The sequence below is a fragment of the Saccopteryx leptura genome, chromosome 3 (genome assembly GCF_036850995.1).
Source record: "Saccopteryx leptura isolate mSacLep1 chromosome 3, mSacLep1_pri_phased_curated, whole genome shotgun sequence".
NCBI lineage: Eukaryota > Metazoa > Chordata > Mammalia > Chiroptera > Emballonuridae > Saccopteryx > Saccopteryx leptura.
Genome location: NC_089505.1, coordinates 207,544,081 through 207,672,348, shown reverse-complemented (window position 1 = coordinate 207,672,348; position 128,268 = coordinate 207,544,081). Strand labels below are relative to the sequence as shown.

At 44.2% G+C, this 128,268-nt stretch overlaps 1 protein-coding gene across 4 annotated transcripts; it reads right to left on the bottom strand.

Annotated features, from left to right (window-relative positions):
• Nucleotides 1-11,311: 11,311 nt before the first annotated feature.
• On the bottom strand, nt 11,312-95,896 carry PTGFRN (prostaglandin F2 receptor inhibitor). Of its 4 annotated transcripts, none has more exons than XM_066377255.1 (10): nt 95,528-95,896; nt 89,579-89,641; nt 62,256-62,624; nt 59,384-59,797; nt 54,242-54,622; nt 42,267-42,692; nt 36,280-36,699; nt 27,276-27,383; nt 16,861-17,166; nt 11,312-14,717 (listed from the first exon to the last, which is right to left on the bottom strand). In XM_066377255.1, the coding sequence occupies exons 1-10, from the start codon at nt 95,877-95,879 to the stop codon at nt 14,551-14,553; spliced, it is 3,006 nt and encodes a 1,001-aa protein (XP_066233352.1). In that variant the 5' UTR covers nt 95,880-95,896; the 3' UTR covers nt 11,312-14,550. The 4 variants fall into 4 exon arrangements, with proteins under 4 accessions (XP_066233352.1, XP_066233354.1, XP_066233355.1 ...); XM_066377257.1 differs by lacking the exon at nt 95,528-95,896 and adding an exon at nt 94,993-95,017; XM_066377258.1 differs by lacking the exon at nt 36,280-36,699.
• Between the last annotated feature and the right edge of the window lie 32,372 nt (nt 95,897-128,268).

Below are 128,268 nucleotides of genomic sequence, written 5' to 3'. Positions count from 1 at the left end.
CCCATCAATGGGTAATCGCAAGGGAATTTAAGTAAACTGAATAAAAATCCAGCAGAAATATTCTTTTCTTAGCCCTGAGCTCCCCTCCCATCTTGGGAGAAGACAGGACTGAGAAATGGCAGAAGGGCCCTGGAGAACAGGAACCTGGGGGACGTGAGGTATGGTGATGGCAGGTGCTAGGAGGCTGCCTGGGTTCGCACCCAGGTTCTACTTTGAACAGCTGAATGAGCTTAGAAAAGTTAATTCGCCTTTTCTAGCCCTCATCTATAACATAGTGTGTACCTCCTAAGATTGCTGTGAGAATTGAATGAACTCATTTACTTAAACCTCTTACAAGAATATCTGGTACATGGTAAGTGCTCAGTGAGTATCAGCTACCTTCATTGGGCAATTAAGTGAATCTCCTTCTGCCTAGTGTGGGCCTGGGCACCAGGATGGTGGGGGAGCGCCTAATAGTTGGCACTAAACTCTGGCCAACTTTATCCTACTCTAGTTCTAGAAGACAGGAGTCAGTCAGCTCACTGAGGACATTAGTTCCCCTGGGATGCGGAGAACCCAGGTTTGAGACCCCGAGGTCGCCAGCTTGAGCGCGGGCTCATCTGGTTTGGGCAAAAGCACACCAACTTGAACCCAAGGTAGCTGGCTCCAGTAAGAGGCTACTCGGTCTGCTGCAGCCCCATGGTCAAAACACATATGAGAAAGCAATCAATGAACAACTAAGGTGTCGCGACGCGCAATGAAAAACTAATGATTGATGCTCCTCATCTCTCTCCGTTCCTATCTGTCCCTGTCTATCCCTCTCTCTGACTCACTCTGTCTCTGTAATAAATAAATAAATAAATAAATAAAATAAAAATAAATAAAATTTAAAAAATCTGGCTCTCAGAAGAAATTTCAATTGTTGTACTGTTGATATTTGGCTCTGTTGACTAATGAGTTTGCCGACCATGGCCCTAGGTCAAGCCTACATTTAGAAAGGTCAATAACAAACTGGTCTACTGTAGGCAGGTCCTTAGCTCAATCCACTCATCCAACAAATTTTTAGCACTGCTGGGGTAGCTTGTGCATCTACAAAGGTGTTAGCAATTCAGTGTTGGTTCTCAGGAAACTTTCACTTCATTAGATAATCAGAATGCCACACTGAATGTGCAATGATCAACTTGGCACCAAGGGGGAAGTTTGTGGGTGGGAAGGAGGGACAGGCAGGATGGGCTGGGCTGGGCCAGGTGAGACAATGTGGGATGAAGGGGCCAATACAGTTGGGGAGAAATGGTTTAGCATAAATGGTATTGCTGTACCCTGCTGTTGGAATCAAGTTTGAGGCTAGTATGTATGAAGCATAGGGGACTAGAGAGGTAGGCTGGGCAGACCCTAGTTGGCCATGGATGCCAGACTTAAGAGCTTGGCTTTTTATCCATAGAAAAGGGGAGCTGTTGAGAGTAAATTTTTAGCAAGAGAATGGTCTGGTTAGATTTTGCCATTAAACTGAATTCCATGTTGTATATTGCTAACTGGTTGAAAGAGGAGGAAGGGAGACAAGGCCAGTTACAAGCTTTTTGCAGTCTCCTGTATGAAAAATGATGAGAGCCTGAATGAGGGCACTTAAAGGCAGAGGAGAGATGGATGAAGAAGTAGCCAAATACTCACTGGAGCACCTGCTGTGGGATCAGCCTCTTACCAGGTGCTAGAGATGCACATGGAATTCAAGTGGAGCTTCTGATCTTAGGAACTTCTGTTTGTGATGGTGGAGTACCGTGGAGGTGAGGAAAAGGGAAATAAGAACATGACCAGCTATCACACAAAGGAAATTAGGTGAGGTCCCCTAGAAGAAATACAAGTAAAGAGATATGGACATTTGAAGGAGGGAAAGAGAGTATCTGATTTGGGGACAATGGGAAAAAGGCTTGGGGGATAAAAGGGGAAGATGGATCCTGCCCACCAGGAACTCATACTCTAGTTTAATAAACAACCAGAGATAAATAGGAAGCATGTGTTGGGTACCCAATTTATGGCTCTGGCAAGAAATACCTTATGAATTAATAGGCTGGAAAGGTCACTGCAAGCAGAGTGCAGCTAGGAGTCTTTCAGAAAAGGCTGGTTTTAAGGAGTCCTTAGAGACCTGGTATGATTTCAATAGGCAGAGAGGAGAGGGAAGGATGTTCTAGTAGGGAGAAACACAATTACAAAGATACAGAGGTAGGGATGTACAGGTTGTATTTAGGGAACAATTAAGGGCCAGTTTGTCTACAATGGAGGTTTCAAACTACCTCTCCAGGCTGCTAACTATAACAACAGCATGGCCTGAAGTATAAGAATTTGTTCACCATTTCGGTTGAAGTCATGGATCACCCCCATGTACCAAAATGTTAGGCAAAGTCACTGTCTCAGTTATTGTTATGTAACAAACAACTACAAAACTTTGGTGACGTAGAGCAGTGGACATTTATTTTTGTTCACAAGCCTATGCATGTACTGGCAAGAGCTTGAAGGTCTAGGATGACCTTGACTTGGATATCCTTCACATCGCTCGAGGAGGTTAGCCTGGGCATACTTCCATGATGTCAGGGTCCAAAAGAATTAGGGGAAACACATAAATATTTTTAATTTTTTTTTTAATTTTTTTGTATTTTTTCTGAAGTTGGAAACGGGGAGGCAGTCAGACTCCCGCATACGCCCGACCGGGAGCCACCTGGCATCCCACCAGGGGGCGATGCTCTGCCCATCTGGGGCGTTGCTCTAGCATTCTAGCGCCTGAGGCCATAGAGCCATCCTCAGCACCTGGGGCCAACTTTGCTCCAATGGAGCCTTGGCTGTGGGAGGGGAAGAGAGAGACAGAGAGGAAGGAGAGGGGGAGGGGTGGAGAAGCAGATGGGCGCTTCTCCTGTGTGCCCTGGCTGGGAATCAAACCCGGGACTCCTGCACGCCAGGCCGATGCTCTACCACTGAGCCAACTGGCCAGGGCCCATAAATACTTTTTAAAGCTTCTACTCACATCATAACTGCTAACATCTCACAGATCAAAGCAAGTCACATGGCCAAGTCCAAATGCAAGAAATGGGTTAACAGACATCTCTTTAGTGAAGGGAACTGCAAAAGGACTGATAAGAAGTTGGGGCCATCGATGTAATCAATCTGCCAAGTGCACTGAAAAGAGAACTATTTTAGAAATCCGCATTGACCACCGAGATAACTGCTGCCAATAACACAGAGGACCCTGTATTCCTCAAATATACACAAGCAAGTAATGCTATGTAACTCTTGTTCCTGGCTGTTGCCAATTTTTTTTGTTTGTTTCCATTTTAGTGGTTCCATTTCTGCCAGAATTTAACATTCACAGGGTGATGTCACTTCCTTTCTGGAGGAAAAAAGCAGCTTTCTGTTGTCAAGAAGGAGAAAGAAAAAATAGAGCCAGAGAGAGAGAGTTATTCTACTACCTTGGGAATCAGAGCAGTTGTATCAGTTGAAAGGAATGTAAAACGTAGTTCTTGCTTCAGATGGAGGGATACAGCTAGTTCTGGACAAAGCAACCTAGGAATGTAGTAAGAAAAACAAAACACAACTCTGTTCTGGGTCCTGGAAGATTAATAAAAAGAGATGTAATTTTTTCAGGTGCAACATGCTCAAATATTAATTCCACAGAATCATAGAAATTGCACCTATTGTGCCCTCTTACCCCAAGAATTCAGGCCCAAGAAATACACACACACACACACACACACACACACACACACACACACACACACACATTTTGAGAGAGAGAGGACAGAGAGAGGGGAGGGGGAGCAGGAAGCATCAATTCATAGTAGTTGCTTCTCATATGTGACTTGACCAAACAAGCCTGAGGTTTCGAACTGGCAATCTCAGTGTTCCAGGTCAACACTTTATCCACTGCGCCACCATAGGTCAGGCCCAAGAAATATTTAAACAAGGACCTTTTACATGTGCAGTGTTATACAATAACTCACATCACTGTGTGATAGGTATTACTAATTCCAGCAGATGAGAAAACTGAGGCTCAGAGGAATCAACTAACCTAGCCAAGACGTATGGCTAGGAAATGGCTGCTTCTTCCTTTGATTCAGTGATTGCTACTACACCTTGTTGTTTGCCATTCATGACTTTCAGAAGGCAACATTCATGTCAGCAGGAAGCTAAGCATGATTTTACTCCTTTCCTTACTTAAGCTCTTACAATTCAGGTCAGATTTATGGCTACCCCACAGACATGGGACTTGCCATGGTCTTGTGTCTATACATATGGAACAGCAAACAGTAATGTCACAAGAAAGGATCAAATGATCTCAGTCAACTCCCTCAAAGGACAGAAGGAGAAACTGAGGCCTTGAGTGGGCCAAGTCCCAACTAGAGAACAATGCCTGGGTCCCTTACTTCCCTCTGGCCCAGCTTCACTAGGAGCTAATGGTTAACCAAGGCTGAAGAGCTTTTTGAGGTGGGCGGCCACTCCTCCCCTCTGTGGAGGGAAATCCTGAATTAGACTCCTATAGGCAGAGGCAAAGGCAGGCGCACAGGGATGGGGCAGGAGTAGGAGGTGGGGAACAGGGATGGTAGCAGACAAGAGCGAGCCACAGATAGGATTCCTAGGCCAACCGCTAGTTCCAAATAGTCCCTTGGGAAGGGCCATTCCTTAAATTTCCTATCAGGAATTGACAACCAGCTCTGATTAAAAACAAAAAACGGAATGGGGTTCAGAGGGAGAGAAAGGAAGCTTGCTCCCTCCTACTCCCTTAGACACACGTGCCCACCCATGGCTTCCTGGGCCCAAGAAGCAGCAGGCGCATCCTACCCTACTAAATGGAGACATTTACCCAGGTTTCAAACCACCCGTTTCTCTCCCCGCTTCAAACCTCCGTTTCCTAGTGTTCTGTATTGTTTATTTCCTAACTCTCCAGCACTTCAGTCCACTGATCTGGCTCCACCCATGTATCCAGGGTCAGAAGAGTGGACACTGCTCAGCTTTCTCTAGATCTGGTCTTCCTGTTACACCAGGTACCACTGGCCATTGGCAAACCTGCTTAGAATTCTTTCCTTCCTTGCCTGACCAGGAGGTGGCACAGTGGATAGAGCTTCGGGCTGGGATGCATAGGACCCAGGTTCAAACCCAAGGTTGCCGACTTGAGCGCGGAGGTCGCTGGCTTGAGCGTGGGATCATAGACACGACCCCATGGTCGCTGGCTTGAACCCAAAGGTAACTGGCTTGAGCAAGGGTCACTTCCTCTGTTGGAGCCACCCCCCACAAGGCACATACAAGGAAGCAATCAATGGAAATCCTTCACATACTAAGGAGCTGCAACAAAGAATTGATGCTTCTCATCTCTCTCCCTTCCTGTCTGTCCCTATTTGTCCCTCTCTCTCTCTGTCCAAAAAAAAAAAAAAAAAAAAAATTCTTTCCTTCCTCTGATTCCACTCTCTCCCCAGGATTTTCCCTCAGCCCTTGTTAGTTCCTTCTTGTGGATCCTAGTCTCGCAGATCCTGGACTCCAGCCAAACCCTGATGTCATCTTTTCCAGGGTTCTGTAGTCAGCCCTTTACCCCTCACACTGCAGCCCCTTATCTGCATACAATCACAAATATATCTCCCACCTGAACCTCTCCCTTAAGCTCCGGTCGCATTATCTAGCTGGGGTTGAATATGTCCACTTGAAGGCGCCACAGGAAACTCAGACTTGAGACTAAAGCTGAAATGAATTTCCTTTTCAATGGTATTGCCCATTGTGGTTGAATGCACCAACATCCACTCAGCCCCATGGTTGACTTCATACTCCACATCCAGTTATGATATTCTATCAGTTCTTCCTAAAATCTTTGCAGGCACACCTCGTTTCATTGTTGCTTTACTGTACTTCATGGACATTTGCATTTCCTACACATTGAAGGCAAGATCCTCCACCACCAAAAAGATTACAACTCACTTTTTTGCAATATTGGCTTTATTGAGCAATCAGGAACCAAATCCGCGATATCTCCGAGGCATGCCTGTGATGAATTCATTCTGTTGCTGTCACATTTGAATATACTTCCTCACCCAGAATAACACAGTTGGATTCATTGTCCAGCCTTGCCTGTCCCCACTCCCCCCAACTGCCAGCAAATTCTAAAATGCAAACAGCCATTCACTGTCCTGATTAGTTTTTCAATGGCTCCTCAAATATTTCTAGAGTGGACCTTGACAATTGGCCCTCAGGAACTCTCCCACCACCTCACCCTTCAGATACAGAACTACTGTACTTCCCTACCCATGTCTTAATGTCACTTCCCTCTTCAATTTTGCAAATTTTATGTCCTTTACTCAGAACCTTGCCACATCCCTACCTGGTAAATGCCCATTCATTTAAAAATTTTTAAATCTAGGTTTGCATTGCCTAAGTGAGACCTTTCTTTTAATTTTATTTTACTTACTGATTTTAGAGAGAGAAAGGCAGGGGTGGGGGGGTGGGAAAGGAGGAGCAGGAAGCATCAACTCTGATATGTGCCTGGATCAGGCAAGCCTAGGGCTTCAAGCCAGTGACCTTAGTGTTCCCTGGTGAGACCTTTCTTGACACTTGAGGTAGAGCCCACCACTCCCTCCTCTGTGCTGTGGCAGTGAATTTCTATAATTTTACGTGTTTTTGTGTGTGTCTTTTTTTTTTTTTTTACAGAGACAAAGAGAGTCAGAGAGAGGGATAGATAGGGACAGACAGGAATGGAGATGAGAAGCATCAATCATCAAGTTTTTCGTTGCGACACCTTAGTTGTTCATTGATTGTTTTCTCATATGTGTCTTGACTGTGGGCCTTCAGGAGACCGAGTAAACCCCTGCTCAAGCCAGTGACCTTGGGTCCAAGCTGGTGAGCTTTGCTCAAACCAGATGAGCCCGTACTCAAGCTGGTGACCTCAGGGTCTCGAACCTGGGTCCTCCGGATCCCAGTCTGATGCTCTATATACGGTGCTACCGCCTGGTTAGGCTATAATTGTACTTGTTATATATAATAAAATGAGTTATTTATATGCTTCCTTCTTCTATAAGATCATGAATTTCACAAGGTCAGGGCCCATATCTTACTCATCTATCTTATTCAAGAAATATTGATTGAATGCCTAAGATAGTCCAGACCCTGCAGCTGGTACAGTGATTTAGAACACTTACAGACTTCAGAATCAGATCCATGTTCAAATCCTGAGCAAATTACTTAATTTATTTAAGTCTCAATTTCCTCATCTAGATGAATGGGGGACAATAGCAGTAGAAACTCCATTGTCTGATGCAGTTAAAAACTGTTAGCTGATCAATAAACAGATGTCAGGTAAGTTCAGAATTATAAAAATACTCCTATATATCTTAAAAATTTTATCTTCCCTTCAACCACATACATATAAGCTCATCACCAACCTCCTGAAACAAGCACGGTCTTTCCTTTGAGTGCGGGTCTGCTGTCTGGTTTTCCTCCACGTTTTTGCATAAGCCAAACCTATGTTTGTTTGTTTTATCACAGAGACAGAGAGAGGGACAGATAGGGACAGACAGGCAGGAAGGGAGGGAGATATGAGGCATCAATTCTTCACTGCAGCTCCTTAGTCTCCTTAGTTGTTCATTGATTCCTTTCTCATATATGCCTTGATGGGGGCGGGGGGGGGGGGTGAGCCTGCAGCTGAGCAAGTGACCCCTTGCTCAAGCCAGCGACCCTGAGCTCAAGCCAGCAACCTTTGGGCTTAAGCCAGCGACCATGGGGTCATGTCTATGATCCCACTCTGAAGCCAGAGACCCCGCGCTAAGCTGGATAAACCCACACTCAAGCCAGCAACCTTGGGGCTTCGATCCTGGGTCCTCTGCATCCCAGTCTGATGCTCTATCCACTGTGCCACTGCCTGGTCAGACCAAACTTATGTCTTTTCTACAACTTTCAGGCTTGATTTCTTTAAAATGATGTAAGAATTTAAAAAACCTTTGTGATGTCAAAGGAGTACAGAATCCTCCCATGTTTTTGTGATTTGTCCCGCCTCAGGTTTTTCTAGTCCTGTATTTCCCCATGTATAAGATGCATCTTAATTTTGGGGCCTGAAATTTGAAAGAAAATGTATTACATAAAGTTATTAAACTCAAGTTTTATTTATCAGAAAGTTCATACAACTCCTTATCACTGTCAAAACTCCCATCCATTAGGTTGTCCTCATCTGTGTCTGATGACGAATCACTGTCTTCATATATTGCCTCGTCCTCAGCTCCATCTATGGCATTTCAAATGCCACAACCACTGTATAAGATGCACCCAGTTTTTAGAATCCAAATTTTCTGGAAAATGGTGCATCTTATACATAGGGAAATATGGTAGTTTTGTCTGGATCTAAATTGATAGCATTTTAAAAAAAGCAACTTGCCCCTATTTAGTCATTCTGGAAAATTCATTGTATTTTTCTTTTTTCTTTTACAGAGACAGAGAGAGAGAGAGGGACAGACAGGGACAGACAGACAGGAACGGAGAGATGAGAAGCATCAATCATCAGTTTTTCGTTGCGCATTGCGACACCTTAGTTGTTCATTGATTGCTTTCTCATATGTGCCTTGACCGCGGGCCTTCAGCAGACCGAGTAACCCCTCGCTCAAGCCAGCGACCTTGGGTTCAAGCTGGTGGACTTTTGCTCAAACCAGATGAACCCGTGCTCTAGCTGGTGACCTTGGGGTCTCAAACCTGGGTCCTCAGCATCCCAGTCCGACGTTCTATCCACTGCACCACCGCCTGGTCAGGCTCATTGTACTTTTATCAACACCTCTTTCTTTGGCACTCCTGTGTCATTGGTTTCTCTACTAGCAATGAACTTACATAACCACAGTAACCAGTGCTGCCGCCACAAACAGTTTGGACAATAAACAGAACAGGGGAGACTCGGGTGAGCATCACCTCCCTCACTAGAGCTGAGAGACTCAGGTGTCCTGAGCAGTATACAAACCCCAAGTGGGGAGAGTATCAACCATGTCATTTTATTTTGTTTTTTTGTTTCTTGGACATCAAGGCCTGGCTGCCTCTGGTGAGACTGCCCCTCCCAAGCTAGCTAGTTCCTACAGAAAGAAAATGGTTTACCTGTGAGCACGCCTTTCATGTGCAAATCAACCAATCAAGAGCCCAAACCCCTTCCCCTTCTTCCACTGAACTCACACACCCATACTTCTCCTCCTGGTCCCAGGGAGCCTGTTCTGTCCCTCTAGACTTAGGTGAGGACCCCGACTGATGGTCTGGTAGTCTGAAAGTGTTATGAAGAGGGACCAAGACAACTGTCCCCTGCTCTAATCACCCCAGGAACAGGTATCAGATAACCAGGGACAACCCCAGGCCCCCAGAGTCAGCCGAAGTTACCGAAACTAGCCAATCCTCAATCTGCTTAGCCTTGCTTGTGCCCTCCTACAAAGACCACAGTCATGGCTGCCACTGCCCATGCTCCTCCCCCACCCCCCTTCTCTGAACAGACCCTGTCTCCCCAGGTTGCCCTCCATGGTGTGCCTTTCCTCTCGGCGTCTGTGGGTATAGTATAATGAGCTGACCTGTTGGCCTTGTCATATACCTAAAGAATAAATAAAACCTGTATTTTAAAACAGTGTGCAACACATATATTATAGGTTAGAGTAAATGGAGGGCCTGGTATTTGGAAGATCCAGTTATACAGAAAGCAGGTGAAAGCTTGTGCTGCTGCCACCTTGGGGCGACTTTGTAGTTGTCTAGATACATGGCATATCAATATGAATCCTGCAGTTAATTATGGTCATAAGGGCCACAGTGGTGAATGGTCCCTCTTCATAACACTTTCAGACTACCAGACCATCAGTCGGCATCCTCACCTAAGTCTAGAGGGACAGAACAGGCTCCCTGGGACCAAGAGGAGAAGTATGAGTTGGATGGAAAAGAGGTTTAGGCAAATAGTATGTATCAAGCCCCATGGGCAAGTAAGTGGCAGACTCTGACAGCTTAGCATAATGCCTAGGCACACTGTGGGTATGCAAGCAAGTTTTTGCTTTGTTTTTCATTTATACTGAGGCCAGAACAGGTTCAGCAGTAGGTAGGGGACTGCTAACGACCAGCTCTGACTGTGCTAGCATCGTGATGAGAGCAGAATGCTCCCTGATGCGTGCTGTGACGGCCCCTCCGCACAGCAGAGCGCTCATTGTGTGTTCACCAATTCCAGTACCTTCCCCATGCCTGCGACAGAGCCAGTCCCCGGGCAAGGTGAGGAACCAAGACACAGACCTCACAACATGTGGTGGTCCCTACACAGAACACAAATGAGGACCACAGGGAAGTCCACACAGGAGGCCAGCTAAGACCAAGTGGTTGCTCCGGGGCCAGCGGGAAGTAGGGGCCTGCCGCGGACCAGAGCAGCTAGAAATTCTGGGTCTTGAGGGAGAACAGTGTGGAATTAAGAAAATAGACTCATAGAGAAAAGAGGATGGGATCGGGAGGCCTCTTCAATGCTGATGGCAATATCTGACAGAGAACCATAGCCCCCAGTTTGCTTTATTATATAGCCATATGCAAATAAGGAAGTCTTTGATACAAAGTCACACATCTGAGGCAAAAACAGGAACTCTCTCAAGGCATAAACAGGAATCCCCCCACCATACATAAGTGAAATCAACCAACATCTGAACAAACAAAGGGTGAGAGAAAGGGCATGTAAATTGCTTCTAGCAACTTAAGCAAGTGAAGTGGGGCTATGGGATGAGTGCAAATACTTAGTTTCATAGCCAATATGGAGGTGGGGGGGTGGAAAACTTAGCCTTTGCTAGGCCTCGAATTTACAAAGGCTTTTTGCCACTTGCAGTCTACCACAGGCCCCCCCACCCCCACCCCGGGCTCCTTCTTGTCCGGGCCCTTGGAGCCAGTGGCTGGGGAAATAGCACTGTTTTTATATTACAGGGCCAGCACCTTCTGGGGTGGTTTGGCGCCAGACTGGAGGATGAGTCAGAAAACCACTCTGTTCCAGTCACAATATGGTCACAGAACTTTGGTACTGGCTTCCTGATCTGCAGAGGAACTACATCAAACTTCTCTTTCCTCACAGAAAACTGTAAGGTCATGAGAATGCACCAAATGACCAAGAGACCTTCCTCCAGGTCTGGCCCTCACCTTTCCGCTTTTTGGGAAGCTCAGTATCGATCCCATGAAATCCATGTCTTCCTTTATCTTTGGTGAAAATCTATGCTGCTGTCATAGGATTCAAACAGATCAGAAGGTGCTAACGCAACAATTGGAATTTAGCCATAATCCTTCATGCAGAAAAGATAAAAGGATGACAGAGGCCAACATCACATTCCTCACACAACTTCAATTTAAATTAATTTTCCTTTAATGAAATAAAAAACAAATGGTGCACTGCATAATATTTGTGGTCACAGTATAAAACAGCACAATTAGTTCATATAACATTGGATATGGACAAAAATACACAAGACCCCCCCTTTGTCTACGTAAAATCCGGCAGATCCTATGTGCCCACTACAAAAGAAAGCCAACTTTTTTTCTCCTAGTGATCTGCACACAATAGTTATCACTGAGAATTTGGTCAAACAGCGGAAGAGAACTTACCCAAATCCCAGTTTCCTTCTTCCTCTGTTGTCATCGGTGAAGCTAAAAAAGTTTTCTGAAAGTAGCAAATTGTGTAGTATTGCTTATTATTCCCGCCACAAAGGCTCAGTCTTTGGCTCACAGATGCCAGTGACAAAATCATGGCTGCAGGCAGTCTGCAAAGCAAGAAGCAAGAGCCACCAGGGAAACAGACAGGGGTCTGGGTAAGAGGGACCTCCTTCACCAGATCTCGGGAAAGCCACATGGATAGCAGGGAAGGAAAGACAAATAAATATATTTCTAAATTAAGATTTAAATCCAGCTGGTGAGTCAGAGTTCCACTGTCCTGTGAACAATCTGAAAAGTTGTTAAAAATGTCAGAGTTTGCATTCTTTTTCTTTTTAAAAAGTGTAAAATGTATGTAAACATTGTAAACAATTGAAAGTAATTTTGACGCTCCTATCTGAACATAGCTTAAGTTCTTTCTGGGGATACTTTTATGATTAGGAAAAATACCCAAATATTTGATAGTTCCTTTTTGTTCCGAAGTGCAATGTCACCTGTGTAAATTCACACATGTGAGTCGTGGCTATGTCCTTCCTCTACTCAGCCCAGTGCTTCCAGTGGGAACCTCCTCCAGAAGTACTTTGTGGCAGCTTGATTTGGTGCAACTTGAGTGTCCCTCACACGTTTAAAAGGACACACATTCCTGGCACGCTTACATCCCTGGAAAGAACAAGGTCCTTGGTACAACACCCTGGGATTTTCCCTTTTGGACTAGACTCCAGGAGACTGGCAGTTTGGCCAGCCCCGTGGACAAAGGGCAGGGCTGGAGTCAATGCCTTAACAACCCCCACCTGGAACTACAAGAGCAGTTGGAAAGGGCAAGGTACATTGTGTGAGCACAAGTCACCTTTACTACTACTGAGTGTCTGGTGTGACCCATGTTTGGTTTCACATACACCTGGGGCCACCCGTCACATCCCAAGCTAAGTACCCTTTCTTCTTACAAAGAAGGGCCTGTGCTACAACAATCCTAAATCTTCTAGTAAGTGTGATCACTGCCAGGGTTCAAGGGTACTGGCTGCTCCTAACATAGCACCTGTTTATGTGTTCTCTCTTTAATCCTGGTTTGTACGGTCACCTGTGACCCGCCTCCTTTGGAACGACCCGGAGAAAGTCCTGGCTCTAGTACTGTCCAGGCCTTCTCTTCTTCCTTAAGTCACAAATGCTGCCCACCTTCCCAATTCCATTTGCACCTGGAATCATCTGTGCTGCTCCCATTACTGCAGGATCTCGTTCCTATCACATGAGCACTCCTCTTTGTGGTCAAACCAAAGAGAAAACACTGAGTGGCAATCAGCCTCATGGGTGCGACTTAGTGATAAGTGCGGAAGGAATTGTGGGCAGCAGTGTGAGGGAAGTGGAGGGGGCGTGGTGAGCCAGGATGAATGGCCATCGTTTTGTATTGCTTTATTGCTCCAAACAAATGCGTCTTTTTTCCCCCTTTGGAAGACAGGCGAGTGTTAGATCCTTCAGAGCTACAATAGCAGCACAGAGGAGTGCAATGTAGGGCATGAGTCACCTGTGAGCCCCACACAGCCCCATGGGGGTGCTTCCAAAAGGCCAGCGCCGTGCGGGGGGGCCCAGACACCTCAGGAGTGGAAGATCTCTTTTGGTCCACTGTCCTACTCCTGGTACGAGCAGTCGGGCTAAACAGACTGCTCTCACATCTGTTTTGTAGGCTGTTCACATTTCAGTAAACTGCTGGGTTTCTTTCACGCCCCTAACAGGAAAGCAAACATCCCACAGTCTATCCTTCCTCACTAACCCCGTGCAGGGGGTCTTACAAAGCCCCTAAGGACTGAAAGGTCAGAGAAAACACATGGTTCTCCCAGGCAATTTCTGACTCCATGAAGTCACCAGTCTCACATGCAGTAATCATCCTTCCCATTAAGGAGACCAAGCAGCCTGTGAAGAATGGGGGGTATCTGTGGGTCCTCCTGGCTGTCCCTTGGTGTCCAAGGCCTTGGCCTCCTGCAGACAGGACTGAGGAGTGGAGATGGCTTCTTCCACTCAACATACCCCTGGCACCATTGACCCTCCGGCATGAGCTGCAGAAACCTAGCTCTCAGGATCCGCCTTCCGCTCCCTGGGGCTCCTCGAGCCCAGTGGCCTCCGCACTATTGGAACGTCTGTTCCTTCCCCTGTCCCCAGCCTCCTCTTCCTTGCAGACCTTCTTACTGCCCTGGACAGAGGTGGCTGTGTATTTTTCTTCATATTCATTCTTAAGGCTAAGGTGGCAAGATAAGGTGCTCGGTGGAGAGCCAGACTCTAGATTCCAGGACTGCCTTTCCAGCACGCTTGCAAAAAGCAAAGAGCAAAGAAATGGCGGAGGGCAGAGAAGAAAAAAACCAAAATATGCATTTGGGCTCGATAAGAAGTTATATGCTGCAAGTTTCGATTTAAAATGTGGTCTAAATCCTGAAAATAGGGCGTGAGGCCGGATAGTAAAAGCCACACGTTGGCCTTCGGCAGAGGTCTGAGTCGTCTCTGGGGCAGTGCAGAAGGCGGTGAAGGCCGCTCTCCTGGCCCCCGCCTCCAACCCTGAAGCTGGCTCTCACCCAGGACAGAGAACTCCGAATGTCGTCACCCCATCCTCACCGCAACCCCTCGGAACGAACGCTATGAACACACACAAGTCAGAGGTCTATAAACCAGTAGGAGAAAAAAATTAGACAGAGGTTAACCATTAAAAAGCCGCAGCTGGGAAGAGACACACTCGACTGTCCTCAGAAGGTGCCGTGGGAAGAAAAGCTGTGTGCTGGTAAACATGTCCACGCTCAGAACTTGACATGCAGAGGGAAAGAGCGCCAAGTCCCACCTGAGATTCAAGAGGACTGGGTTTTAGTGTAACACAATTCACGTTAAAATATCACCGTCCTCTTCTCGTCCAATCGCTCCAAGGCTGTCCCCTGGTTGCTGCTGTGGCCGGGCGCCGGCCTAGTCCATCTCCATGGACATGAGCCGGCGGCGCTCACGCCGGGTCTCCTGGACTTCCTTCTTACAACACCAGTGGGAGCTGCAGTAGCCGATGAGGCAGGACAGGAGCCCGATGACAGTGGACAGACCGACACCAATCAGTAGCGGGTACTTGAAGGCGTTCAGCACTGGGAGGGGGGCAGTAAAGGCAAGCCGGGTTAGTGATGCCAGGGGGTGGCCGCAGGGAAGACCCCCACCCAGTCTGCCGCGGGAGCCCTCAGACCTCAGTCACCCCGTCTCCAGCCCCGAGCACAATGCTTTCGATAGGAGCAGCTCAGCCCTATTTGTCCAAAAAATGAACAAATGTCTCCCTACTCAGTTCGACGGGAGCGAAATAGACAAATGATTTCATTCCATGTTTTGGAATGTCAATTTGCTTTTTAGTGTTTTGGCAGGAGATGGAGTTTTAAAAGTCAGCAGAAGGGCACTGCACACTCTACAGCAGATGCCTCCTTAAAAAAAAAAAGAAAGAAAGAAATTTGTACATAAATCAATTCTATGCATAAAATGACTGAAGTGCACTGGGGAGTTATTTTAAGCAACACTATAGTAAATTATCTAGCAAAGTGAATGCTCGCTCCCCTACTTGTTTGGTAGATCTGAGTGTTCATAGGGAGCCACTTCAAGGGAAGAATTTCTTTTTTTTTTTTTTCATTTTTCTGAAGCTGGAAACAGGGAGAGACAGTCAGACAGACTCCCGCATGCACCCGACCGGGATCCACCCGGCACGCCCACCAGGGGCGACGCTCTGCCCCCCAGGGGGCGATGATCTGCCCATCCTGGGCGTCGCCATATTGCGACCAGAGCCACTCTAGCGCCTGAGGCAGAGGCCACAGAGCCATGCCCAGCGCCCGGGCCATCTTTGCTCCAATGGAGCCTCGGCTGCGGGAGGGGAAGAGAGAGACAGAGAGGAAAGCGAGGCGGAGGGGTGGAGAAGCAAATGGGCGCTTCTCCTATGTGCCCTGGCCGGGAATCGAACCCGGGTCCTCCGCACGCTAGGCCGACGCTCTACCGCTGAGCCAACCGGCCAGGGCCGGGAAGAATTTCTAAGATGCAAATACGGTGCAAATGTCAGGAATGCACATCCACTATTTGGGTCCCCCATATCCCACGTCCCCTTCCCACAGAAGTACCAACCCTCCTTAGCTGGATGCTGGCACTGGGGGAGCTGCCTGACATTTACTATGGCTGTACTGTCACCACCGCCCTAGGAAAGGTTATTATCCCATTTGACAAGAGAGAGAATCAAGGGTCAATAGGGCTGAGTCACCTGTGGAAGAGCTGGGGTTCAAGTCCAGTCTCCCCCAAACTGACAATATCACGGGGGAAACATATTTAAAGTCGCCTACTAATGATCAGAGGCACCCCGGAGCTTTTCTCTCTTTTTTAAAATTCAAAATTTTTATTTTTAATTTATTATGTCGACATGGTTTCAAGTGTCCCACTCAATATAACACCCTCTACTGCAGTGGTCCCCAACCTTTTTTGGGCCACGGACCGGTTTAATGTCAGAAAATATTTTCACAGACCGGCCTTTAGGGTGGGACGGATAAATGTATCACGTGACCGAGACAAGCGTCAAGAGTGAATCTTAGACGGATGTAACAGAGGGAATCTGGTCATTTTTTAAAAATAAAACATTGTTCAGACTTAAATATAAATAAAACAGAATAATGTTATTTATTCTTTCTCTGCGGACTGGTACCAAATGGCCCACGGACTGGTACTGGTCCACGGCCTGGGGTTGGGGACCACTGCTCTACTGCATCCTGCCCCTCCCCCATGCCCCATGCAGCCAGAGTTTTTTTCAATGTATGTTTACCATGAACCGTTTCCCAGAGAAGACATTTCTCATTAACAAAGGCACTGCTGTCTCTGCTCTGAGCACCTCATTAGGCTGACCCTGGCGGTCAGCATGGGCCAAAGGGCCAGGAGCGCCCCCTCTCATCTTGAGATTCCACGAAGAACCCCTCCATGCTAGTGACACACCAGGAAAAGCCTCCCATTTCCAAAAGGAGAAATGAAGACGGGCGCCAGAGTGTCCAGAACCTGCGCTCTCGACCCCGTTCTCTGGCTTGGCCTGGCACGGTGAATTCGTACAGGACTAACAGAACGCGCACAACCTCAAAGCTGGGCAAACAGAGCACTGCTGTGCTCTTGCAGTCTAGGCCCCGGCCAGGCCGAGAGGAAACCAGGCCTCTGTCTGTGGCAGTACAGCAGAAAGATGACAGTCCCCAAACCATGAGAGCAGGATGTGAGTGTCACTCTTACCATCCATCTTCACAGTTACAAAGATGGGCTTAGAGTAGATCTCTGCCTCCTTCTGCCAGGAACCTGTTGGTGACTTAACCCAGGGAGTCACGGAACAGTAGTAGTTGCCGAAGTCCTGGTCCTCGGAACCGTGCACTTGCAGCAAGAACTCCAGCACACTCATGCGCTCCAGGCTGAGGTCGCTCTTCCAGTCCCTCTGGGCCGTGTTCACAATCCCCTTCCGGTCCAGGGAAGACAGGAGGACGGGGGCCTTGTCCAGGCCGAAGGAGTGCACCACAAACCAGGACACATCGAAGGCCATGTCATCTATAGGTCACCAAGCCAAAACCCTGGGGTCAGTGCAGTGGGCAGAAATACGATGTATGGCTCACACACATGTCACCTGACGATGGGCCAGCACTGCTCTACCTACCTTAGGTCTCACCAAGTCCTCACACCAACCCTGAGATGAAGGTACTATCACACTCCACACCCTATGGCAGGAACAACACCTGTGAGGTCACAGCCAGGGTGTAGTGGAGTATGTGTTTTAACCCCGGAAGTCTAGCCCCAGGGTCCCCCCTCGTAGCCATGTCGCTGCCACCACCCAGCCTAAGGAGCACAGGAAGAAGAGTCAGACCTCAAAGTGTCTCCTACAGAGAACATGGGACATAAAGCTGATACGTGGTGACATCACATACTCTGTCTCCCAAAGTAAGCAGGTCCTTTGACATTTTGGGCAGAAGCACCCAAGACAGGAAGGACACAAAAGTCGTAAAGAACAAAAGGCACATCAAGTGAGTCACACAGAATTTAGAATGGCAAACCGTTCCAGTTTCACTGTTTGCTGTGGTCTCTTCCCCCCTGCAGAAGTGCTTAAGTTCAGAACCAGAGGAAAATATGTCAAGCTGAGAAAATTGAGCAGTTTTAACAGCCCAGAGAAGACTGCTGCTGAATCGTAAAGGATGCTACAAAATTAAGTCTAACAGCCTCAAATAAATTAATATGGGCATTAGAGAAAGAAGACATTGGCACAAGTTGTAATTCTCATAGAATGTGAAAATAAAGTGTCCGCTGTGAGCCCTTAACCTCTTCTGTTGACTGTTACCTACTGGTATCAATTGTGTCAGGTCTGAGATGCACCGAGCAGACAAGAGAGGACTGTAATGCCACAAACAGTGTTTTATCTTAAGTTCCCTTGACAAGGCTTTCTAAGTAAATGTTAAGTAACACAATTTTGGTTAAACAAAGTAACACTCATTTAGTAAAACTACACATACTGACCTCAAAAACCACATCGTAAGGCAAATGAATTATAAACAGATGCTTGCAACAATTTCTACAAAACTATCCAAATGGTAATTCCTTTTCAACTCATTCTAAAAATGTTAAGGGCCACGGAAAATCCCAGCTCTACCTACAGGATGACAGCTCTCTACTCTGATCCTCAAAATACCTTCATTACCTCCCTACCAACTTAACTGTGGCAATTGAGCAGAAAACACGATTGTTTCCTGTGGATAGGTCATCCCTTGCCAAGAAGACCAATTCCCTGGGGGCAGAGGGAGTGTTGTCACCGTTCTCACACCTCATGGTGTCAGAGCAGAGTGAGTACCTGGATCGCTATCATGCATGAAAATTCTAGCTCAGTGCTGCTATAACCTGCAGGTGCTGGGGGGTTACTAAAGGCAAAAAGTCACATTGCATCCCCATGACCTGTGCCCTGATTCTAACCCCAGTCCCGCTGCACCTTATAGTGTGGTGGCCAGGTTGCAGGGCCAGGCTACCCTGCTGGAATCCCAGCACTTATTAGCACTTACTAGCCTTGTAACTTGGTGAGTCACTTAAATTCACTGTGACTTAGTTTCCTTATCTGTCAAATAAAAATGACATCACCATGGTCAACACAATTATCTTTATAGAATGCTAAGAACAGCACCTGGAACGCAGTAAGTGCTCAATGGAGATGGTCACCATGAACAACATTCTTCTCACCACAGTTCGACCTAGAACTCTACAACTAAGTGCTGAGAGGGGTGTTACCACCTGCAGCAGGGGCTCTGGGTGCCCTGTCCTGGCCAGCTGCTACATTGAGCTTTCACACCACCTCCTGGAGATTAAGAAACATCGTCACTCCCCAGTCATTCAGCCTATGGACAAGGAGGGGACGTAAGAGCCCGGCCCTTCCCTCAAGCTCATACTTTATTTATTTATTTTTTTTGTATTTTTCTGAAGCTGGAAACGGGGAAAGACAGTCAGACAGACTCCCGTATGCACCCGACCAGGATCCACCCGGCACGCCCACCAGGGGCGAAGCTCTGCCCCTCCGGGGCGTCGCTCTGCTGCGACCAGAGCCACTCTAGTGCCTGGGGCAGAGGCCAAGGAGCCATCCCCAGCACCCAGGCCATCTTTGCTCCAATGGAGCCTTGGCTGCGGGAGGGGAAGAGAGAGACAGAGAGGAAGGGGGGGGGGTGGAGAAGCAAATGGGCGCTTCTCCTATGTGCCCTGGCCGGGAATCGAACCTGGGTCCCCCGCACGCCAGGTCGACGCTCTACCGCTGAGCCAACCGGCCAGGGCCTAAGCTCATACTTTGATGCAACCCACTCCCCAGAGCACCCTGGGGAGGTAGCCTTGTTCTGAATCCCCATCTCAGCCTGGCTTCTTTCCCAGCTCTATCTGGAGTCCCTCACTCCTGCACGGTTTTCTCCCAAGAGCATACATTCAATTCATGACTTCATGACGCACAGGCCTGTCTCAGGTGTTGCGCTAAGAGGACCTGATCAAAGACATTCCCTCTAAATGGCCACCGCCTGCTCACACCCCTCCTCCCACCTTGGCACAGGTGTGGCTTGGCACCTGGCCCTCTTATGAGACCTGTCCTTTCCAAAAGAGAATTCCTTCACTGCCCAGATGCGTGAGGACAAACTAAATTACAACTTGTGTTTAATTATTCAGAATCTTCCACCCACACAGTCCAAGAGGGCAAAGTTTTAGAAGATTGTGATCTGCAAGATAATAGACACCTAGAGATTTAACAATTACTCTGGAGGAAAAGATTTGTTATATTAAGGGCACAACTGGTGACCTGTTAATTTACTGAGAAAGTGCATTTAAATGATTTCATTTGTATATATCACAAAAGAGCTTTAAAGGTATAAATGGTACTTACTATCCTGTTTCAATTTTTGGAAAGGATATCCCTCTCCTTTTCTAGCAGTCTTTTTCAATGTTTACCTCCATTCTCATTTGTGAATCCTACTTTGTGTCCTCAATCCTCTGCACCTCAGATGTATTCCAGTCACATGCAGCATATTGACGACTGGGTCAGTGACAGACCACACATATGACGGTGGTCCCATCACATTATAACGGAGCTGAAAACTTCCCATCACCCAGCGACGTCACAGTCACATCACATGTGTAAGTCACGTGTTTGTGGGGACTTCCCATCACCCAGTGATGTCACAGTCATATCACACGTGTAAGTCACGTGTTTGTGGGGATGCTGGTGAACACAAGCACGCTGTGCCGCAGCGGTGTGAAAGCACTGACTGACAGTTATACCAGTGGGCTGTACCACCTGGGTTTGTGTAAGTGCACCCAATGATGTTTGCATGATGACAAAACTGCCTAATGATGTGCTTCTCCAAACACACCCTGGTCGTTAAGTGGCACAGGACTGCAGGGGCAGCTCAGTCAGGACCCAGGCTTCTCTCTCCTTGCCCCTTTATTACTTCTCCCCAATTCAGGCCCTCCATTACAGGCATTGTTTGTTCTATTTAGTACAATATAATTCACAGTTCACAAGATTTTCTCAAGAAAGAGGGGAGAGGAGAGGAGAGAAAAAAAGGAGGGGGGGGAAATAATTTCCTTTTTTTTTAATTTTTATTTTATTTTTCTTTATTTCATTATTTTTTTTTAAAAAAATCAACTCTTCGATTTTTTATTTTTTTTAACTTTTTATTCTTTATTAAATCTCATTAATACTATCAACAAAACCACCCTCAGATGCCATTAAGGAAGAGAAAATCGAAATCATAGATACAAGAGAAAGAGAGGTAACACAGATAGATGAGGAAAAATCTATGGAGAAAAAATTTAATATATTGGAAACCTTGGAACTAAATGACAAAGAATTTAAGATAGAAATCCTAAAAATCCTCCGAGATATACAAGAAAACACAGAAAGGCAATTTAGGGAGCTCAGAAAACAACTCAACGAACACAAAGAATATATTTCCAAGGAAATTAAAACTATAAAAACAAATCAAACAGAGATGAAAAACTCAATTCACGAGCTGAAAAACGAGGTAACAAGCTTAGCTAATAGAACAGGCCAGATAGAAGAGAGGATTAGTGAAATAGAAGACAAGCAACTTGAGGCACAACAGAGAGAAGAAGAAAGAGACTCAAAAATTAAAAAAAATGAGATAGCCCTACAAGAATTATCTGACTCCATCAAAAAGAATAACATAAGAATAATAGGTATATCAGAGGGAGAAGAGAGAGAAAATGGAATGGAGAACATACTCAAACAAATAATAGATGAGAACTTCCCAAGCCTGTGGAAAGAACTAAAGCCTCAAATTCAAGAAGCAAACAGAACTCCGAGTTTTCTTAACCCCAACAAACCTACTCCAAGGCATATCATAATGAAATTGGCACAAACCAACGACAAATAAAAAATTCTCAAGGCAGCCAGGGAAAAGAAGAATACAACATATAAAGGAAGGCCCATTAGATTATCATCAGATTTCTCAGCAGAAACTCTACAAGCTAGAAGAGAGTGGACCCCAATATTTAAAGCCCTGAAAGAGAGGAACTTCCAGCCACAAATACTATACCCATCAAAGCTATCCTTCAAATATGAAGGAGAAATAAAAACATTCACAGATACAGAAAAGATGAGGGAATTTATCATCAAAAACCCCCACTCCAGGAATTACTAAAGGGGGTTCTCCAATCAGATACAAAGAACAAAAAAAAACAAAGCCACAAGTAAAAGCTCCAAGAAGAACACAATAAAACTAAATTTAAACTGTGACAACAACAAAAAGAAAGGGGGGGAGAGGAAGGAGATTAACAGTAGCAAAGGACGATGGAGTGCAAAAGTACTCACAAAATAGTGCGCTACAATGAACAGGGTAGGAACCCTTTTCATTACTTAAAGCAGGGGTCTCAAACTTGCGGCCCACGGGCCGCATGCGGCCCACCGAACAATTTTGTGCGGCCCGCAGACTAATCCACGAAGTTCAAAATATTTTGGATAAAATTAAGTAAGCCTAGGGGCCTACTTGTATTTTTCATTTCTCTAGCATCCTAGCTAGATATTAGCTTAGTTAACAGCAGTTGTGATGCGAACTACAGTTTCTGGTCGTTTTGTGACACTGAAAAGTGTTGCGTAACAGTTGCCTTTTGTACACCAAGTGCGGCCTGCCGAACGGCTGTGATCTTGCTCTGAGGCCCACATGCTGAGTTGAGTTTGAGACCCCTGACTTAAAGGTAACCACCATTGGAAAAACCACCACAGAAGCACATGAGATAAAAAAGATAGCAACAGAAGAAAGATGCATGGAATACAACCAAATAAAAACAAAAGATAGAAAAACGAAAGAGAAGGATCAAACAAGACACAAAACTAACAGAAAGCAATATATAAAATGGCAATAGGGAACTCACAAGTGTCAATAATTACAATAAATGTAAACGGATTAAACTCACCAATAAAAAGGCAGGGTAGCAGAATGGATTAAAAAAGAAAATCCAACTGTATACTGCCTACAGGAAACTCATCTAAGTAACAAGGATAAAAACAAATTCAAAGTGAAAGGCTGGAAAACAATACTCCAAGCAAATAACATCCAAAAAAAAGCAGGCATAGCAATACTCGTATCTGATAATGCTGACAACAAGACAGCAAAAGTACTCAGAGGCAAAAATGGCCATTTCATAATGGCTAAGGGGACACTGAATCAAGAAGACATAACAATTCTTAATATATATGCACCAAACCAAGGAGCACCAAAATATATAAGACAGCTACTTATTGATCTTAAAACAAAAACTGACAAAAATACAATCATACTTGGAGACCTCAATACACTGCTGATGGCTCTAGATCGGTCATCCAAACAGAGAATCAACAAAGATATAGTGGCCTTAAACAAAACACTAGAGAACCTGGATATGATAGACATCTACAGGACATTTCATCCCAAAGTGACTGAGTATACATTTTACTCCAGTGTACATGGATCATTCTCAAGAATTGACCATATGTTGGGCCACAAAGACAACATCAGCAAATTCAGAAAAATCGAAGTTGTACCAAGCATATTTTCTGATCATAAAGCCTTGAAACTAGAATTCAACTGCAAAAAAGAGAGAAAAAATCCCACAAAAAAGTGGAAACTAAACAACATACTTTTAAAATATGAATGGGTCAAAGAAGAAATAAGTGCAGAGATCAAAAGATATATACAGACTAATGAAAATGACAATACGACATATCAGAATCTATGGGATGCAGCAAAAGCAGTGATAAGAGGGAAGTTCATATCACTTCAGGCATATATGAACAAACAAGAGAGACTTGAGCTCAAGTGAACCACTTAACTTCACACCTTAAGGAACTAGAAAAAGAAGAACAAAGACAACCCAAAACCAGCCGAAGAAAGGAGATAATAAAAATCACAGCAGAAATAAATGAAATAGAGAACAGAAAAACTATAGAAAAAATTAATAGAACAAGAAGCTGGTTCTTTGAAAAGATCAACAAAATTGACAAACCCTTGGCAAGACTTACCAAGGAAAAAAGAGAAAGAACTCATATAAACAAAATCCAAAATGAAGGAGGAGAAATCACCACAGACACCGTAGATATACAAAGAATTATTGTAGAATACTATGAAAAACTTTATGCCACTAAATTCAACAACCTAGAAGAAATGGATAAATTCCTAGAACAATACAACCTTCCTAGACTGAGTCAAGAAGAAGCAGAAAGCCTAAACAGGCCTATTAGTAGAGAAGAAATAGAAAAAACCATTAAAAACCTCCCCAAAAATAAAAGTCCAGGCCCTGATGGGTATACCAGCGAATTTTATCAAACATTCAAAGAAGACTTGGTTCCTATTCTACTCAAAGTCTTCCAAAAAATTGAAGAAGAAGCAATACTTCCAAACACATTTTATGAGGCCAACATAACCCTTATACCGAAACCTGGCAAGGACGGCACAAAAAAAGAAAACTACAGACCAATATCTCTAATGAATACAGATGCTAAAATACTAAACAAAATACTAGCAAATCAAATACAACAACATATTAAAAAGATAATACATCATGATCAAGTGGGATTCATCCCAGAATCTCAAGGATGGTTCAACATACGTAAAATGGTTAATGTAATACACCATATCAACAAAACAAAGAACAAAAACCACATGATCTTACCAATAGATGCAGAAAAGGCATTTGATAAAATACAACACAATTTTATGTTTAAGACTCTCAACAAAATGGGTATAGAAGGAAAATATCTCAACATGATAAAGGCCATATATGATAAACCATCAGCTAATAGCATATTAAATGGCACAAAACTGAAGGCTTTCCCCCTTAAATCAGGAACAAGACAGGGTTGTCCACTCTCTCCACTCTTATTTAATGTGGTACTAGAGGTTCTAGCCAGAGCAATCAGACAAGACAAAGAAATAAAAGGCATCCATATCGGAAAAGAAGAAGTAAAGGTATCACTTTTTTGCAGATGATATGATCCTATACATCGAAAACCCCAAAGAATTCATAAAAAGACTACTAGAAACAATAAGCCAATACAGTAAGGTCGCAGGATACAAAATTAACATACAGAAGTCAATAGCCTTTCTATATGCCAACAATGAAACATTTGAGAACGAACTCAAAAGAACAATCCCCTTCACGATTGCAACAAAAAAAATAAAATACCTAGGAATAAACATAACAAAGAATGTAAAGGACTTATATAATGAAAACTATAAACCATTGTTAAGGGAAATCGAAAAAGAGATAATGAGATGGAAGAATATACCTTGTTCTTGGTTAGGAAGAATAAATATAATCAAGATGGCCATATTACCCAAAGCAATACACAAATTTAATGCAATTCCCATCAAAATTCCAATGACATTTTTTAAAGAAATGGAGCAAAAAATCATCAGATTTATATGGAACTATAAAAAACCCCGAATAGCCAAAGCAATCCTAAAGAAAAAGAATGAAGCTGGGGGCATTACAATACCTGACTTCAAACTATATTATAGGGCCACGACAATCAAAACAGCATGGTATTGGCAGGAAAATAGACACTCAGACCAATGGAACAGAATAGAAAACCCAGAAATAAAACCACATATATATAGTCAAATAATTTTTGATAAAGGGGCCAAGAACACACAATGGAGAAAAGAAAGCCTCTTCAATAAATGGTGCTGGGAAAACTGGAAAGCCACATGCAAAAGAATGAAACTGGACTACAGTCTGTCCCCCTGTACTAAAATTAACTCAAAATGGATGAAAGATCTAAACATAAGACTTGAAACAGTTAAGTGCATAGAAGAAGACATAGGTACTCAACTCATGGAATTGGGTTTTAAAGAGCATTTTATGAATTTGACTCCAAAGGCAAGAGAAGTGAAGGCAAAATTTAATGAATGGGACTACATCAGACTAAGAAGTTTTTGCTCAGCAAGAGAAACTGATAACAAAATAAACAGACAACCAACTAAATGGGAAATGATATTTTCAAACAACAGCTCACATAAGGGCCTAATATCCAAAATATACAAAGAACTCATAGAACTCAACAACAAACAAACAAACAACCCAATAAAAAATGGGAAGAGAACATGAACAGACACTTCTGCCAGGAAGAAATACAAATGGCCAACAGATATATGAAAAGATGTTCATCTTCGTTAGTTATTAGAGAAATGCAAATCAAAACTGCAATGAGATACCACCTCACACCTGTTAGATTAGCTATTATTAACAAGACAGGTAATAGCAAATGTTGGAGAGGCTGTGGAAAAAAGGAACCCTCATTCACTGTTGGTGGGAATGTAAGTAGTACAACCATTATGGAAGAAAGTATGGTGGTTCCTCAAAAAACTGAAAATAGAATTACCTTATTACCCAGAAATCCCTCTACTGGGTATATACCCCCAAAACTCAGAAACATTGATACGTAAAGACACATGCAGCCCCATGTTCATTGCAGCATTGTTCACAGTGGCCAGGACATGGAAACAACCAAAAAGCCCGTCAATAGATGACTGGATAAAGAAGATGTGGCAAATATACACTATGGAATACTACTCAGCCATAAGAAATGATGACATCGGATCATTTACAGCAAAATGGTGGGATCTTGATAACATTATACGAAGTGAAATAAGTAAATCAGAAAAAACCAGGAACTGCATTATTCTATACGTAGGTGGGACATAAAAGTGAAACTGAGAGACATTGATAAGAGTGTGGTGGTTACGGGGGGAGGGGGGAGAGGGAGAGGGAAATGGGGAGGCGGATGGGCACAAAGAAAACTAGATAGAAGGTGACAGAGGACAATCTGACTTTGGGTGACTGGTATGCAACATAAGTGAATGACAAGATAACCTGGAGTTGTTATCTTTGAATATATGTAACCTGATTTATTGATGTCGCGCCATTAAAAATAAAATTATTAAAAAAAAAAAAAAAGTGAGAGAGGGACATCAACTGTCACGAAGGAGGCCAAGCAGAAAAGATGTAAGACTAATGTTCCATGACTCTTTGGCATCCTGTTGGCAATGCTAGTATTTTCTGTACAGAAAACAATTCACAAAGATTTTCTAAGATTTCATCTACACTAGCACTCACTGGTCACTTGCTACTCATTTGTCCTCTTCTGTATTTCTTCCTAGAACATTAATTGCCACTTGATATTATATGGTGATTTCTTTTTTGTTTGTCTCCTTAACTAGGCTGCAAGATCTCGGAGAGCAGACTTGGAATGTTTTGTTCACTGCTCTACTCCCAACATCTAGAACAGGACCCGTGCACAGAAGGATCACAATAAATACCTGCACGATTAAGCGGATGAAAGACAAAGGTGAGGAGCGTGACTCTGCTGGTGGGTTCACACCAGCTTGAATCAGCCCTGGAAGTAGCTCACTCATTGCCCTGACAACACAGATTCAATAGCTGGACGTGTTTCCAATTCATCTAACAAACAGATGCATTCATTCAACAAATGTTTATTAAACACCTACTGAGAACTAAGTCCTTAGTTGACCAGTTTGGGGATAAACAGACAACCCAATCCTTGACTTCTACATCTATGAAACTTAGTGGGGATGATGCAAAAAGCCATCTGGGGAAGGTCAAGGGGAAGGGGAAAGGTGGAGGAGAAGTACCTGGATCCAGGGCTGCTCCTTCGACAGTGACAATACAAAACAATTTGATCAGATCTCCCCGGATGACTGATGGTGTGTCTGAATACACGGAGGCATTAAATACAGGACCTGGAAGAAAGGGATTATCATTATTCTCTTTCACACTTTCAAGTTCCATTCTTGATATGCCATGGCCATCTAAACGAGTCTCGCTTCCCTTGAAATGGGGTTAGAAACTCACGAAACAGAAGGTGTGCTAAGGTTGCTTCTCTTCTACTGAGAGAGACGAGTATAGGCACATCCAAACGAGCTTCATTCTAAGATGACAACCAAAATAGCACGTTTCATAAACAATTACTTGCTTCTGGTCTGTCCAGGACCTTGTCTGATAACAGCCACGCTGTAGTGAGTGTGAAAGCCTCCTCAGGCTCCCGCCCAGACACGGCCCAGGTTGTTTCTGGTTCCCTGCAATTCACCTCCAGGACAGGTGGCGTGGAGATCAGAGGTATCAGGATCAACGCAGGGACGCTTCTGGTCCTGGTGGAATGAGCAGCCTCACTGTGCTGGGTGCTGGGGATAGAACTTGTTGCTAGGAGGCTAGAATCCAGTATGGAGACACACATGCCAACAATGACAACACTTCCAGCATGTATCCTGGGAGCCACTGAAGGCACGGCACCAATCTGCTGGGGAAACTGAGGTGGCATGGATAGTTCTTAAAACAACTATCAGACAGGATGTGTCTTGCACACCTTTCTGAGAACACTTCCTTGATATCCATTTTTATAAAAGACCCTTTTCCTACTTTCGAAGGCCAGGAAGATGGTCCTACCCACACCTTGCTAATTCCCCACAGGACCACCTCTCACTGCAAGGCAGAAATACTCCCTCTGAGGTATTGAGCATACATTGTCAGGTAATGAGCATACATATGAAAAACAAAATAAAAAAGTAAAAAGTTTCCACATATAAAGAGAATTATCTGTGGCTCCCACACCCTTCTTAGACAGACAGGGGTTAGGCACATTTGTTTTTTAAGCCTTTTGGGGGACAGCATTACATAGCTTTAAGGCAACCTGATCCTAAAGTAGTCCAGCATTTACCTTAACCCAATTCCTAATATGTAGGAACAGGTAAACCTAAAGAAACTCCCAGAATACCAATGTTATGGGATTTCCCTTGGGCTTCCTGGGAAGCAGAGAGGGCCCTGGGCACTGATTCTGAAACTCATTAGAAGCTAAGAATGGCCTGACTAGGCGGTGGCGCAGAGGATAGAGTGTCGAACTGGGATGCCGAGGGCCCAGGTTCGAGACCCCAAGGTCGCCAGCTTGAGCGTGGGCTCATTTGGTTTGAGCAAAGCTCACCAGCTTAGACCCAAGGTTGCTGGCTTGAGCAAGGGGTCAAGGGAGAAGACAAGATGGCGCTGGAGTAGGCAGACGTACCAACATCCACCTCCCAGAACCAAAGTGGATTACAACTTAATTTCAAGAACTATCATCTGGAAAAACCAACTTTGAACTAAACTAAGAGGCCTCTTCAACCAAGGATCACTGAAGAAGCCACACCGAGACTGGTAGGAAAAGCGGAAACGCAGAGAGGGCTGCCCAGCTCCCCGGAGCAAACGGCAGCCGGGAGAGACTCATGTGGCGGGAAGTGAGTTTAGCAGAGAGGGGAGGGTCCTGAGTCCCAGGAGCAAGGGGTCACTAGGTCTGCTCAAGGCCCGCGGTCAAGGCACATATGAGAAAGCAATCAATGAACAACTAAGGTGTCTCAATGCACAACTAGAAGCTAAGAATGCAAGTGTTGCCACCTTTTCAATCAGATTGCCAGAAAGAAGAAAGTACTTTTTAAAATTCTGAAAGAAATGACTGAGAGGTTCGTGCAACCCAATAAGGCCTTAAAGAATGGAAAAGGCCATGTTTTCATTTCAGCATGAGTTCCTAACACCAAGTACGTGAGTGACCTGTGCATCTCCACCTGCAAAGGGCAGCTGGAAAGTACGGAAACCTAGCGAGGTCAGGCAGTCCTGGCGGGCCTGGTGGAGAGTTCAGATCAACCAGAAGGGGGCAAAACAGCAATCCCAGGAAACGGGAAGGGACAAAAGCAGAGAAGACCCCTATTATCTACTGCTGGACACCGTGTCCCTCACCTAACTCAGCTCTCGTCCTGGTTCCGCAGGGCCTCGCCACCCTGGCCCAGCTCTGCCCATCGCAGTGACGTGGGGAGGGATGGGGCCGGCTGCTTTGGCTTGGCTTGGCGGTAATGACTGGGGGATTTCATGCCATATACGGCCATCTGTGGGAACAGGTGAGCAATGAAGACCCCATTTATTTTCTCTGACTAGAAATAGTAATAAAATAGAGCCATCTTAAGGGGCTTTCCGGCCCCTTCTAAGAGAAGGCAAACTGATAAAACATGAAGATATTCTCATAACAGATTTAGGTTTTTTATTTACTTAATGTGAACCAGCCAGGAAAGACTTTCCTAATTTGGACAAATTTCCCTTTCTTTTCATAGAAAGCCCCACATGCCTTCCAGGTCACAAGTTACGGTCCTCACCGCCCCACCCCCCCAGTGGCCGTGGTCGTGGGGACAACAGAGTACTTGTGCTCTGGCTCACTGCGCTGACGGGGACTGGGAGAAGGCCCTCATTGTGCATTATTCATAGCAGTGGTTTCCTTCTAATGAAACCAACAACTCACTGTTAATGTGGGTCTCATTATCCTAGGCTTAGAAATATTTTTATTATGGGCAATTTCTGCAGTAATGCTGTTTTTGTGAGGGGATTTGTCTGGTTAACTTCAAGATGACAGATCAAGGCACAGAGAATTTATGTGAACACCAGTCATCGGTGCCCCCTGATTCCTAGTCTGTGAGTACACAGACCACTTGGCTTTTAAATACAAACATGAACACAAACCATCATCCGACTCCAGCCCCTGAAAAAAGGCTGTTAAGAGCAGTGTTTTCGTGAAAGCCAAAACTGCAGACCATCTGCATATCCACCACGAGGGTGAGGGTTAACCAAATTCTACTAGGGTTAGTCATTAAAGTTTGTATTTATCTAGAATTTGTTATAATACAGAAAATGCTTACCTTCTAATGTTAAGTGGGGGAAAAGCAGCTCATAAAGTTGTGTATATAGTCTGATCTCAGAGTCATTAAGACAACATACAAGACAAAAATTCTAGGAAAATAGACTACAAATTAAGTTTATAGTTGATTCTCTTTTCCTTCTTTCTACTTTGCTATATTTTAAAATTTTCTCTATTAAGCAGAAAAACTTTTAACAGGCCAGAACCTTTAACACCATTATACTTATACCATATTTTTCCCAGACAGTAAAAGTCATGACTCAGTAAAACCCCTTGGGAAATATAGTCCTCATACCTAGAGGCAGATACCCTGGAACCAGGGGACAGAAAGGCAGATAACAGGAAGGACCTCTTTGCCCTATGTGTCAGACAGCATGGTGCTATATTTTTTATTTAATTAAGTAAGAGGCAGGGAGGCAAAGAGACATACTCCGCATATGCCTCGACTGGGATCCATCCAGCAAGCCCCCAATGGGGCAATGTTCTGCCCATCTGGGGTCTGCTGCTCCGCTGCTTGGCAACTGAGCTATTTTAGTGCCTGAAGCAAGGCCATGGAGCCATCCTCAGCACCTGGGGCCAACTCTGCTCAAATCATTCAAGCAATGATTGTGGGTAGAAGGGGAGAGAGAGAGAGAGTGAGACAGGAGGAGGGGGGTGGAGAAACAGATAGTCGCTTGTCCTGTGTGTCCTGACCAGGAATCGAACCCGGGACATTCACATGCAAGGCTGACAGTACCGCTGAGCCAAATGGCCAAGGCCACTACTAATTTTTAATACATGACAGCTCTTCAATACTTGCTGGGAGTTTCTCAGGGCTATGGCATTGTGCTGAATGCTGAATTAGATGGCAACTTCTCTTAAACTGGAAATTGGCTATGACAATTTCAGGGATTAAAATAAAAACCTTAGGTAGTCTATTCATCTTGAAAGCTACAGTGCTATTTTTTTCTGTTATGCTGAGACTTACAGTACTGAGAAATAAATTCAATACTCATTCCTTATCCAGAAATACAAAAGATTTTATATCTTCCCTTTTCCTCAAAGCAGTTTTAAAGAAACATTAAATAAGAAATGTAAAACAAGATGAAATAAACTCCTACAGATGGTAAGACAGATACACAAATATAAGAGAAAAAGCACATAATCTGAATCTTAGTAGATGCAGAATAAACATCTGAAATACCCAACACCTCTTCATGGTAAAAACACTAAAACTACAAAGGAAAGGAAACTTCAACTCAATAAAGGGCATCTATGAAAAACACACAGCTCCCATGATACTTAATGGTGAAAGCTGATCATTCCCCCCACCACCCCACTAAGATCAGGAACAAGACAAAGATGTCCATTTGAGTCACCACTATTCAATACTGTACTAGAGGTTCTAGCCAAGGCAATTAGGCAAGAAAAGAAATATAAAGTATTCAGTTTGGAAAGGAGAAAGTAAAAATATCTTTATTTGCAGACAGCATGATGTTCTATTTTTAAAATCCTAAGGAATCAACCAGAAAACTATTACAACTAATAAACAAGTTCTACAAGGTTGCAGATACAAGATCAATATACAAAAATCAGCTGCATTTCTATAGGTTTATGACAAACTGAAAAGAAAATTAAGAAAGCAATTCTATATATAAGAACATAAAAAATATTTAGGATAAATTTAATGGAAGAAATTTGAGATTTGTACAATGAAAACTATAAAACATCATTGACAGAAATTAAATAAGACCTAAATAAATAAAAAGACATCCCATGCTCATGGAAAGAAAGATAATACTGTGAAATGGCAATACTCTCCAAACTGATCTACAGATTCAATACAATCCCTATCAAAGTTCCAGCTGTCTTTTTGGCAGAAATTAATGGGCTGATCCTAAAATTCATATGGAAATGCAACAGACCCAGAATAGCCAGAGCAATCTCAAAAAAAGAACCAAGATGCACGACTCACACTTCTTCATTTCAAAACGTACTACAAAGCTACAGTAATCAAATGAGTTACTAGTATAGAAACAGATATAGAGATCAATATGAGAATTCAGAGTCCAGAAATAAACCCTTAAAATACTTATGGTTAAATCATTTTTGACAAGAGTGCCAAGATAAGCCAATGGCGGAAAAGAACAGACTTTTCAACAAATGGTGCTGGGACAGCTGGGTATTCACATGAAAGAGAATAAAACTGAATCCCTTCCTCAGACCAAATGCAAAAATTAACTCAAAAAAGAAACTGGACATCACCAAAATGAAAAACTTGGATGCTTCAAGGGACAACATTAAGAAAGTGAAAAAGACTACCCACATAGAGTGGGAGAAGATAATTTCAAATTATCTTTTAAGAAACTTGTATCTAGACTTTAGATACAAGAAAATCGCTACTACTCAACAATAAAAAATAACTCAATTTTAAAATAGGCAAATTATTTAAATAGATATTTCTCCAGAGAAGATATACGGGGGGGGGGGGAGGGGAGGAGAAGTAGGTTTATAGTTGTGAGTATACGAAATACAGAGTTTAGTCTTATATATTATTGTTCATAAGTTATTATAGTATTATTTTCCAAACGAACTGGAAACCAACTTTTGCCCCACCCTGTATATACGACCAATAACTACATGAAAAGATGCTCAACATCAAATCATTAGGAAAATGCAAATTAAAACCACAATGAAATACTACTTTGCACCCACACAGTTGGTGATAATAAAAAATATGGAGAATAGGTGTTAGTGAGGACACAGAGAAATCAGCATTCTTGTACTCTGCTGTAAAATGACACGGCTGCTCTGGAAAATAGTTTGGCAGTCCATCCACGAGCCAAATGGAGTTACCATGGGGCCCACCATCCCTCCTAAGCAATGAAAACTTGTCTACACAAAAACTTGTACACTAACATTGAGGTCAGCACTATTCAAACTAGCCCTGAAGTGGAAGCAACCTAAAACATTCATCAATAGACGAATGAATAGATAAAATGTGATATATCCATATGATGGAATATTATTTACCTGTAAAAAGGAATGAAGTACTGACAACATGCTATAACATGGGTGAACCTTGAAAAGATTTTGCCTGAAGGGAAGGGGGGAGGGAGCTGTTGGGAGGGGGTAAGAGAGATGTGGAAAGGAATACGGGGGAGGAGAGATACATTCAGGGAGACAATAGAATCTATGTAAATGCAATAAATAAATAAATAAATAAATAAATAAATAAATAAATAAATAAATTTTAAAAAAGATTTTGCCAAGTGAAAGAACCTAGTCACAAAGGTCCACATAAATGACTCAATTCAGATGAAATGTGCACAAGAGGCAAATCTACAGAGACTAAAAGATGAGTGTTTGCCAGGGGCTAGAGGTGGGGAGATGGAATTGACTACTAATGGGTACAGAGTTTCTTCTTAGAGTGATTAACAAGTGCTGGAATTAGATAGTGGTAGTGGTTGTAAACTATAAATGTACTAAAACCACTGAGTTGGATACTATAGATGGTGAACTTTATGATATGTCAACTATTTCAATAAAGCTGTCATTAAAAAACAAACAAGAAGATACACAATAAAAGAACTGTGTTTTCACTGTTTTCTAAATCTAAGGACTTAAATCAATATTACTTTTTATTAATCTATAAAGGCTTAGAGTTTAAAAAATGGCTGAAGATTATTTCACTACACGTATCTGAGTTGATATAGGTGAGTATGAATTACACATTCAGAAATCTCTAATTGGAACCCAGGGCAGATCTAGTGAAAACACTGTATATTAAAACTCACAAATGATGATCCTTCACCTTGATATTCTAATATTGTGGATCAGAGACTTTTAAATCATTTACCTGCTGAAACACACATACATACATAGACTCATCAGAGAAGCTTAATGAGTTAGAGAGATGAACAAAATATATTTCTATTTGAAAATATATATCTATGCCATTAAAAAAAAGTGAACCTTCCTACCTTACAGAATAAAAACAATTTACTTACCAAAGATAAAATCAATTCACAATAGACGTAAAAATGTCCTTGTTTTGATTAACGTTCCCATAGATGAACACCACTAATAATTATTCTTAACAAACCAGGTTAAAAGATATATTCCTCTATACTACTGCAGCTCCGCAGGCTCAGCTAAATGGATAGTACATCTTTATCCAGTCCAAAAGCAAGGTTGAGTATAAGATTGGGATGCTCAGTCCCAGTATGGAACATTGTGCTGATAAGCCGATCCTAAAACAGTGCCCACTACCCTTAGTCCCAGGGACCCGCTGCAGTGAAAACCAAGGGGCTGGATACAAATGGGGTCTGATCTCTGCATCTTCCAGCCTTTGGCAAGTCACTTAACCTTTCTGGAGGCTCACTTCTCTCCTCTTTATATTCTGCCATGTTTCCTAAAGATTCTGAAATAGCTATTTATTTTTTAAAATGAGGATCAAAATGAGGGTAATAATGTTCATGCAAAAAATTATACAGAAACATTCACAGCAGCATTAGTCATAATTGTCAAAAACTGGAAACACTCTAATGGCCATTAGCTAATGAATGGATAACCAAGATGTGGCAGTCCACATGATGAAACGCTCTTCAGTCATGAGAAGGAATGAAGTCCTGTCTTGCGACACCATGAATGACCCATGAAAACATTACGAGAAAGTGAAAGCCAGACAGGAAGACCATGTTATATTCCATTATGTAAAATGTCCAGAACAGGCATGTATATAGAGACAGAAAGCAGACCAATGCTTGCTGGGGGAGAGCAGGTTGTGAGGTGCAGGATGTGGAACTGAAGGATGTCAGCTGAGGGGTGTGGGGTTTCCCTGGGGTGTAATGAAAAAGTTCTGTAATTGATTGCCATGGTAGCTGCACAATTTTGTGACTATAATGAAAGCCATTGAGTTATACATTTTGTGTGTGTGGGTGGGGTGGGGTGAGCTGGAGTGGAGGGAGGAGGGAGGGCATGGAGACATTTTTTAAAAAATTGATTTTAGAGAGAGAGGAAAGGGGAGAGCTGGGCAGAGGGAGGGGGCGGGAGAGAGGGTGGGAGAGAAGGAAGAAGAGGGAAAGACAGAGAAAGAGAGAAAGAGAGAGAAACATCAATTTGTTGTTCCACTTACTGATGCATTCATTGGTTCATTTTTGTATGTGCCCTGACCAGAGATTGAATTCTGCCACCTTGGCGTATCAGGAAGACACTAACCAACTGAGCTACCCAGATGGGGCCTGGAGACATTTTTAATTGTCATTACTACAGGGGCACGGCTGTGGTGTGCTATTGGTAGACAGAGGCCAGTAATGCTCAATATCTTACAATCAGGGTTGCCAGCTTTCGCAAATAAAAATACAAGTGGGTAGGTGGCCAAATCAAGTCCAGGACTCCCAGTTAAATCTGAATCAGATTAACGGTGTTGTTCATCTGAAATTCAAGTTGAACTAGGCACCCTGTATTTAATCTGGCGACCCTACCTATGAAGCACAGGACAGGCCCCTACAACGAAGAAAAATCCAGGCCACACCTGCAGAGTGTGAGGTGGAGAACCCCGGCACAGGGCAGCAGGCAGTGGTTCTGGAACCCTGGCTTGCACCACAATCACTAGGAGGGCGGTGGGGCTCAGATTGTTGTGCCCGCCCTCCGGGGGCATGGTTCAGCAGTCTGTGGGGGGCTCAGCATTTGCATTTCCATCAAGTTCCCAGGTGAAGCTGTTGGTGCTCATGGACCACACTGGAGAACCACCTGAAAAAAGGCTATATACCTCTGCAAGCAGGTGACAGGAAAGGGTCTAGGCTTGAATTATACACTTCAAATGGGCAAACTGTATGACATATTAACAGTATCTCAATAAAGCTGTTAAAAACAAAGCAAAGCCACTGGACCCAAACCTTAGGGTCTCCTCTAGCTCACTCTATGACTCCACAGATTTCCCTGCTCACCCGAGGTCTGGAAGTCTATCTCAATAGGATTGGAGAGACTAGTTGCTGCTTCTCGCCACAGGCTGCCCCTGACAGGAGACCAGGCGGTTACCATGCAACGGTACAGCCCTGCATCCGACACCTGAGTCTGGTACATTCGATAACGGAACTCATCCTCCTGCACTTTCTCCAACACAACGCCGTCCACCCGTGAGGCGTCTGTCCAGTTCTCCAGCCTCACCACAGAGTCCTGGTCCAGGGAGATGATGTACTTGGTTTCGTTGGGGCTGGAGAGGTCCCCGACAGGCTTCTCAGCCGTGATGAGCACCGAGTAGCGCGGCGACTTAATATTCTTGGAAGACACTTTGCAAGTCATCTCAAATGTATTTCCTGCAGCAAAGAAAGGCTTTGGCTGCCTCGCCTTCACCACAAGCACGGAATCTGCAATGAGGTAGCAGAAACAGGTGATTTCCAATGGGATCAGTTATGATGGCTACTATCTGAAAGAACAATGTCAAGGAACTAGGAATTCATTTGCAAAGTGCCACAACAGCACTTCAGACAATCTGGAAACTCAGAAAGGAACTCACGCAGGATGAAGGAGTGTAGTATGAAGTGATTTATCAGGTGTGAGGGAAGAGTGAATCAATGGGTGAAAATTTGGTTTTAAGGCTTTTCAAGTCCTTGAGAAGTTTTACTTAGAGCAAGAATTTAGTAAGCCACTGGTATGCTCCCCTATCTTCCCTGGATGTGAGGGAGAGCTCACTCTTAGTGAACTGGGCAAGACAGGCTCCAGGCGACACCATCTGCCTCTCCTCCCCTGAGGTTCTTCTGGGTGCAGGGGAAGAACCTAGCTTAACCAGCCTGCTTGGAATAGCAGGGCAAGGGAGGAAATATATTCTCCATTTAATCACATGATGGTAACATTACAGACAGATTTTTACTATGGTGATGGGAGCTCACACTTGTTGATCCAGTTATTTCCACAGAGACACTGTTTTAAAATTTCGAGCAACTGTCCATGTTCATACTAACTTTAGGTTTTAGGTGTGTTACTCCCCACATCTGTTAAAAAAAATAATCCCTAAGCATATGCATATTAGAAATCTCCTACATTAGAATAGTTCAGTGTCAGGCCCTTGGACAGTACTTAAATATTTATTGACTGGATGAACAAGTGAATTAAATACATTCTTTTTATCCTTTAATGAGATGATTAATTCTATAATCTGTCCTGTATTAAAATGAAATTTTTATGTTGGGTTTTTCTGGGGAAAAACCCAACTGTTCCACCAAACCTGTTAGCAGAACATGCACATTAGGGTATTTCTTTACAATCACTGATTCTTGGGTTCCTGAGCCACACACATTTATCCTGACTCTCCTGTGACTTTGGCCATCCATTCATTAATTAAACAAGTACTTATAGAGAGCCTCCCATATTCTTGGCACTGACAATGTCATTGTAAACAAAACAGAAGTCCTTTCTTTTATATACTAGTGGAGGTATATGAACAAAATAAGTAAAATATGTGGTATGGTTCAATGGTGATACATGTTTAAAAGAAAAAAAAGCAGGGCCTGACCGGTGGTGGCACAGTGGACAGAATGTTGACCAGGGATGCTGAGGTCCCAGGTTTAAAACTCCGAGGTCAGCAGCTTAAGCATGGGCTTATCTGGCTTGAGCGTGGGCTCACCGACTGAGCGTGGGGTTGCTGGTTTGAGCATGGGATCATCAACATGACCCTATGGTGGTTGGCTTGATCCTAAAGGTTGACGGATTGAAGCCCAAGGTTGCTGGCTTAAGTCCAAGGTCACTGGCTTGAAGCCCAAGGTCACTAGCTTGAGCCCAAGGTCACTGGTTTGAGCAAGGGGTCTCTGGCTTGGCTGGAGGCCCCCTGTCAAGGCACAAATGAGAAAAAAAATCAATAAACAACTAAAGTGATGCAACTATGAATTGACGCTTCTCATCTCTCCCTCTTCCTACCTGTCTCTGTCTCTCTTTGTCACTCTCTCTCCTGCTAAAATAAAAAAGAAAGAAAATAAAGCCTGGAAAGAAGTATAAAAGGATGGGCAGGGTCACAATTTTAGTGGCCAGAGATGGCCTCACCAAGAAGGAATCACCTGAATGAGGACCTGAGGAGGTGAGGGAACAAGACCTGTGTTCATTTGGGGAACAGTATCATAGGCAGAGGGAACAGCGAGTGAAAAGCCATTAGGCAGAGGCATGCCTGGTGACTAGAATGGCAGGAAAAGCAGACCAGCTGGGTTAGGTTTAGGGTTTGTGTTCAGGGGGTGAGGTGGGGGGTGCTGGAGAAAGCTGCAGGTGAAGTCAGAAGGGAACAGAGCCAGCTGGTGTAGGGCATCAAGGATACTGAAAGAACTCTGGACTTTTCTTTGAGGGAGATGGGGAACCTCTGAAGATTTCGAGCAGAGGAGTTTCATGCTGATTTACTTTAGCAGGACTGCTTTAGCTGCCACGTGCAAGGGCAGAAGAAGACCAATCAGGAGGCGAGTGACATTATCCAGGCAAGAAACAACGGCAGCCTGGTAACAGAGTGAGAAGTGGTGAGATTCTAAACCAATTTTGAAGAATGAGGAATGAAGGATGAAGGGTTTTGTCTGAACAGCTAGAACAATGGTGCTAGAGAAGGTGAGAGAAGACCAAAAGCACCATTTGAGCAGAAGTTTGAAGTGCCCCTTTAAATAAGTGGAGGTGGCAAGACATCAACCTGATACCAAGTCTAGAGTTCTGGAGGTCCAGGGTAGAAATATAAATTTGGGAGTCACTAAGTATATAGGTAGTATTTGAATGAGGTTAGAAGACATCACCAAGGGAGTGAAGTTTAACAGAAAAGAAAGTCCAAGGACTATGTCCTGAGGCAGTCTGACGGTGGAGGGTCAGGACGATGAAAGACCAGTGAGGGGACTCAGCGGAAGAGCCATGTGGTTGGTGTATGTGTCCCTGAGAGGAGCACAGAGCTTCCAAAGTGCTTTCAGTAGGGGCAACTGAGTGCCTAGTTAAGCCCAGCTAAGTCAAGTAAGATAATGAACAACTGGGTTTTACAATAAGTTGATCACTAGTCATTTTACTATAATAAGCTATGAGGGCAAAAGAGATTACAGTAGGTACCAGAGAGGATGGAAAGAGAGAAACTGGAGACATCAAGCACAGATAAAGCAAATACTTGGGTTATACAGCAGCTCCCCCTTCTCCATGGGGGATACACCCCGTGGATACCTGAAACTATGGATAGCACTGAACCCTAGACACACTGTGTTTTTTACTACACACAGGTACCTATGATAAAGTTTAATTTATAAATTAGGACATTTCATGGATACATTTGTTCTTACCATAGATCTTAGCAAACTAAGCATACGGTTTTTGTTCTTTCCTTAAGTCAGAAACTTTTACCTTTTCACTTAAGGAAAACACTTTATGGCTTCTCTCTGGCACACATCTAAATTGCCAGCATCACTAGTCTTACATGTTGGGGCTCCTATTAAGTGAAATGAGAGTGACTTGAATACAGGAACAGCAATACCACAACAGTTGATCCAATAACCAAGCAGGCTACTAAGTGACTAACAGGCTGGGGGAGGGGGGAGGGGGGGCATATACAGCATGGATAAGCTGGACAAAGGGATGATTCACGTCCCAGGAAGGGCAGAGAAGGATGAAGTGGGACTCCATCATACTACTCAGAATGATGTGCAATTTAAAATGTATGAATTGCTAATTTCTGGAATTTTCCATTTAATATTTTTGGACTGCGGCTGACAACAGTAACTGAAACCATGTAAGGGGGCATTAGTGTAAAATAAAAAAGAGAGAAACAGGTGGGCAAGGAGGTATGGGGAACAGAAAGATGGGAGGGAAGGGAAGTCAATATTAGTTTAGCTAAAAAAAAAAAAAAAAAATCCAAAACAGCAGATCTAACAGCATGTTTACAAGCCAATGGGACAGGTCTAGAAAAAAGAGAAATACTAAAGACATAAAGAGGGAAGCCACGTGCCTGAGTACTTAGAGGGGCTGGCATTGTTAGGACATGAGGTCGCATAACATGGGCTCAGCCCGGGGAGGGTATGTGGGAATTCTCCCAATTGTTTCTGTTTGTTTAGGGACTAGAAAGTAGGGAAGTAAACAGATTAAGGGAGTGTTGAGAGCACACTTGACATGCATGATCACAGATCAAAAGTGAGGCCAGTCAACATCTTTAAATGTTTTTCTCCAACCACATTCAGCTGTGCAGATGCAGAAGGAGGCAGCAGAGGACTGGCACTCAACTGGGGCGCAGTCTAGTAATAGTGCCAACAGGGAGTGGGCTGAGGGAGCTAAGGTTGCACAAGGAGTGTGACGGAGACTGACCGGGAACTGGGGCTGACAGCAGGATGACTCCTAACTCATCTGACCTTCCACCCCTGGACATACCTAAGAACAATGCAGGACAACAGGTATACAATGGACTATCCTGGGCAATTGGTCACTCTCTGTTAGAAGTGAAGACAATGGGCATGAAGGACAGTGCAAGACAATAGGATTAATGGACTGTCCGTCCTGGTGGATTGAAGAGTTGATGTTGGAGTACCAGAGAATGATCTAGAAAGGCAGAGGAGTGTGTAAAGAATAGGATGTTTGGAATTAAAAGTATGGAAATCATCCAGTTATTGGAAGCGAAAGGGTCTAGTGTAGGGTATGAGCAGGGGCATGAATAACACAATAGGACAGAGGATGTGATGACCAGAGAGAGGGACAAGGAGCTGAGAATGAAGGCTTATCTGCATTGGGGTTCTCAGTCTTGGTTGCCCAGGAGACCCACCTTAGGAGCAGTGAAAATTCCAATGCCCCAACTACATGTCCTCAGGCCAACTAAGACAGAATGTCTTGTGGAACTCACACTTCAGTTTTTTAAAAATACTCTTTGGGTGATTCCAATGGGCAGGCAGGTATAATCCAGCATCTAATGGATAGTGCAGCCAGCAGGACAGGAGGCACACTGGAGAGAGTGGCTGGGAGTCAAGAGTTAATATCTTCAAAGAATGAATGAGGAAGGCCTAAGAGTCGACAGGTGACGGCAATGAGAGGAGGGGCGTGACCTCGTGACGTGAGACTGGAGCTGGTGTTTCCAGGGAGAAGGAAAAAGGGGCCGGAAGCTGCAGTGAGGGACAAGGAGGACTCAGTCCCCCCAGGCTCAGGTATACGAGAAGTGTGGGAAGAAAACACCAGCACTCAGGAGGAATCCAAGAGAACAGGGTCCTCAGGGGAGAGCTAAGTTAGTAATGTTTAATGAGGGAAGAGATGAAGAGATGAGGCTTGGGAAACAGGAAATTTTGCTGTTTGGTGCTACAGAGAAGTGGCAGTGGGTCAAAAGAGGCGTGTGGGCGCTGTGTGGTGCTATGAGGGAAGAAGGATCCAGAGGCCCGTAGGCACAGAAAAAGCAGGAATAAACACTTGAACCTGGCGTCCCAAAGCCGGCAGTGCTCTGAGCATGCGGGAGAAGATGCATCAAAGAAATTGTTCCCCTTGCATTGTGTCACTTCTGCCTGGAAACAATCTCTCTGAACAATGACTGGCAGCTCAGGGGCAGATACAGTGGCCTAGTGGCCTGTGGTTTCTATGCTGTGGCACCTCTGATGAGCCTGCATTCAGCGGGTGGGTGAACAGAGACACTCCCCCAAAGGGCTGTGTAAGGCCTGGCTTAAAACCACTTAGTGGAGCAACAGTGTCAGTGGCTGACCCCATGCACACTGTGAGTACCTATAGACAATGACCTGCACCAATGACCACACCCCAGCTCTCTCACCAGGACTTACTTACCCTTGTCCAGTATCACCGTCTTAAAGGGCTTCATGCTGTAGATAGAAGCACCAGTCATTTGAGCATGTGTTTCTTGGCTTCCTAGTGTAAATGGAAACCTGCAGGCTGACTATGCATCTGAACACATACAGAGGGATGGCATAAGCCAAAACAAGACAAGAGTAAAAAATAAGAACAAAGCTCCTACCTTCCGATGCCCAAAATATGTGGACAGGTTTAGAGAAGACATCCTTGCTCTTTACCCAGCTGTCATTCCGCTGTTTGGTCCAGGCAGACACAACGCAGTAGTAACTGCCTCTGTCTTCCTCTGTAGTCCTTTGGATTCGGAAACTGAACGTATCCATACGCTCCTTAGAAAAAATAAAGTCTCCATCCTGGGCCCGTTGCTTGCTTCTCTCACTGTACTTCAGCGTCCAGTCCCTGTCCATGACTGCAAGAAACTCACTGGTCACCATGTCATCACTGCGCCGGTTCATCCTGTAGTACCAGGACACTGTGACACGGACACTTGCACCCATGCTCTTCATGTCCACGACCTGGCATTCCAGCTCAGTGAGGTCGTCTGAAAACTCAGGGACCTTAGAAGCATTCAGGTACACCTGATAGTCTGGTTCTGAACCAAAGAGAGAGGAACCAGGGTCAAAAACTCAGTACCATACCAAGAATTAGCAAAAGGAACAAGGCGAGGATTCCTTCTGTCCTGACAATGAAATGCTTATCCTACCAACTGCAGTGACAGAAATGAAAGTCCTTGCATTAGAGGGGAAGGATCCTATGCCCCAAGAACACTTCCAAAGGCCAGAAGCCCAACGTCCCCCATCACACTCTTGGTCTTTCCATAACGTCGAGGTTTGTGGTCAGCCTCCCCAGGAGATTAGCCTCTTCTGAGAAGGATCTAAGAAGCTTGGTGTTCACACTCTATCAAGAGTTCTCCTGGATGGCCGAGCAGTGCCCACAGACCCCACGGAGCAGCCCTGGAAAACCCGATCCCAGAGGACATTCTAGCACTTGCGGCCAGTCAACCCCACTGTGGCTCAGGTTCCTGCCATCCTCGGCTATGCCCCAAATGCAAGTGCAATGGGTTACCATCCCCCGTTGTCTCACCCTCTCTCTACTGGTCCTGACTTTTCCCACTAAACCTGTGTTCCATGGTCAATAAACACCCCCATCCTGAAACTCCCCAAACAACATTCTTTTCACTGCCACATGGAACTTGCTTATCTAATTGTCAACCTTGAAGATCCTGGCTCACTTAGTCCCCCCCCCCCCCCCAAGTTCCCTGACAGGCACAAATCTAACAGCAGGTAGGAGGAAAGTCAGCCCTCTCCTAAAGTCACAGTCTTGTTATCTTTCACTGGTATAAAAACCTCTCCTTCTTCTGAGGTTCCCACCATTCATTTAATCCATCTCTATAACACATGGGGCCACAATGGCCCCAAGGCCTCCTTCCACACTTGCCAAGGACGCAGTACTGCAACCTCCCTGTGGGCTCCTTTCCTCTCTCCCCACCCCGCTGCATGTTACACCTGATTCTCTGAAGTTCTCCAGTCACCACCATCCCACACCACGACAGTGAACTGCAGTGACCCCTGTGGCCCTCTCCTGATTGCCCTGCAAACTCCCACTGGCTCAGTGTCACCTCCTCTGTGCCCCGTGTGGGGTCCCCAGAGTGTGACACTGTATACTCCCATAGATGGGCACATAATTTCGGAGAGCACTAATCCCACTCTGCGATACTCCGTGCCTGATGGTCTCATCCCCAGGACCCTTCTGCACACACCACCTTGTATGCAGTAGGCACTCAGTGAACGTTTGCTGTGTTAACGGTAAGGCTTTTAGAAAAGGCTGCATTTTTCTCTCCTAACACTTTGTTTTCTAGGAGAAAAATCACCCCACCTAAACAGAACTTTCCATTCGCCAGCCCTACGTTTATTCACATCGCCTCCATCAAACTGCATCATGATATTTAATGTGTTTTTTTTTATGACTCATTCAGATTATAAACTGCTGAAGTCACGGAACTGTTCTCTTGTGATTTACACTTCTAATGAAATGTGTAACATCATGACTTCTCCAAGAATGATTCACTGGGCCAAGAAATGGAAAGAACTCAAAATCCTAATTCCCTTAAATGTCATCTTCACAAGCACTTAGTTGCAAGTGAGGCTGGACCCTGTGCAGCATCAAGTTACACAGACGTGACCCTGCTGGCCCACGGGAGCATGCCCTACCACGATGTGGGCGCCACAGGGAAACACCAAAGGCTTCTAGACTGTCATCCTGTCTCCTCATCTTACAGGCGAGTCTCACCGCTGGGCTCCCCTGCCTCTCAGGCAGAACGCTAATACCCCATGCCACCTCTCTTGCCACCACTGACAACTGAACAAACACCACCAACATGTGTTCACATTGTCACATGAATGAGCCAAGGTATTCCTGAAATACTCGCCCGCATTCAAGGTTTCAGACCTTTTCCTCATGTCAGCCTCACTCCAGAGCACGGCAGCTGGAGTACACTTAACACGGAATGGACAGACTTGAACTGGTTGTGCATGGGGCAGGACTGCACCCCTCGGTCCTGTCGGGACCAAGCTGGGACGTCACAACAGCCAGAGTCTTCACAGAGGAGCAGGAGCCATCATCACCTATGGAGCCCCAACTCCATTCTAGGCATGATGGGAAGACCCCTCATGTGGGTCACCACGTTAACCTGAACCACAAACTGTGGGGCAGTGCAGAGCTGTGGCGAAGAGCCAGGGGTCTGGAGCCAGACTGTGTTCAAATCCTGGCTCTGCCATTTACTTGCTGTGTAACTCTGGGCAAGTTACTTCACCTCTCTGGTACCTCACCTGTAAAAATGGGGATCAGAACAGTAACTATCTCATAATGTTACTTTCAGGACTGAGTGAAAACATACATATAAGGTATGCATGTGCATCTGCATGCGTGTGCTTACATACATATCCACACGTAGATAGTTCATAGTTCCCACTGTGTGCCTGAGGAGGCAGAGCTTAGAGGTCAATCACATGCCCATACAGCTCAGAAGCAGCAGATCTGAACCTGGGACTGTCCTTCCCACCACCTTTCTGGTACTCTCTCAGGCGAGTCACAGTTCCTGTCATCTAAACTCTATACTTTCTAAGTGCCGCTGACCGGCATGGCGACTGTCTGGTACACTGAGGCCGAGTCTGGCCGGATGCTGGTGAGCTGCACTACAGGGAATCCCGGGCCATCACCTCAGCCTGGCGGACCAGCACACACCCCCACTATGGAGCAGCCTGTGGGGGCTCCTGTCTCCTTACTGGTCACCAACTCTGTAACAGCTGTCCTTCAACCCTTCACGGTCTCCTAACACCTCAGGAGCAGACTTGCCACAGTGGCATTCTGAAAACAAAGGCTGTTACAGTTACCATGAAATATGGCAGAGAGCATGACTGCATGCTCTACTCGTGGGCAGACCACAGAACACACGGGAAAGGTGGGCAAACTAGTCTCCACACCAACCACCAAGTGGCTCCCCTGCCCCCCACCTGGCCAGCCACACCCAAAGCTCACTCTCCAGTACGGGGACCCCGCTGCTCCTCGCTCAGCCCAACTCCACCTCAAGCTCCAGATCCAGACTGGCATAGCTGGTCTCCTGACCTGGCCTTCCGTGGCACACAAATACCGACATTCACAATCCAGTGCACCTCACTCGCCACCTGCCTCTGCTGACACACACATACACAAATATACCCATTCACACACAAACATAAAGGTATACACACACTGATACACACACACACACACAAATATACCCATTCACACACAAACATACACGTACACACACGCTGATCCACACACACACACACAAATATACCCATTCACACACAAACATACACATACACACACACTGATCCATACACATACATCCACGCACAAATATACACATTCACACACACATGTATGCACACACAAATATACACATTCATGTACACACACTGATCTATACACACACATACACACCCCCACACAAGTATACACATTCACACACATACATACAGGTACACACACACTGATCCACACACACACACACAAATATACACATTCACACACACATGTACACACACTGATCCACACACACAAATATACATTCACACACTGATCCACACACACACACATACACAAAGACACACACAGCTAAAACGCTGCCCCAAACAATCAGTGCCCCCTAATTTCCAGATTCCTGCTCCTGTCCGTACACCCCACCACTGGCTGCCCTGGTCACCTCTGTTGAATCACGTATCCTCTCTGGCTCTCCATTCTGAGGGCCCAGAGTCTCCCTCATTCTACTCCACTTCACCCTCCCAGGCCCCACACACAGTCGGCGCTCCAAAAATATTTCTAAATAAAAGTGAAAAAAAGCTCATGAGCACCCCCTTCATCCTGGCCCTCTCTGCCTCCAGCCGGGTGACACAGCTCCAGGGCCATCTGTCCAGTGACCCTCCTGTGGCTTTTCCTCTCACCTCCCAAGGAAGAACAGCAGCCCCACCATGCCCGTAGGGCACCTACAGTGCGGGTCCAGCCCTGCCCCCAGTCGCCTTCTAGCACGTTCTAGACTCTACTCAGTGACACTTCTCACAAGTCCCTAATCACCTCTGCTTCCAGGTTTTCTGCCTTCCTTCCTTCCTGCTGGTCCCTTTACCTCAGCACCTGCTCAGCAAGGTGTTGGATAAATGACTGAACAGATAATCCCACTCCACCCTCCAACTCTGAAAGGATCTGCTCAAACTAATTGTAACCAGATGCAGAGGATGAAGAGCCCAGGAGCATGCGGCTGGTGACAGAACTTTGTCCGGCTCAACAAGAGAGGAGAAGCTCTTCACTGGCCTCCTTACCCTCTGCTGAATGTTGAAACTGAATCTTAGGACCCCAAGAGGAGAGCCCTAATGCAAAGAAACAGAAACAAGAGGACTCTTGGCTTGTGAACGTACAAAGGGGAGGTTCTGGTGGTTGAAAGGATGTTTCAAGGTCATGTGAACTATCCACCAACCTTGTAGGTCAAATGAGACTTGTACTCCTAGAGAAGATATGACTCTGCTATGTCAGAACCGTAGCAGAAATGGGCTCTTATCTCTCTGGTTTGGGTGCATGAATGGAAATTTTCTTTTACTGTTTTGTGTGCCAAGATTGTGCCAGTTCTTCAAGGCCCATCATGCCCATACTTGGTCCATGTAGCCTCTCCTACTTCACAGAGAATGCTCCCTTTGCACTCACCTAACCAATCACACCTCTACTTCCCATTCACCAAATGTTCACAGACACCTACCACCTGCCAGGCTCCTGCTCTTTAAGGACTTTATCTGAACACAGCCTTGACCTCTGGTTATGTGTCTTAGGGACATTCTTCACTGGGGCAGTCACTGCCTGCCTATCTTATTCAAACGTGTATGCTATGCAGGCAGTGCTTTGTGCATAAAAACATCACCATGCTTGCTGAATTGGACTAAATTTAATATTTTGCATAAAAATGCTCATTTTTGGCAGAAGCATGTCACTGATTACCGCTACATTCGTTTGATCTCATCAAGAAATCAACCAAGAATGCAATGGCAGTTATGTTTAAAAAATGCTTATCAGTTAAAGATGCATACTCAAGTATTTAATGGTAAAATGACATGATGTCTAGGATGTGCTTTAAATTCCTCCTGGAAAAAGAATAGTAGTGACTGAGTGTGTATGTGTGAGTGAGTATGTGTGTGTGTGTGTGTGTGTGTGTGTGTGTGTGTGTGTGTATGTCTGGGGCAGAGAAGAGAGATAAAATAAGACTGGCAAACTACTGTATTGATAATTATTGAAACTGGTGATTCTTTCTCCTTTTGTGTAAATTTCTTAGTCAATTCTATTCCAACTGCACCCACAGGTAAGTAAGCCCTCTCCCAGAACATTGAGACCTGAGAGTGATGTCACTACCTCTCTGAGAAGCAAGGGTCTGCTCACATACACACGCACACCCCCTGAAGCCACGCCCTCTAACAATATGAACTCCCCCCCAATCAAAGACGATGGTTTTTGCATATGGGTCATGAAACTCTTTTGTTACAACTTTCAAAACAATGAAAGACTCATTGGCTAATTAGTAAAAGCAGGTATTTTTGTGCCTTCTGTATGCAGCGACCAAACTGCAGGTTTTCACATAGATTACCTCCGTTCACTTTCACAATTCTATCAGGAAGGTATCATTATCCCCATCTGACAATGACAATGATCACAGGCATTTACCAAGAGCTTTCTAGAGGCCAGGTACAAACCAGGCCATACACTTTCCTCACATTCTCACCTAATCTTCTCAACAACCTTATGAGATAGATACTACTTTCATGTATACTTCCTAAGTGGAAAACAAAAACAAACATTAAAGTTCAGAGGAGCTGAATTCAAAGACTATGGTCTGGCACAGTATGTGTGAGCAGAATTCCAGGTAAGGCTTTGGCTCCATGGTCCTCCCACTAGGACCAAATTGCATAACCTTATTACACACCCAGTTATTAACACTTTCTCAACGCCTGCTGCATCCCAGAAGACGGGAGTGATGATAATAGGCCAGGCACTAATCCTGAACCACGTACAACAAGGCCATGTTCTAATACTCCCTTTGAAGCTTAGTGAACTTGGCACAGGTAATTAGATGAACAGGCTACAGGCTCGAGCTAGAGGAAACAGAAGGAGTGCCCTCGTCTCTGCTGATGCACTTTGACTATCTTGAATTGGGCAGGTACCTTAGATGCAGCTGAGCAGGTTGACTAACTGTTCAAGAGTTGCCATTATCCCATCTTTATAGAACTACGAAATGTGGTTTTCTCTGTTCATCTTCACTCAACTTCTCCCAGAGAAGGAAGAGTGAGTTACCAGATTTAGGGGCGGGGGCAGGAAAGTGGCTGGATGTGGTCAGCTCAACCCTCTCTCTTCCTAGGGAGGGATGCTTCCAGGACACACACACACACACACACACACACACACACACACACACACACACACACACGATTCCTCTATAACCTAAGGCACACCCCTACATCTTACTTGGTTAATACCTTGGTGGGAAAGAGTATGTTATACGCTGACCACACCCCCCAACACCACCACCATGAATGTGTATTAAGCACTTAAGTACTAGGCACTGTGCTAAATACAAGAACAGCAAAGCTTAGAAGCCCTAAGCGACACACCCAAGATAACACACCTAGAAGGTGGTGGAGCAGGATTCCAATGCTTACTCACAGGCCCCTCTGCCTTCAGAGATAATCCTGGACAGACAGTCAACAAAACAGTTATTGATAAAAGTCTGCAGATCTAACTCTTCTATCCTTTGGACAGCACAGACCTCTGAAGTCTCCACCAAGTATTTAGCAGATTAACAGCTCCTTTTAAAGAAAAATAATTACCTTCCTCGCTGGCACACTGCTGGAAGAGGGGACAGTCCTCTTGTGGGAAAGAATGCAAATCAGGCTCTTAAGCCCGAACAGTAGAACTCAACTCTGCTCCCTCCTGCTCTTCTATCGGAAGCCTTGGAAGCCTCTCCAATTAACACCGCAGAAGTCTGGTGCTTCGGGCAGAGAGCTCAACCACGAACTGATTAGTATCCAACTCGTACCAAAGGCTCATTTAAGACATATGATAGCAGAGAGAGGTGGCTTAAGATGCAGATTTACTCGTTATTACCCTCTATAGTTTTAGTTATACACTAAATTGCAACAACACAAAGCAACATTTGTCCTCCACAGTAACTCAGCTTCTCATAGAAACTCCTTCACACACTTAAGATTTATGCCCTCAGCCCTTACAGAGAGTGGATCTAAGAAACACCCATTTAAACAATTACTTAGGGCCTTTTGTAAAAGAACAGTGGAAAGCACTATCCACTGTGTTATCCAATGCCCCTTCAATAAAAAAGCACATAATAAATTCAGGGCCAAGAAAAAGTCTGTCTCTCTGAGTTTGTGTTCCTTCGTCAGAAGAGAACTGTACAATCACATTTCTTTTTGTCTCAACTCTTCGAAACTTCATTGGTAAATTCCGTGTTCAAGTGCAGTAGCTAATCCATCCAACTACCTTGCAATATCAATCCTTTCATTTTTTTACACCCTCTTGATCTTGATTTTATTTTTATGTCTCCTGCTTTACACTGTGATTCATTTTGCAATCCAACTTACATATTTTTTTTTTCCTTTCTAAAGTAGGACATAAACCCTAAGTAAAAGAGGCTTTTTCCTTGCCTTCTAAAAAAAAATCATGGTCCTCCCAGCTGCTACAAATGCTTTTGGACTTGCCAGACCCATTCACATCACTGCCCTGATCTCTGTCTGGTTAACAAAATAGAACGTGAGAAGATTCCAATCAGCTTCAATCTCGCGTCTACTCAGAGCACCAACCCCAAGCGAATAAGGGCAAGAACGGCTCAGCTTTTAGGACTCTGTGCGCTACGGTTTCAGGAATAAAGCTGATTCCCAAAGCCAAAAATGTTTCCACAAAAGATAACAATACTTGAGACAAACTTCACTTAAGATGACAAAGCTTGGGACAGACTTGATCCAGGGCCATAATTCTAAGCCATCTAAACATTTCTTTTGAAATAAACAAGATCGCCTGAATGGTGGTGGTGCAGTGGATAGAGCATTGACCTGGATGCTGAGGTCCCAGGTTCAAGACCCTAAGGTTGCCCACTTGAGCGCGGGCTCATCCAGCTTGAGTGTGGTAGGTCACCAGCATGATCGTGGGATCATCAACATGATCCTAAGGTTACTCACTGGCTTGATGCCCAAGGTCTCTGGCTTGAGTCCAAGGTTGCTGTCTTGAGCAAGGGGTTACTCACTCAGCTTGAGCCCCTCGGTCAAGGCACATATAAGAAGCAATCAATGAACATATAAAGTGATGTAATTACGAGTTGATGCTTCTCATCTCTCTCCCTTTCTCTCTCTCTCAAAAAAACAAACAAAAAAACCCCCCAAACAAACAAAAAACAAAAACAAAAAACCATTGCCCTGGCCGTATAGCTTGGTTGGTTAGAGCATCTTCCCGAAGCACAGAAACAAGGATTGATAGATTCTATTTTCCAAAGATGACTGCAGCAGCACTTAGCAGCCACATCGCCTTTGTAATGTGACCTTGCTACTTACTCCCCAATAAGGGATGGGCTCTCTTTCTCTACCCCCTTGAACTTGAGCAGATTCTGTGATAGCGATGACCAACAGTGGAGGCAACACTGTGCCAGTCCTAGGGATAGCTTTTAACTGGCTGGGCACTCCTACTTCCTGCCTCTTGGAAACCAGCTACCATGTAAGGAGAATGGCTGTCCTGGGAAGACTGTGCCATGGGAGGCCCAAGCCATGTGGAAAGGGCCTGGAGGATGAGACACCATGTGGGTACAGAGAGAGAGGCCCAGGAGCATGGTGACATGTGCATGAGAAAGCCATTTGGAAGAAAATCCCCAGTCCCAGCCATCCAGCTGTCGCCATGTGCATCAGAGGTGAATTCCTTTGAGTCCTTCCTAATTCCTGACCCTCAAAATTGTAAGCAAAATAAAAATCAGTGGTTTTCAGATGGGGACAGGGCAATACCTCACTCACAGGATGTGGTGGAGATTAACTACATAATGCCATAAAGCCCTGAGCCTGGTGCCCAGCACACAAGTGTTCAATAAATGATTATTACTTTTAATATGTCAAATACCAAAATTCAGAATTTTGTGTAACACCTTCATAGAGAACCAACTTTCTCAAGAACTCTTCTTGACAACATTCTATAGTCACATGACATAAGATGACCTATATAAAAGGAGCACTTTGGCAGGTCCTGTCTTTCTGTCTTTTTTGGGCACCTCCTAGTTACTTCCAATAGGCCCCAAGTTGCACATAGTATGGTATTCACATACGCACAGAGGCATGTTGTGTTATCTAGAGGCAATCATATGTCAGGACCAGGCCCATGGTTTCTGGGCAGATAATTCAATTGGGAGGGCCTAGAGAGAAAGGTCTGGCTGCGGTACTCATGCCAGACTTGCCTCCTGACAAGTGTCCCAGTAGTCGTAATGGTGTGAGTCACAGGCACGGGGAAGGAGGAGGCTTACGAGGGAAGGAGGAGTAGGATGCCGTTGGTCTGTACCACTTCCACTCCCAGTAGGATTACCCAGGTGCACATATCTCCGAATTCTCTGAGTTGAACATCTTTGCTTTCTTTGCAATTCCAGGTTTCCTATGCATATATTTCAACAATGCCCATGCATCCGGTGGTTTATCTATCCATTCAGCCAACATTTACCAAGTGCCCACTATGTGCAAAGCACCATGCAAGATGTAGAGTCCTGTGCTCCTGGCTTGGCATCACCCAGGGAAAAACACAATGACGACTTTTGCAACAATGGAGCTGGCATTTTGCAGAGAAACAAACTAGATCCTCAGGATAATCACTGAAGTTTTTCTTACAATTTAGTCTCTTTACTTCTTCTCACTTTGGAGAACACAGACCCAACAAATCCCTTCCAGTTAAAAGAGCCAGTTCCTTCCCAGAGCTCCCCTCCAGTTCCCTGCCAGTCCCTGTACCCTCCTGGGTATGCCTGGATGAGTACTTCAAAGAGGCCCTCAAATTGGAGAGCAGGCAGCACTTTCTAAAAAAGACGCTTGAACTGTGATTCTGAGGGGGGGGGGAATCAGTGCTGGGTTCTGACAGCACCACACAATGCACCGAGGATCAGCGTTGGGAGACAAATTCAGCTCCAGAAATGAAAAATCTTCTCGTGGTGCTGACAAAATCTGTTTTATTTTGAAGGTTGCTAAAGAGAGTTCTAGCTGGGCCAACATTGTTCCAATTCAGTACTTCAGAGCAAGTCTCTTGCGTGGGGCCGAGATGGCAAGAATAAAAGCTTGCCAGATAAGCCCTGTTCCTTTCACTTTTCAGATATCAAAGAATCACTCTGCTACCAGGGATGACGAACACCCTGCTTAGTCTCACTCTGAACTGGATGAGCCTTCTGCTTACTCTCATTACTTATCTCCTCCCTGCCCCCTCTGTCCTCACTTGCCAACTCCCCATCTTTGCCAAATAAAGGCTTATTAGGAAGAAGCAGACCCATTAACCCATGAGAAGATTTCAACGCAGAGACAAGGAGGAGCTAAGTATGAGTGGGACTCACAGCGGGAGGATGTTCCGCATCAGACAAAGGAGGAAATGATTTCCCAGCCTTTAAGGATGTTTTATTGTACTTCTGATCCTCAGAGCCATGCCAACAGTCTCCAACAAAGCTCAGGACAGTTGTGGGACAGGAGAGAGCTCGAGCTCAGGACAGGGAAGAGTCTGACTGGCAGGCCCGTCTCCATCTTTGTGATAATGGAGGCGGGGAGTAAGGCACACTCCCCTCGACCCATCCTGCCCAGGTTTACTTACAGCTACTAACAAGACAGTAACAAAAACTAGGAAGAGTCAGTCTACAGGGCAAGCATTTAGGACAATAAGAGGTGGGGAGAGAACAATGGTAAAAAATAAAGGACATGACAATGATCTTCATATATATATGACAAGTTGCTATGAATGGGTGGCAAGGTGATCAACGGCTGACAGCTGTGCGGCTCCTCCAGCGAGAATCGTACCTGGGTGAGCCCACCAGGAGAGCTGGGGAAGCAGGAGGGCCTGCCCCGTCACTGGGACCTGCAAATGAAATCATTTGGGGATGCTGGGCATTTGGTGAAAAAAAATCTGTTCCAATAATCTCAGGAACTCTCTCTCTCTTTCTGCACTGGGCTTTAGAGAGCACCAGTTCCTGCCAGAGAGGACCTAGGAGTTTAGGAAGGGAAAGCAAGAATGACAGCGGTCCCCCTGCAGTGACCCATTTCAAAGAGCCATTCAGCAGGGCTGGACCCTGCAAATCTCAACAACAAAAGGAAACTATCCTCGCAAATGAGGGTGTTGAGACAACCGAGGCCACATTATCTAAACAGTGCCCTTGCCTGCCAGATTCTATTTCAGCCAGTTTGGCTTTTACCCCCAGCTTGGGGTCTATCCAGGCTAAAGTACGCTTGTCCTGATACCAAGGAATTCCAAAACAACGTGAAACACAGGGCTCTGAATTCCCCCATATCTCTGAGGACGGATTTAGCCAGAGCAGCTAAGAGCCATCCTCCAACCACTCACCTAGCCAGGTTACATCCACAGTGGCTGGGGCAGATGTGGCTTCTGCCACCTTATGCCAGCTCCTGTTGTGCCCTGGTGTCCAGAGTGCCACATGGCAGAAATAGTAGCCAGAATTTTCTTTGCTAACATCTCGCACCAGTAAATGGTAGGAGCGTGCATCCACGTGACTCAAAGCAACATGAGGAGAGCTGTGCATCAGGGAATCACGGTCCAGCCGTGCCAACACGTGGGGGCCAGGTGCCGTGCTATCAGGAGTCCTGCTGAAGTACCATGTCACCTCGGGCTGGACGTCATCTGCTCGATCTGTGGTGATGTTGCAGGTCAGGTCCAGCTCCTTTCCTTCAGCCACAGACACATTCCTGCACAAGGTGGCTCGCAGAACTTAAAAATTAAAAACAAATATATCTTGATAATCTGGATAATGGTTATCCCTCCCATCTCTCCCCCCTTTTAGATCATCTCTTTTTATGTTCTTATTTATGGCATTAAAGATAAAAAGCTTTGTACATATTGTACATAAAAGGCTTGGTACATATTGTACAGCTGTAAATGCTTGAGAAATATTTATTAAATAAACTCATGAAGCATACCATGTTTCCTTTTAGTTCATAAAAACTTAGAACATTGCCTGGCATTATTAAGTGTATATAAGTGTATATGAGTGTTTTATAAATATTAATTTCAAAATAACCCTATGAAGTAGGTTCTATTATTACCTCCATTTTACTGATAAGGAAACTGAAGCACAGAGAAGTTAAGTAACTTGTCCAAGGTCGCACAGCTAATAGGTGGCAGAGTTAGAATTCAAATCCAGGCTGCCTGCCTCCAGGAACTCTGCTCTTAACTGGTACATTATTGTTTGAAAAGAAGTCTGCTCCATCACAAAACTAAAATTATACTTTCTTTGTGTGCATGATAAAACGTGGGTGATTTTATAGAGAAAGAACAGTTCAGTTCTGACTGGTAAATATTATTAGTTGGCAACTGGGCTTTGGGGTTAAAGCCTGGAGAAGAGGAGGGAAGGTTGAAACCACCTTTTAGGTGAAAGAGGGGAAACAGAAGAACCAGGAAGGTGAAACCAGACCCTATGCCTTATGAGTCAAGTCTTCAAAATGCAATGTACCTCGAGCATCATTTATTCCATTAGACATGCCACCTAAAGTTAAGTGCAAAGCATATATTTTCTAACCAAAACAATGGTTTTGAGGCCCTGGCTGGTAGTTCAGTGGAAAGAGTGTCAGCCCGGCTTATGGACATCCCAGGTTCGATCTCTGGTCAGGGCACAAATGAGAAGTGACCATCTGTTTCTCCCCTCCTCCCTTTCCCCCTTCTCTACCCCTTCTTTCTCTCTTTCCCTCTTGCAGCCAGTAGCTCGACTGGTGTGTGTGGCCCTGGGCGCTGAGGATAGCTCGGTTGGTTCAAGCATTGGCCCAGATGATGGATCCCAGTTGGGCACATGTAGGAGTCTATCTCCCTTCCTCTTACTTAAAAAAAATAAACAAATAAATTAAAAAATACACCGATCTTCAGGTTATGCCACGGCCCTCTCTCATTAGAAGCAGACTATATTTAGATGAAGTGCTGACGGACTTGGTGCTACAGTCTCGAGGTAGATTTGCTTTTTGTGTTCCCTTGTCACAGCCTCTTACACAAAACATTTTGCTGTATTTAGAGGGCTTTTAGAAAGAAGCTGAGCATCTGTAATCAGAGTAGAAAAACATTCAACTCGTGGTAACGCTGTGGGAGCAGCTGCTTGGATGACCCACTGCCAACAGCTCCCGGGGGGGGGTGGGTCGGGTGCAGGCACCGGCCTGCGCCTCCAGCCAGCCTCTCAGCTCAACTGCTGTCTGCAGCGGCTCTGCCACACAGGCTGCTGCCCACCTCAGAAAAGACCGGCCCGGAAGCCTGCCCTTTGGACGATATTGCTTTCATCTGAATATTTCCAAAGCCTGACATTTCAGACGAGTGTTTCAGGCCAAGTTCAAGAACCACCTTGCTGAAGACAGAAAATGAGATAGGCATAGTAATAAGAAAAAGGACTTTTAAAAAGTCAAATTTCTCACCTCCACATACCCTTCAAATTCTTCCTCTTCCTTGACCCTTTTAAAGGAGCCAAAAGTAATCTGAGGAAGTCTTTTGAGAGGAGTCAGCACAGAAACTGGTGCCTGAGTGTGTGCTGCAGCTTGAAGCACAATGACTGTGGTCAGGTACCCTAGAATACTGCCAGTGTCCCTGTGTGCCGGCCACCGGCTGCTGGAGTTAGACGGCTGGGGAGTGAGGAAGTGGACTGCAGACTTTCTGAACAGGCAAAGAGCATTAGGGTTAGAAGTAGTGGCAGAAACGTCTCTTCAACTGTCTAGTTCTCTCTACAATTTTCTCTGAGTGTAGCCAAGTATCTTGTCATATCATTAACCACTGTTTCCATAAGTTCTGGATTGGGGTGAGGTGGAGGGGAAAGGTCACTTGCGGATAACAGAAAGGAGCAGGCTGAAGAATAAAGTACTAAGGACTCATAACTCAAGAGGGGGCCTCAGCCAAGGCATATGGGGGTTCAGGCTTTCTCCTTCTAGATTTAACTGAATCCATAAGAGACGCCAAGAGCTGCATCAACCAGACCAGAGGTAAGACAGGGGGTACTGCCACAAAGCTAACACAGCCCACCATTTAAGGAGCTTTGTGCTGCTTATCACAGCAATGCAGCAGAAACATCCAACTAGCTAGCTAGGAACAGTGCAGGTTTTGTCACTGTACTCTAGTATGCTGGTTCTTAACATGGGTCCACAAAGAGATTCCATGACGAATGAAAAAACTATTGCCTTTATTTCTGCTAGTCTACCTGAAATATAGCATCTCCTCTCATTATGAGACTAAGCAACAAACAAGTGCAGTGTTATCTGTCCCTGGACTTTTGTCCCAGTAGAAGTCACAGATGTTTTTACATTACATTACAATTGTTGCATCTATCTTAAAATAACATCTACGTCCATCGATACTTAGAAATTCCAGTGGCTGCTAGGCTTGCCACTGTATCTTATTATTTAATGCATTGATAAAGCACAATATTGTTATGTAACAAATTTGTCTTAAAAATTTAGATAATTGGCCCTGGCCGGTTGGCTCAGTGGTAGAGCGTTGGCCTGGCGTGCGGAAGTCCCAGGTTCGATTCCCAGCCAGGGCACACAGGAGAGGCACCCATCTGCTTCTCCACCCCTCCCCCTCTCCTTCCTCTCTGTCTCTCTCTCCCCCTCCCGCAGCCAAGGCTCCATTGGAGCAAAAGATGGCCCGGGCACTGGGGATGGCTCCATGGCCTCTGCCCCAGGCGCTAGAGTGGCTCTGGTCACAACAGAGCGACGCCCTGGATGGGCAGAGCATCACCCACTGGTGGGCGTGCTGGGTGGATCCCAGTTGGGCGCATGCGGGAGTCTGTCTGACTGCCTCCCTGTTTCCAGCTTCAGAAAAATACAAAAACAAACAAACAAAATTTTTGATAATTACTTCAATATAATTGTTTTCCTTTGTCATCTCATGTATTTTATGCATTAAAACATTAAGACATGTCAATTCTGAGGAAGGTCTGTGAGCCTCAAAATATTGTCAAAGAAGCTCAGGACACAAAAAGATTTATCAACCCTTCGGCTGAAGTGAGAGCCAGCTGCTATCACCTACCTAATACGTTCAGAGTGTGCAAGTCTTTTAACTAGACATTATGAGTTCTTTGGCTTGTCTGAAATTAAAAGATACCTTTACAATTGAAAATCCTGCATAAAAAGAAAAATTGCTGCAAATCTTAAACTTTCAACCCCTTTGCCCGTTAAAACAGCTTTGGATGCAAGCTGAAGAGCTGAGGTTTCTTACGACAGGTTTCATGCAGAACACTTCCAAAAAGGAAATGACCTGAGTCCATCCAGGAAGTGATCTCTGCAGCCAGTGGAAACAAGACTAGCCACGACAGGCAGACCCTCTCCTTGGCAAGAGCACTTCCCACCACCTCGACAGCCAGTCACTAAGTACCTCAGCCTGGCTTTTACCAATCCCAGCTCTCATGTGGTGGCCTCAACACAGAGTGAAATGCTCAGGACAGTGCAGTCTGCAGAGGAAAAATATTACCGTGTGGACTGTTTCCTGCTTTCCTTCCCATTTGAGCAACAGAGCTGCCACACACTCACATTTACACTCAGAAGTGAGTCTGGCCAAGGTCTTCCCGGTTTACAAAACAGGAGGCAGCGGCTAGAGCAGCAAAGCACTCTGAGATCTGAAGATGCCAGACTCCCAGAAAGCCAAGTGCACTCATCCATCCACGGCAACAACATCCTACAGAGATGGTCGCGGTCAAGCCCGCGTGCTCCCTGGGGCCTGGGGAATGCTTCTCCGGTAGCTCCCAGCCCGGGGCCCAGGACACAGCCAATCATCTGGTAGCTTCTTTACTGATGCTTACTTTATTACTTTCTGTCATTTTTATGGGCTTTCTAAAATGTATTTATATTTTCTTAACTATTTCTCTAGTAGGATTAGAAAGTCATGAGGTTTTTTGATTTTGTTTTTTAAGCTGGTTCACAAATGACAGGACGAAGAACTTGCACAGAGACCACAGGGCTGGATGCTCCTTGGAGTGTGTCCTACAGGAAATAAGACAAGGCCAGCCCTGGAGAGCTCCTCGCCTAGAAAGAGATGGAGTATCTGAGGGACCTGAGGGGCAGGCCCAGTGGGTCAGAGCGGGTTTGAGGTGAGCTGGACACATGTCCCCAGCAGCTGTGGGGAGGGGCAGGTCTGGACATTCAGGAAACACCAAATAAGACAACGCCACGGGAGCCGAGTGCGGCACTCCACCCCAAAGCCCCTCTGGCCACCTGGCCACGGCTCCGAAAGGGCCTTGTCTTCCAGTCAGAACACTTTGTGTCATGGGTAACCTGTAGCTTCCCGTGGTGATGGGCCCTGATGGAAAGTGGCTGCAAAGCAAAACTACAAGCACAAAGCACAGAACAAATGCATGCTCCCAATGATCACCCCCCCCACACACACACCAGGCCTCACAGGAGAAGAAGAAATCTTGTCAGAAAGTGATGGGGCTCCCGTGTGGTTCTGACACCATCATTGATCAGAAAATAAGATAAAGTCTAAAACATCCCACTTCCAGAAGCTCACCTGTTGGCTGGATCACCACGGTGGCCACATCCACGGCTTTTTCTTGGATTTCCTGCCAGCTGCCCTGCTCTTCGATCCATTCACTGACGATGCACCTGTAGGTGCCCTGGTCAGCGGCAAGGGCCCGGGACACGGCCAGGCGGTAGCCGTCGCTCCCCACGGTGTCCAGGCGCACATCCCCACTGTGGGAGCGCTGCTCGTAGCCGGGGCCTGGGCGCAGCCGGCCCTTGTGCGTCAGCGCGAGGACGCTGTGCCGGCTGGCGCTGCGCCGTAGTTCCCACAGCAGCGCCAGGTGCGTGTGCAGGGGGGATGCAGTGGCAGCTGTGCAGCGCAGCTCAAAGGGCTCGCCCAGATGCAGGCCCAGGCCCAAGGAGGACAGCGGGCTGGCAGACACATGCAGGGCATCGGCCAGCACTGGAGGGGGGAGGGGGGACAGAGCATTAGCAGAGCAACTAAACCCCTCCCCCACCAGGCACCAGCCACCTTTCTGGACAACTTCCTCCTCCCCTTCCCTGTTTTAATGCCTAGATGGGCACATTTTCCCATTTTGATTCATCTATAATTTCAACTGAAACGAAGAAAAAAGAAGAAGGCCTAATGAGACCTCCTGGTAGAACTGGCGTATGGGTGAAAACTCCCTTTTAGAGTTTTGCTGGGCCTTGGGGATGGGCTTCTGCCACACTTAATCCACCCTTTACCCCTCTGTACCTCAGTTTCCTCATCTCTGAAATGGGATGACAAGAGGACCTATCTCAGGGAGCTGACTGGGAGTTCACCAAAGTTACACGGAAAGTGCCCAGGACACTGCTGGCACTTAAGAGACCACAATGAAACTACCGGCCCTGGCTGTCAAACACTCCTTTGTTCAGACCCGTGGCTGGAATAGGGAGCCTGTAGGATCTCCGAGAGTCACAGTAGCAGGATCCGCAGAGAGAATCTCAGCACCAGCTGCCTGTGCCCTGCAACCAGCAAACCCCAAGAGCAACGAGAGCAAGTAGAGGTCCTGTGGGCTGGGAACCCGTCAAGGAAATGGAAGGAAGCCTCAGCTCTTTGCTTTCCTTGGGTCAGCTGGAGTAGGGCAGGGCTTTCCTACAAAGTCTAGAAAAAGAGGGCCAGACACCAGGGAACTTCAGTGAGGACTCTTCTGGAAGGGAAGTGATAGGGAGGTGACCAGAAAGGGGCAGGGACGATCTCTCAGGCTTGTCTCTGAGCTGGGTAAGGAGGATGCCAGAACACCACAATTCATTGTCTCTTTGGTCCACCCCTCCACCCCCACCCCCGGCCACATTCCACACTCAGAAATTAATTTGGTAAGAGGGACTACTCAAGAAAACAGAAACACTTACATATGCAGAAAGACTCAGCTCTACTACAACATGAATATGACCTTCTAGTATATACATCAGTCTGTGGTTTCAGCTAATACATTCGTCCCCAAGGCCAGTGATCCCTCAGGGCACAGATGAAGTTTCAATACCCAAGAAGCTGAAGGCCAGACAGATCCTGGACCATGTATGGCAGCCTGCCAGAGGCTCCATCTGGACAGCCAACCAGCCTCTTCCATGGGCTATCCATCTGCATTCCATTACAAGGAGAAACAGGGTGCATCTGACCTAATGGAGGTGTAGCATGTGTGTGTTGATGACAAAAGCAACACAGCATTTTAACTGCAATGCAAGGATGTCTTATGGGACTTTTTTTTCCCCCTAAAAAACATACTTAGCATTTTCTATATGAATAAGGAAGAGGTAATGGGAGAGGTAGATTCGATGTTTTAATACCTACATAATGGACAGGGTTGCTTTTATCCCCTCATGAGTCAAATGAGGGAACACCATCTGAGATACAGTAGGCTTCTACAAATCATTACTATGGGAATCAACCCCCTCTTTACGTGGCATCATGAGCATCTTCTATGTTCTTGACTTAAATACACTCCTACTCGACAACAATTCTTTTTGAACAAGTCAGGCAGGGTACAAATAAATGCATAATTAAGTAATAAAAAGAACAACAATATCTATTTGGTTAGCCCCAAATGAAAATTGTTCTTCTTGCTCATTTGCTAATTAGCCTTGTGATTCTAAGAAAGTAATTAGCTTCTGTTCTTCCATTTCCTCATGTGTAAATTAAGGAACTATCCTGCCCTATCTTCACTGAATTCAGAAAATTGAATGTGTGAGTAAATCTAACAGGACTTGGAAAATGGGAAAAACAAAACAGAAACATTGCTGATATATAAGGTGTTATAACTTGCATGGCCAAACCAATAAGCTTGCAGTGACCACATCAATATTTTGCTGTATATAACCTACACAACTTCTAGACCTAATAGGTATTTAAGGGCACACACAAAGACATGAGCTTTGAAGTATCTATTGTTCCCATAAAGCCAATCATTATCATCACAACTGTCACCTTCTCATTGCAAACCTTCACTGAATGCTCACAATGGCACTGTTCTGAAGTTCTACGCCTGCTAACTTCCTTGTCCTTACCACCTTTAAGAAAGACACTGTTACAGAAGAAGAAGCTGATGTAATGGGCCCATGGCCACATAGGTGACAAGTGGTAGAGCCAGTAACTGGATTCACTGAGTGCAGGCCACCTGGCTCAAAGCTGGGCTCCCTACCCCCACACCCTGCTGCCTCCACCCCTCCAGCCAGGGGATGGCTCAGAATCACAATGAAGAGAAAGGACCCTCAGAGGCCACCAGGCCCATCCTCTGCCTTTTATCAGGTAAGATGCTATTACTCCGTTAGAGGAGAAAGCAGGGTCTTAGAGGAGTTCAGTCTCTTGGTAAAGTCACCCACAGCCAAGTGGCAGAGGAAAAGCTGACCCATGGCATGACGAACCCCCCATGAGGACGTACCTTTCACCTGCACTGTATCCTCATAGTTGCCCTGGACGGTGGCATCCGTGCTGGGAGTCGAACACTTGTAGTGGCCTTGGTCTGAGGGCTGGACATTCTTTATGAGAAGCTCCACGGCGTCATTGGCAGTTCGCCTTAACAGGATCTCACCCTTCTGCAGGCGCTCCCGGTACAGCTGGGCTGGGAAGCCCACCTCCCAGGTGCTGGCGAGCTCCACAAAGCTGCTCCCCAAAGACGAGAAGCTCCAGTCAAAGTTTTGCTCACTGGGGCCATCGTAATCGCTGACGTTGCAGGGGATGACAAGCTCAGTGCCCACTACCCGCACCAGGCTCCCGGCGGGCACTCTCACCACGCGCCCTTGACAAAGAGCTGAAACGAAAAGAGTCTTGAATCAGGCCAGGTCTTCCCCGTATAAAAGTAGCAAACCTCTGGGTGCTCCTGTTTGCAGGACCATGGCAGAAATGGGGCATGTGAAGAGCTGGGGAAAACGCTGTTCTGCCTATGTCTGTGCAGACGGAGGTCCTCCCTGGACCCCCGAGCCAGCAGCACAGCCCTGAAGTGAGTACAGTTTCCTAGTATTGACAGGGAGGAAGCTAAGTGTTTAAACTAGGCTAACCATAAACCTGAATAGCCTCTTCCTGCCCGTTACTATCAACATACCATTACCACTCAGTGTGATGTAGAAATAGTTTAGGTTTTGTGAGAAAGAAAGGACATAGCTAATCAACTATTTACACTCTGCCCATCAGCCCTTGTCCCTAAAGATCATTTCCTAGGGCTCCTGACACCTGATTTACATTGATGGATGTCAATTTTTAAATCTTACAGCCGCCTGCTGATAAAATGACTTTACTCAGATTACCTGACATTGCCTATAAATTAATTTTTAAAATATGAGGACTCTACCAAGTATTAGTTTTGTATTTTCTGGCTCATTTTCTTCTCCCTTTCTTGACCCTGATTTAAATTCAGAATGAAGACAGGAAAGCACAAAGGGAGAGAGTGCCTCATCTGGCTGGTTGCCAGGCTGGGTGTTGTTAGAAATGCAGCCACTCGTGGGACGGAGACAAGCCAGTAGACAAAGTCAAGAGTTCACTGGCATTCCTGCGTGACCTTTAAGACATCCTCATTGCAGTGAAATTCTGCACAGTTTTACAGTGTGTTTGCTACCTGTTGGAATCCATGGGAGTCTGAAAGACCAGACTAACAGGCTTTATTGAAAGGAAGAAAGGAACCCTGCCGGGCACTTCTCTTGGGGAGAAGAGCACAGGTTACAGACTAGGGGCGAGTTATATAGTGTTTGGGAGAGCCTGAGGGGATACTGAGGCAAAAGTCCTGGTATGTCCGGAATGCTCCTCTTTGGGGGGGCTTGCCAGCTTCTTGGAATTCCTCTGTCTCAGGGGCGATAGTCCAGTAAGGGTGAGGTCTGACAGATAAGCGGAACATCAAGAGGGCAGTTTGGAATTCACTATCTATCACCTGTGTTTAGCACTGCAATCCAGACTAAAGGAGTTTGCACGGCTCCTTCGTGATGGTCTATGACTATGGCACACGGGAGAAGACATGGGCTCTGAAATTAAGCAGAACCAAGTTTAAATCTGAGAAACCTCTCAGCTTTGCCTTCCAACTATTAAATGGGGCAAGGATTCAATGAGTTAATGAAATAACATTCCTAGCTGAGAGTCCACCATGTAATATGAGCTCAACAAAATGGGAACTTCTATTATTTATTTCCAATTCTGTGTTTTTATCATTTGTTATGGGTTGAATTGTGCCACCAATCCTCCTAAAATTCATATGTTGAAGTCCTATTTCCCAGTACCTCAGAATGTGACCTTATTTGGAAATAGGGTCATTGCAGATGCAATTAAATTGTGATTACATCATACTAGAGTAGAGTGGGCCCCTAATCTAATGACTGGGATCCTTAAAAAGGGGGAAATTTGGACAAAGCCATGCACACAGAGAGAATACCACATGAAGATAAAGGCAGGAAGAGGGGATACAACCACAAGCCAAGGAACACCAAAGACTGCCAGCCAGCCACCAGAAGCGAGGGGATAGGCGCGGAATGGAGACTCCCTCACGGCCCCTGGAAAGGACCAAGCACACCAACAGCTGGAACACCAGTCTCCAGAACTGAGACAACACGTTGCTGTTGGTAAGCTATGGTACCTTGTTACAGCCACCTCAGCAGACTAACATATAGTGCTGCTTGTTTTTCAATGGTTTAATTTGTGATTTTCCAACTCCAGTTGTCATTGGTTGTTTTTTTTTTATTTTTCTGAAGCTGGAAATGGGGAGGCAGTCAGACAGACTCCCGCATGTGCCCGACCAGGATCCACCCTGCATGCCCACCAGGAGGCGATGCTCTGCTCATCTGGGGCACGTTGCTCTGCCACAACCAGAGCCATTCTAGCAACTGAGGTAGAGGCCAAGGAGCCATCCCCAGCGCCCGGGCCAACTTTGCTCCAATGGAGCCTTGGCTGCAGGAGGGGAAGAGAGAGACAGAGAGGAAGGAGAGGGGGAGGAGTGCAGAAGCAGATGGGGCTTCTCCTGTGTGCCCTGGCCGGGAATCGAACCTGGGACTCCTGCACACCAGGCCAACGCTCTACCACTGAGCCAACTGGCCAGGGCCGCCACTGTTTAGTGGATTATAAAAAACAAATTTATAGTGGTTGTGATCAGCATGTATGTGTGTTTAATGAAATGAAACATAACAGAAAATATTAGAGTCCATTACATTTACTAAGAAATAACTTGTTTTTCATTAAGTTTTGTTAAGTAAAAATAGGTATGTATACACCACGTTATGAAGAGAGGATCAGACAATTCTGAGTCTCCCTCAGAAAACTTTCAGAAGGAAGTGTCAAGGTGAAGATTGTTAAGAGGCAATATGGCCTAATGCATAACCTCCTTGTGGCAAGATTCTTCATCTGAGAAATGTAGGCAACAGTCACCACACACCCCCCCCCCCACAGGACTGAGCTACACACCGTATTTTCCCATGTATAAGACGCTCCTTAATTTTGAGACCTGAAATTTGAAAAAAAAATGTATCGCATAAAGTTATTAAACTCAAGTTTTATTCATCATAAAACTCATACAACTCCTCATCACTGTCAAAACTCCTATCCGTTAGCTTGTCCTCATCTGTGTCTGATGATGAATCACTGTCTTCAACAAGCACAAAAACAAGTGTGAAAAAGCGGAAAATGCAAGTTTAAAAAAATCTACAACCACTGTATAAGAATCAGTTTTTAGACCCCAGATTTTTTGACAAAATGTGCGTTGTATACCTGAGGAATGTGGCAGCACTCATGACAATGCCTAAGGTGCAGGGTGTGCGGCCTCATGCTCTGCAGGCCATCTCCAGAATAAACCTGATCACAATCACTGACTTTGTTTCCTAGGCAAGGTTTGCACAGGAGTTTCCTAATATATAAACCTTTTGATTTTTTAAAATTTATTTCTAATTTACTGACTTTAGAGAGAGAGGAAGGGAGAGAGTAAGAGAGAGAGACAGACAGACAAAACATCAATTTGTTCCTGTTTGTGCCCTGACTGGGAATTGAACTGGCAACCTTTGCATATTGGGACAATACTCTAACCAACCCAGATATCTGGCCAGGGTTAATGTATAAACCCCTTTGCATATTGGGACAATACTCTAACCAACCCAGATATCTGGCCAGGGTTAATGTATAAACCTTTTCAATTCCTATCCCTTGTCAAGAAGTTGACCGCGGTTCACAACTGCCCAACAGAGCCTTCCAGCATGAGACCACATCCCTCGCAGGGTCTCTACCTTTACTCGTAGTGATTGGAGCTTGGGAAACTGACCCAGCTCCTTGTCCCTCCAGTCCTGCTTCCCTGGGGCTGCCAATATCATCTCCTACCACACAAATCATGTCACTTCCCTGGTCCAAAGTCTTTAATGGCTCCTTATCACCAACAGGGCAGTATGCTCCTGACACCCCCACTGTGACCACCCTGGTTCAAGCCACAATCCCCTGCACCTGAATTACTGCAAGAACATCCCAAATGGCCTCCTGGTTTCTCCTCGTGACCTCTACTCTCAAAGTGATCTTTTAAGAGCAGAAGTTGTATGATGTCATTACTCTATTCAAAACTCTCCAATCACTCCCCCTCTCACTCAGATAAGTCAAAATCCTCCCAGCCAAGACCTCACAACACGTGGTCTTTCTGGACTTCCTCTCCCTCTGGTTCCCTTTGCCATATTTCAGCCATGCCTTCCTCCTGTAGTTTCTTGAACAAACTAGACCTGCCACTGCCTGGCGGCTTCTGTACATTTCCTCAGCCTGGAGCACTCTCCCTCACCTCCGCTTCTTCCCCAGCTTCTGATCTTTATTCCAGTGTCACCTTCATAGCAAGGTCTATCCTATCCCTTAAAATTGTACCCCCCCCATTCATACTCCTGACATTCTCTTCTCACTTATCACTAATACATTTTATGTCCATTTTTATTTTTTTAGATTTGTTATGTCTCTTCCCACTAAAAGATAAAAGCCATATGAACAGTGATTTTTTTTTTGGTCTATTTTGTTCACGTACGTGTGTACACACACACACACAAACACGGCCTGTTGTTCAATAAATATTTGCTAGTTAGTGACTGAATGAAACACATACAAGACCACGCATGGTCTGGCCACGCCTATACTCCAGCTCCCTCCACCATTCTCTCACAGGTAATGCTTATACTCCAACAGAACAAACGACCCTGCATGTTCTGGAAATGCCATAGCCTCTGCTTCTGTGCTTCTTTCAGCTGGAATGCCCTTCCAAGCTATCTCTCCGCCTCCTACAAGCAGCAGCTCCAGCATCACCTCCTCTATGAAGCCTCCAGTCTCCCCTGGGACCACTTAGGCACTGCTGCCCCGACATTCCAACTCAACCTGGGGAAGCAGCTCCAACGCCGGCTATGTTATAGTGCCACTGGGAAAAGTAAAGCAGACACTGACAGATGCTTGAAAGATGAAATTCTAATCTAAAAAGATACAAACCCAAGCCGCATCCTGCATGCAAAGCGGCACTGTCCTCTCACCCATGCTAATCAAGATTTAAAATTTTGGGAACAGAATTTCAACTTACTACAAGCAATCTGGTATTTAGCACAGATTTCCTTTAATAGTGTAAGTAACAGCTAATAACATTTTAAAATAATATAAATGGTAAAAAAAAAAAGCATATGGCTCTTTTCAAATAAAAAACAATATCTGCATAGTCACACATTGCCAATTTTTGTTAAAACTTCTTCTAACAGTTGATAACTGAGGGGAAAAGAATAAAAATATCCTCCGGTTTTCTAAACTCTAGCAGTGTTTCAAATTGAGTCTTAAACACTTTGGCACCTGAACTATTAGTCTAGTTCTTCATAAAATGTCTTTACTAAGTAATGATTTAAAATTATGGTTTGATTTGTCACTAAGGGTCAAGATAAGAAATCATCATATGAAAAACATTTCTTTTTCATTCTTAAAAGTAATACTGAGGACACTACTATGTTGCTCAATGACATAAAAATCCATATGATAAAATTTCCTTAGAATTCAAGTACCAGAAAAAAATACCTGTCGATGGGCTATTGCACATTGTTTCCCCAGAGGACAAGAACTATAGAGGTATCACTTTCCACTTAAAGCAGATATCACAGCCCCAGAGAACCTTTGATACTTGAGACAAAATAAGGGCATTTTAGTATGAGGTTTGTTTGGGGATATCATGGTTCCTCTGCTAAACCATCGGCAACCCCAATTACTAAGTGGCCCAGCACCTGACTGCCCTGATTAGATCAAACCCTTTTTGAGAAGTTTCAGAACCTTCCATTGCCTCCAAATTTGTTTTAAAACTTTCTAAGTCTACAAAAACAAAACCAAAAGAGCCCCCCCAAATATATAATTGTTACTGCTAATTTCATCTCTGTTCTCTATCCCAACTTACAAGTCCTGTTTTCCCAAACATATATAAAATTCATGTGTCCTTTTGTGCCTTAGCTTCAAGGAGTATTAAATATGAGGGTCAACTATGAAAACCACTCATATTTTAAATTCTTAATAATTACTTCCTCTCCCTGTTTCTACACTTTCCTCTGTCTTACCTGCTATCCTGGCACTTGATTTTTTTTACCCTTATTTTAAAGGTTTTTATTGCATGTATGCATGTATTTCATTGCAAACTGCCTCAAATTTTGGAGGAGAGAAAGGGGTAAGTAGGCGATAAGTTTCAAAAGACCAATAATTGGGGTTCCCACTTCCAGGAGATTTTAGGTTTCTGCTATGACACAGTAGCTTGTGTCAGACAAACTCCCGTCCAGAAAACAACTACGAAAGAGGAAAAGAAACAGATAACCGAATGCACTGGCGAGCAATCCAGGTGCCAATATCACAGAAATGCCCAAGGTGGACCTGACAATGGCCGCTAATTTTTCTCAACACGTTTGCCAATTTTAAGAGATAAAGGTCAGAGACTAAGTCAAGCTAATAGCTGGGAGCTTCCAACACCTCATGGGGCCAAGAAGTCAAAAACTGAAGTCCAGACCCACTAAGAAGTCAAGATTCAAGATCCCAGGGGAAAAGGCAACTGCAGAGAAGGGAGCCGACATACCACATTGCTTTTCTGCTCAAGGAGACTGACATTAGGAAAGCCACTTGGGGGGTGGAGGGGAGCAAGTGACCGAGCACAAAGTAAATATTAAGAGGCTAAAAGATTAAGCAAAGTTCTCAACCATCTCACAGTACTGGGGAAATAATAATTGGAATTCCAAGTTCACAAAGGAAGATAGACTATACAGATCAAAAGCCCCAGACTTTTTAATTACAACCCTGGAAGGACTATGCCCTTGGAGTAAGACCAAAGCTAAAAAACAACTACCTCTTGGCCCCAGCCAGGTAGCTCAGTTGGTTCGAGTATCATCCCAATACGTTAAAGTTACAGGTTTGATCCTGGGTCAGGGCACATACAAGAATCAAACAATGAATGCGTAAATAAGTGGAACAACAAATCTATCTCTCTCAAATCAATCAATAATAATAATAATAAAAAAAACCTAGTTCTCATCAATACTGAAATCTAGTCTTAAAGCATCTCAAATCCTCCTTGGATCATGGTCTTACTTACTTCTCTTACTCTACAAGCCTGCCAGGAAAACTAAAAGAGTAAATCTTGGGAAGAAGATAATATCATACAGAGCCTCTATAATTTTTCAGTATTCAGTTACACAATTTAAGAGACATTCCAAACAACAGGACTAAATGACTGAAAACAAAAGAAAAAAAAAACAGACAATACAAACAGATCCACTGGGATCCAGATACTGGTGTTATCAGACATGGACTTTAACTACAATTAGTTTACTAAAGAAATCAACAACAGGATTTCATTTCTTTAATAAATCTATTGAAATAATCAAGTTGAAATTCTAAAATTAAAAAAAAATAGATATACTATCTAAAATTAAGAGTTCAATAGGCCCTGACCAGTTGGTTCAGTAATAGAGCGTCGGCCCAGCATGTGGAAGTCCAGGGTTCGAGTTCCAGTTAGGACACACAAGAGAGGTGCCATCTGCTTTTCCACACTCCCTGTCTCATTTCTCTCTCTCTCTCCTCCTCTCCTCCTGTAGCCATGGCACAACTGGAGCAAGCTGGTCCTGTGCACTGAGGACAGCCCATGGTCTCTGCCTCAGGCATTAAAAAATGGCTCCAGTTGCAATGGAGCAAGGGCCCCAGATGGGCAGATCATCACCCCGTACTGGGTTTGCCAGATGGATCCTAGTCAGGGTACATGCAGGAGCCTGATTCTGCCTCTCCTCCTCTATAAAAAAAAAAAAAAAAATGAGTTCAATAAATAATTCTTTTTAAATTTATTAATTGATTTTAGAGAGAGAGGAAGGAAGAAACATACAGAAATATCGATCTGTTCCTGCATGTGCCCTGACCAGGAATTGAACCTGCAACTTCTGCATGTCAGGATGACACTCTAATCAACCAAGCTATCTGGTCAGAGCTCAATAAATGGATTTGATAGCAGATTAGATGAAGCAGAAAAGAAGTAAGTAAAACTTATACAAACTGAAGCCCAGGGTGTAAAAAGAACAAAAAATAAAGAAATGAATATAAGAGGCATGAGAGACAATAAAAAGCTCAAACACGTGTAATAGAGTCCTAGGAGGAAAACGAATGTGGTAGAATTAGGCACAGTTAATTTTTGAAGACATACTGGCTAAGAGGTGTCTTAAAACCAACAACAGACAGCATAACACAGATTCAAGAAGTACTATGTATCATAAGCAGGATAAATACAACAAAAACCATACCTAGGTACATCATAGAAAACTGCTGACAGGCAGAAAAGGGAGCAACAACATACTGACAGCTGACTTTCAACAGAAAAGATGCTCATAAGACAATGGAATGGTATCTTCAAAATCATCAAAGAGAACGGCAATCTAAAAATCTACACAGAAAAACATCTTTTGGAAGAAAACATGAAATAGAAATAATAAAAATCAGAGCAGAAATAAATAAAATAGAGAATGGAAAAACTATAGAAAAAATTAATAAAACAAGGAGCTGGTTTTTTGAAAAGATCAACAAAATTGACAAACCCTTGGCAAGACTCACCAAGGAAAAAAGAGAAAGGACTCATATAAACAAAATCCAAAATGAAAGGAGAAATCACCACAGACATCATAGATATACAAAGAATTATTGTAGAATACTACGAAAAACTATATGCCACCAAATTCAACAATCTAGAAGAAATGGATAAATTCCTAGAACAATACAACCTTCCTAGAATGAGTCATGAAGAAGCAGAAAGCCTAAACAGACCAATTAGCAGGGAGGAAACAGAAAAAACTATTAAAAACCTCCCCAAGGCCTGACCTGTCAGGGCGCAGTGGATAAAGCGTCGACCTAGAATGCTGAGGTTGCCAGTTCAAAACCCTGGGCTTGCCTGGTCAAGGCACATATAGGAGTTGATGCTTCCTGCTCCTCCTCCTGTTCTATCTCTTTCCTCTCTCTCTCTCTCTCTCTCTCTCTCTCCAATTAAAATGAATAAATAAAATCTTTAAAAAACAAACAAAAAAACCTCCCCAAAAATAAAAGTCCAGGCCCTGATGGGTATACTAATGAATTCTATCAAACATTCAAAGGAGACTTGGTTCCTATTCTACTCAAAGTCTTCCAAAAAATTGAAGAAGAAGCAATACTTCCAAACACATTTTATGAGGCCAACATAACCCTCATACCGAAACCTGGCAAGGACGGCACAAAAAAAGAAAACTACAGACCAATATCTCTAATGAATACAGATGCTAAAATACTAAACAAAATACTGACAAATCGATACAACAACATATTAAAAAAATAATACATCATAATCAAGTGGGATTCATCCCAGAATCTCAAGGACGATTCAACATACGTAAAATGGTTAAAGTAATACACCATATCAACAAAACAAAAAACAAAAACCACATGATTTTATCAATAGATGCAGAAAAGGCATTCGATAAAATACAACACAACTTTATGTTTAAGACACTCAATAAAATGGGTATAGAAGGAAAATATCTCAACATGATAAAGGCCATATATGATAAACCACCAGCCAACATCATATTAAATGGCATAAAACTGAGGACTTTCCACCTTAAATCAGGAACAAGACAGGGTTGCCCACTCTCTCCACTCTTATTTAACGTGGTACTAGAAGTTCTGGCCAGAGCAATCAGATAAGAGAAAGAAATAAAAGGCATCCATATCGGAAAAGAAGAAGTAAAGGTATCACTTTTTGCAGATGACATGATCCTATACATCGAAAACCCCAAAGACTCCACAAAAAGATTACTAGAAACAATAAGCCAATACAGTAAGGTCGCAGGATACAAAATTAATATACAAAAGTCCATAGCCTTTCTATATGCCAACAATGAAATATTAGAAAACAAAGTAAAAAAAAATCCCCTTCATGATTGCAACAAAAAAAATAAAATATCTAGGAATAAACATAACAAAGAATGTAAAGGACCTAAATAACGAAAACTACAAAGCATTGTTAAGGGAAATCGAAAAAGATATAATGAGATGGAAAAATATTCCTTGTTCTTGGATAGGAAGAATAAATATAATCAAAATGGCCATATTACCCAAAGCAATTTATAAATTTAATGCAATCCCCATCAAAATTCCTATGACATTTTTTAAAGAAATGGAACAAAAAATCATCACATTTATATGGAATTATAAAAAACCCCAAACAGCCAAAGCAATCCTAAGGAAAAAGAATGAACCTGGGGGCATTACAATACCTGACTTCAAACTATATTATAGAGCCACGACAATCAAAACAGCATAGAATTGGCAGAAAAATAAACACTCAGACCAATGGAACAGAATAGATAGTCCAGAAATAAAACCACATATATATGGTCAAATAATTTTCGATAAAAAGGCCAACAACACACAATGAAGAAAAGAAAGCCTCTTCAACAAATGGTGCTGGGAAAACTGGAAAGTCACATGGAAAAGAATGAAACACGACTACAGTTTGTCCCCTTGTATTAAAATTAATTCAAAATGAATCAGAGACCTAAATATAAGACCTGAAACAATAAAGTACATAGAAGAAAACATAGGTACTAAACTCATGGACCTGGGTTTTAAAGAGCATTTTATGAATTTGACTCCAAAGGCAAGAGAAGTGAAGGCAAATATTAATGAATGGGACTACATCAGACTAAGAAGTTTTTGCTCAGCAAGAGAAACTGACAACAAAATAAACACACAGCCAACTAAATGGGAAATGATATTTTCAAACAACAGCTCAGATAAGGGCCTAATATCCAAAATGTAAAAAGAACTCATAGAACTCAACAACAAACAAACAAACAATCCAATAAAAAAATGGGAAGAGGACATGAACAGACACTTCTCCCAGGAAGAAATACAAATGGCCAACAGATATATGAAAAGATGCTCATCTTCTTTAGTTATTAGAGAAATGCAAATCAAAACTACAATGAAATACCATCTCATACCTGTTAGATTAGCTATTATTAACAAGACAGGTAATAGCAAATGTTGGAGAGGCTGTGGAGAAAAAGGAACCCTCATTCACTGTTGGTGGGAATGTAAAGTAGTACAACCATTATGGAAGAAAGTATGGTGGCTCCTCAAAAAACTGAAAATAGAACTACCTTATGACCCAGCAATCCCTCTACTGAGTATATACCCCCAAAACTCAGAAACACTGATACGTAAGGACACATGTAGCCCCATGTTCATTGCAGCATTGTTCACAGTGGCCAAGACATGGAAACAACCAAAAAGTCCTTCAATAGAAGACTGGATAAAGAAGATGTGGCACATATACACTATGGAATACTACTCAGCCATAAGAAATGATGACATCGGATCGTTTACAACAAAATGGTGGGATCTTGATAACATTATACGGAGTGAAATAACTAAATCAGAAAAAAACAAGAACTACATAATTCCATACATTGGGAGACAAAAAACAAGACTAAGAGACATTGATAAGAGTGTGGTGGTTACCGGCCGGGGGGGGGGGGGGGGGGGGGAGGAGGCATAAAGAAGACTAGGTAGAAGGTGACGGAGGGCAATCTGACTTTGGGTGATGGGTATAAAACATAATTGAATGACAAGATAACCTGGACATGTTTTCTTTGAATATATGTACCCTGATTTATTGATGTCACCCCATTAACATTAATAAAAATTTATTTATTAAAAAAAACCCCATGCAATAAATATGCTTTCAGCCAACTTTCAACAAGGAAAAGAGAATTAATAAAAAGAAATACTACAGAAATAATAAAAGAAATACTACAGGGGGTTATTCAAATAGAAAGAAATGATCACAGATGGAGTCACGGAAAGGTAGACAGGAATAAAGAGCAAAAGAAAAGTCTATGTGCGCAAGTCTACCAAACATTGACACTGTACTACAATATCAGTAATGTTGTCTGGAATTTAAAATATACACACATTAAAATAGATGACGTTAATAGCACAAAAAGGGAGGGAAAGAGTGGAATAAATGGAGCTTAATTGTTGGAAGGTCTTGCATTATCCTGGAGTGATAAAAGGTCCATCAGTAGACACTAATAAGTTCACAATGTATGTTCTAATCTCTAGCATAACCACAGAAATGAAATAATGAATAACAACTAATGGAAGGCAAAGGGGAATACAAATACTTGATTAATCAAAGAATCCATAATTTCAGCTAAAATCATATAATCATTTAGGTATTTATTTTGTAATGTGTTCACTTTGATTCACCATCAAATATCTCTCAGCAGTAAGGTTGGAGTAACAATATACTGCGTCTCCCTTATACGCCAGGCACTGCGGTGGAAACTATTCATAATTCATCTTAATTAACCCACAGAACAAAACTGTAGATACTACCACCCCAACCACAGAGCTGAGGAACAGAGGACTGAAACTGAGACTCAAAGAAGTTGATTAACTTGCTGAAGATTACAGCAGCTATTGGTTTATCTGGCCTTGCTCTCCACTGCAGAGTCAAGACAGAGAGGGCTGGGCTGGGCTGGGCTGGTGTTCCTTCTACTGTGCAGCTGACAGTTCCACCTTCTGTTGATTTGTCTTTGTTCTGAGTCGGAAGGAGAAAGCTTGAAATTCCCTACAAAGTATTTCAAATTCTCCACGGGCAATGTAAACTAGACAGGCAGGAAAGGAACAGAAATGTGTTACTAAGAGATGAAATATATATTCTCAAGATGAAGTAGATGAGAGAACTAAGACATGAAAATGTTAAAAAATACTTCCCAGCGTCTTGGATTTCTTTTTCTGACATACTACCTTCATTACTTTAAGTGGTACTAACTTGAACACCTTACACTTTCATATTCAAAAATGGTAAAGGGAACTTTCTCCCAAAACCACATAGGAAGGACTTTTGGAAACCCACTGCTCTGACTTCCCAGCAACATGGGTAATCAACCATCAGGAGGTCATCGTTTCCAGACTCACACCTGCCTACCTTTGAAGTACTCAAGAAAATAATTAAGCGCCCTCAACTTTCTTCTGTCATATAGAATGAATGGGGGTAGGCAAGGAAAGTCAGACAAGTTTTTCAAGGTAATCTATTCCTGCAATGTTTAGTTCAATAAGCATCACTGGCAACTGTGAGGAATTATTACAGGAGACAAGCTAATAAAGACTAAAGTGAATTTATCTACCTCTCTCATCCCCTTGTGATATCCATGGGAAATAGATTTTATTTCTTGGGTTATCATCAACATTATTCTAAATTAAGACCTGCAGAGTACAGCAATGGGTTTTTGCAATTGTTTCTATTATTGCTCAAAATTTATTGTCTCATTGGGCTGCCTCAAAGCAAACACGGTGACTTGCCAATTGGAGCCCGTTAGAAATACTGGTAGTGTTGAATTCAGGGCTACAGACAGAGCTGCAATACTGGGTATTTTAGTTTGCCTTATAAAAGGACACCTAAGTCCGCCTTCCCGAGATCTTTAAAAGAGACTGGAAGGCCTGGTCGGGGAGGTCAGTTAGTTAAGAGTGTCATTCCAATACACAAAGGTGTTTTTTTGTTGTTGTTTTTTTTAACAGAGACAGAGAGTCAGAGAGAGGGACAGATAGGGACCAACAAACAGGAAGGGAGAGAGAGAGATGAGAAGCATCAATTCTTCGTTGCAGCTCCTTAGTTGTTCATTGATTACTTTCTCATATGTGCCTTGACCAGGGGGCTCCAGCAGACCGAGTAACCCCTAGCTCGAGCCAGCGACCTTGGGCTCAAGCTGGTGAGCCTTGCTCAAACCAGATAAACCTACGCTCAAGCTGGCGACCTCGGGGTTTCGAACCTGGGTCTTCCGCATCCCCGTCTGATGCTCTATCCACTGCGCCACCACCTGGTCAGGCATCAATCCCCCCATCAGGACACATACAAGAATCAACTAATGAATGCATAGATAAGTGGAACAATCAATCAATGCCCCTCTATTTCTCTCTCTCTCTCCAAACCAATAAATAAACTTGAGAGAGAGAGAGAGAGAGATGGAGGCCTATGGATCTCCACAGGGAGTCCCAGTCCACAGGTGAACTAGAAGTGAACACAGAGGTCAAGTTCCCAGTCCACATACAACCCGGAAGGGAACAGAGGTCAACCTGTAAACTTTTATAGAGCCTTTATTGGTGTACCTGACTTAATAGATAAAAAACCTTTGTCTGTTCACGTCTACCACTGAGAGGCCTGGCAGGAGGGGGTTGTGCCAGCTTTCACCCACTCAGTCCCTAAGTGCTGAGAACACAGCAGTGCCCGCACTGAACATGTCACAGGCACCAGAGAAGGTGTAATGAAGGCACAAATGGCAGTACTTCAAAATCCCATCTGAACACAAAGAGGTTCTACGAGAGCAGGCCTTATAATCATTTGTTCAAAAAATGGTCCAGCTAAGACCTTACTGAGATACACTAGACAAATACAATGTTACTCATTCAATAAACAAGTAATGAACAAGAAGCCCTGGTGCCAGATGTCTGGGAGAGAAAGGTAAATCAGCCTCTGGGTCTTATTTCAAGGAACCTGTGTGATGAGTTAAGGGTCAGCTGGAGTACGTAAAAGTTGTAATAGAAGGAAGGCTATAAGTAACCAAAAAGAGGTACTAGGAAGTGCCATGGTATTCAAAAGTGAGGGTGTGTCCATCCAAAAAGATTAGTGAAAAGCTTCATGCACTGTCACCATTTGACTTGGGCCTTTGAAAAATGGTGGGGGTAGGGTGGGGAAGAAAGATTGGACAGGAGATGCTGAGGATGAAGGTGACCAGAGTTAAAAGGCAGAGCATAAGCAAAGACCTTGGAGGGGACCTGTGGGGAGCGGTAAGGATAGGTTGATCAGAGCAGGCTGGAGCAGACAGAAGGCAGATCAGTCGGGAGTCCTCTACAAGATATCAGAGGAGAGGCATTAAGAACAAGGGCAATGCTGGAACAGAAAGGCAGCCCAGGCTGGGTAGCTCAGTTGGTTAGGATATTGTCTCAACACACCAAGGTTGCAGGTTTGCTCCCCGGTCAAGGCACATACAAGAATCAACCAAGGAATGCATAGATATTCCTCTTTTTCTCTCCTTCCCTTTCTCTCTCAACTCAATACACAAAAATTTTTAAATAAAATAAAAAAGTAAGAAAGGCAGCAACTCTGAAAGCCATGCTAGAAGGGTCATCTGATAGACCCGTCAAAGGGAAGCTAAAAGCTGGTAAGGAAACAGAGTGGAGAAAAACAGTCAATGAGATTTAGACAAGTTGAAGAGTCTAAGAGGTGGTGGGAATAGAAGCCCCCAAAAGATATCTGAGCCCCAAATGAGTGTGAAACCATAAGCCTTGAGGGAGGTGGAGGTGGAGGTGGAGGTGAGTGAGGGGAAGATCTGCCTAAAAGTGAAGATGTAAATAGAAGTCAATGGAGTCGTGGAAGGGCAGAGTCCAGAAGAGATGGAGAGATAAAACATAGCGATCTCCTGTATTTATACGACACAAAAAGAAGAAAAAGACATTAGCAAAGAAAAAAGAAATACTAGCCACTTAGAAAGGAAACCAGAAAAGTCTTCCATTCTAGGAGCCAAGGGATGAGAGAATTTCAAGGAGGAAGGGTTGGGAGTAGCATCCACTGTTTTATTTATAGTCATATCCTCTACTTGACTTCAAGTTCCTAGGACAGGACCCATGTCTACACCTTGCACAATCTCTGGAGCAGACTCCTGTTGTATGTTTCAGATTGAAGAAAAAATAAACGATGTTGAACCTGTAGAAAAGTCAAAGTGGATGGGTGCTGAGAAAAGACGATTGAACTGATGACGTCCAGAGAAGTACATCTGCAGTGACGTGGTGTGGAATTTGGAGAGCAAGAGCCAGGAGAAAGGGAACCTTCAAAGATGTCAAAGACACAAGGAAGAGAGGGCAGTACCATGAAAAAAACCCTGAGTAGGCACAAGGAGATGTCGTGCAGCAGTGGGAAGTTTATCCTGGAGACTCAGCCAGTCAGTCCCAAGAGCACCTTCTAGGCACTGGGGACATGCAGTCAAGTCCTCGGCTCACTAAGAAGCTTGTGTTCTAGAAGGAAAGTAAGGAAACAAACCCACAGGGCTGACAAATGCTATCAAGATAAAATATGCTGGCAGGACAGTGACTGGGGTGGGGGTTGGGCTGCTTTTAGCCAGTGTGGTCAGGAAAGAGCCCTCTGGCAAGGTCACGTTTAAGTTCAGACCAGAAAAGGAGGAGGCAGGGGTTGCATTCTGGGGCAAGAACTTCTCCAGGCAGAAAAAACAGCAACTATAAAAGCATGAAGATGGAGCAAGCTTGGTTATGTTCAATGGACCAACAAAGATCAGTGTGACTGGATTATAATGAATGAGGGGGCAGGGCGTTGGATTCGGTTGACATGGAAAGCTCGTGAACTACAGAATGATAGAGTCTGCTTTATTTGTTTCAAGTTCACCCTGGCTGCTGTGTGAAAGATGAATTATAGATGAGCCGATCAGGAAGCAAGGGCACCCGTATGGAAAAAGTTACAAGAGACCAAATAAAGATGATGGACACCTGGCCTCAGATCGTAGTGGCGACGACGCTCAGGAGTAGTTAGGTTCAGGCTACACCTTGAACATAAAATGAAAAGATGCGCTGCCATCTGAATGTGTAGAGTGAGGAAAAGATGAACTGCCATGATCCAGGCTCTGGCTTGAGCACCCTGAGTACACAGTAAAGCCATTTACTGAGTTGAGGAAGCACATTTGCATTTACAAAGGCTCAAGTTCTCTTCTGATAGTTACAAGCACAACATGTCTAGGAGACAGGAGAGTGGGAGGCAATGGAGTAAACAGTAAATACCTATGTCTGGAGCTCAGGGGCGAGATCCACGCAAAGACATTCATTGAAGAGTCATCAGCACATGGATGGTATTAAAGTCACAGATTGCATCGGGTCACATAATATACATAAAGTGAGAAAAAGAGTCAAAGATACAGCTCTTTCCTTTTTCAGAATTTAGGAGAAAAGGATGGGTAAAAATATAGAAAAGTTTTGAGACAAAAATCTTAGCTTGGTCTCCCTTGTCTCAGAAAAGTAGCAGAGAGATGGTCCATATCCTGAAGATCACGGGAAAGGTTTAGAAAAAGCATTACAGTGAATACAATAGGAAATGATCACAAAATGAACACAAAGAGCTGAGGTTCAGTAAAGACACTCTGACACTGTGGGAAACTCAGGTGGGCAGGTTTTCTTCCCCCCAGCAAGATGATAAGGCTTGGGCTCAGAAACTATGGTTGGCGCAGATTACTCAAATACCGTATGAGGACAGGCAAAGACACATGGCAGAGAGTCCTAGGATGTTAACAAGCTCACTGATGAGTTGCCGACCACCAGGGTCTGCCCTAGGTTAGCATCCAGGATAGTAGCCTGTTGGCCTGGGAAAAAGGAACATTCAAGGTCAGGGGCATGAACAGACTAATGGTTGCCAGAAGAGGGGTGTTGGGAACAAGGGTGAAGGGATCAAGAAGTACAGAAGGGCAATTATAAAATTGTCTTGAAGATGTCAAGTCCAGCACAGGGAACAGAGTCAGTAATATTGTAATAACTGTGTAGGGTGCCAGGGGATACTGGAAATATCAGGGGAGACACTTTGTAAAGTACATGATTGTCTAACCACTGTGCTGTACACTGAAACTAATACAAAATAATACTGACTACAACCTATGATTGAAAAAAAAGTAAAAAGTATTAATAAAATAAAAATTTTAAAGGCAGATAAAGAAAGATGAGGGCATCACAGTTATGATGGAGAGTTGGTTCAACAGACACAAAGGAATTTGCAAGAGGTGATCAGAGGGAAATACCCTACTTCAGTGGTCAGCAAACTCATTAGTCAACAGCCAAATATCAACAGTAAGTACAATGATTGAAATTTCTTTTGAGAGCCAAATTTTTTAAACTATATAGGTAGGTACATTCCTTATCGAGGTAGCACCCACATATGGTATTTTGTGGAAGAGCCACACTCAAGGGGTCAAAGATCCGCATATGGCTTGCAAGCCGCAGTTTGCCGACCAGGGCCCTGGTTGACAATCAGAACTACAGAAGGCACTCCTTGTGTCCTTGCTGGCCCAAGCTGGCTGCCGAAACATCAGCAAGGGGTAGCCAGGATCTCCAGACCATGGGGATTGGGGGAGGGTAGTGGGGGAGGTGTGGAGGGGGCAAGGTAGTCTAAACCATTCTCTCTTACATGACAGTTTCTGGCTCTGGTCTGTGGTCATTCATTTATGGAAATCTTTTAGCCTTCACACAGGGCGAAGAGGAGTAGTAAGTATTGATGTCTCTCAGGTCAAACAAGAATTTGGTACAGAAAAAGACTCTGCACTACCCAAAATTGACAGGCTCATTACAGCCAATGCAACTTTACTTAGCTTTTGCTGATGAGAACACCATTACCACTGGCACTACAGACAGGAAAGGCAGGGACAGGAGATCTGGTGCCATTAGCAACTGAGGAACCCAAGTGCAAGTTACTTCTTAGCTAACTAGACTTCTTTCCAGTGACACTCTCAGGGGTCCCCAAACTTTTTACACAGGGGGCCAGTTCACTGTTCCTCAGACCGTTGGAGGGCCACCACATACAGTGCTTCTCTCACTGACCACCAATGAAAGAGGTGCCCCTTCCAGAAGTGCGGTGGGGGCCGGATAAATGGCCTCAGGGGGCCGCAGTTTGGGGATGCCTGCTCTAGATCATATAACCATGGTATCACCTTGAGTTCTGTGGCCTTTGAGAGAGCCTGGGAGGCCAGAGCCATGCAAAGACTTTGACTCTACAATATGAAATTGTGGGGTCTGGTATGTGCCAATGTTAACTAAGTCGGAACAATGTTTCCCAGAATCCTCTTCCCTGTGCAGTTCTGGGTTAGTGTTGGATAAAACAGAAGTGTTTCTGAGATTTGAGAAGTGGAAAGGAAGCAGGACCCATCATGCTCTGTTGGTTGGCATAGTTTAAGGTGGTAAGACTGATGTACAGGTGCTGGTGGGCATTAGTTTGTTCTCACTCCTGCTGTGACTTTCTTCCCAAATGCTGTCCTTACTGACCATCAAGACCCAAGACCACCACATGCTTGGCTGCAAGTCAGAAGTGGTAGCTATGAAGAGAAAATTACCCTTCCACAGACTCTGCGCCAGCCTCCCCTCTGCAGCCCCACTCTTCATGGGTTCCAGATCCCTCTAACCAGGCTTCAGGAGGTACTGACACAGGCTTTGTCCTGATCCTCCAACCCTGTTTTTCGGGCCTACACTCCCCAGCTCCTCCCACAACTGCATCAAGTCTAACTCCTCTGATAAATGCCTATTCCATGATATGTATAGTGGCTCTGCTTCCCTGATGGAACCCTAATGACACCGTGAGCCAAGTATTGAACAGACACCTTAGCCATCGGGGCTCAGTGGTTGACAAAAACCACCTTACATTTATAGCACTGCTTTAAGGCCCCTTGACCCCTGTCAAGGCACATATGAGAAGCAATCAATAAACAACTAAAGTGAAGCAACTGTGAGTTGATGCTTCTCATCTCTCTCTTCCCTCTTCCTCCCTTCCTATCTCTCTCTCTAAAACAAACAAACAAAAAAACAAAACAAAAAAAGAAAAGCTGGGAGGAGATGAGTCATCCAACAATGAGAATCTTTTAAAATATCAAGTAAAGCCATAAAAGACCTGGAGCACTCTAGGGAAGCCAGAATCAGAAAAATGGACAAGTTCACCCAGAACATCAGGCTTAGATTCCTTCAGGTGACATTCAAGGCTCTTTACAATATAATGACTTTCTCTCCAGTCTCTACCCCTTTCTCTCTGAAGACCCGATAACTCAACCCCCACTCCAGCCACAAGAAAAAAAGTTTTCTTTATGCAAGGCCAGCATGCTCTTATAAATAGGCACACTTCTCTGCCTCGGCACTTCGCTCGCCCGAAACAAGTAACTTAGCCAGTATCTGCCAGACAAAAACCTACTAATCACCAAGACTAAATAAGCTTACAAGCATCCACCCTGCAGAAGGCTTTCCAGATCCTCCCCTGAGCTCAGACCCCAGCTCCTGGAGGAGTTCAGCACGTGCTTGCTGAGGGCCAGCTGGGAACGGCTGCTATGATCCCCCAAGCTTGTCTGCCCCCCTCCCTGGACTGTGAGCCTCTTGAAGGGCCAGACTGCTCCCTGTTCATCATCACATTCCCAGCCCAGCGACATGCCTGGTGATGTCCTGACTGCATGAGCGTCTGCAAACTAGAATTTTAGAGCCAGAACTGATCTTTGGATCATCATCTAGGTGGGATATAACAAGAGTAATTAATCTCATTTATATCCAAAAGGGCCCCTCATCAATGAATTTTCAAAAAAAGCTCTCTGCTTAGCTTATCACAGAAAATGAAGTATTATGAGGAGAGAAACAGTCTAGAGGCTGGTTCTCAGAGCCCAGGAAGGGATACAATCGCAATATTCCAAACCCCCAATTTTGCCATATCAGTTTTATTATCACTCATCTTTGGGGCTAGAGAAGCTAATGACCTGGGTGCTTTGGATCCTTCCCAAAGGTTCCCAGTCCAGACAGGTAGAGAGGAGATACAGTAGTGATACAAACAGGTGCAGAGGGTTATGTCAGTTGTCCTACCTTTTCCACAATAGCACCTGTCTAAACTAGCCCAGAACATTCTCCCTGCTCTCTAAATGTTTAGCACTTTTTCCTAACAATCCTTGGACACTTCTGCAATGCCACCTCTCTTCCTGTGTATATGTCACATCTCCTCATCCAGACTGGCATCTACAGGACAGGAGGCACTGTCCTCACGGAGCTCTAGAACAATGTCTGGCACAGCGCAGAGAATAAACAGCAGTCATTAAACAGGCAGACAATGAGAGGAGGCCCATGTGCCAGCAGCAGCAACACTGCCCGGCCCTGGCCCTCGACGTGGCCAGAGCTGCTGCTGCTACAACAATGAGGACAAGTGGATGGACTGTGGTCTGCACTAACTCAGCCACAAGGCCCTGGAAGCATGCGCTGGAACTGAAGAAGTCTGCTTCTCCACACTGTCAACAACCCAGTGAGGCCCAGGAAGGGAGCAGATGCCAGTGTGGGATGGGAGAGGCTGTGTCACCCCAACAAAGGGTGGAAGGAGTGGAAGGAGAATAGAGACCATGAAGAGAAGCCATGAGCTGCTTGTCTCCCACACAAGCTGCCAAGGCGGAAGCTGAGAAAGAATGGACACTTGTCTCATCCCTTTTTGCAAGGCAGACTCCATTTTCTCCTACCCTATCCCACAAATCTGTCTTAGAAATGAAGTCATAAGCAAGTCTTTTGCAAATACTCAAAAAAGATAGTTAAGCACACATACCAGAGATAGTAAGGACACACCACTTCTGCCCCTTTGATGACTTAAGGTCCACAGATTTTATATACCGATTTCATGTCATATATTGCATATGTTATATACATATATATATATATATATATGAGCTATACAGTATATGCACAGGTATTTTCTAAACACATAAGTTAATTTAGTCATTCAGAGACTAGCATCCCCAAGCATAGAGTTTAAACAGACATGGCCCTGCTTTGGCAGTGCTTCCCCTAGGGGGTGAGAAAGACCAGCACTCATCCTATGATCAGATCATTCTGTCAGTGGCTGTGCTCGAAGGCATATGGCTCACAGGAGCCCACCAGAGGAACTGCACAGCTCCAGGGCTGGTCCCTGCCACAGGCAGCAGTGCCTGGGTCAGAATGTGTCCCCCTTTCTACCTGGAAGTGAGGCTGGATTTGAATTCCAAATGGAAATCATCCTAAGACAGTACACAAACAAAAGAGGGATGACTCGGACACAGATTACCCAGTTGTTTCGAAGGGCATGGAGTGAGTGGTACTTGGGAAAACTTCAAGAGGAATCATCAAAACTTGACGATGTGCTCAGCTTTCACACCTCTTTGTTCTGAGGTCCTAACGCCCCCCTTCAGTGGGGCAGAAGAGCGAGCTGGCCACATCAGGGCATTCTCTCAGGGCCAAGCTCACATCCCGCCGCGAGGCACCTGTTAGGCCTGTGGGTCCCTGAGGGCCAGTTGGGCAGTATATACACCTTGAGGTGTGGGAACAGAGGTACCTTCCCCAGGTACTTATGTGTGACACAAAGCTTTCTGTGACTCCCCTGTTGTTTCAGATGAAACTTGTTTGTGGGATAAATTGTTATTAAAGTGGGACTCTGATGAATAGACCATATGACTGCACAAAGCTTGTTTCCATAGAAAACCATCTAAAATTCCTCATTCTTCCTCTGAAACTCACCCATGTCTCTTACCAGGTGATAGTCTTTAGAAGAAATGTTCTGATAAACCACCTAAGGGGAACATCAGTAATCGTTTCATGGGCCATTTTCCTTGTAAGAATAATAAAAAATAGGATTATGGCCTGAAGTATCACCTTAATTTAGCAGGTGAGCTTCCTGTAAGCTGCTCTCAGGTATTCTGCGGGTGCTGACAACACCTTTCGGGGTGACTCCACTCACAATGGTCTTCTGCCAGCTCCCCTCCTCAGAGTTTGATACCCACATCCCCTGAGGCCTCCCTCACTGTGACAGCTAAAGTCGGCTAGTCTCGCCTGACCAGGCGGTGGCGCAGTGGACAGAGCGTCAGACTGGGATGCCGAGGACCCAGGTTCGAGACCCCGAGGTCGCCAGCTTGAGCACGGGCTCATCTGGTTTGAGCAAAAGCTCACCAGCTTGAACCCAGGGTCACTGGCTCGAGCAAGGGGTTACTCGGTCTGCTGAAGGCAGTCAAGACACGTATGAGAAAGCAATCAATGAACAACTAAGGTGTTGTAATGCGCAACGAAAAACTAATGATTGATGCTTTTCGTCTCTCCATTCCTGTCTGTCCCTGTCTATCCCTCTCTCTGACTCTGTCTCTAAAAAAATAAATAAAATAAAGTCAGCTAGTCCCCGAGTGGGACACCAGCCCCCACACACTGATCTACTCCGACCTCTGAGAAACCGCACTGGTCAGTTTCATCCCTGAAATACTTTACTTGCTCCCAGCTCCAACCACGTTCTAGTACCACCTTTTCCATGGAGGCCTTTCACAGTAACAGCTCCAGGCTTCCGTTTCATCCCCATCATTCTGACAGTCCCATATGCACAGCTATCTAAAAATTCATCTGCTCAGATGTTTAAAAAGCACTCGCGATCCATTCTGCTGTTCAGTATAACTGATTCAGTGTTCATGTTGGACTCCATTTCCCAATTCTTTTGTAGTCTCCCACAGTGCCAGGAACATGGTAAATACTCCCTAACTGTTGCTGAAGTACTAAAAAAAAATAAGACCACAAGGAAAAATGGGAACGTCTTGTACTGCAGCACAGGGTAATACTAGAGTAGAGCATCAATGTGTGACTCTGACCAATATGACTGCGCCAGGCACAACAGTCTTCACTTGGAACTCACTGTATAGATTTCTCAGTCAAAGATGATGGACTATAAATGCCTTCTAATAAATAAGAAAACACTGGCTGTGCCAGCCTTCAGAAAATGGAAAAGTGAATAGCTATGCCAAAAGCTGTTTTGTTTTATTTTGTTTGTTTTAACTCCTCTCTGCAGCATAAGCAAAACAACAGCACACTGGACTGACACCAAACCAGCTACTATTTAGTTTCCAGGACGTCCTAGCAGGGCAGTGCACTTAGAGCGCACCAGCCAACCCCTCACCTCCAAAAGGGCAAAATACAGCAAGCCTCTTCAAACAGTCGAGAGTTCACTGCCAGAAAGTTACCAAGAAACCTCAAAAGTCCCCACAACCAGGACCAGTGACCGAGCATCACCGGGTCAGCCCAGTGGCTGCTCCTCAAAGTCACCGTGGTGCACTGAAGACTGAGGTCACACACACAGGTTCCTAGCAATACGGAGGTTTCCCATGTTGGATCCTTCCCGTTGGCAGTGCCTCCAATATAATTTTGAAACTTCCCCTTTCAGACTAACAAAATGAAAAGGAAGAAGGTCCCCCAAATACTGGAGTGCATTTCTTAGCCAATAAAGAGGACTGATGGGAGACATGTGAATTTCAGCTCTCCTGCCCTTTGGGAGCTCCTCGGACATATCTGAACTGTCTTCTCACTGTGGTCTGGGGGAACTGGGAAAAGGACAGCCTGTGGGGCATCAGTTTCTACATGTGGAAGAAGCACAAGTAACGTTCCTGAGGGCTGAGCCTTGATTACTCAACCCCAACTTACTCGTGGCTGACGTCCTCAACAAAACTTGCCACCAAGATCAGTAACATGAAACTGCCTTCTAGAAACGCCTTACTGGGTCCGTCGTTTCTGTGACCTTTCCCAGAAGTCCTTCTGAGAGCACAGTTACCTGGTGGTGGAAACACCTCAATAACCTAGAGAACCCTGGGGCAAGATGCCAGTATCCCAGCACAGGGATTGGGTTGGAAGGAGGCAGCAGTTGCTGATAGTGACTGAATGACAAGCAATTCCCAGAGTCTCCCGAGGTCCCCGCCGCCCGCTGCAGAGACGTGGCAGGCAGGAGAGAGAGAAGCAGCAGAGGCTGCAGACAGGTCGGCTGCGAAGATGGGCGAGGAGCCAGGGATGGACCAAGCGGCCCATATGGCCAACAGCAGCAGGGGTCAGCGTGGGCTCAAAGAGTTCCAGAGATGGAAGGGGGCCTTCGGGATCGGAGAGCCCAGCCTCAGACACTACAGAGGCTAAAGAGCTATTTAGCAACTTGTCCAAGGTCACAAAACTAGCAAGTGGAAGATCCAGGGCCAGGATCCAAGCCTCATGTTTTAGAAGACAAGGAAACAAATGTTCTCACATTTTGGCTAATTGTATCGATTCTTTTCTGTTTTCAAACATATGTTTGACTCTGAACAGCAATGGAACAGGGTGCTGTGGTTATGAGCACAGATGCTGGACTCTGCCATCTGGGTTTAAATCCCAGCAGTTCTGCCACTGACTGTGTGACCTTGAGCAGGTTCCTTCACTGCTCTGTGACTCAGTTTCCTCATCTATAATGGGGGCAACAGCACCTACCTCGTGGGGTTATAAAGCCTACTAAATGGGTTAATATATGAAAAGTGCAGTACATGGAATAACATTAAGTGCTCTAAAAAAGGTAAAAAGGAATTTCTTGGGGAGAAAATCATCCTCATATTGGTTCCACCTCAGCACACCTGTCCCCAAACAGGTCATCTTAGTCACACCTTTTACCTACAATACCTGGGACTAATGCTTCTAAAGTCACACCGCTGTCTCCTAATCCATCCACAGCCAACCCCGTCAGATATTAGCGATAAATTGGCCAAGACGACATGAGAGGTGAAAACTCCAGATGCCTATTCTGCTTACTGTCCACCCAGCCTCCTACACCTCAGGTTTCCACTTCCAAGACTGGATGCAGAATGACTTCTTCTGGCCCTCCCCTCCTAGCCTCCTGGCCCACCACTCCCCTGTGCCTCTAAATCTGCTTCTGCCTCCTGATCACATCCTCCCGTCCCAAACCTGCCACTATCAGCTCTCCCAGCATTACCCACCTGCACGCCACACCTGGGATCCCTGGCCAGCCATCTCTGTGATGCATCTCCCTACAGATTCCTGCATCCTTCATCCTTCCACCCTCGCACATAGATCACACCACACAATCCCAGGCTGTCAGATGTGGTGGGGTGAAGCCAGGAAACCAGGTTGACTGCCTCCACTACAGACCTAGGCTGACCCATCCTCACGGCTGATTGAATGCCTCCACATGCCCGTGGAGCCCACCCCATAACTCTCTGACTCTGACTCTGACCACGGCCTTTGGCTCAGAGTTCACCCAGGAAGCCCAGGCCACCAAAGAATCAGAATGTAACATACTCTTCCAGAACAGGGCGTCTCTCAAACTTTAGTGTGCATTTGAATCCCCTGGGGATCTGCTCACAGTACAGATTCTAAGTCACCAGATGGGACTGGGCCCTGAGGTTTTCCACATGCTGCTGCTGGTCCCTAGACCCCACTTTGAATAGCAACACTGTAGGGATTTACCTACATAAAGTTTAATGTTTGCATTTTTCTAGCTTCATGACAAACCACAAGAGAGGTCTTAGTTCCATTTTATAGATAGAGAAATTGAGGTTCAGAAAGGTTAAGAATCCTATCCCACTGCTTGAGAGCAGGACTCAAATGGAGGGCTGATTCCAGAGCCTGAGCCCTATTCTTTCTCTGCATAAGTGATTTTCAAGAGCAGAAACAGTTTAGATACACAACATGTAATGGTTTATTTGTAATACAAACTATCAAAATCATTTTAGTTGATGAAGATGGGAGAAGATGTGCTATTAAACTGCCACAAAGTCCCTGTGCTAGAGATTCCAACTAACAGCTGAAGGTCTAAAAGCAGCTATCAGGGAGCCGGTTAATTCCACCAATCAACAGAGAAGTAAACATCCTTTGGAACATGGGGAAACACTTGTTTGTGCAGAGAATAACAGGGAACTTATATACAACCTCCGACTGGTGTGTCTGGGGACTTTGTGGCCACTCTCAGGGCTACAAAGGCTGACAGCCCTGCAGACAGCACGTTCCCCTCTACCTCTTACTTTCCTCCTCTCCAGGGTCGCTAAATCCAAGGCTACCCTTTTTGTCTTTATCTCTCAGGTTTCAGCAGCACGTGACCAATACCTCTTTAACAAGTCTACTTACACCCATCTCTGCTTGGCTTCTGATGGAGTAACCTCCTGGTTCTTCTGCCATCCCTCTGACCACTCCTCCTGGAACTCTGCCTTCCATTTCCTGTCCCCCAACAGGTATTCCCAAGAACTTGCCCTTGACCCTCACCTCAATCATCCATGTGATGCTGCACTTTATGGCAACAACACCAACCACAGGTCTGGTACATCCTGTTCCACCCTGGAGGGCAGGTCTGGTCAGCTCTGTTCACTGCAAAATCCCCAGCACTCAGAACAGCATCTGAGCGCTCTCTCAGTATTCGCTGAATGAGTAAGTGAGCCACCCTCCACATCAAGGAACTTCTCTACACTCAAACAGCACATCTCAAGGCCAGGATGGGGCTAATGCGCTCTGGTTCACCCGGTAAAAGAGGTAACTGCCAATCTCCATCAAATCACAGCACACACAGGAAGTGATCATACATGTATGGCCCTCAGGGTAAACACAGCTTCTGGTTTGGGGTGGCTTTGATCTGTTGGCTCACGGGGCTGAGGGCATCAGTAGTGTGATGACACAAATACAACCCACCTGAAACCCACGTGGGTCCCTTTCCATGGTGCAAAAGCTGGGAAGTTCTGGCACAGTCCAGCTCTAAAGAAAAACAGGAAGAGCCATCATCAGGATGTTCTAGGCATGGTAACACTTTCAAGGTCTGAGAAGTACCCCATCTGTATGCACACTACCTCTATTTTATTAGGATTCAAAGGTAGCACCCATTCTGAAATGTGCCCTGAATCCTTATCCATGGTTCTAAGCCAAATTCATCATAGACAGAGCAATACTAGCCAAAGAGGTTTCTCCATTCCCCTGAAATATCCTGAGTGATGTAAATGCTTTCATATTCCAGCTGCTTATAATAGTGCGAAGCAGGCCTGACCAGGTGGTGGTGCAGTGGATAGAGTGTCAGACTGGGATGCGGAGGACCCAGGTTCGAGACCCCGAGGTTGCCAGCTTGAGCACGGGCTCATCTGGTTTGAGCAAAAGCTCACCAGCTTGGACCCAAGGTTGCTGGCTCGAGCAAGGGGTTACTCGGTCTGCTTGAAGGCCCGTGGTCAAGGCACATATGAGAAAGCAATCAATGAACAACTAAGGTGTTGCAATGCGCAACAAAAAACTAATGATTGATGCTTCTCATCTCTTCGTTCCTGTCTGTCCCTGTCTATCCCTCTCTCTGACTCTCTCTGACTCTGTCTCTAAAAAAAAAAAAAAAAAAGTGCGGAGCAGGACACAATTAAGGCTCCAGCACATCATACTGAAACATGCTGCTTAGCGACTCCATAATCTTGCGCAAACACTTACGGAGTATTCTGGCAAAATGAGCATTCAAAGAACACAAATGTGTACACAGTGCTATTATCTCTAGTCCACTGGAAATCACATCACTGGTCCAGGACAGCACTAACTACTGGGTCTAATTCTGTTGCCTTGCAAAGACTACCCTTGGTGTGTGTGGGGGGAAATCTCCCAAGATCTAATAAAACTACCAACTGTGCCAAATGCAGCACTTGGCCTTTTCCAGAAGATAAATTATGAAGAATTTTTTGCCAGTTCAAGTTATTTTCCCAAAGTAGACTCAAACGGCCTTGCTATCCTGCCTTTAAGAAACCAATGCAATTAAAACTGAATAGCTGCAGACTGCCCTGACAGCTTCCCCCCAACTTCATTTGATGAAGTGAGATGCAGTCAGACACTGATAGACAAGCACACACCTTGTTTAACTGCCAGACACAGCGCCAGTGTGAAAATGTTCACACAATCCGTGGGGTTAAAATCCACTCAGCACTTGTCATGAAAGCAAAATAGCCATATAAATGCCAACTAGCCGGCCCGCTTTGTAAGGAATGAGCACTGACAACTAGAGTTCCTATTAGCAGGCTAATAAGAATAATTATAGCCAGGGCAGGCATTAATCAGCTTGGCAGATACAGGAATTCTGTTAACAAGGCTAAAATAAGTGCCAAGGAATCTCTGAAGGCCACAGCGCTTCCAAGACCGCTGGGCTGGATGAATTCTCCGGGGTTCCTCCTGCCAGGCTTTCTGGAGGGCACTGCACTTGGTCTCTGCTCTCGGAGACGGTGTGGTGGCCTGCCGTGGGGTTGCAGGAATTGTGCCTGGGCTGTGATGATTCCAGACCTTCTTATTTTGAATCACACATTTGCTTTCAAACCACTTTTGCTTTTTCACCTAAACTAACCTCAAGAGATACACAGCATCAGGTCATGGCGAACAAAGGCCAACTTTTCCTTAGCAGATGCAGGATGGATTCCTGGGATGACTCTGGACTACTTCCTTCACTTTTCTGAGTTCAGTTTCCTCCTCTGCAATATGGAGAAAATAATGGTTCCTTCCTCCCAGTGTTGTTGTGAGAATTAAATAAGAGAATGTGTGTAAGAATCTGACGCTTGGTCTGTAGCCCTATATAAATAGCTGCTATTTGCACTTTGTGCCTGTTAGGTGCAGACCCCTGTACAGAAGCTCTGAGAAAGAACAAACAAAATGTTCAGTATATGGACACATGTTAATTACACGAGTGCTGTGCTTGAGCAGTGGGAGGGTGGACACATTTTTCTTTTACCTTATATCCTTTATAACTGACACAGAGACTATTAGCTGTCCCCCCAAATCTGTTCTTCTCATCTTCCACAGGAGCTGGCACATGGCGGCCAGGCGACTCTGCCTTTCTCAGCTTCCCTTACAGGTAGTGTGGCAAGGACTAAATTCTTTTGAATGGAATGCATACAGAAATGATGTGTGCTACTTCCAAGCTTGGCCATGAAGCCTCTATATATGCTCCTCCATGCTCTTTCACCCTTTATGAGGCTGGAAAGGTGATGGCGACAACCAAAGTAACCTTAGAAACTACAGGCTGAAGATGAGGGAACCGCCATCAGCCTGGGAGCCAGAATGGCTGTGTGGAGCAGGGGTCTACCCAACCTGTCATCTGCAACATCCCCTTGGGACTGTCAGGTAGGACACTTCTACTGGCAGAACCACCGTGCTTTGAGTCTTTTTGTTAGAGCACTTTGGCCTGCCTGATTAATATTAACCTTATCCTGTGTTATGTGAATTTTAAAATATAGATATAATGCTTTGGTTGTTTAAAAACTACTTCTGTCAATTTGCAAATACTTTTTTAAAATACACAAATTAAACATTTCTTAATTACTCTCCACACTCTCCATTATCTTCCACTCTAATTCATGCTACATACTAGTGAGGAGCACCCTCCTTACACAGCCTGCCATGTTGTGTGAACTTTCAATGGCTACCCATTACCCACAGATAAAAGACTATATACATGTATTTAGAGCCAATATTTATCAAATACCTACTATATGCCAGGCTTCCTGTAAGTGACAGGAATACTATTCACTATCTATAGTGAACAACCAGCATGGTCCACGCCCCAAGGGTGGGGATTCAGGCCTAGAACGATTACATACAGTAAGCTAATAAGCAAGGTGAGGGGAGGAGCACAGGCTGCCTAGCAGCACCCACAAAGTGGACAGAGCCACACCTCATGGTCCAGACTTCTCAGTACAGCACGAGAAGCCTTCAGCATCCACCCCTAAACCCACCTTCCCAGCTTGCTCTTACTATATCCCTTCCTCTCACCTCCAGGTAGATGGGCCTTCCACACCATTTCTGAAGGAGCCATGTACCTTTATTCATCCACCTTGATACCTTTCCCCAGAGTCTGGAAGGTTCTTCCACCTTTTCTTTCAAAATTCTTATTGTCCTCAAGGCTCAGCTCAAATACCAACCACCTCTTTAGCAAAATCAACCCCAATCTCAAGTCAAAATGAATCATCCTCTTCCTTGCTTCCTCCCAGCATGTGGTTTCTCTGCAGGTACAGTTCTCTGTTATTATCTGTCTACCCACACCCACTGACCACTCAGCGACACATTTGTCTGGACACTCTAATGGACTCTAACGGACATGTGAGAAATGCTATATTGGATAAACAGGATAGGTCAGACAGAGGCACTAAAAGTGAAAAACTTGCTCTATGAAGCTGAGCAGATTCGGATATGATGGTGATAGGCAGACTCAGTTAAGGAAGCTTCATGCAGGAACTGAGTTTCGAGAGGAAGGGAAAACACAGGCAAGAGCAAAGAAGCAGGAGGGGCATTTCAAGGCCAAGGGAAATAAAGCCAAAAAGTTCACAAATATTCTATGTAAAGGACGGCAAACAGGTTACTTAGAATGAAGTGTCTGAATCAGAGAGAAAACTAGAGGGGAGAGAACACAAGGGGAAGTATATTCTTAAAAGAAAATCATAAAGAACCAACCTGCAAAGAATGCCTCCCCCCAAACTCCTCCTTTAGGAAAATAATGAACTTAGAAGAAAGCTGGAGAAAAAAGTCAACCAAGTCAACTGTGTGAAATATCAGAACCTGGACAGAAAGAAGCTGGAGTCCACACTATAAGCAAGGCCACAGAACTGAGGGACAATGTGAATGTGGAGGTCAAAGAAAGTGACAGCAAGATTATTTATGCCCAGGTTGCAATACAAGAGGACAGATGATCTTCCTGATCAAGATATTAAGTTTCAGGAATCAGGACAGTGCTAGAGTAGAACAACAGGGAGGGCATCCCAGAGGTCAGACTGAAGCCACAGGTGTGACTTTCTGTGGGGGCAGAGTTATCAGGTTCAAGTTCAGGGAACTGTTAGAAGAGGCATTGGCTGGTGACACCACAGACCTCCCCTGTATGTAGTTAAATTAACATGAGATGCCCAGTCAGGGCAGGAGACACCAGTATACAACCAAGACTTCCTCCGGCTGTGTTCTCCTCTCTTCTATTTTTGCATTTGCTGATCTCTCTTTGGCCCCTTTTCTCCTCTTTTCTCCCTTAATAGTTACCTTTTCAAACTTCTAACTGACCCTCAACACCTTAACTAGTACCCGCACAACTCTACGGGAGTCATTCTCACATCGACTATAAAGTGAATAGCAACTTCTAGGGCTGTGCAGTGCACACTCTGTGCAACCACAGGCCACCAGCAGTGTGCAACACACATAGATCTTACACAGGTCCCAAAGTGAAAGAATAAAAGCATTAGGATCACAGACCATAGAAGAAATGCTACAAAACTAAGTGAAAGATCTGGAAGCTTTGTGCACATGGTTGCAGCTCAGCAATGTGGCTGGATAAGCTCCTAGCAGAGTGAGTTCCAGAAAACCCCTCGAGGTGAAGGAATAAAACACTGTAGCAGCTAGAAAGGCTGGCCCACCATCAGCAGGAGTCATGGGGGCAGGGCTATGTGAGCTCAGGTGCCAGTAGGGCGGGAGTGAGTGCTGTGGGAGGCCTCCACTGGGACCCTCTGACCCTAAGTGCAGAGCAGTCATTTACCCTGTGGGCACCGGGGGCCTGCCTGGAACAGACACCACACAGCACGCGCTCTGCAACAAAATCCTGAGCTGCCTTCTCAAGGGGCTTGGAAGGAAACCCGTGGTCAGGTCACAGATTCATTCTGTTGTGGTTGACACAGACTATAAGGATCCAAGAACATCACAGCACTTAAGGGTCAACCCTGGGTACCATAGTGGACACTTAAACAGATGTACTGCTGTGGCTGATAACCACATGGTTATATTAACATAGCCATTTAAGATAACCATACATGTATCTATGTGAAAATGGTGTGTGTGTGTATGGAATAAGAAGGAAAACGGAGAGGGGGAAAAAAGACACCGAAGATTCCTTGGGTTGGGGGGAGGGTGCTGGGCCAAATTAGCACGAGGCACCAAGGTTTGGGGAGGGTGGGACACAGGGGGCAGTGAAGGGAGGAAAAGTAACAGGTAGAAAAAGTTGCAGAAGCCAGGGCTCCTAAGTCTTTGTGTGTAAATATGGAGGTAGGCAGCTTCAAGAAAAAATAAAGGAAAAGACTGAGGCAGAAGCTCTAGCCACAGTGAACATGACAGAGGGACTCACCTACCGATTTTCATTGTAGCGCTCTGGGCCACCCGCGACCTTCGTAAAAGGAATTCGGTGGATTCCCCCCGCTTCCCTAGAAAGGCAACTCAACCTGGGTTTGTGTATGAGGAGCGAGTCGGCCGGTCTCGGCGATGGCTGGGCAGATCAAAGGCGCCTGTTTCCGCCCCCAAGCTGGGGACTCTGGCCGGGAACCGCAGGCACCTTCCGGGCCGGGAGTTCAAGGTGAACCGGCTCCCGGCGGCCAACAGGTAGAGAGAGCTGAAGACAGCCGGTCACCGGCCACTCCCCCCGCACGTGTAGGGGCGAGGCCCGGCCTAGCGGAGCGGGGACTGACACCCCGCGCGCGGCCGGGCTCCGGAGTGGGGGGGCCGCGGTCGTTCCTCGCCCGGCTGTGACGCCCGCGTACCCCGGCCGGTTCTGCCCGGAGCGGCCCCGGCACCCTCGGCTCCCCAGGCCGCGCGCCACAGCCGCGCCCCGCCAGGCCCCCGGAGCCCACCGGGGCCCCCGTACCCCCGCCTAGCCCCGCGCGCACTCACCCAGCGACAGGAGCGCCAGCAGCAGCGGCCTGGGCGCCGGGCGCCCCATGCTCGCCGGGCAGGAGCGACTCTCCGCCTCCTCCTCCTTCTCCGCCGCCTCTCCTCCTCCTCCTCCTCCTCCTCCAGCTCCGGCTGCTCCAGAGTCAGCGCTCCTCCGCCTGGGCCGCGCGCCTGCTCCGCTCCCGTCGCCACCCGAGCAATCCCAGCGCCGGGCGTACGTGCGCCCTCGCTCCCGCCCCCACCTCCCTCCGCCCGCCGGGCACGGGGCGCCCGCCGCGCTGAGCGTGCCGCCCGGCCTCTTCCCGAAAGCAAAAGGGAAGAGCCGCAGCGCTCGCCCGCCCGCGCCTCCCATCCGGCGCTTTGCCAGCAACAAACACAAACTTTCTCAAGCCCCTCCCCGCTCCAGGTAACGGAGGGAGCGCGGGACCGCCCGCTTAAAGGCGAGGAGGCGGCGGGGCCCCTCCAGCTCTCCTCTCGGTACCCGCCCTACGTCAAACTTTCCTCCGACCTTTAAAAGTTGGCCTTAGAAAGAGTCGTCTGGAAATCCCATCACTTTAGCTCCTTTCCGGGACACCCTGCGTTCCACCACAGTGGAGTCACCCATGCTTGTCTACCGTTCCTTCAGCCAACTGCCCGCATGTTCACCCTCTGGTTCCAAGCTAGGCACCCCACTAATTGGCAAAAAATAAAATAAAAAAATTGGACTTTGCTAGAAATTATTCAGGTAGGACAGAGATGGACTTTAAAGGCCATAGATTCCAACCTCTTCATGGTACTGAGGCCTTAAATGTTCACGTGACTTCCCCAAGGATTCCCAGTGAGGTGCCAAGGCCAGACCCAGACCTCAGGGGCTCTGCTCACTGCCCTGGGACTAGGTGTGCCTCACCTTCCCTGGCCCACCCGCTTCCCTCTTCAGGGTGCCTATGGCACTGGTTATAATACTTGCCACAAACACACCCGTTAAAAAACAAGATCAAAGGCAAAAAAAAAAAAAAAAAAAAGAAACCCCAGAGTGTATTAATAGGGACAGTACTTCTGAGGGAATGCACTCTTGAGACTTTACATTCAGTGTTTTAAGTGGACAGGATTGGTTGCCAATAAAGATTCTTCTTTTCCACAATAGAGTCTTATTCTTTTGATTTGAATACAAAAGACCCAGTGTTGGGGGGGAGTGGGGGGATTAGTGTTCATTGTTTAAAACTTCACAGGGATGATTCAAACACACAGGGAGCAGCCCTGGTGCCCCCTGCCCCCAACACCACAGCCTCTTGTTAATACAGGCAAAACAAATCACAGATGTTAGTAGGGGAAAAACTGCACAAGTTGGGACTGGGAACTGGGCTTTTACTTTGATGCTTCATTATTCCCGCTAACAAATGTGTGATCAGGCAGGTACGAGCCAGTGTGGAAGAGTCTTAAAAATTCACCCCTGGGCCTGACCTGTGGTGGCGCAGTGGATAAAGCGTTGACCTGGAATGCTGAGGTTGCTGGTTCAAAACCCTGGGCTTGCCAGGTCAAGGCACATATGGGAGTTGAAGCTTCCTGCTCCTCCCTCCCTTCTCTCTCTCTCCTCTAAAATGAATAAATAAATAAAAATAATTTAAAAAAAAATTCATCCCTGGTTAAAAAAAAAAAAAAAATTCATCCCTGGTGGCAAAACAATAGCAATGGTCTTAATACCACCTGATTGTACACTTAAAAATGGTTAAAGTGGTAAATTCTATGTTATCTATATTCTAACATAATAAAAAAATTTTTTTCATTCACCCTTGCCTCCAAGACTTTCTTCATGCAGTTCACTCACCCTGCTATTCTTTCTCACTTCCCATCCCAAAAAATCCTCTAGAATTTCTCTGGAAAGTTCTTCCATTTAATTCAATCAGACTTAAATGCAAGCATGTTAGTCCTTGAGGGAGCCTGGATCTGCAAAAAGAGTAAGATGGACCTTCCAGAAGCTCAGATTTTCCCTTTCCTAACTACCAGCAGCACTCAATGTCTGAACCACACATTTTGACATATCACATTTGTTTCAATACATGCTGTGAACTGAATGTTTGTGCCCCTCTCCCCAAATTCATATACTAAGGCCCTAATCCCCAGTGGTACTTGGAGATGGTACCTTGAGGAAGGAGGATAATTAGGTCCTGAGGATGGAGTCTTTAGGAATGGGATTAGTGTCCTTATAGGAAGAGATATGAGAAAGATAGTCTCTCCTCTGCCATGTAAGGGCACAGCAAGGAAGAAGGCTTTCACCAGAAACAGAATCTGCTGGCACCTTAATCTTGGATTTCCCAGCCTCCAGAACTTGAGAAATAAAGGTTTGTTGCCTAAACTATCCAGTCTATAGTATTTATTATAGCAGCCTGAGCTGACTAAGGCAACACAACATACACACCTGCTCCCATCTCTGCCTAATAATGGAAGGGCCAAAGATACCGTCACATTCTCATTTTGTATCTCCCATGTCACTGCAAAGTCAAATATTTGCTAAAAAAACTCTTTTGTTTAGCCCTGGTTGGGTAGCTCAGTTTCTTAGCGCATCATCCAGATATGCCAAGGTTGCGAGTTCAATCCCTAGTCAAGGCATATACAAGAATCAAAGAATGAATGCATAAATATTGATACAATGAATGGATGTTTCTCTCTCTCCTCTTCCCCTTTTTCTCTCTCTCTAAAATCAATAAAATTAAAAGATTTATATATATATTTTTAACAAACAAGTGCAAGTCTAGGAGTGTGCCTGGCACATGGTAGGTCTTCAGTCAGTATTTACAGAGTGAACTAATTTATTTTATTTTTTATTTTTATTTTTTCTTTTCATTTTTCTGAAGCTGGAAACAGGGAGAGACAGTCAGACAGACTCCCGCATGCGCCTGACCGGGATCCACCCGGTACGCCCACCATGGGGTGACACTCTGCCCACCAGGGGGCGATGCTTTGCCCATCCTGGGCGTCGCCATGTTGCAACCAGAGCCACTCTAGCGCCTGGGGCAGAGGCCAAGGAGCCATCCCCAGCGCCCGGGCCATCTTTGCTCCAATGGAGCCTCAGCTGCGGGAGGGGAAGAGAGAGACAGAGAGGAAAGCGCGGCGGAGGGGTGGAGAAGCAAATGGGCGCTTCTCTTGTGTGCCCTGGCCGGGTATCGAACCTGGGTCCTCCGCACGCTAGGCCGACGCTCTACCGCTGAGCCAACCGGCCAGGGCCCAGAGTGAACTAATTTATAGCCAGGCACTGGGCTAGACCCTGGGAATACAGAGACAAGTAAGAAAGCTTCTGCTCTTTAGGTGAGTATAGTCTTTGCATCCTGACTATAGTAGGTGTGACAGGATGTACAAGGTGCAGTTGTGAAACAAGGGAGTGGTCAGTCCTGGGAAAGGCTGTCAAAAGAGCTTCTCAGAGGGGATGACTGTGAAAGGAGTCTTGAAGGATCTTTAGCTATGCGGGGGTGAACTGACAATAGATGTTATATATTTAATATGATGAGTTCTCTCCCCTCCTGGTCCCATTCCTAGGCGTTATTAAATTAATGGTGCATCTTACAATCATGAAAAGAAGTGGTCAATAATTGAAATGGAAAGAATATATGAAACTTTTCAGGCAGGGCGAGTAGAATGGAGACTAAAGTGGATAAGCCTGTTCATGGTGGGCAGTCACCTGTGTCATGAAAGTCAGCCCAGAACAGCCATTTTTGTAGCAGAAAATGAACATAAATTAATAACTCCAGACATTTGGTCAAAACCACCACACCCTGACTACCAAAGGATAAAATATATTACTAAGTAAAGAATCATAGCACCCGCAGCAGACCAGCACAATTTGTTAATTCATGACTGTGGAATCTGATGATGCTTCTATTGAGAAAGGTATTTACATGCCAGAGTGAGTAACCTCCTATACAGGTAAGGCTTTTGCCCAGTCAGTTGCTCTCAGTTTGCTTAGTCTATGGGCTTGCTTGGGGCAGGAAGGCTTACTCTTCAGCCATTCTGACCCACACCCATCCCCACAGAGGTGAATTCCACCTTGAGTTGCCTTAGCCACATCACAGTGACTCTCAGAGACTCTGGTCACAGTAACCAGCCATTTTTGTCTCTTGATTACATTGTGTGTCTGTAGGCATTGCCACTGAAAAGTTCATCAGGGTCCTCAACCTCACACTCCTAATAGATTTTCCTGAAGAGATCAATAAAATCACCTTATTATTTAAAGTTTAGAATGGAAATGTTAAAGGTTCCACTGAATGAATTTGCTACTAGTATTCACCCAGATTTTTGTATTAACTTTGCCACCTCCACCAGTACCTTCCCCCATCCTGGCCACCCCACACACCGTCTCCTGGTGACCCTGACCCTACTTAAGCAGAGCAACAGGGGAAGGACTGTGCTCCATGACAATACTTCATTCCACTCCTCATCTTCATTAAAGTAGTGTTTGTTCTGTTTCCAGCGTCTATTTCTCTTATCAAAGTTAAACAGGGGATTGCTAATCAGAAATTTAAGATTTAATTATAGAGAATGGAAGTAAGAGTTAAAAAGGGAGGGGTGCAGAGAGGAAGCCTTCATTTCCTGATGAGTGAAAGTCATTCAACACTGGTGAGGCCTTAGGGGAAGCTGTGGAATGCCCATCTGACAAGCTTCAAAAACAGCAAGGGGTCTCATCTGTTTGGAATGGGTTAAGCTTGGGCTGTGCCCTGTGACCTTAGGCCTTAAAAGACTGAAATGGGAGAATAGTGGAGAAAGTGTTCTTAGATGACTACAGCGTTCCCTGATTCCACCTTCGCCAGGCCAGAAGTAGCTCTGAGCACCCTTTGCCCCTCGCCCCCACAGCGTTACTCCTGCAGGGACACTGGTGTGGAAGAGTGGGAGGAGAAAATAAGAAAATGGAATAGGACAAGTCTTTTTGCAATAAAAGCTCTCTACAAAAGTGAAGGCTGATTATTATACTAACAGTGAACTTGTCCCTTGCCCTAGAGGGGCTCATAGTCTAGCTTAATGTAGCAAAAGAGCTGGAATACTGCAAAGGAATTCAAAGGATTGATGCCAAAAGAAGGAAGGGAATTCAAAGGGAGGTAAGTAAGTAGGAAAGCACAGCTATTGTGTGTGTTTTACAAATATGCTATCAATTGGGCTGAAAATAACCTCCTTCGATGAATAGAGACTGTGGAGTGGATTGTGAAAAAGAAGTGTTGCCACAGCAAGTTAGAAATAGTTAGAGGGGCCTGACCAGGTGGAGGTGCAGCAAACAGAGCATCAGCCTGAGATACTGAGGACCCAGGTTCAAAACCCCAAAGTTGCTGGCTTGAGCGTAGAATCATAGACATGACCCCAGGGTCGCTGGCTTGAATAAGGGCTCACTGGCTCTGGTCAAGGCACATATGAGAAAGCAATCAATGAACAACTAAGGTGCTGCAATGAAGAATTGATGCTTCTCATCTCTCTCTCTCTAAAAAAAAATTTAAAAAAAGAAAAATAAAAAATAAAAAGAAAAGTGTAAAGCCAGTATCCACGGTCACCATCACAGCCCCCCCGGCCCATGCAGGTTCACAATTGGATTCGGACATATGGTAATGAAACAATGGAGCCAAGAACTGGTGGGCCATCATCTTTAATCCTAGCTTGCACCCGGCGGGCAAGTAAAACACACACTGGGCTCCAAAACCCACTCATTCAGCGCTCACAAAGCTACTGACTTATCCGAGTTTCCTAGAATCAAAGGTTTCTAGCTCACCAGACTTATTCACCTCTAATCCCCATCTCCTTCCTTCTCCCTGCACAAACTGTGCACTAACTGGCTTCTCACTCAGCTCTCCACCATCTTGGCTGCTTCTTCTGGCCTCCTCCACGTGGCCTTACTCTGCTCTCCAACCTACTCTCTGCTCTAATGCTAATCTCAGGAACTGAGAAAGCAAGCTCCCAGTCTGCCCCAGTTTATAGTGCAGAAATCCAAACCTTTAATCCAATATACAAAATAGGGAAGTCTCTAATACAAAGTCACTTATCTGAGGCATGATGGGATTGCACCACCCCACATCAAAAAGGGTGGGAAAGGCTTAGTCCTAAAACCAAGCCCCAGACTACAAGGATCCTGCCTGCCCACAGCCTGCCCCAACACACATTAATATCACCTGGGCAATGGCTTCCATGTGGGCAGCGCCATCTTTAACAAAGTGAGCATAATATATTTTATCTGCCCAACAAAAAGAAAAAAAAGAAAGAAATAGGGGTGTTGGGCAGATAAGATATATTTTGCTCACTTTGTTAAAGATGGCACTGCCCACATGGAAGCCCGTCACCCAGGTGATATTAGTTACCCTTCTTGCTTGGAATGGGCGTGATTATATTAATATGTGTTGGGGGTGGGCTGTGGGCAGGCAGGATCCTTGTAGCCTGGGGCTTGGTTTTAGGACTAAGCCTTTCCCACTCTTTTTTTTTTTTAATTTTTTTTTAATTCATTTTTAGAGAGGAGAGAGAGGGAGAGAGAGGAGAGAGAGACAGAGAGAGAGAAGGGGGGAGGAGCTGGAAGCATCAACTCCCATATGTGCCTTGACCAGGCAAGCCCAGGGTTTTGAACCGGCGACCTCAGCATTTCCAGGTCGACGCTTTATCCACTGCGCCACCACAGGTCAGGCCTCCCACTCTTTTTGATATAGGGTGGTGCACTCTCCTGAGGAATCCCATTATGCCTCAGATAAGTGACTTTGTATCAGAGACTTCCTTATTTGTATATTGGATTAAAGGTTTTGATTTCTACACTATAAAGTGGGGCAGACCTGGAGCTTGCTCTCTCTCAGTTCCTGAGATTAGCATTAGAGCAGAGAGCAGATTGGAGAACAGAGTAAAGCCACGTGGAGGAGAGGAGAGGCAGCCAAGATGGCGGAGTGCTGAAAGAGAAGCCAGTTAGTGCAGAGTTTGTGCAGAGAGGAGATGGGGAACAAAGGAGAATGAGGCTAGTGAGCTAGAAACCTTTGATTCTAGGAAACTCAGATAAGTCAGTAGCTTTGTGAGCACTGAATGAGTGGGTTTTGGAGCCCAGTGTGTGTTTTACTTGCCCGCCGGGTGCAAGCTAGGATTAAAGATGATGGCCCACCAGTTTGTGACTCTGTTGTTTCATTACTGTCTGTCCAAATCCAATGCGAACCTGCATGGGCCAGGCTGTTGTGATAGTGGCCCTGGCTACTGGCTTTACAAGGGGTTTTGGAAGAAATTCTTTACCTAAGACCAGGACCACCAAACTTGGTGGTACCTAGAGGTGCCCCACTTGGACTGACCTTGTGACAACACTGAGCTGGGGAAAGGGCTTTTATGCCCTCCAGGAAAGCACCTTATCCTAGCCTTCACCCGGAAGCATGGGTGTGGGTGGGGTGTGGTCAGGGTAGGCAGTGTCTCCCTTCATTCCATTTCCAGCCTTTCTCAGACACTTGAGCTCTACTTCTGGGTTCAACGGGAATATTACCTTAAGTTCTAGGCTACATTTTACAAATATTTGTAAACTAAAATGCATCCGGAAGAAGATTGCTAGCTAAAATACAGGATGCCCAGTTGAATTTGAGTTTCAGATAACGGACATACTTATACTAACAAAGAATTCTTTGTTTATCTGAAACTCAAATTCAACCGGATATCCTATATTTTTATTTGCTAAATCTATCTGATTATTCAGAGATGAGTTACCTTATATGTAAATAGTTTCTTCTGGAAGACAGAGAAGATAACAGGGAACTCTGAGTTGTTTTCAGTCACTTGGTAAAAATTGCCAGGAGACGGAATTGGATGATTTATCATGAGCATAGTTAGCTCAATGATAGTGGTATCCTCTCCTCTCTAAAGAGATTCAGCCAGAGATTAAATGCCTACCTCTAAGGGCAGCAGTAGGGGAATTTCTACATTAGGTGGGCCCTAGACAACCTGACCTGAAGGAAGTCCTTACCAATCTCAAGACTGTGTGATCTACCTAAATCCAGCCAACTTTCTTTTTTAATCTCTTCCAAAATTAAATCTTTGTCTCTGCTGCTCCTCCCTTTTCTTGAATTTCCGCCCCCTTGGGCTGGGCTGGATGAGTGACTGCAGTTTTAGACAACAGAGCAAGCTCACATGGCCATGGCTTTATTATGAACAAACTAGGATTATTATCCTTGCTGTCTACCTCCTCTACTGGAGAGGACTCATAAATTATTGTAAAACCAAGTCATCATTTTTGGTAGACACCTCTCCTTCTTATTCCCTTTGTTGCACATAATCCCTCTCCACAAATCATTTAGTAGAGGGATACATTGTGAAACTAAGTCCATTTTAGGAGGTACTTGGCAAGTGGCATTTTGTCAGCCAGCAGCTTCACATGTACAGTAGCCCCCCTTTTCCAGGGGTTTACATTCCAAGGTTTTAGTTACCCACCATCAACCATAGGCTGAAAATATTAATAGAAAAATTTCAGAAATACACAATTCATGTTCTCATTCTGAGTAGCACGGTGGAATCTCGCAATGTCTGTTCTACCCAGTGAGATGGGAATTTTCTTCACACTGTAGGCACACTTGCTCTCCACCTGCTAGCTGCTTAGTAGCTATCTTGGTTATCAGAGGAGCAGTATGGAGATACTTGTGTTCAAGTAACTTTTATGGTAGCCTAATGCTATGTCACAATACCTATGTCCTTCACCTCACTTCATCTCATCACGTCATCTCACAGCATCACCAGAAGGGTGAGCGCAGCACAAGATATTTTGAGAGAGAGACCACATTCTCAAAATTTTTATTACAGTATATTGTTATAATTATTCTGTTTTACTGGTTATTGTTGTTAGTGTCTTACTGTGCTGAATTTATAAATTAAACTTTATCACTGGTGTGTATGTATAGGAAAAACAATATATATAGGGTTCAGTACTATATGCAGTTTCAGGTATCCACTGGGGTCTTGGACCATCTCCCCTGCAGATATGGGGAACTGCTAGACTTTACTGAGTGGCTTTTCTTCCCTCTTGGCAGAAGCAGGTTTGTAACTTCTGTTTTAATACCTTTTTCTGGACTAAAATTGTTATATCCATGCTTTATGATGTAAAACTTGTGGGGTCTTTCTTGATCACCCATTTCCCTCTGAGTTACTTTCTGAAAGAATCTTGGGCTCCCTGCCATGAAGATACTGGAGGTCTACCTCTGAGTCACTATGGTCAGTCCAGGTGTGGCTCTGGCATACTCACAAGACCTGCCCCAGGTGGGCTGGTTGACATAGAGCAGGTGGTTTTGTGCTTAACTAGCCACCCAAAACCAGACATCATCCAGGTGATGACTTCAAACTTATGGCTCCTCAGTATTGTTTAAATATCAGCTAAGAAAAACAATATTTGTGAAGAGTAGCTGAAGTAAATGCAGTCTGTACATTCTTCTAGGTACCCTAAGCTCTAGCCCTGAATTATGAATTAGGTAGACCATCAGCAAGCTTGATATCTGACTATTTCATATCGGTACCCCATAAAGTTGCTTTTACAGAATTGCATTTTGTCATGATGCCATCAGTCTATATTGAGGGATATCCTAAGAGTCAGCTCTGAGCACTTTGTCACTGTGTTTCCTGGAAGGACAGGTTTAAAGCCACTCTTCATTACATCAGGCAGCAGCCTCTCTACCAGGACACTTGGAGAAATTTACTCTGGTCTCAGTATTACAAAAAGTTGCACTTTTTTCTAGCAACTGGTTTCTTTTTACCTATAGACTCTGTGAATATTATAATTGCCAGGGTTGTTTTTTTTTCTTCATGATCTGATTATGGTCAAATCTGTGCCCTCCTCTCTTTAGCAAACGAATAGGACTTAAAGCAGGAACTTTGAATAACCTCACTTCCAGCTCCCCCTCACCTTGCCACCATGAATTCATCTTTAGTTCATTCTACTTTTCATTTTCATTTCTTTTATTATGTTCATGCAGTTGCACAATGTAAGAACCGTTTCCTATTCTTTCTACTGTAAAATTCTGTTCCACCCCTCCTGCCCTTCAAGAGACATTTTAAATTCTAACTCCTCATTTGCAGATTAAATACAATGAGGTAATAATCACAATGAGTTCTACTTCCAGGGAAAGGCTAGAATGTGATTAGGCTGTGTCAGCTGCCCTTGAACTCAAGGCCCCATATGATGAGAGAGGTCACTGTAACCTGTCAGTCATAGGAGCTTCTATGAAAGGACATTGTTTCCAAGAGCAGCAGGCAGTGGCCTCTACTGAACCCAGGTGCACTGTTCATCTGTCTGCACTGGTTAGCAAATATTAGAATCAGCTTGCTTTCTCTGAACACACAATGGTTGGAGGGTTGCAGTGGTCTGAGAGCATTCTGGGCAGACGGACGGTATTTTACCCTGGAGCTCAAATGGGATGGTCCAGCCAGCACTGTGCTGCTTAGTCTTCCCTATGTTCTACTGTTTCTCACTTTTGACCATTTGTGGCTGCCCTGCCCTCCCTCTAAAATGGCTTTCACACTTTGGGTTCGACTGCCTTGAAAGCAAACCCAACACAATGACTTTGGTGTAAGCAGTGATTTGGGACGTGATCTCAGAAAGCACGTGGTGAGGGAGCAGGGGAACAAGTCAGGAAACAAGAGTGGTCCATAAAGCGTGTGATACTGAGCCGGTACCACTGGGTCAATTGTTTATAAGGTGCCTCAATACTGTCCCTCAAGGGACAGAATGGGAGGCTCAGGCACCTACTCCTTCATTCTCCCACTCAGCTGAGGTTGGCCTCCTCCAAAGCTCTAGTGTGCACCTGTGCTAGTCCAGAGTCCCAATGCAGGCAGGTGGGTAGGCTTGAGGTGGGCCACCAGCAGCCTGCCTGGGACTGTTCTCCATGGCTTCATGGAAACACATGAAGAGGAGGCATCTGCTACTGCTACTCTTCTCTCCTCTGAGAGCACCCCCTATTCCCACAGGCTGGTGTCCCCCAAATGCCCTGTGCACATCTCTACCTCTGCATTTAGTGCACATGTCTTATAGTCACACAACTGTCCTGCATTTATGTGACTGTATCCTCCACTAGAATGATAGTAGAGGCTGGGCCCACTTCACTTTGTATCCCAGCATCCAGCACGCTGCTTGACAAATACATCTGTTCAATAAATGCTCCAGGTTCAACAAATGCAGTTTTATCTCTCTTATCTAACGGATGCCATGTGAAGTTTTATTTGGGAAAAATAATTTAAAATCACTTATCTAGTCCAACCCCTTCATTTTACAGATGAGACATCTGAGGCCCAGAAAGCCTAAGTAACTTGTCCAAGATTACAGAGTATATTAAAGTGATTATGGAATATTAAAATGATTTCACAAAGTATGTGAAGTGCAAACAAGGGAGCCAACTGGAGTTATAACGTGAATTATTAGCACTTCAGATGGAGGGCGTGACCACCTCTGTGCTGGATTTCCAGCAGAAAATTGCTTTAAAAAATTAACTTGGAAAGTTCCTGAGCTCTGATTAAAGAGGTGAATGGCTTGAACGAGACTCTCTTCGAGGAGAAATTCATCCCCTGTAAACACATTTTCAGACAGTGTACCAAGGCCTTTGAATCAGAATGAATTTATTTAGCATTCTCTTCTCTAACCTGTTCTTCTGACAGTGGCAGCAATAAGGAAAGTGTAGGTTTTGATTTTAATAAAAAATGAGGTGTGGAAGGTAATTGGAAAAACCCTCAGCAGGCCCTGCCTTGTGCTCTGAACCCTTCCTACCTCTTGGCCATCCTGCTGAAGTCCTGGGCACATGTGTGATACACAGAATGCCAGGGTTGGTCAAAGGTTATTCGGAAAACCAAGAAAAATGAAAGTTTGCCACTTTTTACTTCACAGTAATATATATATTTAAAACAACAGCGAAACAGTTTATTTTGGGGGGAGGATATCATGTGAGTCATGGGAACTGATCATTCCTGTAAGATGAGAGAGTTAGAATTTATTTGAACAGACATACTAAACTTTTCTTATTTTCCCAGTCACGGGTCAACATTACTCTAAAAAGAGGGCTGGTGTAGGGTTTCCATGGTCCATGAGACCAAGACAAAAGAGAACTTGGTGACTGTAAGGCAGACCCCCACTCCTCAGCCATGTGGCCGATTCTCAGAAGTTTTCCTTCTGACACTCACTTCAGCCAGAAGCTCCAAAAGCCAAATGATGAAGAAAGAAGTGGTGACATTTTTCTTCAGGCAATTTAGAATAAAAGTTAAGAGAATAAAGGTTAAGAGCCTGACGGGGCAGTGGCGCAGTGGATGGAGCGTCGGACTGGGATGTGGGGGGCCCAGGTTCAAGACCCCAGGGTTGCCAGCGTGGGCGGGAGCTCATCTGGTTTGAGCAGGGCTCACCAGCTTGAGCTCAGGGTCACTGGCTCGAGCAGGGGGTCACTTGGTCTGCTATAGCCCCTAGGTCAAGGCACATGTGGGGGATCAGTCAATGAACAGCTAGGAAACCGCAAGGAAGAATTGATGTTTCTCATCTCTCTCCCTTCCTGTCTGTCTGTCCCTGTCTGTCCCTCTCTCTGACTCTCTCTGTTTCTCCCACAGGAAAAAGAAAAATTTTAGAATAAGGGTTAAGAAACACAGGTTGGTCACACAGTGTAAATGAACTTTCAGGCTCTGCTGCTTACAAAAGCCATCTGACCTGGGACATGTTGTTTAACCTGTCTGGGTCTCAATGATCACATTTGTGAAAAGGGGACAATAATAATAATACTTATGCCAAAACATTGTTTTGGGAATAATTGAGAAAGGGTAAATAACCCATTTCTGTGATAGAAGACATCGGTTTATCATTCAACAGTGAGTGTCCCCACCTCTATCATGGCCGACAATCAGCTGCCTACCAAAATGTGTCCCGTTCCACAGTGTGGAACTATCACTGGTAATCAGCTCTCCTGTGGAGACTGTATTTCCAGCTCCTTTTCCATCTTGATGTGGCCAGGGCTTGCCAGTAAGTGCAAGGAGAAATTTCATGTATAATTTTGAGGGAAGCATCTTAAAAAGCAGTTATGTTGCTTCTATAGACTCTTTTCCCCTGTCTGCTAGTTGGAAGCAGAGGCCAATGATGACAGAGCCACAGGATGAGGAAGAAACAATAGTCCCTGAATCTCTATATGGAAGAAAACTGACTCCAACCACAAGCACCTGCACTGGTCTGTTGAGCTAGGGGGGAAATAAGCTTTGATAGTGTTGTCACTGAAATGTGGGGTCCTTCCTTTTACAGCTGCTATAGCTACCTTCACAGTAGAACCTCACTGTTGTTGAGGAATCCAGCCACCTCTGTTCAGTATTATGCCTCACAACAGGCTGGCTCCATCCCCAGGTGCAATGAGTAATACCTGACTGCTCTGTAACGTGAACTCTCCAAAGCTCTAAACTAGAATCCTCCTAAGTTTTATTCCCCTGTCACAGATTGGTTTAAGCATGAACACTAGAAGAAATTCTGGCCAATGAGATGGGAGAGGAAGTCTTCTGGAAGATGTACTTGGAAAGGTCTTTTTCTTATATTAATACAACCACTCCAGCTTTCTTATGGTTACTGTGGTTTTTTTCTTGTTTTTGTGTTCTTTTCATTATTGTTTTTAAGCTTTACTGAGGTATTATTATTATTATTATTATTTTTTTTTACTGAGACAGAGTCAGAGAGAGCGACAGACAGGGACAGACAGACAGGAACGAAGAGAGATGAGAAGCATCAATCATCAGGTTTTTATTGTGACACCTTAGTTGTTCATTGATTGCTTTCTCATATGTGCCTTGACTGTGGGCCTTTAGCAAACTGAGTAACCCCTTGCTCAAGCCAGCAACCTTGGGTCCAAGCTGGTGAGCTTTGCTCAAACCAGATGAGCCCACGCTCAAGCTGGCGACCTTGGGGTCTCGAACCTGGGTCCTCCGCATCCCAGTCCGACACTCTATCCACTGTGCCACCACCTGGTCAGGCGTATCAATTACAAATAATAAATTTCACCAATTTAAGTATACAATTTGATCCATTTTTACAAATATTTTAAAATTTTTTGATTGATTTCAGAGAGAAAGAAGGGGGGGGGGGAGAAACACCGATTTGTTGTTCCACTTATTTATGTGTTCATTGGTTGATTCTTGTATGTGCCCTAACCTGAGATTGAACCCTCGACTTTGGCATATTGGGATGATACTCCAACTGATTGAGCTACTCAGCCAGGCCTTTACAAACCTTGACAGTGATATAACCATCACCACAATCATGATAAAGAATATTTTCATTTCCCCAAAAAGTTCCCCACGCTCTTTTGTAGTTAATCCCCTCCCTCCGTACCCAATCCCTGGCAACCATGGATCTGTACTTTCTATCACCATAGTTTTGGCTTTTTCTAAAATTTCATATAAATTGATTTATACATGTATAGTTTTATATGTCTGGCTTCTTTCACACAGCACAATACTTTGAGATTCATTCAAGTTGTATGTATTCATCCTTTTTTATTGTTGATCAGTATTCCATTATATAGATATGATTTTATAGATATAACAATTTATTTATCTATTCCCCAGTTGATGCACATTTGGGTTTGTTCTAGTTTTTGTCTATTATGAATAAAGGTGCTATGAACATTTGCAAGAAAGTGTTTGTGTGGACATATGTTTTCATTTCTCTTGGAAAACACCTGGAAGTTGTATTATTGGATCATATGTTAGTTTTATGCTTAAATTTATAAGACACTGCCAAACCTGTAATTCAAAGTAACATTTTGGAATATAATATTTGGCATATGAGAGTTTCAGTTCCTCTACACTTTTGTCAGTGATTGGTATTGTCATATATTTTTAACTTAAGATATTCTAATGAATCTGTAATAGAATCTCACTGTAATTTTAATTTGCATTTTCCTAGTAACCATGTCATAGGAGTATTTTTTTATGTACTTTTGACTTCTCCCCCCCTCCAACTCCCCTTTCCTCTGTCAATCACCATACTATTGGCTGTGTCTGTGAGTTTATTTTCTTAATCCTTTCACCTTGTTTCATCCAGCCCACAACCCCTTCCCCCTCTAACAGCTGTCAGTCTGTTCTCTGTATCTATGAGTCTGTTTCTATTTGTTTATTAGTCCATTTTGTTCATTAGATTCAACATATGAATAAAATCGTATAATATATGGTACTTGTCTTTCTCTGGCTGGCTTATTTCACTTAGCATAATGATCACCAGATCCATCCATGCTGTCACAAAAGGTAAAATTTCCTTCTTTTTTATGGCTGAGTAGTATTCTATTGTGTATGTGTACCATAGCTTTTATGTCCACTCATCTACTGATGAACACTTGGGCGGCATCCAAATCTTGGCTATTTGAAGTACCACTGCAGTGAACATAGGGGTGCATATATTCACTCAAATGAGTGTTTTGGGTTTCTTTGAATTTATTCCTGGAGTGGAATTGCTGGGTCATAAGGCAGTTTCATTTTTAATTTTTTGAGGAATCTCCATACTGTTTTCCACAGTGGTTGCACAAGTCTGCATTCCCATCAGCAGTGCACGAGGGTTCCCTTTTCTCCACATCCTCCTCAACACTTGATTGTTGATTTATTGATGACAGGCATTCTGACAGGTGTGAAGTGATATCTCATTGTGGTTTTAATTTACATTTCTCTGATGATTAGTGACATTGAGCATCTTTTTTTTTTAAATAACTGCTTTCTCTTGAAAATTCATTTTTTATTTATTTATTTTAAATTATTTATTTATTTATTCATTTTAGAGAGGAGAGAGAGAGAGAGAGACAGAGAGAGAGAAAGGGAAGAGCAGCAGGAAGCATCAACTCCCATATGTGCCTTGACCAGGCAAGCCCAGGGTTTTGAACCAGCCACCTCAGCGTTCCAGGTAGAGGCTTTCTCCACTGCGCCACCACAGGTCAGGCAGACATTGAGCATCTTTACATACATCTTTTGGCCATCTGTATGTCCTCTTGGAGAAGTGTCTATTCAGGTGCTTTGCCCATTTTTTAATGGAATTAGGGGGTGGGGTGGAGGGTTTTTTTGGTGTTAAGTTGTATAAGGTCTTTATAAATTTTGGATATTAACTCCTTATCAGATGTATCATTTGCAAATAAGTCCTCTCATTCTGTGGGTTGTCTTTTCATTTTGTTGATGGTTTCCTTTGCTGTGCAAACACTTTTTAGTTTGATGTAGTCCCATTTGTTTTTCTTTTGCTTCCCTTGCCTGAGGTAATAAGTCAGAAAAAAACATTGCTACAAGAAATGTTTGATACTTTACTGCTTATGTTTTCTTCTAGGATTTTTATAGTTTCGAGTCTAATATTTGAGTCTTTAACCCATTTTGAATTTATTCTTGTGTATGGTGTAAAAATCTGCATATAGTGGACCTGTGTAGTTCAAAAGTCAGCTGTATTTTGCTTGTTTTTAGTTGTTTTTCTTAATGAATTATAAAAAATTATATATTTTAAATATAACTCCTTTATCAGGTATACGTTTTGCAAGCATTTTATCTAGATTCATGTTTGTATGATATATCTTTTTTTTTTTTTACTTGCTTTGAGAAAATGCGGTGCTCATATCAAAGAGGTAACTTGTAAGGTGAAACGATATATCATTTTTTTTACCTTTACCTATTTACGACTTTATATATAAAGTGCAGCGTTAGTTGAGTTTTGCTTTCTTATCTGTTCTGACAATCTCTGACTCATAATTGAGATGCTTAAAACATTTTCATTGAGTGCAATTTTAGTATGTTTGAGTTTATCTATGATCCTGCTATTTGTTTTGTTTGTCTTATCTATTCTTTTTCTACCTTTATTTGGATTTGTTTTGTTTTTTAGTATTCCACTTTATCTCTTCTTTTAACTTTTAGTTATACCTGTTTGCTAGTCTTTTTAAAAGTGGTTTTTGTGTTTCCAGTCTGTCTCTAACTTGTCATGGTTACCTTTTGTGAATATCAGAGCCTGACAGCACTCTACTTCCATTTCCCTTCCTCTTTCTTTGTGCTAACTTTCTTCTGTATACATTATTGTTAATTTTTCTTTAAACAGTCCATTATCTTTTAAAGAAATTAAAAAAAAAAATGTATCAGTCCTGGCTGGTTAACTCAGTCAGTATCGCCCCAAAACACCAAAGTTGTGGGTTTGATTCCCAGTCAGGGCACATGAGGGACATGACCAATGAATGCACAACTAAGTGGAACAAACAACAAAAAATGAATGCTTCTTTCTCCCTCTCTTTCTATCTCTCTTCCTCCTTCTCTCTATCTCTCTAAAAGTAGCCTGGCCTGTGATGGTGTAGCAGATGGAGTGACAACCTGGAATGCTGAGGTCACTTGCCTGAAACCCCAGGCTTGCCCATAAAGGCAAATGCAAGAAGTCACTACTAGAAGTTGATGCTTCCTGCTCTTCCCACTCCTCTTCTCTCTCTCTCTCTCTCTCTCCTCTAAGATCAATAAATAAAATCTTTAAAAAATAAAATCAATAAATAAAAAAGATGTCTATATTCATCCACATGCTTACATTTCCAGAGTATTTCATTTTCATGTGTAGTTTTCAATTTCCACCTGGTATTGTTTTCCATCCACTTAAGAAACATACTTAACATGTCTTTTAGTGTAGTGTACTTCTATTTTTGTTTGCCTAAAAATATTTTTACTTTATCTTCATTTTTGAAGGATACTATTTCCCCTGGATATAGAATTCTAGGATACAACGTTCCTCTTTTGCCCAGTACTTTAAAGATATCATTTCATTGTCTTCTGGCTTGTAAAGTTTTTGACAAGAAGTCAGCCATTACCTTCTCTTTGTTCTATTGCATACAATGTATCACTTTCTCTGACTACTTTCAGAGTTTATTACTGGTTTCAGCAATTATGATGTGTTTTCTGTGATTTTCTTTGGGTCTATCTTATCTGCGGTTTATTAAAATGTTAAGATCTGTAGTTTTTAGTTTTCATTGAATTTCAAAAACTTTTGGCCACCATTTCTTCACATACATTTTTTTTTTGCCTCATTACCTTTTTTGTCCTTTAGAATTCAACTATATGTATGTTAGTCACTTGATATGATCCCATAGGTCACTGTGGCTCTGCTCATTGTTTTGAAAAATTTTTTCTGTTTGTGCTTCAATTTGGATAGCTTTTATTGCTATGTCTTCAAGTTTATTGACCTTTTCTTCTGCAGTGTAATTATGCTGCAAAGCCCAACCAGTGAATTTTTTATTTCAGATACTGTATTTTCAGCTCTGGAAGTTCCATTTTATTATTTTTGTAGTTTTAATTTATGTCATTATCTTCATGTTTTACTTTGAATTCTTGGACATATTTATAACAGCTGCTTAAATTCCATTTTGAAATTTTCACCGTGATTGACACTTATAAGTCTGTTTCTGTTGACCAATTTTTCTCCTGGTTGAGTCACATTTCTCTGATTTTTTTCTTCTTTTTCTTAAGTGAGAGGAGGGGAGATAAAAAGCGCCCCAACGGGGATCTACCCAGCAACCCTCATTCAGGGCCGATGCTCAAATCACCCATGCTATCTATCATCAGCACTTGAGGCTGACATTTGGACCAACAGAGCTATCCTCAGTGCCCTGGGCTAATGCTCAAACCAATCGAACCACAGGCTGTGAGAGAGAAAGAGAGAGAGAATAGGGAGTGGGAAGGGAAGAGAAGTAGATGGTTGCTTTTCATTTGTGTCCCACTGGGGATTGAATCTGGGACATTCACATTCCAGGCCTATGTTCTATCCACTGAGCCAACCAACCAGGGCCTCTCTGCTTCTTTGTGTATCAGTAACTTTTGGACTCTAGGCATTGGGGGATTACATTTCTGAGTATCTGGATTTTGTTGTCTTTATTTATTTTTTATTTTACTTATTTTTGTTGTTGTCTTCCCTTAAAGAGTAATAGGTTTAGTATGGTTAGATGGCCAGGTAGTTAATTTACCTGAAGGTCAGCTTGACATTTAAAAACTATTTTTAAATTGTTTATTATTAAAAGCAATGTATGCTTATTATACAAAAGTTGGAAATCTGAAAAGTATACAAAAGAAAATAAAACAACATAGAATGTAATAATCTACCAATAACCACTGTTACCAGTAATATTTATTTCCTTTCGGTGTTTTTTTACCCTTCCACGATATATTTCATTTAAAAAGGATACATAGATAATATTGTAATGAATGCACAGCTGTTTTCTGTTCCACCCCACATAATATTTTCTTGTATCATTAAAGATCTTTTATAAACTACATTTGAAAGCCTACTTTAAAGTGATTTTAGACTTACAGAAGAATTGCAAAGGTAGCACAGAGTTCCTGTTTCTCCTTCACCCAGCTTCTTTTTATATTAATATCATCCATAACAATAGTATATTTACCTAGCATTGCCATATTTTGCAATTTAAAACACAGAACACACAGTTAATCCCGAATCTCAAACAATGGGCAATTTTTAAGTACAAGCACATCTACATATTGCATGAGACATACTTATAATAAAAATAAAAACAGCTTGATTCTTTTGAGAGTTTTCTTGAACATTTGTTAAGGTGATAGCCTTCACTCTAGGATCAGTTTAGCCTTATTACTAAGGTGTAAGGAGTCTCTCCTGAAGCCCAGGGACCGGAGAAGACACTCCACTCCAGCTGGCTCCAACACAAACAGCTGTCATTCCAGTGTGAACACTGGGAATTGTACAGCATCAAGAGCTGTTTTATAGCCCAGCCATCTGCAGTTTTACTCTGAGTTTACACAGATTAATATTCAACCAAAGACTCAAAGGTTCCCTTCCCTTAAGCCAATTGCTGATGGTTCTTTCTTTGTGTAGCTTTGGTCTCTCCAGTACTTGCTCCACCCCCTCCAAATTCCACATCCCCAAACTCTGGTATCTGTCTCCCAAATTCGGAGAGGCTTCCTGGCTCTGAGTTGGTCCCGCTCCTGCTCTGTGATCCAGAAATATCTCCAGGAAGAAAGCCAGGGCAATAGTAGGCTTAGCATTCCCCCTTCTTTGCATTGCCTGTGTACACAGTGGAAACAGGCTTGTTTGTTTTTCTCCATATATCTTCTTTAGTTCTGTAATTCTTTATGGCAGGAAGGCAATTCCAATATAAGTTACAGTTTCATGGCCAGAAATAGAAAAGTCTGTTTTATCTTAAGAAAAAAATAACCCACATACACACATGGTGTCTTCTTTCTTGGATGCTGTTTTACTTGGTTGTGATGATGGCTGTGTGTAAGCCAAATTACAGATGGAAAGGGAGCTGGCCTGCAGACAAAACCAACATGACAAGAAAGGTAGGAATCAAAGATGAGAATTGTCTTGGTGACATTATTGATCCAGTTGAAGTTATCAACCTGGAGCCCCCAACCTTGGAGATTAATTTTTTTTTTTTTTACAGAGACACAGAGAGAGAGTCAGAGAAGGGATAGACAGGGACAGACAGACAGGAACGGAGAGAGATGAGAAGCATCAATCATTAGTTTTTCATTGTGACACCTTAGTTGTTCATTATTGCTTTCTCATATGTGCCTTGACTGTAGGGCTACAGCAAGTGACCCCTTGCTCAAGCCAGTGACCTTGGGTCCAAGCTGGTGAGCTTTGCTCAAACCAGATGAGCCTGTGCTCAAGCTGATGACTTCGGGGTCTCGAACCTGGGTCCTCCGCATCCCAGTCCGACGCTCTATCCACTGTGCCACTGCCTGGTCAGGCAAGGAGATTAATTACTGTATAAAATTTTTTTTCTTAATTTTTAAGACAGCCAGGTTGGAGTTTTTGTTATTTAACATCAAATGTATCCTAATTTATACTAATCAATACAAATTAGTATATAATAAAATAGTAAATTCTCAGTAATTGTAAATAATTTTTACAATAAAATTGTAGAGTACTGTGTACAACCTAGGTAGTGTGATAAGAGTTTTACATATATTATCTCATTTAACATCACAGCAAACCTAGGAGATAATTAGAATAACTCCTTTTTCCAGATGCAGAGCTTGAGGCTGACAATAGCAGTTTTCAAGTTTATAAAGTTTAATATGTGGCACTGTCAGGACCCAATTACAAGGCCTCTCTGACTTCAAGATACACTATTATTCCATCTTCCTAATACTGGTTTTCAAGTTCTTGAACTTATCTAGACCATAGTACTTTTCACTAAAAAAAAAGAAAAAGAAAATTTATTAATGAAAAAAAAAAAGTACCTTTCAGAACAGAGACCCAGGACACCCAAATGTTAGCCCAGACTTAGTGGCTGGAGATTAAGTTCTCATCTAAGACCTGCATCCTAACTTCCCCTGCCTGCCCATTTCTGAGGAAAAAGGTTTGCATGTTTTCTGCTAAGTCAGGACAGCTGGTCTAGCATAGGAAGGAGCACCTGAACAGAAAACCTAAGCAAGTGAGTACCCAGGAATTATTCGAGTTAGGCTCCTAGAAGCAAGAGATCTGGATGTGCAGCAAGGTTGAAACAAGCAGCCGAAGTATCATGACAGCTGCCTGGGCTGAAAGAAGTTTTCAAATCAGAGTCTGTGACCTAGGAAATGGGAAACAGAAGTTGCTGGGAAAAGCCCGCAAGTCCTGTGTCACAGTCCTGCTATGGGCAGGGACCTAAATGTTGCTTCTTTAGAAGTACAGGAAAGAGCTACAATCCCTGAATCTTACCCTGTCCCTGCTAGGAATGCCAAAGTCATAGGTTTAAGACTTTGAGAGTTGTAAAAAAAGAGAAAAAAATGGAATACATATGGTGGTCTATATACATTCACTAAAAATCCTTTAGGAAACCCTTTCCTTAGTCACTTAACATAGGTGACATTTCTGAGAGCTGTCATCAGTGGAGAGAAAGAGAGAGAGCGAGAACTCAGGAGGAAGGAAAGAAGAGGGGTGATACTGACCACAGAACAGCATGGCCAGAGCTGAGCTCCAAGAGCTCAACTGCCCTTATACACCCTTCTGCAGTGAGTGACTCTCCAGGCGGACTCAAGATGAAACCGGGCATGAAGCTAAACAGGCACGTTTCTGTTCCTCACTAGTGCCTCTCCCAGTGAAGCTCAGCAATGACCTAGAATGAGTGAGTGAAACACAGCAACAGGAAAGGGAATCTGGAGGAAGGGCGGCAGTGTCTGCCTGTGTTTGGGGATGAAAATTTACCCTTCCCCCACTAAAGCCCGGAAAACCGAAAAGAGACAATGATTTGGGTAGAACTGCCTTCAGAAGTGGGGAGGAGACAAGAGAAACCTAGGCATGACTGATTGAGTAAAAAGAGCAATAAAAATTACATTAGCTATGGAGTAGAACATGGTAAAATAAAAACAGTGAGTTCGCTTCGGGGGAGAGTGGAATTGTGGATGATTTTTAAGAAGTCTGCTACTTCAATAAATAACTTATTAAAAATGACATTCTGTGTTTGAGAGTCAGGATTCTTCTGAATAGTCCTGAGTTCTTGTTCCTGGAATTTAACTCCCTGCCCAAGGGGCTAGTAGCACTTTAAATTGATTCTGGGAACAAAGAAGCAATATTGTGCCACATTTTAATAGCCTCCAGCTGCTGGACCAGCATCTCCCCAGCTTTAACCTTAGCCACGTCCCCAGAGTGTTCTGCTTTGGGGCAGCCTGTGCTCCCCAAAGTTTGGCTCTTTCTAAGTTAGACCAGCTTCCTGGAAAATGTTACTGCCAGTGTCACCAGTTGCAGAAACCATCCTGCCTTCGGCATAAGCAGCCTTTCTGACTTCACTTTCCCTGGGCTCTCCTGTAGAAGAAAGCCATGCTGCACTGACTGGGGCCATCTTCCTTCTCTGAAGCTTCAAGGTGGGCAGAGACACTTCCTGAAAGCTTAGGCTGATTGATCAAGAAATGCAAAGGCCTGACATCTCCTTGGCAAGTGGTCCATTCAGCCCGGAAAAATGATGTGACTTACAGCGCACCTTCTAGCTTCACCTTTACGACATCTTGTAGGGAGTTTTAGCAAGGTTAACCCAGTTTATAAATCCCTAGATTAAATGGTCACTACCCCTTTCCAGCAAGAAGAACCTAGATGCTTAAATTGCTTATCTCCTGTGCTACTTAATTAAAAAATTTAAATTTAAAATTAAACAAAATTGGTTGACCTTAGACAAATAGACAGCCAGCACAACAGGTTTATTCATTAAGGATAAAGAATTGCAATTTGGAACATGTCATCTAATGCCGAACCACTCAAGAGTCTAAAGAAACAAAGGAAAGAAATGCTCTTTTATGGACTTGGGAGGGGCTTTTGTAAACCAAGAGTTCATTGGAAGAAACCTAAAGTTTGAAGTATAGTGACTTCTCATTGGCTGAGTTGTGGCAGTCTCCCATTGGCTGAGCTGTTCCTGGGTACTGTTGCAGATGCAAAATATGTCTCTTCTTGTTAGGATCAGTAGTGTGCATTTAATAACATATGCATGAGAGTTTTCTAGCTTTTCAACTCCATTTAAAATGAGGTTTCTGTTTATTAATTTTCACATTTTCTCCTTTTGATCAAGATATTTCTCTAAAAGCATTGCTGATCAAGGGTCAGGTTTTTCCAGATTCAGAGACCTTTTGACCCTTAATGACAAGAAGGCTCTTTTCTGAGTGTCGTGTCCCACATTGATGGGAAAGTGCACAGACTGGAAACCTATTGTGGTCACACTGGAGTAACAAGAGGAGTAGGAAGAAGCTCTCTCAGGCACTCCCCATATGAAGTGTGCATCTTAGCAAAGATATACTTACATCTGAAAGAATTAAGTGCTTTGGGAAGATACACTGCAGGAATAAAATGAAGCAAGTGGTATTGTTACCTCAAAAGAAGCTGGAACAGCAAGGGGTTGCTCGGTCTGCTGAAGGCCCGCAGTCAAGGCACATATGAGAAAGCAATCAATGAACAACTAAGGTGTCGCAACGCGCAACAAAAAACTGATGATTGATGCTTCTCATCTCTCTCCGTTCCTGTCTGTCTGTCCCTGTCTATCCCTCTCTCTCACTCACTCTCTGCCTCTGTAAAAAATAAATAAATAAATAAAATTAAAAAAAAAAAAAAAAGAAGCTGGAACAAAATTCCTTATCAAGAATACAAACTGCAGTTTGCAAATTCAGAGACTATAAATTTGGATAAGAATCCAGTCAGTTAATAGTCTAAGTACACGAGAGATTTCTGTGGATTGAAACCTTATCGGTCTGAACATTTGGGATAGGTGTCCCATCAGGTGTTATCTGCTTTAAGTTGGGGAAATCTTCACCTTTGGGCAACCAGGTGGTACACAGCACCAGTCAGGGGTAGTTGCTTTCTTTCCATGTGTCATGTGAATGCAGGAGTCTGTTCCCTGGAGTTTGGCGGCAGCACCTGACAGGAGCCTTTCCAGTAGGGTTGGAGAGTCCTTCTGGAGGTATATTTTCCAATAGATGAAATCTCCAGGTTGCAAAGTGGTTTTGCTTGAGTTTTTTCTCTCCATGGAGTGCACTGTGAAAAGATTGCTCTACCAAAACATGGTTAATTTTGATAGAAGCTATTAGGCCTTTGCAATATTGAAGTATATCTCCTTTCATCAGCTGTGGATCAAAAGAGGTGGTGCCTAGGTGCATTGGGCACCCTTTGTGACTATCCCAAAAGGTGAGAGTTTGTGAGTTCCCAAGTGGGTGGATCTGAGATTTAGGAGGAACCGTAGCTATGCTTTTGGTCAAGGTATTTGTTGGGTTTCTACAAAATTTTCCAATTAAGTCTTTTATAAAAATCAATTTTAGAAAGCAAGAAAGGGGGAGAGAGATGGAGAGACATTTATTTGTTTTTCCACTTATTTATGCTTTTTTGATTCATTCTTTTATAGTATGTGCCCTGTCCAGGGATTGAACTTGCAACCTTGGCATATTGGGACAATGTTCCAACTAAGCTGCCCAGTCAGGGCCAACTGAGTCTTAATAATGTCATTAGTGTATTTGACTAAGCTTGAGGATTAAGGGTGGTAAGTGCAATAATAATGTAAAACTGACAGCCACATTAATTTGTCAAAGCACCTGACCAGCAAAATGGGTTTCCTGATCACTTTTTTTTTAATGTGAGAGGTGTTCCCCAGGTAGAGATAATCTTTTCCAAAAAGACTTTACCCACAAAAAGGCAGTAGCCTGTCTACAAGGGAAAGCTTCAGTCTAATGAGAGCACATCAGACCATGACTGAAACATATTTATATCATGAGATGAGGGAAACTGTGTGAAATCTGTTTGCCAAAGCTCAAATGGTCCATTAGGCAATTTAAAGCATCTGGGAGCAGTGTGAACAGACTTCTCTGAGGTGTACTTTGGGCAAGTGGAACAAGTGTGGGAACTGGTTTTGGCAGCCTTGTAAATACTTCCCCACCAATAGTGATTCATGAACACTATCATTTTGTCCATGGACCCATGGTTTATGCACATACAATAGTTAGCAATGATGTTTTTAGAGACTTCGGTAGGATTGGGTTGTTATTTGGCCCAATCCAGAGCTTTTTCTTTTTATCGAATCAACAATTGTTGGATTTCTAATCCTGTTCTTTCTTTTCTGAGATCAACTGTTGGGCTTCTCTCGACAGTATTTCTAAGTTATCATTTGGGAAATATCCCTTTGACCATAACAAAGGTTTAACTGTCGTTGGCTCCTTTAAAGGGCAGCATTCCTTGCTGAGGAGTCAGGAAGGTGATTTCCCTTAGTTTCCAGAGAGTCAAAGCAGCAGGTAAAAGTATAGCATCCAATAATTCTTGAACATACTGGACATTTAACATTTTATCTCCACTGGAGGTAAGAGAAGCCACATTACTTCCACAACATTCTGAAATCATGAGCTGCTACAAAAGCCTATCTACCTACTGTCAGTATCAATGTTAGCAGTTCTGCCCTTGGCTAGGGTGCAGGCCCAAAGGCAAAGGTGCCACTTCAGTTACATCAAAGGATGTTGATACTGCATTCTCAGCACAATATTAGCCTTTGTCACCCTTTAAATAAGAACCATCAGTGAACCATGAGATGTGTTGTTACTCAAAGGAGTTTCCAGAAGATCATCAGAGGGGCCAGGAGATGGTTTTCCAGTGTTAGAGTCAGAAGGGGCATTGTCAGTAACAGAGGGGAGAAGAGTGGCAGGGTTCAGGTTATTACGATGTGAAGGAGTCATGTGAGGAGCCCTGAGAAGTGCTCAGTGTGAGGGGAATTCAGGAGCTTTTCTACTGCATGGGGTACAAAGATGGTTAAAGGGGATCCACAGTGATTTCCTCAGTGGCCTTAACCAGAAGATCAGTGGCCATAAAGCAAGGAGGACATCCTCATGCCACAAGGTCTCCTAGGGGTTTACAGTGGTCCCCAACTTTTGTGGTGAGTACCCCAAGGGCATTCCTTTCCTTTTCATATACAAAAAATAATAATAATAAGAGAATCTGATCATTGGGATACCCAAGGCAGGTGGATTCAAACTCTACTGTAAGGCTTTATAGGAGGCAATGTTGTGCTGTTCTTCCCATAAAATTGGGTCAGGGTTTTATTTTGTTTTGAATGAGAGAGAGGAAGGGAAAGAAGGGGAGAAGGAGAGAGATGAGAAACACTAGCTCATAGTTGCTTCACTTAGTTGTTCATTGATTGCTTCTCATAGGTGCCTTGTTTCAGGAGAGCTCAAGCCGAGCCAATGACCCCTTGCTCAAGCCAGCGACCTTGGGCTTCAAGCCAGCGACCTAGGGATTTTGTTGATGATCCCATCCTCAAGCTGGTGGTTCCATGCTCAAGCTGGCAAGCCCACACTCAGGCCAAAGAGCCTGTGCTCTAGCCAGCGACCTCGTAGTTTAGAACGAGGACCCTCAGTGTCCCAGCTGATGCTCAATCCACTGTGCCACCACTGGTCAGACAGGTTGTTGTTCTTTAGTAAAACATACAGAGGTTTGGCCATAAGGGAGAGATTTGAAATCCAATTTTGTCAGTAACCAATTAACTCCAGAAAATCTCACACTTGATACATAGTTTTGAGTTTGGGGAAGCTTGGGACACTATAAACCCTGTCTGACTCTAGGCGCAGATTTTGTTCTGATATCAGTTACTCTAAATATTGAACTTGGTTTTGGGCAAACTGCCATTTTTCCTTGGTGACTTTAAACCCCTTAAAGGCTAAAAGCTTTAGCAGGTGGATGCTATATTCCTGTGAGGATACTTGGGAAGAACAGCAAAGAAGCAAGTCTCCCACATATTGTAACAAAACAGAACCCTAGGGAACTTTATATCATCCAGATCACTCTTTGGGATTTGTGAGAACTAAGAAGGGTTCTCAGGAAAAAAAAAAAAAAAAAAGAAGGGTTCTCAGGAAAACTCTGAGGCATTACTATCCAGGTCAGCGATTTTCAACCTTTCTCATTGCAGAACACACGTAAACTAATTACTACAATTCTGTGGCACACCCCCAAAATACATTTTTTGCTGATCTGACAAAAGAATAGGTGTGATTTTGATTCATTCGTACTGGATGGCTATTGTTGTATTAACTACTGTCATCTTTTCAAAAATTGGACAATCTAAGGGAAAAGAGGTAAAGCCCCTGACTAAATAGTCAGGTATTGCATGTTTAAAAAATTCTTGTGGCATTCTGGTTGAAAAATCGCTGGTCTAAGTGAATTGTTTTCCTTCCCAAGTAAAGGCAAAAATGGATTGATTAGCTTCATCAACTGGAATGCTAAAGAACACACTTGCATACATCAGTTAGAGTAAAGAATTCACTTTCAGTTGGGATGGATGTTAGTAGTATGTGAGGGTTAGGAACAACAAAGGATCAGGGACTAGTGCAGGGACAGTGAGGCCCGAAGAATTATCATCTTCTATTAGAACTTCATGCCTTGAATGGCTTCGTTTTTTATGGGGTTTTGATTGGTTCTGGGAAGGGGTTTTGAGGGATCTATCTGAATCTTGATCAAAGGGGCACTGTAGATTTTGCCCATAAAGAGGATAGTAACTGATTCTATAGGGACAAGTGATTAGGGCTCCCAGATTCAGCTATAGAGCAAATAAAAGATGTTAAAAGGTAATTAAATTCACCTGATTAGCTATTTTGATGGTTGCTGTTAAATTTTATTTTTTATTTTAATTTTTTTTTATTTTAATTTTATTTTTTTACAGAGACAGAGAGAAAGTCAGAGTGAGGGATAGACAGGGACAGACAGACAGAAACGGAGAGATGAGAAGCATCAATCATTAATTTTTCGTTGCGCATTGCGACACCTTAGTTGTTCATTGATTGCTTTCTCATATGTGCCTTGACCATGGGCCTTCAGCAGACCAAGTAACCCCTTGCTTGAGCCAGAGACCTTGGGTGCAAGCTGGTGAATTTTTGCTCAAACCAGATGAGCCCACACTCAAGCTGGCGACCTCAGGGTCTCGAACCTGGATCTTCTGCATCCCAGTCCGACGTTCTATCCACTGCGCCACTGCCTGGTCAGGCTGTTACTGTTAAATTTTAGAACTATCAATAGTTCCTCCATCTGGGAGAAAGAAATTCTGGCATGATACTTTTCCAAGAAGTCTCAGCCTGATAAATAAGAGCAGAGGGAGGTAAGGAGAAAAGGGTGAGTATCTCTCAAAGAGCTCAGACTAAAGGGAATAGGTTGAGAGACAGGAACCTGCTGAGCTTCCCTGGGGCTCCCCACTACTGACATGGTTTTAGGACACCAGGGCTGCTTTATGGCAGCAGGGCTGGGCACCAGCATCAGGAAGGACAGAGAGTCATTCTCAACATAAAGAGTGGTTTCTCCAAGAGGCTTAAAGAGGATCAGGAAGACCCCATGTAGTTAGTCCCTTGAAGCCGACTCACTGGGAATTAGGAGGACATTGGAAGGGTTGATTGGCAGGACATTGGAAGGGCTGAAGGGCTGAAGAGGGCTGACCTGTGGGGGCACGGTGGATAAAGTCGACCTGGGATGCTGAGGTCACCAGTTCAAAACCATGGGCTTGCCCAATCAAGGCACATATACAAAGCAACTAAGAATTAATGGTTCCCATCCTCCCCCCTTGCCTTTCTCTCAGGCCTCTCCCTTTCTACTCTCTTGTGTGTGAAAATCTCTTTTCCAACGTGCTGGCTTGATGCAATGACAGCAGAAACGAGGAGGTTTTGTTTTGATTTTGCATAAGGATCTTCATTTACCAGAGTCAAAAATTAAGTTTTCTAGTGTTTTCTCTTTCAGGTGACTCATCTAGGTTATGAGCAAGCTGATTTGCTAAATTGACCAAATCTAGAGTGAGTGTGGTTCCATTTTGGTCCTTTTAACCTAAAGAGAAAGGTCTTGGTTTAGTCCATTAATAAACATAGAGTTAAAAGCTACTCAAGTGAAATTAACACCCGAAGAAGCCAGAATTTTCTTTGAAAACAATCTGAAGACGATCATAGTAGTCATGAACAGGTTCATCAGACTTTTGTGAGCAAGCTTTGGGAAAGCCCTAGCACTTGCTAGATGAAGCCTGGTTATATAATTTAGTCGGTTGGTCTCCCATTTGTAATCCTAGAGAACCTGCAGGATTTCCCCAATCAGTAATTTCATCCCATGCCAAGCCTGGTCTTCACCAACAAGCAGCTGAACTAACTGATAAAAGTCTTCCCTGGAAGAAGTAGACAGCCAGCTGGAATACAGGGAATTTGCCATATCAGTTTTGCTGTGGTGATAAGATTTGATTTAAGGAAGTAGCAACTGTTTCATTGCTCTGAGCGAAGCCCACCAGCAGGCTCATTTTCTTTACTTCTTACATAGGCCCAGTTCAGCCACCATTTAGGAGGGAAGTGGTGGGTGAGACTAGGGCCACATTGAGTGATCAGAGGGAATGCTTCCAGAGGTTACCAATTAGGGCCTCCTTTGAGGGTAGTCAGATGCCATAAAAAGTTGTGAACACCCACACAAATACATGGTCACTGTCCACCTGTACTAGCCTCTAACCTAGGCCTTCTCAAATTGGAATGTGCATACAGATCACCTAAAATCCTATCAAAATGCAGATTATGATTAAATAGATTTGGGTTGGAGTCTGAGAGTCTGCATTGCTAACAAGCTTTTGAGTAACCTGGCCAGATAGCTTGGTTGGTTAGAGGAGTGTCACAAAGCACAGAGGTTTCTGGTTTGATCCCCAATCAGGGCATATACAGGAACAGATTGATGTTCCTGTCTCTCTCTGTCTCTCCCCCTTCCTCTTTCTCTCTAAAAAAATAAAATAAATAATAATAAAATAAACATTTTAAAAAATAAGTTTTTGAGTGATGCTGATGCTGCTGGTCCTCAGACCACACTTTGAGTAACAAGGCTCTACCCCACACTCTCCACTGACACATGAAAGCAGTGTTCATGGCATTAGGGTCAAGGCATTAAAGAGAATCAGGGAGGTCAGATTCTAAAACAAGACATGAATATATAGGCCAGCGATTACATTATAATGTTATAAATATTAATAAAGGGACATGTAGATATGTATAAGCACAGGGGAGAAAGGGCCTGAGTAGAGGGAACCAAGACTTAAGAAAGAGAGAGAAATAAAGAAAGAGGGAGGGAGGAAAGAGTGAAAGAGAAAGGATTCCTATCTATGGATTTTCTTGACAGGGTCTAGACAGGAAATGAGGCTAGTGTGGGTGACCATTAGCAAGTCAGAGACCTCATTTATAAAACAGGGCAGTGACTACCTAACTCCTTTACCAGAGCATTGAGTTTCATGTGATATCAAGTCCTCAGTGTGTTTTGTTATCTATACATGAAAGTAGGTATTATTCTTAAGCAGGAGAAATGTCAACTGCCAAGGCCACAGCCTAGGGGAGGTAGACAAAGATGATAGGCACCTAGGAACCCAATGGTGGGGATTTCACATATGTGCCAAGAGAACTAAAAAAAAAACACGAGACACTCTAAGCGGTTGGCAGAATACAGTGTGTCCGTAAAGTCATGGTGCACTTTTGACTGGTCACAGGAAAGCAACAAAAGATGATAGAAATGTGAAATCTGCACCAAATAAAAGGAAAACTCTCCCAGTTTCATACCTATTCAGTGCAGTTTGATGTGGACTTACACACAGATTTTTTAGGGCTCCTTAGGTAGCTATCCCGTATAGCCTCTACAGACTCGTCACTGACTGATGGCCTACCAGAACGGGGTTTCTCCACCAAACTGCCGGTTTCCTTCAACTGCTTATCCCACCGAGTAATGTTATTCCTATGTGGTGGCGCTTCATTATAAACGCGCCGATATTCACGTTGCACTTTGGTCATGGATTCGAATTTAGTGAGCCACAGAACACACTGACCTTTCCTCTGTACCGTCCACATCTCGACTGGCATGGCCGTGGGCTGCTCCACGGTATACACGGTGTTATGTCATTATCTGCGCATGCGCACATGCTGCCATATCATCCTACAGAAACTGGGAGGGTTTTCCTTTTATTTGGTGCAGATTTCACATTTCTATCGTCTTTTGTTGCTTTCCTGTGATGGTATAAAGTGCATCATGAGTTTATGGACACACTGTAGCTGTATGACTGACACCCCTGGATTGCACAACACAGCAGCATCTCGGGTTGTTGGACCCCCACATTTTTTCATGTTGTATTAAAACTTAATTATGTGTTTGCAGCACCTGTTCTGGACTTCATTGGACAGGACTGTGTGTGTGTGTGTGTGTGGGGGGGGGTGATTCCCTTGGGGGAGGGAAGAACCTAAGGAAGATTTAGAAACAATGGGCATCGTCTATGAGTGAACACACCTATCTCCATATTTCCTGGGCGGTGGCAGAAAAGTTAACCTGAGCTCTCCCAGACTAGCATGTTGTGTTCTGTCTAGAAGAAAGCTTTCCCAGGCAGGGAGGAGACTCATCTAGCATTCTGAAGCTTATTGCCATTGTGTCATAGTCTTGGGCTATTTGATAACAGACAGGCACCATACAGAGAAGCACAGATTATGGCATGCACTACTCCAACAGGTTCTGACCACATAAAACAAGGTGCAGATTTGAGTGGCAGAAATCTTTCTGTGGGAAATTTGAGTGGCTCCAGTTATGTTAGAAATCACTGTTTTACCCTGGTGGATCCTATCACAGTGAAAATTTGGGGTATTTTCCCAACTTAAGAAGGCTATGCATTCCTTAGGAAGGAATAATACAGCATGCTGTGCTAATCACATTTGCACAAAAAATAAGCAGATATTAACGTGTTCTATGCAAAAAGCCTTAGTAGTTAAACCAGAAAGTGCAATCTTGGCAGGGACAGCTGGGGTTCCTGGAAAGCCATTCAGTACAGACTCTGAGGGCCAGGTCCTTGGGGCATCAGAGGTGTTCCCTTCTTCTGGCCAGTGACGGCTGCTCTGTGGTCCCCTCCCCAGGGTCACAAACAGTTCAGTTTTCACTCAAACAGCCATCAGTCAGTTTTCAAGTTCCTTTTCAGCTTGGAACTTCTATAGTCTGTTATCAAATACTCAGTTCCCAAGGCTCCACCCCGGCACTAAGGAAGTTACATGGTCTTGTCTTTCCATCCCCTATCCTCCCAAGAGCTTACCTATTTGCAAAACCAGTGAAAAAGCTAGAGAATAACATTCTCATTTAGTTACCATCTTCTGTTAAAGCATTGCAAGCAAATCATATTTCCAGATAACTGAAACTTACCCCATTAAGGCCAAGATTTTATTTGAAACTGTTTTGATGGAAATCTTTTCAAAATGTATTCCACAGCTGTTTTTTTCTTTTTTTTTTTCTGTATTTTTCTGAAACCGGAAATGGGGAGAGACAGTCAGACAGACTCCCGCATGTGCCCGACCGGGATCCACCCGGCACGCCCACCAGG

Coding starts and splice junctions, on each gene's coding strand:
- PTGFRN (XM_066377255.1), bottom strand. CDS start 95,879: ATGGGAGGCGCGGGCGGGCGAGCGCTGCGGCTCTTCCCTTTTGCTTTC. Junction 62,625..89,578: donor GGGACCCACGTGGGTTTCAG/GTGGGTTGTATT, acceptor TTTTCGTTTCAG/CTCTTTGTCAAGGGCGCGTG. Junction 27,384..36,279: donor GATAGACTTCCAGACCTCGG/GTGAGCAGGGAA, acceptor CCTTTCTTCCAG/GTCCTGTATTTAATGCCTCC.